The sequence below is a fragment of the Hyperolius riggenbachi genome, chromosome 2 (genome assembly GCF_040937935.1).
Source record: "Hyperolius riggenbachi isolate aHypRig1 chromosome 2, aHypRig1.pri, whole genome shotgun sequence".
Lineage (NCBI taxonomy): Eukaryota > Metazoa > Chordata > Amphibia > Anura > Hyperoliidae > Hyperolius > Hyperolius riggenbachi.
The window spans coordinates 69,174,747-69,318,925 of record NC_090647.1 but is presented as its reverse complement, the minus strand read 5'-3'; the positions used below and the strand labels follow the sequence as shown (position 1 = coordinate 69,318,925).

Genomic DNA, 144,179 nt, shown 5'->3' with positions numbered 1-144,179 from the left:
GAAATTTCCTCCTGGCATGTATTTTGGATTGATGTTAATTGCATTGTTTGAACAGGATCTCATGAAGCAGTGTACACTATGAACACTAGCATTCGTAGTTGTGTTTGGAAAGCTTTGCATGGTGTTTTCTTAAACATGGCATGTCCTCTTATCCTGCACATGACAAGCTTTGCTAATTCTATTGGATTTGAAGTATGGTAAAGACTGAATGCTATTCAAATGTAAATTAAATGCATAATATAATGCAAATTAGCTACTACTCAGGCACAAGTGAAATGCTGCATAAACACAAGGAGCAGAAGCTTTCCTACGTGTTTAGACTTCTATTAAACCATATAAAATGCGTAACATTGCACTTGTAGCAGACAGAGCATGTAGCCTTCTAAACATAATTTTTTAAAGCTTTGGGTGTCTCCCCAAAAATGGGAGGGGCTTCCAAAACATGTAAGTATGTCATCCACTATATATCAGAGAACATGGGTTACCCCACTGACTAACAAACGTCGCCAGACGTGTCAGCATATATAAATAAGAGGGTCATCCAGAAAGTAACAGACATATGTTTTATCTGTTAGACAAGGTATTCTTCCAGTGTAATTTAACTTGCATCTGTCAGGTTAATCTTTTCTCTCCTTGAACCGCTTGTTACGTGACTGCAGAATACAGCTAACATTCTGTTCAACAGCATTAACATGAAGTCTCCTCCCTTGTCAATTCCACCTATTCGGAAAGTAACAGCCATTTGCTTTTAGCTGCCTTTTGCTTTTATCTCCCGCACAAGGTATTTTTTCTATGGAATTCAAATTGCAACTGTCAGGTTAATCTCTTTTCTTCTCACACCAATTGTCACATGACTGCAGAACGCCTGTAACTGTTTGTTTAGCAGAATTAACATGAGAACCCTGACCCTCCCTATCAACCCCTCCAAACCATAGGTGGGGAGTATGGAGCTACTACAACAAAAGGATTTATATTTTTCTAAAAAAGATGTAAGAAATGCCTAAATAAAGGAGGTAATTATGTGATGAAATAATCACAAGATACAGTGTGTCTAAAAAGTAAATAAAATGTGTCCTTAATTTATTAATTGAAAATGCCTGTTACTTTCAAGATGACCCTGCGATAGCATAGCTTCCAACTTTTTGAGATAAAAAAGAGGGACACTTAAGCCACACCCCTAATCACACCCCAAACACACCCCTAGTCACACATAACATAAATATTTCATTTAAAAAAATGTTATTTTATAATTCAAACCACACTGGTCCTTTCTATCCTGGTTCATTTTCCTTCATATTAACAATTGAAAATAAGAAATATATCAATTTAAAGGATGGGAATAAAGATTAGAGCCAATTACACTTGTTTTTCAGTAAAAAAAATACATATAATTACACAGATCTGCACATCAGTTCTGAAAGAGGGACAAATGGGGAAGAAAGAGGGACAGGGTCCCCAAAGAGGGTCTGTCCAAAAGAGGGACAATTGGGAGCTATGTGATAGCATGTGTTTTATAGGTTTCAGTATTTTCCTACTTCTGCCTGGCTGTTGAAGCTGCCTGGATCATAGTGGACTTTGTATTACCTTTCTTTGGAGCATAATCCAATTTTCACACTTCTACATCTTGGAGAAGCAGAAAACTATACACAGCCTGATCCCCGAACAGTGGCTCTGGCTGCAGAGCAGTACAATTCTGCCTTCAATGGCGTTAAAACTCAAGCACAAATAAACGCAGCATCCAGACCACTAGGTGGGGCCCTAGCTTATGCTTATATCCAGAAACAGCCCTGCTAATAAAGGATACATAACTGAAGTGCTGCCTTTTCACAGCTTCCATATCACTCAACTCACATAGGCCCACAGTACCTATGCCTTACCTCTCCCTGAGCATCAGGGGGTGTCTGGAATCAGGGGCGTACAAATCATGAGGCCCCAAGCAAAACTTTGATAGGGCCCCTCAATGTTCACACCCTTTCCCTTGCCTTCCTTCTGGTGGCCCTCACAGCCTGGGGGCCCATCTATCCATAAAACAAGTATGACAACTGGACATCATAATCTTCACACCCATAGCCACAAAAACACCTCATCTGAAGGATGGACCTTTATCAGAGGGAGGGAAGTAGTACTTGGGGCCCCCTTACTGCTCTGGGCTCCCCTGCTCCCCTCTAGCTACGCCTCTGTCTGGAATCCTGGGTGTGCGGGTCATGTGTGTTGTTGTTTGTGGCTACTTAGCTTTGCTCAGTGGCAAACATGTTTGGTTGGCAGGGCCGGCGCTACCATAGAGGCAAAGGAGGCATTTGCCCCAGGGCCCCAGAGCCTGTAGAGGCCCCCAGTGGCAACAAGAGGAAAAACATTTTTCAAAAAGACCTTATAGTTTTTGAGAAAACCGATTTTAAAGATTCAAAGGAACAAAAATACACATTTAACGGTTAATAGCAAATCCACCTTAAATGCTAGAAAGTAGAAACCCTAAATTTGCAGGATATGTTAAAGTTAACCTCCAGACTAAAAATCGACTCAGCAGAACTGAAAAGGCCTGGTGTTTCTTTAACAGTTTCACAGCATCAGAACTTTGTTTCTCTTATACAAGTCTCATTTTTAGCTGAACAGAAGAAAACTGCCCGGGCAGTTTTCCCCTTATGCTGTGCAAAGCATGATGGGATTTCTGATGTTGTTGTTCTCGTTCTGCTGTTTTGGTGCAAATTTTTTTTTTTTTACATTTTGAATTTGACATTTGAAGCCTAGCGTGTGCAGCTGGGAGGGGTAATCAGGACACAGGACAGTTGGAACTGTGTCTCCTGCTCCTTGTCACCTCCTTTCAACCAAAAAGATGGCTGCCCCCATGACAAAGATGGCAGCCCCCATGAATCACAAACATTTGCCTGTTCTATTAAAACAGGGTGGGTAAGAGATTATATTTCCTATCTATTCTAATTAACATAACTAATGTAACTTAATGACAGTATGTATGTTTAGGCTGAAGTTTCTGTTTAAGGAGATCATTGAGAATAAGAAGAAGAAAAAAAAACAATTTTTCAAAAAGACCTTATAGTTTTTGAGAATATCGATTTTAAAGTTTCCAAGGAAAAAGGTATACTTTTAAATGCGGTAAATGTCACTTTTAGTAGCAAACGGTGGTGTAATTTTACATGTATCAAAAGAAAGAGCAATGAATTTCCTAACCCTTCCTCAGCCGCAGCGCTTTGGCCAGGGATCGCTACACAGCCGCAATATGGCTGTATGAAGATCCCTGGCATTTTTTCCTATTTTCCCAATTTTTTTTTTTTTATGTTTAGAGTGTGGGAAATTAAAAACAAAATTAACTTTTTAACCCCTTGTCCCCCATGAAAGCTGGGATAGGCAGAATGTGGAGCTGCGACCGATTGGGGCTTCACACCCTGACTATACCAGCTGCAAAAAAGGTCCTTTAATGCCGATTTTTGTTCCTGGGACCCCCCAGGTTTATTTTGCCCTGGGGCCCCATTGTTGCTAAAACCAGCCCTGATAGTATATGGGCATCCCAAAATGCATAAAAAAAGCCTTCCTTGGCTCTTGACAAGTGTTGTCACTTAAGCTAGTGTTTTGCCCAAACACTCTGCTGTTCTGCCTATTGACCTAGCTCATCTAACCTGAGGAATATGGATTTTTCATACAATATCAGTTGCTGATCTCTTTGGCTGCAGTAGTAGCTGAATCACACACCTGAAACTAGCATGCAGCTAATCCAGTCTGACTTCAGCCGGAGCACCTGACCTGCATGCATGTTGAGGGGCTGTGGCTTAAAGTATTAGGGACACAGGATCAGCAGGAGAGTCAGGCAACTTGTATTATTGTACAAGCAAAAATCCATATCCTTCTCAGTTTAGGTTCCTTTTAAGGTAGCCATACATGATACAATAAAATGATCCATTTTACTGCAATTAAAAAAAAGGAAAGCTTTTTTAATTTCGACTGAAAAATCAGGAACATTTTTTCAATTTTTATCGATCCGGAATGCTGGAAATGTTTCTTCAATTTTTCTAAAGATTGTATGGTGTGTGTTAGATTGTCAATTTATTGCTATACACACCCTAGAAATGTTCTCAGTTTCCAATCATTTTTATCATAATTAGGGAAAAACTGAACATATGCGTGTGGTACATTGGTCATATTTTTGAATTGTTATAATCAGTCAGAAAAATTGATTGCAATTCTTGAATTGAAGAGATATTTGAAAAATTGTACAGTGTATGGCCACCTTTACTCTGATCTTTAGTCTTGATACCGACCTTGGCCATGATCTGAAATCCTTCCTTCATCTTTACTGTGGATACTGATCACTCCTGACTGCTAGCTGTCTTGACCTTTTCTATGGATACCAAGCAAGCCTGATATCTGCCTTGCTTGCACTAACTTACGGTATTGGGCAAGAAGACTTGTCCTCACACTGGCTCCAGTGAAGGCTGTGGTGAAGATTAGCAATGGCCGATGAGGTGAAAACTATTTCTGAGTTGATGCATATTATGCAAATTCCGTATGCAAAAGTATGTCGCTTCAAAATGGATCAATCAAATCCTGCCAAAGTGGAATTCGATTGCTTCATTTTCAAGCTTCCTACATTTGTGTACATAGTCTTCATAATCAACTTAGAATTACTTGCCTCTCATTGACCATTCCCAGGATTTATATCTCAGCACTTCCTGTTCAGTAAGCCAGCATCTATTTAGTAAGGAGTCCTTGGACAAGACTTCCTAACACTGCTGCTGCCTGTAGAGCATGCACAGTAGCTGCAATTCTGGTGCTACGAGTCCACCAGGAAAAAAGCGCACTATAAATGTTCTGTGTCTTGTCTTGTCAGTGAAGGCCCGTGACTCTTTAGGTATACCCATAAATGATACAATCTTGATAGTACAATCTTACCACATCTACAGTGGGTTGCAAAAATATTCGGCCCCCTTGAGGTTTTCCACATTTTGTCACATTACTGCCACAAACATGAATCAATCTTATTGGAATTCCACGTGAAAGACCAATACAAAGTTGTGTACACGTGAGAAGTGGAACGAAAATCAAACATGATTCCAAACATTTTTTACAAATAAATAACTGCAAAGTGGTGTGTGCATAATTATTCAGCCCCCTTTTGGTCTGAGTGCAGTCAGTTGCCCATAGACATTGCATGATGAGTGCTAATGACTAAATAGAGTGCACCTGTGTGTAATCTAACATCAGTACAAATACAGCTGCTCTGTGACGGCCTCAGAGGTTGTCTAAGAGAATATTGGGAGCAACAACACCATGAAGTCCAAAGAACACACCAGACAGGTCAGGGATAAAGTTATTGAGAAATTTAAAGCCGGCTTATGCTACAAAAGATTTCCAAAGCCTTGAACATCCCACGGAGCACTGTTCAAGCGATCATTCAGAAATGGAAGGAGTACGGCACAACTGTAACCCTACTAAGACAAGGCCGTCCCCCTAAACTCACAGACCGAACAAGGAGAGTGCTGATTACTGATCAGAAATGCTGTCAAGAGGCCCATTCTTCTTTGCAAAACAGCTCCAGCTCAGTCAGATTAGATGGACAGCGTTTGTGAACAGCAGTTTTCAGATCTTGCCACAGATTCTCGATTGGATTTAGATGTGGACTTTGACTGGGCCATTCTAACACATGGATGTGTTTTGTTTTAAACCATTCCATTGTTGCCCTGGCTTTATGTTTAGGGTCATTGTCCTGCTGTAAGGTGAACCTTCGCCCCAGTCTCAAGTCTTTTGCAGACTCCAAGAGGTTTTCTTTCAAGATTGCCCTGTATTTGGCTCCATCCATCTTCCCATCAATTCTGTCCAGCTTCCCTGTCCCTGCTAAAGAGAAGCACCCCCAGAGCATGATGCTGCCACCACCATATTTGACAGTAGGGATGGTGTGTTCAGCAGAGCAGGGACAAGGTCCTCCAGCACCCAAGGCTGAGACACCAAAGTGCGCCCCTCCATCCCTCCCACCCCAGCTGTCACACACTGATTGCTATTAGACTAAGAGGGCCACAGGGCCCACAACCTCCCCAACACCTTCATATCTAGTTATCTGGCTTGCAGTCACTGCTATGTATCCCCTTTTCTTATTTCTTTCTGCTTCGTACACAATTAGGAATGACAGCTGAATGAATTGTGCGCCCCCTCCTACACAGCGCCCTGAGGCTGGAGCCTCTCCAGCCTATGCCTCGGCCCGGCCCTGGTGTTCAGAGTGATGTGCAGTGTTATTTTACCGTCACACATAGCATTTTACATTTTTGCCAAAAAGTTCCATTTTGGTCTCACCTGACCAGAGCACCTTCTTCCACATGTTTGCTGTGTCCCCCACATGGCTTGTGGCAAACTGCAAACAAGGTTTCCTATGCTTTTCTGTTCACAATGGCTTTCTTCTTGCCACTCTTCCATAAAGGCCAACTTTGTGCATTGCACGACTAATAGTTGTCCTATGGACAGATTCCCCCACCTGAGCTATAGATCTCTGCAGCTCATCCAGAGTCACCATGGGCCTCTTGACAGCATTTCTGATCAGTAATCAGCACTCTCCTTGTTCGGTCTGTGAGTTTAGGTGGACGGCCTTGTCTTAGTAGGGTTACAGTTGTGCCGTACTCCTTCCATTTCTGAATGATCGTTTGAACAGTGCTCCGTGGGATGTTCAAGGCTTTGGAAATCTTTTGTAGCATAAGCCGGCTTTAAATTTCTCAATAACTTTATCCCTGACCTGTCTGGTGTGTTCTTTGGACTTCATGGTGTTGTTGCTCCCAATATTCTCTTAGACAACCTCTGAGGCCGTCACAGAGCAGCTGTATTTGTACTGATGTTAGATTACACACAGGTGCACTCTATTTAGTCATTAGCACTCATCATGCAATGTCTATGGGCAACTGACTGCACTCAGACCAAAAGGGGGCTGAATAATTACGCACACCCCACTTTGCAGTTATTTATTTTTAAAAAATGTTTGGACTCATGTATGATTTTCGTTCCACTTCTCACGTGTACACCACTTTGTATTGGTCTTTCATGTGGAATTCCAATAAAATTGATTCATGTTTGTGGCAGTAATGTGACAAAATGTGGAAAACTTCAAGAGGGCCGAATAGTTTTGCAAGCTACTGTAGGTATTATGAGGAGCTACCTAAAGTGTCCATACAAAGAAAACTAGCAAACCTTTAATCCCACTCCCCGAGTGGCCTTAGTGTGTGGACGTCACTGTGTGGTGAAATTCAAGTTGTGGGCAACGCAGGCTTTAGTGTGGGCAGTGGCTGTGGACTGTGCAGTTTTTACTGTGGGTGGTGGCTATAGGCAGTGCAGGATTTACTGTGGGCGGTAGCTGTGGCCAGTGCAGGCTTTAGGGAGGGGGGAGGGCGGAGGCTTAGGTTGTCAGTTGTGCACATGTAACAGCTGTGTCTGCGCAGTGCATAATTAGAACTGTCTTTTAGAACATAGGATTCGCACAGTTTACCGTTCTACTACATGGATTTGGTGGGATTGTATAATCAAGACTGTGTCATAAAAACCTGCTCCCACCTGATTGCAGCCGCAGACTCTAGGGAGCAGTGCACTGCCAATAGCTAACACACAATGGGCTTGATTCACAAAGCGGTACTAACTCTTAGCACGCCCGTGAAAACCCCCTTAGCACGTCTAAACAAGCTTTTCGCGCGTAAAACTTTATGCGCGAAGTGCCCATTAAAGCCTATGGCACTTAGCGCGCATAGAACTTTGCGCGCGCAAAACTTTACGCGCGCAAAGTTAGCGCGCGATCTGATTGAGAAATCCGGTGCTAACCTACTTAGCACCTTGGTTAGCACGTCTAAAGACTTTAGACGTGCTAAGTAGGTTAGCACCGCTTTGTGAATCAAGCCCAATGTATTTTCATATGGCACCAATGCACTCAGGGTGGTATGCTGCTCCAATGAAGCCGACAGGTGGCCTCTCCACTGAAATGGACAAAAAGTAGGGATAATAAAAATTGCACCCTGCAGAAAGAAAACACAGAGACAACATGAGTTAAAATGATGCAGTATGTCACAGTACCAGAAGTGTGTAAAATATGCGGATGTATTATACTCACAAAGGTGGGTTGCAGAAGGGCAACCGACCACTAGAAGCAGGTGGAGATGTATAACCCTGACTCCACTCGGGTGACCAGATGGAGCTGGTGATGGTCGCACTCTTGATAAAAAAGCAAACCTCAAATGACCTAAATTGGTCAAAGAGGGTTGATCCCCCTCCAAAAGGAGGGTGAAGGCACAGGATAAAGGGGAAAGATGCGCCGGGAGAAGATAAAATACGTCAAAAACAAATCAAATGAAAAAAAAAAAGTGAGGTGGCTTACCTCAGTGAAGACAAATTAACTTATTGATAGAATTTTATTGCACTGGCAACGCGTTTCGTGCGTGCATACCCACTTCCCCGGGCCAAATAGCAGTGCCTAATAGTGCTTGTAGCCACAAATAAGGCGCCTTATTTGTGGCTACAAGCACTATTAGGCACTGCTATTTGACCTGAGGAAGTGGGTATGCACCCACAAAACGCATTGCCAGTGCGATAAAATTCTATTAATATGTGAATTTGTCTTCATTGAGGTAAGCCACCTCACTTTTTTTCATTTTATTTGTTTTGAACGTATTTTATCTTCTCTGGGCGCCTCTTTCCTCTTTATCCTCTCCACTGAAATGCATTGAGAGACAGTCTGCTGTCTACAGTGCATCCCAGAGGATGTAAATAAACACAGCCCAAGGTGCTGTTAGAGGTAGACCCTAGCTCATACATGTCATACTCTGGCCCGCATGCCAAATGTGGCCTGCAGAGCCATCAAACTTGGCCCTCAAGTGTATTCCCCACTTTGCATTATGTTTGGCCCACTCTAGATCACCAGGAAAGCTATATTGAGGGATTGAAGCCCTAGATCACCAGCAAAGCCATATGGGGGACAAGGGGGAGAAGCACTAGACACCAGGGAACTGTATGGGGGAGGGAGGGGGGTCAATAGACACCAGGTAACTGTTTAGGGGTGTGAAGGGGAACCACTAGACACCAGGGAACTGTTTAGGGTTGTAAGGAGGACCCCAGGGAACTGTATAGGGGAGGAAGGGGGCCACTAGGGTACATTATAGAAGAGGAGGGGGAAGACTAAACACCAGGGAACTGTATAAGGGAGGGGGGGAACTAAACACCAGGGAACTGTATAGGGGAGGGAGGAGGGCCATTAGACACCAGGGAACTGTATAGGGGAGGGAGGAGGGCCATTAGACACCAGGGAACTGTATAGGGGAGGGAGGAGGGCCATTAGACACCAGGGAACTGTGTAGGGAAGGGAGGAGGGCCATTAGACACCCGGGAACTGTATAGGGGAGGGAGGAGGCCTATTAGACACCAGGGAACTGTATAGGGGAGGGAGGAGGGCCATTAGACACCAGGGAACTGTATAGGGGAATGAGGGGGTCTATTTGACACCAGGGAACTTTATGAGGGCGAGAGGTGGCCACTAGATATTAAGGTTGACCCACTTTGTTTTTGAGTTTGACACCCCTGCCTTAGCTAATGTGGACAGAAACAAGTCCCTGGTGCCTCTGTAGTGCTGTGGAGCATTGTTTGCATAAGAGTGTTTTATAAGTACACATGTATTTTAAGCATAAGGATCCAGAGCGTGAATACCTCAGCAAATACCATTATTATTATTACCATCAGGAAGATTGCTATGGCAATGCTACAGTACAGCTTATTTTTTCCCCAGTGCTATTTTTATCCTATAGCAGATTCTCCAGAGGAAGGTCAGATAATTGTATAATTCATATACAAAATGTCCTTTCTGCATTCTATCTCTGTGGCTGCAAGGCCAGAGCCACACATTATGTAAACTAATTATCAGAGCTCTCAGTCACAGGACAAACTGTTTTCATTCCAGAGAGCTTTCCGCTGGTATTCCTTTCCTATTTGTTTATTGCCAGGAGTTATTTTCCTTTTTACCTTCTTGTAATATCTTGTACTGTAATAGTTTTGGTATCCGGTGCATCAGCATTAACTCCTTCATAACCAGTTATACATTTTTTTTAGCACAATTCCGGTTAAGTCACTGCTGTGTAAGGCCCGGTTCACATTAGCGTTTTGAGTCAAACGGATCCGGTGAGCGGATCCGGTCTCCGCTTCACCGGATCCAGATGGCTCTCTGCACACTGCAAAATGGAAATGTAATGAATAGCGGAGATACGGCCACAACGGCAGGTGGCATGGCGGCTGTCTCCGCGTCTCAGCCGGCGGTTTCCCCCGCGCAGTTACACGCTGGTGCTTTGCCTGGTCCTTCCATTGCTCACAGACTTAGGCCTCGTTCACATCAGGGCCGTTTCTGTGCGCTTTTCACAGCGCACTGCCCTGTGCGATCAGCAAGGTATTGATTTTTCCATGTAACTAAATGTAGCTGGTTCACATCTATGCGCTGCGCTGAGCAGCGTTACAGAAACGTAGGGTTGCAGGCATTTCTGTGCGTTGAGCTGGAAAGCGCACAGCAATGCAAGTGAATGGGTCCGCTTTTTTAGCGCATAGAAGCGCGTACAAGCGCATAGAAGCGCATGCGTTTTTTTACCCCTAAATATTGGAGAAAAAATACATTTACATACAAAAACAAAGTTTTATTGACAACTGCTGCTGCTACAGTAAGCAAAACGTGCTTTAAAGAAGCGCAGCGCAACGCACAGAAACGCAGACTAAAGCGCGCACAAGCGCATGCGTTTTTTACCCTGCGCTTTAACACGTTTTTCAGCGCAGCAGATGTGAACGAGGCCTAAGGGCTACGCGCACCCGCGCCAGGCGACAGGACCTTTATGCATCTAGAAGGGGAGTCAGCTGATCAGGCGATCAGCTGACTCCAGCTATGCTCCGGATTGGCCGAGTGACTGGGGCGGCGCTGTGGAGCGCTTGCAGTATATATATATATAGGACAGGTCATTCAGTTGCTCTGCGTCTGCTGTTGCATATGCTACGTGTTAGCACTCAGACCTAGTCAGATCCCAAAGTGTGCTAGAACCAGCTGGAGCTGGGGATCCACACTTAGCCAGATTCTGTTGATAGCTTAACCTCCTTGGCGGTCTGATTCTTTCCAGATTTTAGGGTCTAAAAGCGGTGCAATTTTTTTTCACTCTTTCAGACCCTAAAACCTGAAAAAAATCATTCTGGCAGGGAGATCTGCAGCAAAATAAAAAAAAATTACCTTCCTGGGCTCCTGGGCTGCAGTTTTCTCTTTGCCCACAAGATGGCGCTAATATACATATAAACGAACTTCTCTATATTTCTCTAATATAGAGAAGTTCGTTTTCAATGTTAGCCCCGCCCCCGATGACGTCACGCTGCCACCACCGCTCTGCTGCCACCACCACGGCTGCGCTGCTCCAACTGGCTGCCGGGTCCCCGGAAGAATAGCGGGGACATGGGGGATCCCGGCAGCCAGGGAAAGACCCCACACTGCCGGGGAGAGAGGCTGGAGTCCCGCTGCGCAGCGAGATCGCGCGCGGGACTCCACAACTACAGGTAAAGCTCTGCAATGCCCACCCCGACCTGAGCTCGGGATCACCGATAGCAGCTGCTTTTTTCTACCCCGAGCTCAGGTCGGGAAAACCGGCAAGGAGGTTAAAGTACTAATTGAATTGTATTATTTGTTATGACCTTCTGCTAGCCTGACTACTCTTCTGTTTACTGATCCTGTACCGTGGCCTATCTGATATAGTTGCCGACTCTGCCTGAAACTCTACTCTGATCTAGCTTTCTGTCTCTGTACCGTATCTGTCCGCTCGTTGCCAAACCTGCTTGTCTGACTCTGCTATCCTCACCAGTGAGCCTACTCACTGGTGAGGGATTCTCTGCCAGTATCACCTGCTTCGCTGGTGAATACTAGCTGCAGTACTATCTGAATCACCTGCCCCTCAGGTAGTCAGTAGCTACAGTACAGTCTGAATCACCTGCTTCTCAGGAGATTACTAGCTGCAGTACTATCTGAATCACTTGCTCCTCAGTTGGTCAGTAGCTGCAGTACAGTCTGAATCACCTGCTCCTCAGATGAATAGTCACTACAGTTCTATCTCCTCTACCTGCTCCTCAGGTAATAGTGGCTACAGTACAGTCTGAATCACCCATTCCTCGGGTGATCAGTACATTGTTGTAACACAGTTCCACCCGCTCCTCGGGTGAACTATTTCACTACTGTCTGTATCTCCAGCTTGCTGGAGTTTGTATTTCTGTGTTACATAGATATATCCTATCTCCCAGCTCTTCTGGGAATAGCGAATATCTCTGTCATTACTGTTGCACCAAACACATACCCTCACATTGGTTGTCATGGTCCTGGCTATACCAGTATTATTGGTGATTCTGCAGATCACACATAATCAGGTATAGCGTCTGTATTATTGGTGATACTGCAGATCACCAATAATCAGAGAAATCTGTTCTTGCTGACACCAATCGTTACAGGAAAGTGAAAACGGATCTGATCAATGATTGATCGGATCAGTTTTCTCTCAGTTTCGCCAGCAAATACATACCTAATGTTCTGTAGCAGTCGGCGGTAGAGGCTTCCTCTTCTTCCGCTGTAACTACACAGCGCATCATGTGACTAGTCACATGACGCGCCATGTAGTCACATGACGCGGAAGACGACGGAAGCCTCTACCACTGGCTGCTACAGAACATTAGGTATGTATTTTACCCTCCCTCACCCACCCGCCCGGCTGCTGCACCCTCCTGTTGCTCAGGTTCGCGTCGGCACATGCCCCCATCCCCCGTGGAACTATTGTGAAGAAACGTTCTGTGTTCCATTGCCTCAATGCTGCAGCATTTTTTGTCCAGATCCGTTCCGCTGGGCAGAACGGTCTGGAAAATTAGGGCCTGCAGCAATTTTTTGATCCGAGGACCAGAACATATCCGTACCAACGGACGCATGTGAATGGATCGATAGGTTAACATTGGATCCTTTCACATTTATTCCGACTGTACAGTATACGTTCCGGTTAAGATCCGCAAAAAAACGCTAATGTGAGCCGGGCTTTAAGGGGCTTTTAAAGAGTAACTGTCGGGAATAAAATAAAAAATCTATTCTTTATTTTTATGTGGTAAACAAGTAATAAGGATGCTAACCAGGCAATCCAAAAGTTAAAATCTCTACTTACTTTTCTTGTTGATAAATGCTCATTCCCCAGTTTACATGACTCTTATTTGGTACACACCGAATTTGGTACACAAAAAGAGAAGTTGCAGGGCATGCTGGGTTGTCCTTTTTTGCTTCTGTACTTTCCCTCAGACTTAACCAATGCAGCCTGATTGGCTGAAGCCTCTTTCCCTCCTGCAGGGCAGTTTCTAGGCTAAATTTCACCCAGGGCGAGGGTGTAAAGCCCCCCCCCCCCCATGGAGCCAGGCATAGGTGCCCGCAGTATAGGTTAGCTACGTAGGTGCCTCCAGTATAGGGTAACCCATATAGTTGCCCCCAGTATGGGTAAGATAGGTAGGTGCCCGCAGTATAGGTTAGATAGGTAGGTTCCCCCAGTATGGGTTAGATAGGTAGGTTCCCCCAGTATGGGTTAGATAGGTAGGTTCCTGCAGTATAGGTTAGATAGGTAGGTTCCCGCAGTATAGGTTAGTTAGGTAGGTTCACGCAGTATAGGTTAGTTAGGTAGGTGTCCGCAGTATAGGTTAGTTAGGTAGGTTCCCCCAGTATAGGTTAGTTAGGTAGGTTTCCTGCAGTATAGGTTAGATAGGTAGGTTCCCGCAGTATAGGTTAGTTAGGTAGGTTCCCGCAGTATAGGTTAGTTAGGTAGGTGTCCGCAGTATAGGTTAGTTAGGGAGGTTCCCCCAGTATAGGTTAGTTAGGTAGGTTCCCCCAGTATAGGTTAGTTAGGTAGGTTCCCGCAGTATGGGTTAGATAGGCAGGATCCCACAATATAGGTTAGTTAGATAGGTGCCCGCAGTTTAGGTTAGTTAGGTAGGTTCCCGCAGTTTAGGTCAGTTAGGTAGGTTCCCGCAGTTTAGGTCAGTTAGGTAGGTTCCCGCAGTTTAGGTCAGTTAGGTAGGTTCCAGCAGTTTAGGTCAGTTAGGTAGGTGCCCGCAGTTTAGGTCAGATAGGTAGGTGCCCACAGTTTAGGTCAGTTAGGTAGGTGCCCGCAGTTTAGGTCAGTTAGGTAGGTTCCCGCAGTTTAGGTCAGTTAGGTAGGTTCCCGGAGGTTTAGGTCAGTTAGGTAGGTGCCCGCAGTTTAGGTCAGTTAGGTAGGTGCCCGCAGTTTAGGTCAGTTAGGTAGGTGCCCGCAGTTTAGGTCAGTTAGGTAGGTGCCCACAGTTTAGGTCAGTTGGGTAGGTTCCCGCAGTTTAGGTCAGTTAGGTAGGTGCCCGCAGTTTAGGTCAGTTAGGTAGGTGCCCGCAGTTTAGGTCAGTTAGGTAGGTGCCCGCAGTTTAGGTCAGTTAGGTAGGTGCCCGCAGTTGTGTGGCAGGCTGGGGGAGCAGACATAATAGTTACAGCTCACCTGCTTCCGCCGAACCCGCGCTGCTTCAATGTCCTTCCTTTCCCGGCATCTGTCTCAGTAACAGCGCTTCCTGTGATGAAACGCGATACGTCATCACAGGGGGCGCTGTTATCAGGCGACGGACGCCGGGAGATGAAAGACATTAATACTGCGGGGGAACGGCTGGAGAAGGTGAGTTGTAACTATTATGTCCGTTCCCCCGGCCCCGGCGCCCCCCTCCTGCCACAAAATACAGCGCCCCGGGCGATGGCACGTGTCGCACGCCCATAGAAACGGGGCTGCCCTCCTGTTTTCCCCTCCCACACCTCTGTTCCTCTCTGATTGGCCAATATTTCTCATGCTGAGACAATGCACTTTCTATAGTGAAGGACGGGCAAATCAGGCAGAGGAGGGTAAGGGAGAAAATTACATCAGAATTGGCTTCAAAATAGCCACACTTAAAATAGGAAATGCTATGAAGCATTTTCTCTTTTTTTACTGTAGAAAAATCAGTAAAAGCAAAATGTGGACAGTGCAATACATATGTTATGTAAGTAGAGCAAGTATTTATCTACTTATTGTAATGATTCGCTCAGCTGGCAGCACAGGCAGACAGCTGTTTGACCAATACTCTAGTCTGTGGGCTGCAGGTCTCTGGAAGAGAGACCTGTCTTTCCTTTGCAAGCTTCTGACCTGCTATGCTGCTGTGGAATTTGCATACATTTGTTATGCAAATCACCTAGCTGCCTCCTTTGAAGGTTGGCAGTATAAAAGCCATGTTTTCCCAGAATCCTTTGCTGGTCATCCTTTCATGGTTTGTTACTGAAACACTCCTGGAGTGTCAGCCTTCCCTGTTGATTTGTTAAAGTTATCTTAGAGTAATTCTTGGGACTGCACTAGGCAGCTTCTCTAGTGCAGTTAGATTGCTTATCTGTTTTGTCTGTGTTGCCTCTCTGCTGCGATTGTCCTGTCGCCAGCGGTGGTCATCAGGAAATCGTTCTGCCTGTCTATGGGTGCTAACCAGAGCAGCGGTTGCTACAGGTAGCCCCTTCTGTTCATCTGCCTTGCTTGAATCGCACTAGCCTCTAGCGGTAGCGGCTGTGGATTCTTCTGATCTGCTTTCTTGGAGTGTAAGCTGGAGCAGCGGTTGCTACCGGCTACCTCATCTGTCTGTCCTGCTTGGATCGCACTAGCCTCTAGCGGTAGCGGCTGTGGATCCTTCTGATCTGCCTTCTTGGAGTGTAAGCTGGAGTAGTGGTTGCTACCAGGTACCTCATCTGTCTGTCTTGCTTGGATCGCACTAGCCCCTAGCGGTAGCGGCTGTGGATCCTTCTGATCTGTGATCCTGTCCCTGAACCCGGATCGCACTCGCTCTGGAGGAAAGAGCAGTGGGTCGTTCCTATTCTGTCCCTGAACCCGGATCGCACTCGCTCTGGCGGAAAGAGCAGTGGATCTTTCCTATCCTGTTCCTGAACCCGGATCGCACTCGCTCTGGGGGAAAGAGCAGTGGATCTTTCCTCTCATATTCCTGTTTTCCGTTTGTCTGTCTTCTCTGATACAAACGCTTGCTGTAGGCTCGGTGAGGTAACCGTTTAGCAAGCGTTCACGTTCTCTCTTTTCGTGTTTGTCTGTCATTGGTTAGTCAGGGTGGCGTGCTTGTCTCTGTTGCGCTTTTCGTGTGGAGACCGCGCCGTAAACGCGTTCGCTGTTGCGAATAAGTGCGGTGTTCGTGTTTAGCTAGCATTTGTTATTTTCATTATTTTCTCATTGTTGTTTGCTGTGCCTTTGCTACTCTTGTGTTCTGTTCTGATCAGTCTTGTGTCACTTCTGGCGATTGCCTCTCTCGCGATCGCGTTCATACTTTGTTTCTGTGAATGTGTGTTCACCATCGCTGGGTGGCGACTAGTTTGGGGAACACACATTTAGTCTATCTCTGTGCTCTTCTCTTTAAGGGCTGTTCAGCCCCGCATTGCCTTAGATCTGTACAATTCCCATCTGGCATCTGTGGCCGTGCAGAGGCTGTGCTTGTCTGCACCCCACAGCGCCATCTGCCAGTGGGAATTGCCCTCTGCTGGTGCATTGCACCTAGCCTGGGTTCACCTAATTATACGCTTGTGGAGGGTTTCCACTGTGTCAGTGCGCATCTTGTGCGCTGACCACGAAAACGATTCTGCAAACGTTACACTTATATATGTGGGGGTTTTTCTCTGAGATAGTATTGCTGACAGCTCCTCTTTAACAGTATAATATTACTTTATAAATAATTTGGTCTGTGTTTGTCCATTGTAAAATATGTCCTCACCCCTATCCTCTCTCGAAATTACATTCTGAAATTTATCACGGGTGGTGACATCTTTAGTGCTGTCAGGTGCAGCTCTGCGGAATGTTTGCATACTCAGTGTTCCGAAGCTAGTAAAAAAAATGGTCTCCCAGAATGCTCTGGGAGGAGAATCCCACATAACATAACAACCTAAACTGTGACATTACTGGGAGGGCAGGGCTCCATACCAATATACAGCAGTATATAGATAGAGGAAGGGTTTCTGCTGCTGAATTCAGGTATCCTGAATAATTGACTACATCCTACTCTCTGTCTTTGAGACTTGTCTTGGTATTTCCTATGCCTGTATTTAGATGCTTATTTGAGTAACATGTAAAGGTATTGCACTAAATATAGCTTTTTGAATTTTATCTAAAAGTATTTTGTGTCAGTCTTTATCATCCACGGGTAAATGTCTGAAGGTACGATCAATTATACAAATTTGATTGTAAATTAACTATTGTCGTCCTTAGAAGCTAAACACACCTCCAGATCCGCTGGAATGCAATGATGTCTCAGCTTGTAATTAGTACAGAGCTATAATAACCCAACATACATACAGACTGTTTCGGATTGGTTGATCCTCATCAGTGCATGGCAATGGCATGGATTAATTTGGCTCTATGCAGTAGGGCCTGTAACACCGAGAGGTACAGACTAACCAGTAAGCTCATGGTGAACCAGAACTCATTGGAGTGTGTGAGGGGCTACAATGTTGCTGGCTAGTCTGTACCTCTGGGTTTTTCAAGTCCTCCTCCATGGAGCCAAAGTAATCCATGCCATGCACTGATGAGGATCAACCAATCTGAAACAGTCTGTATGCATGTTGGATTGTTATGGTTCTGTACTAATTACAAGCTGACACATCATTGCATCCCAGCGGTTCTGGAGGTGTGTTTAGCTTCTAAATACGACAATGGATAATTTGCTTATAGTAAGCAGTGATGCACTGGGAGACATCTCGGAACTCACTCTAACCAGAAATACTTTCTGTTTTAAGAAAGCAAACCTTTGTTTTCCATGCATTTTAGTAAGGGGGCTTTTAGGACCATTGTAGCCCCTCACACACTCCAATGAGTTCTGGTTCACCATGAGCTTGCTGGTTAGTCTGTAAATTTGATTGTATAATACTACCATTTCTATGTAATATGAGGGACTTCCTAAAGTACCCATCAAAATGATATTCCCTCAGTTTACTTTCTACTACATAGTTTTGGTAAGCTCGTACAATCAAGATTGTATCATTGGTAGGTACCTTAAAGTAAACCTGAGATGTATAAAATATATCACTTATACTTACCTGGGGGTCCCTCCAGCCCAGCCCAGAATGAAAATAAAGATGGTTCGGGTCAGCTAAGTCGTGCACTACTGCGCCTGCGCTGGCCTGATGGCGCAGCTCCTTGATCGCGCTGCCGGAGAGCGTTATATACACGCGCAGAACGTTCCCGGCTGCAGGAGCGCGATCAAGGAGGCGCGCCGCCGGGCCAGCGCATCAGCAGTGGTGCGCGTCTTAGCTAAATCACACACTTTATCAGGCCGCACAGCAGATCAAGGATGAGGCCCAGAAGGACACTGAGGGTACTATAAGACTACAGAGGCTGGAAGAGGCCCCAGGTAAGTAAAAGAACAATCTTTATTTTCAACCAGGGTATATTTTAAAGGTTAAAAAAAAATTCCAGGGTACGCAAGCGCATTCCCCCGCAATCCTCCGTTCCTCCATTTTTGTTCCCGTTCTACTCTAGTAGTCCCTACAACTGGTCGTTACCGGGGTGTAGAGGCTGCGACCGCACCGGGGCTCTTGGGCCAGAAGGGCCCTGAGAAGTCCTCTCTCAACTACAGCATTAGCCCCTTAGTTGGTGCTGTGCTGGTAATAGTCACTTCTGTGGATGCTTTTAATAGTGGTAATCATTAACAACCTGTTCCCCATCCTCTTCTTGCACCTCTGACACTGTAGTTGTCCTTGGCAGGTTTTGGTGCGCCGTATCATTGTTATGTATAGGGTGCTTGGGAGGGCCCAATGTAAAACTTGCACTGTGGCCCAGAATTCCTTAGCTACGCCACTGGTCGGGACCTTTGAAGTTTGAACTGGATGCAATAGGCTGTGTGCATGCGCAGTTGGGCCTAATACACCGCAGTAGACGTGCTCCTGGCTGCCTCCTCAGCATGGCACATGTGAATACAGCACTCACTGCACTCAGGAGGGAGCCGAAGGTGCAATTTCAGTGGTTGCCATTGGCGCTGGTTTCCCTAGATACGCCTCCATGCCTCTACAGCACAATGTCTCTTCAGATTACTTCCGAATGTCCGTAAGTATGCAGCAGTCGAACAATTCGAGGACTTCTGCGTCATAAATATAATTTACAGCTGCAAAAGCACAGAGCATTTTCCTATTAATGCGGTAATTTTCTTGCATCAATAATATTATGAAATGTATGCCTGGAATAATATAGGGAATTGGTCCATCGGAATTGCTGTGAAGGACGCAGAGCATCTAATTCCCCCTATAGTAAATGAAATTGACTGTTCTCTAAGTGAATAGATTGATGAAATTAGATTCCTAGCATTCACTCTTTGACAGCCATTAAACGGAGAGGCCGGCCGCGGCGGTGTGCCGCAATCTGCATGCCGTTCATCACTCGCAGACACTTCAGCCGGCCTCTGAGAATGTGACCTTGACAGGAAGAGATGAGGATGCAAACACCCTGCTGGGGCCAAACCGCGAGAGTGGGAAAACGTGCGGTGAGAAAAAGAGGGGATCCGTCCCACCCTGTGCAAATGACACCCCGCCGCCAAGACAGAAATAAAGTGTATTATAGCTGAGGGGAAAAATGTGCTTAATATTCCCAAGAGGAGTCTGGTAGCCAAGACACACAGGAGATATCAGCTGGCACGTAACTTATTGGAGCCTTTCCCTTCATTTTCAGTTCCCTGGTGCGTGACAAGCCAAATCTGGACACATATCTGTAGTCACTAGGGATGATTAAAGAGATGCAAATATTTCCGAGTTGATGCAAATATATGTACATTTTCATAGGCAAGTGCCGGGGGGGATTACAGCTGCCCAGAATCCTGCCTCAGACCAGGGCCAGTGCAGTGTCTGGGGACAGGCACAAGTTAAGACACCAGAATATCTGCAGGCATCCTGTAGCTCACAGTACTGCCCCCTTTCTTTCCCTGCTACAGTTGACTTTGGAGGGAGCAGCAGCATGTGCAAAACGAGCATGGAGCAGCAGGGTGTGTACAGAGCATGGAGCAGCAGGGTGCGTACAGAGCATGGAGCAGCAGTGTGTGTACAGAGCATGGAGCAGCAGTGTGTGTACAGAGCATGGAGCAGCAGTGTGTGTACACAGCATAGAGCAGCAGTGTGTGTACAGAGCATAGAACAGCAGCGTGTGTACAGAGCATGGAGCAGCAGCATGTGTACAAAGCATGGAGCAGTAGCATGTGTACAGAGCATGGAGCAGCAGCATGTGTACAGAGCATTGTGCAGCAGTGTGTGTACAGAGCATGGAGCAGCAGCGTGTGTACACAGCATGGTGCAGCAGTGTGCAGTGTTCTCCCCAGGCTCTTTTAGCCGGGTGCTCAACCCGGCTAGATTTGGTGAGCACCCGGTTGCCATCAGCTCACCTCCTCCTATGCTGTAAGCAGAGTTATGCTCAGAAGCACCGGCCCTGCTTACTCTCATCTCACCCCACCCAGCTACTATTTCATGCCACCCGGCTGGAAAAGAATTCTGGGGAGAACACTGAGTGTGTATACAGAGCATGGACAGCAGCGTGTGTACAGAGCATGGACAGCAACGTGTGTACAGAGCATGGTGCAGCAGCGTGTGTACAGAGCATGGTGCAGCAGTGTGTGGACAGAGCATGGACAGTAGCGTGTGTACAGAGCATGGTGCAGCAGCGTGTGTACAGAGCATGGAGCAACAGTGTGTGTACAGGGCATAGACAGCAGCGTGTGTACAGAGCATGGAGCAGCAGTATGTGAACAGAGCATGGACAGCAGCGTGTGTACAGAGCATGGTGCAGCAGTGTGTGTACAGAGCATGGTGCAGCAGCGTGTGTACAGAGCATGGAGCAACAGTGTGTGTACAGAGCATGGAGCAGCAGCGTGTGTACAGAGCATGGAGCAGCAGCGTGTGTACAGAGCATGGAGTAGCAGCATGTGTACAAAGCATGGACAGCAGCATGCATACAGAGCATGGAGCAGCAGCATGTGTACAGACTGATAGTTTTGCAGACGGACAGGGCCAGTTCTAGATTCAAAGGAGAATTGCACGCTATGCAAGCAGTCGAGGTGCTGGTAGTAAACTAGCCGAATCCATGATTCTAATGAGGCTTGAAGAGACTCCGACCAGTACTGCAAAGTACTTAAAGTTGCATACCTTTCTGTGGCTTGTGCTCTTCTCTTTCATTTGATTTTTGAATCGCCGTTCTACATCAAATAGTTTTCGTTCGATTTCAATCTAAAAATCGTGGCTGCCATCTTGGCTATATTATAACTTCTGGGTCACCCCTGTCTTCTCTGTTAGAGAAGTGCATCACTGGATGAAGCAGGAAGAGAAAGTGACACACATGGCCATTGCAAGAGGCTCCTCCAGAGGGGTCGTAGCACGACTTTGTATGAAGTCCTCTGGCCCCGTGCATTTTATAGTGGCAATACCAGGGGGAGTTTAAATAAAACAAGTGGCTGGCAAGTGTGCGGACACACTCAATTGTTCGTGGGTATGCTTAAAGGCATAATAATGAGAGGTGCATGGAGTCCCTTTAATTGCCTCAGGTGTGTGCATGGGGGACAGGGGGTTAATTACCCAGATATCCGGCGCTTCTCTGCTTATCACACGCTCGGACGCGTTCCACGACTCAATACTGCACACTTCCTCCTTCAGCCGGAAGGAGGAAGTGCACGGTATTGAGTTGTAGAATGCGTCCATTTGGACACGTGCGAGCGTTTGATATGCATAGAAGCGCACGGACATCTGGGTAATTAACCCCTTGTCCCCCATGCACACACCTGAGGCAATTAAGCCTCATTAGAATCATGGATTCGGCTAGTTTACTACCCGTGAGCCCATCACTACTGGTATCGTCCAAAATGAATGTGAAATGCCTTGTCATCTGAGTATCGTCTGTAAAAACAAGGCATATCCATGTGAAAAGACACCAACATCCATGTTGACCAGGTTTGTCCATATTTTTAAGGCCAAGGGTCATATCACCAGTCTTGATTTTTGCTGATTGCCATTAGGTACACTATGCCTGTGACATTTAGTGAAATAAACATTTCCATAGGAAATAACCCATAAACCATGTGCAATTAGCACAGTGGCTGCTGCTAATCAGTGGCTGTTACTCCTGCTGGCCTGTGTGGGTACTGCAGCTACGGCCTGCAGACCGCATGGAATCAACATTTCTAGAGAGCTTTGGGAGCCACCAAAAATGGTTCGGTGAGCTGCATTTGGCCCTTGGACTGGACTTTGGACATGTCTGATGTGTAGAGCAATCAATCCTGGCGGATAGAATAGTCCACAGGAAACAGGATATTGGAAGGTGAAAAATCATTTTGCAATCAAGAATTGGTATGTGACTATCTACAGAATTCCGGTTTCTTCTAATGATCTAATCAGTATACCATCATTCCACCATCATTGACTTCAAACCTACCATGCTACCGCCAAAAACCATACATTAATTGCATTGTCTTCAGATAGTTTGCCCACTATTGGCAATGGTCTAGCACAGCGATGGCTAGCCTTGGCACTCCAGCTGCTTAGAGGTGTCAGAGTATTGCAATGCCTCATGGGACTTGTAGTTCCACCACAGCTGGAGTGCCAAGGTTAGCCATCACTGGTCTAGCATGTGCCTCAAGCCTGAGTCATAAATTGTGCCTGCCACTTCCTTTCTCTCTAAGCTGTTTCTTCTGGCTAGCTGTCACCTCGCACTTCTAGTACTGTGAAAGTTAGACTATAAATAAGGTTATGAGTTCAAAAGAGAAAGCTACCGAGAGTTCCCAGGACTGCCTGAAGATTTTACCAGTCAATATTTAAAGAAATAAGCCCAGAGAAGGCTGCTAGATGGGTTTATACAACTATTAACCTTCCTGGCGGTTCGGGGTAAGCCGCGCAGGAGGTTTTCTCAGGCCCTGCTGGGCTGATCTGCATATTTTTTTTTTGATGAACGCAGCTAGCACTTTGCTATCTGCGTCAGCACACCGATCGCCGCCGCCCCTCGCGGATTCGCCGCTATCTGCGCCGCCGCAGAGCCCCCCCCCCCCCCAGACACCTGCGCTGCCTGGCCTATCAGTGCCAGGCAGCGCTAAGGGGTGGATCGGGTCTCCCTTAGACGTCACGACGTCCATGACGTCGGTGACGTCATCCCGGGGAAGCCCTCCAGGAAATCCTGTTTTTTGAACGGGATTTCCTGATCGCCTATCGCCGGAGGCGATCGGAGAGGCTGGGGGGAGCCCTAGGCTCGCTACATGATTTAAACAAAAAAAAAAGCAAAAAAACCGGCAGTGCTGCCCCCTGGCGGTTTTTAATATACCGCCAGGTAGGTTAAAACCCAGATGGGATTAAAGGTTGTTTTTTTTATAGATATACACATGCACAGAGAGAGATACTGGTTTCTTGGCAGTTGGAAAGAACTGTTGTTTCCCACAAAGCAACAAGGCCCACAGACAGGAAACGGTCAGGACCTAGGTCCTGACATCACACTGTAGGAGGGGTTTCACCACAATATCAGCCATACAGACCCCCCTGATGATCCGTTTGAGAAAAGGAAAAGATTTCTCATGGGAAAGGGGGTATCCGCTACTGATTGGGGTGAAGTTCAATCCTTAGTTACAGTTCCTCTTTCAGTAATGTCTACAGTACACAGCTACGGATGATTTGTCTTCTTTTCCTTGCAAATATATATTGCCTCTTTGAAGCTTTTATTACATTGCCGTTGACATTTAAGTAAATGTTTATAATCTTTTAAGAGGCATAAAAAATGTAATTTAAGCCTTATCATAAATCAACACGGAGAAGCAAAGATAATCTCTAATAAATTGTCACCAGTAGGATCAAAACCCCTCTACTGTCATTTTTATTTGTCTCTCATTTACACTTTCTTTACTTTTAATTACCACTTGCTGTTGTAGAACAGCGGAGTGTCATATTTGCACCTTTCAATTGATTAAAGCTGTGATTAAATGGAGCTTTTCCAAAATGCGATTCTTCTGGTTCACTAGTTTGTTTACCAAGCTGCCTACAGACTTTAAAATCACATTCAGGCCAGTGACATATTGTTTCACAAGGGCAAGTTCATCTCATCTCCGAGCTGTCAGGGCTTGGCGGAGACACAGAAGAAAAGGACATGGTGTGATTGAAGAGACAGTGTGCTGGACTGCAAAGGCTTGTAAGCTGTCTGCTGCACCAAACTTCCGCCAACCAATCAGATTTGCCGCTATTCTGCAGACAGTCTTCTATCCCAGCCCAGTTTCTGAAAAGGCATCCGCCTAAAAACCTCCATAGAGCAGCACAAAGGTTAAGTGGTTAGAACATAGCTACCAACTGTCCCTCTTTTGGAGGGACAGTCCTTCTTTGGGAACACAATCCCTCTGTCCCTCTTTCTTCCTCATTTGTCCCTCTTTTAGGACTTATATTCAAATCTAAGTAGAAATATGTATGTTCCTACCGACATATGTGTTTAATTGACTGTAAACTTTATTTCCATCCTTCAAATGGATATAGTTCTTATTTTTAAATGTTAATATGAAGGAAAATGAACCAGGATAGAAAGCACCAGAATGGTTTGAATTATAACATATTTTTCTTATTAAATAATCATTACATTATGCGTGACTAGGGGTGTGTCGGGGGCATGACTAGGGTGTGGAAGTCTTGCCTTGCTGTGCTAGAGTCACAGGTTCTTGCGAGGCCAGTTCTAGCTACAATGGGGGCAGGGGCACAAGAAACCGGGGGGGGGGCACCTGACCTCCTGGACAGCAAATTGACCCCCTAGGGCCCTTGAGCCGGCTGTCGAGGAGCTCAAGTTTGACTACTCTCTGACTATCGACACACTGTTGGGGGTTACTATTGACCTGAGGAGGTGGGAAATACTTTTAGATATAGACTCTGAACATGCATGCAAATAAGGTGCTCTGACTGAAGTCTGACTAGATTAGCCATATGCTTGTTTCATGGTTCTGACTCAGGCACTACTGATTCCAGAAGAGGGTAAAGAGGCGCCCAATGTATATAAAACACTTTAAAATCAATAAAATGAAAAAGAAGTTGAGGTGGCTTACCTCACAGACGACAAAATTTAATTGAATATTAAGCACAGGCAATGCGTTTCGTGGGACTATGCCCCCTTCCTCAGGCCAAATAAAAGTGCCCTAGCAGTCTGTATGCCGCTTTCGGGGCGCCTCTCCACTGATGCCAGAAGATCAACAGGACTCATTTGTGCAAAAGGAAATAAATATGGCAGCCTCCATATCACTCTCTTCTTGGGTTCACTTCTCCACTGAGGGGTTCTACCCCTTATGGACCAGAGCAATTTCCACCTTTCAGTGCTCCTCCCTTTCAATCGCCAATAACTTTATTGCTACTTATCTCAATGAGAGGGACGGTTCTAGCTACAATGGGGCCCTGGGCCTGGGGTAAAAGTAACTTGGGGGCCTCCTAGCACAGCCACTTCCCCACAGCAAATTCACCTCCCTGTGACCCTACCAGGCCCCTTTCCATCCCTCCCGTCACACAATATTGTTAAGTGTCCAACATACATCCCCTAAAGCATTGTTGGGGTTCCCATTATTCACATTCTCTTTTACTCTTCAAATTCAGAGTGTACACAAAGCGGAATCTTATCTAATCCAGGCAGGACACAACAGGCAGTACTATGCTCTGGACTTCTACTCCGCCTCATTCCCTGCTGGCATGTATGGGGTCACCATAGCTAGAGGGGAGGGAAGGCACCTTGGTGGGCACCTACAGGCTCTGGGGACCTGGTGAAATTGCACCCTTTGCCTCTATGGAAGCGTTGGTCCCGCTCAATGAAATCATCTATATCTTGTTTTTTTTCACCATCAATAAGGCTTTCTTTGGGTGGTAGGTAAGTATTATTTTTTGCTAAATGCATTTTAACAGGAATAAGAAAAAAAATTCCAAAATTCGTTATTTCTCAGTTTTCAGCCATTATAGTTTTAAAATAATACACACTACTATAATTTAAACCCAGGTATTTTATTTGCCCAGTTGTCCCGTGTTATTACAATGTTTAAAATATGCCCCTAGTACAATGTATGGCGACAATATTTTATTTGGAAATAAAGTTGTATTTTTTCTCAGTTATGCATCCGTCACTAAATTACAAGCCCCTATTTGCAAAAATAACAGTAATACACCCTCATGACATACATGTTAAAAAAAGATTAGCCCCTAAGAGAACTATTTATGTATTTTTTTAAATGTTATATATATATATATATATATATATATATATACCCGTATTTCGCGCCGTATAAGACGCTCCGGAATATAAGACGCACCCAGGTTTAGAGGGCAAAAATCAGGGAAAAAGAAAATACTAAACCTGGTGCGTCCATATTCCAGGAGCGTCTTGTACATGTCCTTCTGTGTGTCCTCATGTGCCCCATGTGTCCTTCTGTGCCCCCATGTGTCCTCCTGTGCCCCCCATGTGTCCTTCTGTGCCCCCCATGTGTCCTCCTGTGCCCTCCATGTGTCCTCCTGTGTCCTCATGTGCCCTTCTGTGCCCCCATGGGTTCTCCTGTGTGTCCTCATGTGCCCCCATGTGTCCTTCTGTGCCTCCAATGTGTCCTCCTGTGCCCCCCCATGTGTCCTCCTGTGCCCCCCATGTGTCCTTCTGTGCCCCCCATGTGTCCTCCTGTGTCCTCATGTGCCCCCCATGTGTCCTCCTGTGCCCCCCATGTGTCCTCCTGTGTCCTCATGTGCCCTTCTGTGCCCCCATGTGTCCTGATGTGCCCCCATGTGTGCTCCTGTGCCCCCTCATGTGTTTTTCTGTGCCCCCATGTGCCCTCATTTGCCCCCCTGCCTTCCCTCCCACCTGCCCGAGTCTTCTGCCTTCCAGATTGGAGTGTTAATAGCAGCAGCAACTTACCTTTGGCAGGCTCCTGCGCTGAGCCTAGATCATTGCGCTGCCCCCCGCTAGCCTCCTCTGCCTCCCCCCTGTGTATTTGGCCCCCCAGGTGAAGGAATAAAGTATCGGCAGCTTACCTCCGCAGTGCGCCCGCGATGACTGCAGACGTCCGTCTTCCAGGCACTTCTTGCTCTAGTGGCCGGCTTGAACTGCGTGTCATCAGTTCAAGCCGGCCACTAGAGCGAGAAGTGCCTGGAAGACGGACGTCTGCAGTCATCGCGGGCGCACTGCGGAGGTAAGCTGCCGATACTTTATTCCTTCACCCGGGGGGCCAAATACACAGGGGGGAGGCAGAGGAGGCTAGCGGGGGGCAGCGCAATGATCTAGGATCAGCGCAGGAGCCTGCCAAAGGTAAGTTGCCGCCGCTATTAACACTGCATTCGGGGGGCCAGGAGACGCAGGCGGGCACAGAAAGGCAGGAACAGAAAGGCAGGGAATCCCCAACATGGCGGCGGGTCGCGGTCCGTATCGGCGGGCGTTATTAAGTTGGGGATTCCCTGCCTTTGCCGTATAAGACGCAGGGACTTTTTCTCCCCATTTTTGGGGGAGAAAAAGTGTGTCTTATACGGCGACAAATACGGTATATATATATATATATATATATATATATATATACACACACATATACACAGTATATGCTAATGTTTTATTTTGGTAACTATGGGGGAGTAGGGGAGGTAAGGGGTTAATTTTTTTAGGAAATATAAAGCCCAGTTCACATTAGCTTTTGCCAACGGAACCGGCCGTACAGTTCCGTTGTCGGTTCCGCTGAACGCACACCAAAATGCTACAGGACCTAATTTCCTGGACCATTTCGCTCAGTGGAACAGAAACGGAAGGCTTTGCAGCGCAATAGGAACCAATGGAAAAACGGACGTCTTACAACACACTGGCTTTAAAACGGACCGTTTACACCAAATCCAGATGGCTGGTTCCAGATGAGAACCGGGCCTTAGTGTTTTTATTTAGTATTTAGTCATTTTACTATTTGGCCACTAGATGTCCCTCCCCCCAGTTTATTCCCGCATGTACTGTGTGAATAGTACACAGGAAATAGTGTGTGTGGTTTCACTTTTCGTTTTATCAATGACCATCACCTCATTGATGCCAGTACCAGCGCTGCGTATATATGTTGGTGCTTTATAAATACAATAAATAAATCGATAAATAACACGCACTTTGATCGGCGAATGGTAACTGTGTTCCCATTCACCGATCAGTGTACTACTACACTGCCACAGAGAGGGGTCATGGGCACGCCTGAAACTGAAAACAGAAGACTAATATCTACGCCCCTGGATCGGTAACAGTCTACCTGCGGGGCGTAGATATACACCTGCAATTGCGGTTAGTGGTTAAGTGAGTGTGTGGTGTCTATCACTATGCGGGAGGTGACCCTGAAGAGATGGCCAAAGAAAAGATTTCCCATAGTTGCTTTTATTATACAGAGGAATTTTTAATGCATTGTTCCCTGTGAAAATTAGCATTCCGTCTGACTCCTAGTTTTCCATTCTGCCATGAACCCATTACAGCAAGGCAGGAAGCTCTCCTCCTGTGTTTAATTACTTAGTTAGTTTATGCGACAAGCTTCATTCACACAAATGCAATTTCACGTGTTCACTTTTGACAGTATTCTGCAGGCAGTTCATTAACAAAAACAAACCAAATGCAATTAAGAAAAGTTCAAGTGAATGGACTTCAGTGTTCCTAAAAAGTATGATGGCTCCTGTTTCCCTCTGGTAATGGTTTTTCAATGGAAGACTGCAGTTTAGAGTAAATTGATATTTACATTTTTACACTATTGTATTGACCTGATGAAAATTAAGAAGAGTGCAACATGAAAAATGTTTTATCATTTTTGCGTTTTCGCCTAATTTTCCCCAATAAAATGTCTCTAAAATTAAATAAATCTTGGGGAAAGAATGTTGCCTAAAGAAAGCCAAGATTATCCTGGAAAAACAAAACAAAACAAACAATAAATGTTTCACTTTGATGGCATAAGTAATAAAAGGTTATCGTTGTATAAATATTCTGATTTTGACACAGATAATATGTGAATGTATTGTTTTGTAGATAGCTGTGCACCTAAGTACTAGGCACCTGTGGCATGTATCACTTTGTTCTCCTGACGAAGAATCCCGTTTTTTGAGGGTTCACAACATGTAGGGTTGTATATAGGGGGCGTTTTGTATTTACTATGAAGTATGAGAGGTTAGCCTAATCCCAATTGACAATATAGATTATGTATGGATTAGTTCAAACTGCTCTCTCCTCCATACTGCTTCACTATTTACATTTTTGTATGTTAGCAGCACTACTTATCAGTTTCCTCTTGAGTACTTTTTAATATATTAATTCAAAGTTATGTTTTAGTCTTCATCGCATTCCTCGCATTCGATGAAAAAAAATTATACTAAACCTGGTGCATCCATGGTCCATGAGTGTCTTGCAGAGGTTAACCCCCCCCCCCCCCCAATTATTGTGTCCCCATGTGTCCTCCTGTGTTCCCTATGTGAACCCTTCTGTCCCCATGTGTCCTCAGTCCCACTTGTAGTCTCCTCTGTGCCCTAGTTACCCCCCCGTGTCTGTGCCTTCCTGTCCCCCTTTGTGGCCATTTGTCCCCATCTCTGCCCCCCTGTGCCCCCCCTTCATGGCAGTTTCCCCCCTTCTCTGCCCTCTTGTGTCCTCCTTTGTGGCTGTTTGCCCCCCCCCCCCTGCCCTCCAGTGTCCCCCTTTGTGGCCGTTTCTTCCCCTCTCTGACCTCCTGTGTCTCCCTTTATGGCCGTTTGTCACTGCTGGAATTTATGGATCAGGTGAGGCGGTGTTGGCGCTTTACACTATATACGTGGAGCGGAGTGGACACAAGAGGCAGCGAAGGAGGACACAGGGGAACAAGGCAGGGAGTCCCCAACATCGCGGTGGGTTGGCGGTTCGAATCAGCGGCCGTTCATAAGTCGGGGACTCCCTGTCTTTGGAACATAAGATGCAGGGACTTTTTCTCCCTATTTGTGGGGGCGAAAAAGTGCGCCTTACATTTCAAAAAATACGGTACATGCATTATGCTTTGCTATCCAACCAGAATCCCTGGAATTGGGAATTTCGACCACAGAAAGCCTACTGCAAACTAAATATTATTCACAGACACACCTCTTCCTCCACCCACATCATTACATGGTGCTGGGTGGAGTTGTCTTTAACCATTTCAGCCCGCGGGGATTTTTCACCTTGTGCATCAGAGCAAATTTTACCTCCCATTCATTCGCTAATAACTTTATCACTACTTAACACAATTTATTGATCTATATCTTGTTTTTTCCGCCACTAATTACGCTTTCTTTGGGTGGTACATTTTGCTAAGAATTATTTTTTTATAAATGCATTTTAAAAGGATTAATAAGAAAAAAATGGAAACAATTCATTATTTCTCAGTTTTTGGCCATTATAGCGTTAAAATAATCCACGCTTCCATAATTAAAACCTATGTATTTTATTTGCCCGTTTGTCTCGGTTATGACACCATTTAAATGTTGTCCCTATCACAATGTATGGCGCCAATATTTTATTTGGAAATATAGGTGCATTTTTTCCATTTTGCGTCCATCACTATTTACAAGCTTATAATTTAACCACTTGAGGACCTAGGGCTTTCTACCCCTTAAGGACCGGCCACTTTTTTTCCATTCAGACCACTGCAGCTTTCACGGTTTATTGCTCACTCATACAACCTACCACCTAAATGAATTTTGGCTCCTTTTCTTGTCACTAATAAAGCTTTCTTTTGGTGCTATTTGATTTTTACTTTTTATTATATTCATCAAAAAAGACATGAATTTTGGCAAAAAAATGATTTTTTTAACTTTCTGTGCTGACATTTTTCAAATAAAGTAAAATTTCTGTATACATGCAGCGCGAAAAATGTGGACAAACATGTTTTTGATAAAAAAAAAACCCATTCAGTGTATATTTATTGGTTTGGGTAAAAGTTATAGCGTTTACAAACTATGGTGCAAAAAGTGAATTTTCTCATTTTCAAGCATCTATGACTTTTCTGACCCCCTGTCATGTTTCATGAGGGGCTAGAATTCCAGGATAGTATAAATACCCCCCAAATTACCCCATTTTGGAAAGAAGACATCCCAAAGTATTCACTGAGAGGCATAGTGAGTTCATAGAAGATATTATTTTTTGTCACAAGTAAGCGGAAAATGACACTTTGTGAGAAAAAAAAAAAAAAAAAATTTCCATTTCTTCTAACTTGCGAAAAAAAAAATGAAATCTGCCACGGACTCACCATGCCCCTCTCTGAATACCTTGAAGGGTCTACTTTCCAAAATGGGGTCATTTGTGGGGTGTGTTTACTGTCCTGACATTTTGGGGGGTGCTAAATTGTAAGCACCCCTGTAAAGCCTAAAGGTGCTCATTGGACTTTGGACCCCTTAGCGCAGTTAGGCTGCAAAAAAGTGCCACACATGTGGTATTGCCGTACTCAGGAGAAGTAGTATAATGTGTTTTGGGGTGTATTTTTACACATACCCATGCTGGGTGGGAGAAATATCTCTGTAAATGACAATTTGTTAATTTTTTTTACACACAATTGTCCATTTACAGAGATCTTTCTCCCACTCAGCATGGGTATGTGTAAAAATACACCCCAAAACACATTATACTACTTCTCCTGAGTACGGCGATACCACATGTGTGGCACTTTTTTGCACCCTAACTGCGCTAAAGGGCCCAAAGTCCAATGAGTACCTTTAGGATTTCACAGGTCATTTTGAGAAATTTCGTTTCAAGACTACTCCTCACGGTTTAGGGCCCCTAAAATGCCAGGGCAGTATAGGAACCCCACAAATGACCCCATTTTAGAAAGAAGACACCCCAAGGTATTCCGTTAGGAGTATGGTGAGTTCATAGAAGATTTTATTTTTTGTCAAAAGTTAGCGGAAAATGACACTTTGTGAAAAAACACAATTAAAATCAATTTCCGCTAACTTGTGACAAAAAATAAAATCTTCTATGAACTCGCCATACTACTAACGGAATACCTTGGGGTGTCTTCTTTCTAAAATGGGGTCATTTGTGGGGTTCCTATACTGCCCTGGCATTTTAGGGGCCCTAAACCGTGAGGAGTAGTCTTGAAACGAAATTTCTCAAAATGACCTGTGAAATCCTAAAGGTACTCATTGGACTTTGGGCCCTTTAGCGCAGTTAGGGTGCAAAAAAGTGCCACACATGTGGTATCGCCATACTCGGGAGAAGTAGTACAATGTGTTTTGGGGTGTATTTTTACACATACCCATGCTGGGGGGGAGAAATACCTCTGTAAATGGACAATTGTGTGTAAAAAAATCAAAAGATTGTCATTTACAGTATTTCTCCCACCCAGCATGGGTATGTGTAAAAATACACCCCAAAACACATTATACTACTTCTCCCGAGTACGGCGATACCACATGTGTGGCACTTTTTTGCACCCTAACTGCACTAAGGGGCCCAAAGTCCAATGAGTACCTTTAGGATTTCACAGGTCATTTTTGTTTCAAGACTACTCCTCACGGTTTAGGGCCCCTAAAATGCCAGGGCAGTATAGGAACCCCACTAATGACCCCATTTTAGAAAGAAGACACCCCAAGGTATTCCGTTAGGAGTATGGTGAGTTCATAGAAGTTTTTATTTTTTTGTCACAAGTTAGCGGAAATTGATTTTAATTGTTTTTTTTCACAAAGTGTCATTTTCCGCTAACTTGTGACAAAAAATAAAATCTTCTATGAACTCACCATACTCCGTACGGAATACCTTTGGGTGTCTTCCTTCTAGAATGGGGTCATTTGTGGGGTTCCTATACTGCCCTGGCATTTTAGGGGCCCTAAACCGTGAGGAGTAGTCTTGAAACCAAATGTCGCAAAATGACCTGCGAAATCCTAAAGGTACTCATTGGACTTTGGGCCCCTTAGCGTACTTAGGGTGTAAAAAAAAGTGCCACACATGTGGTACCGCCGTACTCAGGAGAAGTAGTATAATGCGTTTTTGGGTGTATTTTTACACATACCCATGCTAAGTGGGAGAAATATCTCTGTAAATGACAATTGTTTGATTTTTTTACACACAATTGTCCATTTACATAGAAATTTCTCCCACCCAGCATGGGTATGTGTAAAAATACACCCCAAAACACATTATACTACTTTTCCTGAGTACGGCGGTACCACATGTGTGACACTTTTTTGCAGCCTAGGTGCGCTAAGGGGCCCAACGTCCTATTCACAGGTCATTTTGAGGCATTTGTTTTCTAGACTACTGCTCGCGGTTTAGGGCCCCTAAAATGCCAGGGCAGTATAGGAACCCCACAAGTGACCCCATTTTAGAAAGAAGACACCCCAAGGTATTCCGTTAGGTGTATGGCGAGTTCATAGAAGATTTTATTTTTTGTCACAAGTTAGTGAAAAATGACACTTTGTGAAAAAAAACCAATAAAAATCAATTTCCGCTAACTTTTGACAAAAAATAAAATCTTCTATGAACTCGTCATACACCTAACAGAATACCTTGGGGTGTCTTTTTTTCTAAAATGGGGTCACTTGTGGGGTTCCTATACCGCCCTGGCATTTTACAGGCCCAAAACCGTGAGTAGTCTGGAAACCAAATGTCTCAAAATGACTGTTCAGGGGTATAAGCATCTGCAAATTTTGATGACAGGTGGTCTATGAGGGGGCGAATTTTGTGGAACCGGTCATAAGCAGGGTGGCCTTTTAGATGACAGGTTGTATTGGGCCTGATCTGATGGATAGGAGTGCTAGGGGGGTGACAGGAGGTGATTGATGGGTGTCTCAGGGGGTGGTTAGAGGGGAAAATAGATGCAATCAATGCACTGGGGAGGTGATCGGAAGGGGATCTGAGGGTTTGGCCGAGTGATCAGGAGCCCACACGGGGCAAATTGGGGCCTGATCTGATGGGTAGGTGTGCTAGGGGGTGACAGGAGGTGATTGATGGGTGTCTCAAGGTGTGATTAGAGGGGGGAATAGATGCAAGCAATGCACTGGCGAGGTGATCAGGGCTGGGGTCTGAGGACATTCTGAGGGTGTGGGCGGGTGATTGAGTGCCCTAGGGGCAGATAGGGGTCTAATCTGATAGGTAGCAGTGACAGGGGGTGATTGATGGGTAATTAGTGGGTGTTTAGGGTAGAGAACAGATGTAAACACTGCACTTGGGAGGTGATCGGACGTCGGATCTGCGGGCGATCTATTGGTGTGGGTGGGTGATCAGATTGCCCGCAAGGGGCAGGTTAGGGGCTGATTGATGGGTGGCAGTGACAGCGGGTGATTGATGGGTGGCAGTGACAGGGGGTGATTGATGGGTGATTGATAGGTGATTGACAGGTAATCAGTGGGTTATTACAGGGGAGAACAGATGTAAATATTGCACTGGCGAATTGATAAGGGGGGGTCTGAGGGCAATCTGAGCGTGTAGGCGGGCGATTGGGTGCCCGCAAGGGGCAGATTAGGGTCTGATCTGATGGGTAACAGTGACAGGTGGTGATAGGGGGTGATTGATGGGTAATTAGTGGGTGTTTAGAGGAGAGAATAGATGGAAACACTGCGCTTGGGTGGTGATCTGATGTCGGATCTGCGGGCGATCTATTGGTGTGGGTGGGTGATCAGTTTGCCCGCAAGGGGCAGGTTAGGGTCTGATTGTTGGGTGGCAGTGACAGGGGGTGATTGATGGGTGATAGGTGATTGGCAGGTGATTGACAGGTGATCAGTGGGTTATTACAGGGAAGGCCAGATGTAATTAATGCACTGGCAAATTTATAAGGGGGGGGGGGGTCTGAGGGCAATCTGAGCGTGTGGGCGGGTGATTGGGTGCCCGCAAGGGGCAGATTAGGGTCTGATCTGATAGGTAACAGTGACGGTTGGTGATAGGGGGTGATTGATGGGTGATTGATGGGTAATTAGTGGGTGTTTAGAGAAGATAACAGATGTAAACAATACATTTGGGAGGTAATCTGACGGCGGGCTTGCGGGCGATCTAATGGTGTGGGTGGGTGATCAGATTGCCCGCAAGGGGCAGGTTAGGGGCTGATTGATGGGTGGCAGTGACAGGGGGTGACGGGGTGATTGATGGGTGATAGGTGATTGGCAGGTGATTGGCAGGTGATTGACAGGTGATCAGTGGGTTATTACAGGGAAGAACAGATGTAATTAATGCACTGGTGAATTGATAAGGGGGGGTCAGAGGGCAATCTGAGCGTGTGGGCGGGTGATTGGGTGCCCGCAAGGGGCAGATTAGGGTCTGATCTGATAGATAAAAGTGACAGGTGGTGATAGGGGGTGATTGATGGGTGATTGATGGGTAATTAGTGGGTGTTTAGAGGAGAGAATAGATGTAAACAATGGATTTGGGAGGTGATCTGATGTCGGATCTGCGGGCGATCTAATGGTGTGGGGGGGTGATCAGATTGCCCGCAAGGGGCAGGTTAGGGGCTGATTGATGGGTGGCAGTGACAGGGGGTGATTGATGGGTGATTGACGGGTGATTGACAGGTGATGGACAGGTGATCAGGGGGGATAGATGCATACAGTACATGGGGGGGGGGGGGGTCTGGGGAGAATCTGAGGGGTGGGGGGGTGATCAGGAGGGAGCGGGGGGCAGGGGGGGGGGATAAAAAAAATAGCTTTGACAGATAGTGACAGGGAGTGATTGATGGGTGATTAGGGGGGTGATTGGGTGCAAACAGGGGTCTGGGGGGTGGGCAGGGGGGGGTCTGATGGGTGCTGTGGGCGATCTGGGGCAGGGGGGGGGGAAATCAGTGTGCTTGGTGCAGACTAGGGTGGCTGCAGCCTGCCCTGGTGGTCCCTCGGACATTGGGACCACCAGGGCAGGAGGCAGCCTGTATAATACACTTTGTAAACATTACAAAGTGTATTATACACTTTGTATGCGGCGATCGTCGGGTTAACATCCCGCCGGCGCTTCCGTATGGCCGGCGGGATGTTGCGGCGGGTGAGCGGCGCCAGGCGGAGGATCGCGTCATGGATGACGCGATCGCTCCGCCCATGCCCATACAAGGACCGCCGCCAATTGTCAATACGGCGGTCCTTGCGGCGTCCACTTCCCGGCCGCCAATTGTATATACGGCGGTCGGGAAGTGGTTAAAAAATGTTCGTAGTATACCCCCTTCACATGCATATTTAAAAAGTTCAGACCCTTAGGTAACTATTTGTTTTTTTTTTGTTTTTTAATTGTAATTTTTTTTTCCATTAAAAATTTTATTTGGGTAATATTTTGGTGTGGGAAATAAACAGTTAATTTTTTATGTTATTATATGTGTAAATTTTAATGTAAAATGTATGTAGATGTAGTTTTACTATTTGGCCACAAGATGGCCACCTTGAGTTTATTTTTTTTCTCCTTGTGCTTCTTGATCACCGGAAGCACAAGGAGGACGGGGACACTTTTTTTTTTTGCAGAAAGACTGAAGCCTCTAGTAAGAGAGCTTCGGTTTTTCTGTTGGGGACACGGATCGGTGATCGGGAACCATGTTCCCGTTCACTGATCCCAGGGCTACCGGGGGACAGCACGGGGGCGCGCCTGCGATCGCTCGAAGGAGCGCACCGAAGCGCGGCACCGCAGCAGAGCAGCCTCCTGAGCTGACGTGAGCATAGTTAAAGGGAACCTTAACTGAGAGGGATATGGATGTTTCCTTTTAACCACTTAAGGACTGCAGTCTTAAAACCCCTTAAGGACCAGACACTTTTTTCCATTCAAAGCACTGCAGCTTTAACGGTTTATTGCTCGGTCATACAACCTACCATCTAAATGAATTTTACCTCCTTTTCTTGTCACTAATACAGCTTTCTTTTGGTGCTATTTGATTGCTGCTGTGATTTTTAGTTTTTATTATATTCATCAAAAAAGACATGAATTGTGTCAAAAAAATTATTTTTTTTAACTCTCTGTGCTGACATTTTTCAAATAAAGTAAAATTTCTATATAAATTTTGTCCAAATTTATTGTGCTACATGTCTGATAAAAAAAAAATCCAATAAGTGTATATTTATTGGTTTGGGTAAAAGTTATAGCGTTTACAAACTATGGTGCAAAAAGTGAATTTTCCCTGACTTTTCTGACCACCTGTCAGGTTTCATGAGGTGCTAGAATTCCAGGATAGTATAAATACCCCCCAAATGACCCAATTTTGGAAAGAAGACATCCCAAAGAATTCACTAAGAGGCATGGTGAGTTCATAGAAGATTTTATTTTTTGTCACAAGTTAGCGGAAAATGTGAACTTTGTGACGAAAAAATAAAAATAAAAAAAAAGTTTCCATTACTGCTAACTTGTGACAAAAAAAATGAAATCTGCCACGGACTCACCATCCCCTCTCTGAATACTTTGGGGTGTCTACTTTCCAAAATGGGGTCATTTGTGGGGTGTTTACCGTCCTGAAATTTTGGGGGGTGCTAAATTGTAAGCACCCCTGTAAAGCCTAAAGGTGCTCATAGGACTTTGGGCCCCTTAGCGCACCTAGGCTGCAAAAAAGTCTCACACATGTGGTATCGCCGTACTCATGAGAAATAGTATAATGTGTTTTGGGGTGTATTTTTACACATACCCATGCTGGGTGGGAGAAATGTAAATGACAATTTTTAGATTTTTTTTTTTTTTTACACACAATTGTCCATTTACAGAGATATTTCTCCCACCCAGCATGTGGGAGTACGGCGATACCACATGTGTGACACTTCTTTGCAGCCTAAGTGCGCTAAGGGGCCCAACGTTCTATGAGTACATTTAGGATTTCACAGGTCATTTTGAGGCATTTGGTTTCTAGACTACTCCTCATGGTTTAGGGCCCCTAAAATGCCAGGGCAGTATAGGAACCCCACAAGTGACCCCCTTTTAGAAAGAAGACACCCCAAGGTATTCCGTTAGGTGGTTGATGGGTGATTGACAGGTGATCAGTGGGTGATTACAGGGGAGAATAGATGTATACAGTACACAGGGGGGGGGGTGGTCTGGGGAGGATCTGAGGGTGTGATCAGGAGCCCCCAGGGGGCAGTTTAGGACCTGATCTAAAATATAGCGTTGATACGGACGGGGGGGGGGGGGGACGTTGATGGGTGATTAGGGGGGTGATTGGGTGCAAACAGTGGTCTGAGTGGGGTGATCAGGGGGGGGGGGGGTCTGAGGGGTGCTGTGGGCAATCAGGAGGCAGCCCCCCTGCCATCCTGGAGGCAGGATCAGTGTGCTTGGGTGCATACATACACAGCTGCCTCCTACCCTGGTGGTCTCTCGATCACTGGGACCACCAGGGTAGGAGGCAGCCTGTATAATACACTTTGTATACATTACAAAGTGTATTATACACTTGGTAGCAGCAGATCGAGGGTTAACAACCCGCCGTCGCTGCTAATTGGCCAGCGGATTGATGTCGCGGGTGGGCAGAGTCTAATGCCGGCGGATGCGCGCCCTCTATGCGCGCGATCTCTGACTATTCAGTCCTCAGGTGCCTCCGTCGATCGGGGTTAGGCGGTCCTGGGGGTGCCACTTTGCCGACGCCCATAGGTAGTGGGCAGTCTGCAAGTGGTTAAACAATACCAGTTGCCTGGCAATCCTGCTGATCTCTTTGGCTACAGCAGTGGCTGAATCACACACCTGAAACAAGCATGTAGCTAATCCAGTCTGACTGCAGTCAGAGCACCTGATCTGCATGCTTGTTGAGGGGCTGTGGCTAAAATTATAAGAGACACAGGATAAGGAGAGTCAGGCAACTAGTATTATTCTAAAAGGAAAAATCCATATCCATCTCAGTTTAGGTTCCCTTTAACCCCTTACCTACCTGCACAGCCCTGAAGTGCTTTCTCCTACTACACATGCCCAACCGGACCCGAGACAAGAAACTAGCTACTGCTTTGTCAACGCGTCTCTCTCTCTTCTCCTAATTTCCAAAAATACTCATTAAGATTCGAAGAGAATGTAAATTAGCATAGCGCTAATGGAATTGATTGATTGAAAAACCCATCTAAAATTGGAAAGCAGAAATCCATTAACATAAAGGTGACAAACTAATGAAGCTAAAAAACACATTACAGGAACAATAGTTACAAGAAAGCTTATTTAACACCTGATAAATGTGAGAAGTGGGGATCGCGGTCTCGGCAGAAAGAAAGCACCCATCGCAATAATAATAATCTTGTAATGTCTTCGTAATCATCTTTTTTTGTCATTTCCACACTTACAACTTTGAATGCCCTTGAGTTTCATATTATGTGCAGCGACAATTCGCTCTTTATTGAAAATGAGTTATTTATTAGCTTTGCAATGAATTCTGTCAAGCAAAACACAGCTATCGTCTAGAAGCAGCTCATACATACAGGAATAATTGTTTTCCAGTCTTTCGTGCACACTAATATTTTTATTTAGAATGTGGATTTGAAGAAGCATCTATCTCCCCAGCATAGCGCCCAACGATAAGAGGGGCACTGTTAAAACTCACCCCTGCCACACATTAAAGGACAACTAAGGTTGCATGTGACATGATGAGATAGACATGTGTACCGTATGACTATGCTGTGTTCCTTATTTCCTTTTTCTGCCTGAAAGAGTTAAACATCAGGCTTGCAAGTGACAGCTTTTGTCTGGGTTGGGACTGGGTCGGACTATAGCATGACCCTCACTGATGAGTAACTACAGCCATAAAACACTTTCCTGTCAGTAAATGGCTTCTAAGAGCAGGAAAGAGGAAAAAAAAAGTAAATAGTTCATAGATTTGAGCTCTGGCATACTTTAATGAAGGTGTCATTGGGCAGAGACAATGAAACTGTAAAAATTAGATTTAAATATAAAATAAAACTGTGGGATATCTAAAAAAAAGGTAATTTTTAGGAGGATAGATTTAATTGTTTATCTCATTGGTTTATTTTCACCTGGGATGTCCTTTAAGGAGGAACATTAACCAAGGTTTGAACTTCATTCCAATCAGTAGCTGATACCCCCTTTCCCATGAGAAATCTTTACCTTTTCTCAAATAGATCATCAGGGGGGTCTGTATGGCTGATATTATGGTGAAACCCCCCCCCCCCCCACCCCAAACACAGTGTGATGTCATCACCACGGTCCTGACAGTTTGCTGTCTGTAAACCTCATTGCATTGTGGGAAATAAAGGCTTTTTCCAACTGCCAAGAAAGCAATTTTTCCCTCTGTTCATAGAACTCTCACTAACGAACATTTCATGTAGATCACCTGGCAGAACTAAAGATGTCACCACCAGTGATACAACTCAGGATATAAATCAGGGAGAGGAAAGATTTTACAATGGGCAAACACTGATTAACCACTTGACCACTGAGGGGTTTTATTAATATTGTAAAAAAATAAGCAATTTTAATCATTTTTACTTTCACTATAGTTCCTCTGTAAGCCACACCCCCACAACTCCAGTCACAGCCTTACATCACCCCCAGTCACATCCCCACAACTCCAGTCACAGCCTTACATCACCCCCGGTCACATCCCCACAACTCCAGTCACAGCCTTACATCACCCCCAGTCACATCCCCACAACTCCAGTCACAGCCTTACATCACCCCCAGTCACATCCCCACAACTCCAGTCACAGCCTTACATCACCCCCAGTCACATCCCCACAACACCTCTAGTCTCATATATTCTGAACAACTCACGAGTAAGGCACTGTATACATAATTTAAGCCACACGGGTCCTTTCTATCATTGTGGCTTTTTCTTTTTTTCATATAAACTTTGAAAATAAGCAGTACAGATAGTTCCTTATATATGCATAGCTCGCAACTGTCCCTCTTTTGGAGGGACTGTCCCTCTTTTGGAGGGACAGTCCCTCTTTGGGAGCCCTGTCCCTCTTTCCTCCTCATTTGTCCCTCTTTCAGGACTTTGTCCCTCTTTCTATGTAAATATATATTTCTCTACTAAAAAATGTGTTTGACTCTAAACTTTATTCTCAATCATCCTTTAAATTGATATATTACTAATTGTAAAATGTTAATATGAATGAAAATTAACCAGGATAGAAAGGACCAGCATGGTTTGAATGATAAAACAACATATTTTTCTTATGAAATCTTTATGGTATGCGTGACTAGGGGTGTAATGGGGGCGTGATCAGGGGTTTGGCTTAATTGTCCCTCTTTCTCATCTCAAAAAGATGGGAGGTATGTATACAGTATGTTACTACCAGAATCCGAAGTCTGGCCACTTCGGGCTCTGGCCAGTCAAAACTAGAAGTGTCCGTCTTACTGCGGCCAATGTCAGAAATGAACTGAATCCTGGCGGCTCCGTGCCCCTCTCCTGGGCTGTGGCTCCTCCCCCTGCTGCCCTCCTTTTTACCTCTGTCAACCGGGGACACAAACATGCACACAGTCGTTCGTCCCTGCAAGGAAGCAGAGATTCATGTTGTTCGTTCCTGCAGAGCGGGTGCTGGCAGAAGCAATGGCCTCAATTCACTAAGATCATGCTGGAGATAATAAGGCAAGAGAAAACTTACCTACACACAGTGAGAGAGTTATCTTATCTCTTCATTCCTTAAGTTACCTCCTCTGTAGTTAATTTACCTCCTCTGTAGTTAATTTACCTCCTCTGTAGTTATTTTCACATGCAGTTAATTAACAGCCTGTCTAACTCTGGAGTTATTTTAAGGATTGGAGAGTTAACTTAAAGACAGAAGAGTTAACTTTAGGTTTGCCTGAGGTAAAATGTTTCCTGAATACTACATGCCTTATCACCATGGTAACAACTCTAGAAGAGTTATTAAAGACAGGAGATAAGCTTAGTGAATTGAGGCCAATGTCTGCAGCATTCCCGCTCTGCTTTCCTGCAGCGACAAACGACTCTGTGTGCATGTGTGTCCCCGGCTGCCAGAGTTAAATAGGACGGGGGGAGGAGCTACAGCCAAGGATAGGAGCACGGAGCCGCCAGGATTCAATTCATTTCTGACATTGGCCGCAGTAAGACGGCCACTTCTAGTTTTGACCAGCCAGAACCCGAAGTGGCCGGACTTCAAGTTCTGGCCGTAACATATACAACCAATCAAGTTCCAAATGTCTCACGTAAACAAAGTAGTTTTTATGTATGAAATGTGCCATACACTTTTTGTTACAGTATTGTAGAAATTGTTGCAAGTTGCTCAAAGCGATTCTGCAAGTTTTTAAGGAGGAAAAAAATGATTACCTCAGCAGAGGGTCTGAGTCAGAGGCCCTAAACCTGGTGACCTCAGGGAGAGACCACTATAACTGTGTTATGTCATGCAGGAGTTAAAAAGAAAAACTGGTGGTTTACTGGTTAAAGTGAACCTCCGGACTACAGATCTACTCAGCAGAACTGAAAAGGCTTGGTGTTTCTTTAACAGCATCAGAACTTTGTTTTTCTTACCAAAGCATCATTTTTAGCTGCATTTTAGCTAAGCTCCACCCATCAAAGAGACCTGCCTGGGTAGTTTTTCCCTGATGCTGTGCAAAGCATGATGGGATTTCCTGTTGTTATTCACGTTGCCTAGCAACTGGGAGGGGTGATCAGGACACAGGACAGTTGGAACTGTGTCTCACGCTCCCTGTCACCTTCTTTCAACCAAAAAGATGGCTGCCCTCATGAAATCACAAACCTTTGCCTGTTCTTATAAAACAGGGTGGGTAAGAGATTATACTACCTATCTATTTTAATTAACATAACTAATGTAACTTAATAACAGTATGTTTGTTTAGGCTGGAGTTCTTCTTTAAGCTAGTAACCTACCTATCAGATCCTGACAGGGCAGGGCAGTTTACAACGACCAATGTGAATACAAAAATATCCCCTGTCCCTCCATTGTTATGTCTATCTACTATCTTGTCCCCCTCTGCTTGTCCACCCGCTGCTTTCTCACTTGAGGCATAGGAAGAAGGTAGGATGGGTTATCCTTGCGCTGGCAGGAAATGACTAGCTGCTCTCCTCCCAACTACTTTCTGACTACCACCTATTGGTGATGATGGCATAGTGGGAGGAGTTTGGACAGAACACTGCTCTTCAGTCCAGCCAAGCTGTAAGTCACCATTGCAAATCCAGGCAACCAGGTAATAAAAAAATAAAAATGCAATAAGGGTATATGTGCAACACACAAAACTTTGTGCATTGCAAGACAGGGGTGTAACAATAGCCCCTGAGGGGGCCAGAAGCAGGAGCTGTGGGGGTCCTACAAAGTGGATTGTTATACATTACCTGCTCCTGGAAGTGATATAGGTCCTCTTCGTCTCCATTTCAGTTTACAAGTGCTGTGCAGCCAGCCAATCACCATACGGGTTGTGTCCCTGTCTCATGCTACATGGAGATTGGCTGGCTGCACAACACTTGCAAACTGTACAGAATGTGAAGAGGACCTATATCACCGCCAGGAGCAGGTAATGTATCATTTTCTGCTTCACTGCTGCTCTGCATTATGTACCCATTATGTATGGCCTAGCAAATTCCTCCCCCTCCGTGATGGAGGAGGGGTGGGGGGGGGCAGTCAACAGATCTCTGCCGGGGGCATGTCCATGGCTGGATCTGAGGCAAGGCCACTAAGGTCATGGTCGAGGGCACCAGGAAGCAAGGGGCTGGAAGTGAGCAGAGCAGTGGAGCACAGCACAGAGTGGGGGGGAACAGGATGGAGGAGCTAAAGAACAGTGGAGCACACAGCATGGGTGGGGGAGCACAGGACGGGGCTGGTGGGTGTGGTTGACAGTGAGCCTTGAACGGTAAAATGTACAAACCCGGTCCTGGTTACGCCCCTGTTGCAAGTTATGCTATATTCCACACAATATGCAGTCACACAAGTCTGAACGAGTGTTTTAACACGGTCTATTATTGTCTTGCCTGCAAACCTGAAATGACATGGAATGTGCTGAAATGTAAGCCTGGAGAATTCCCCTGTCAGTGATAGCCAGAGATGTTCTATATTTGGTGGAGTGACTCATACAGACAGTAAATGAGCGACGTTGAAGCACGATGGGGATGTAACCCAGTTTAAACTGCCTTGCCACGTCCGATTTGACGACTGCCTGACACGGAGCTCTTGTTTTTCTTTTTCCAGAGAAATTAAGAAGGATATATGTGAAAGATAAATCCTCTCCTCCCGGGGTGTCATTTAGTGCGCAGAAAGCCTCTTTGTTGAACCTAGAATAAAATCCTCTAAGCAGTGAGAAGATTACATGATCAATAATGCTCTCTCAGAAAGTTTTGCTGTATTTGCAATTTAATTAATTTAATTTGGACATTTCAGTTGAGGGTTTCTTACCCCGCCTTACAGAATTATGCAAATATTGAATTCCATATCCTCTCGGCTTCTGATATGGGCTGTTACCAGTGGCTGGTTTATTAGCACAAAAGCACTACAAAGATGAGCAGTTTATTAACTCGGAGCTGAGATTCCCTTCTTAGGAGGCTCAGACTTGTTTTCTCTATACACGGACTTCTGCATCTCACTACACGACTCTGTTCGCAGATGACACTACCATCATAGGCCTCTTGGACAAGTGCGGCAAACAGAACTATCGCCAGGAGATTGAAAGGATCTACAACTGGTGTAATCTGGTCCTCAACTCAGGAAAAACCGTCAAACTTACAAACAGCTTCAGGACTCACTCCCTCGATCTCGTCCAAGTACTCATTGAGGGCTCCGAGGTTGCCAGAGTTCCCAGCGCCTGCCTCATAGGCACCACCATCTCCAGCGACCTCAGGTGGGAAGCTAACACTTCCAAAACACAGAAAAAAGCCCAGCAACATCTATTCTTTCTGCATCAGCTGAAAAAGTTTGGCATGTGCCGTGCCCTCCTGACTCGCTTCTACTCGCTTTATTTATTTGCTCCTTCATCATTGTATGGTACGTGGGCACCTCTGCCAGGGACAAGCACAAGCTTCAGAGAGTCATCAAAGCACCCGAGAGGATCATCAGGTCCACCCTCCCACCTCTAGACCTTCTGTACTCCTCCAGACTGCAATCCAGGGAAGCCAGGATTGCAAAAGATCCCTCTGACCTGGGAACTCAACTTACTCCCATCGGGCCGCCGCTTTACAACCATATCCACTAGGACTGCCAGGCACAGGAACTACTTCTTCTTCCAAACTGTCCTGGCCCTCAACTTGGCCCCCACCCGACTCCAGAATCCCCCACTGTGAAAGTATTGCAATTGTAACTAGCTAACCACCCTGTGTTATGTAATTGTCTTATGTATATATTCCATCCACCTGGGTTATGTGTATCCATGTCTATTTGCCATGCTTTTTTCTTTTTGTATGTGCCAAAAACAATTCCGTGTATGATACCCTGTACTTGGCTATTAAAATCTATTCTGATTGTGAGATTAGCGGTATGGACACTAGAGTCACAAGAGGAAAATGGGATTTCAGGAAGGTTTAAAAAAGAATTCCCGACCAATTCCATTGGTTCCTGTGCTAGATAATGCTTGGCGCTAGAGATGGGCTGAACCGTTCGCCAACGAGCAATATTCTGCGAACATCGGCTGTTTGATTCGCCCCCTATACATCATCATTGAGCTAAACTTTGACCCCTTACCTCACAGTCAGCAGACACACGGTAGCTAATCAGCTAGCACCCCTTCCTGGACCCCCCACCCCCCTATCAAAAAGCAGTCGCGGTGGTCATATTGGATCAATTCTCTGCTGGCTGCTGACTGTTAGTGAGAGCAGGGTCAGACTTGCTGCAGATAGGTAGGGGAAGTATTAGCTAGGCCTGTATTGTTGTTCCTTACTTGCTGTGAAAGCACACCAAACATCCCTTTGAGGGCTAGCACATCGGTCTCCTGTGTCATTTTTGTGTGTGGCACTCCACAGCCCACTGACACCCAGAGCTGTGTGCACACTACTGCTGTTGCCTCATTAAGTTGCAGGCACAGAACCACTCCAGTGCATTATTATTTCACTGTATTCTGATAGTACTATTGCATTTCTCTGTGTGTGACACTCCACAGCCCACTGACACCCAGAGCTGTGTATAATGCAATTTCTGCCCATTATGGTTTAAAACCCAACTTTGCATCAACTCTGTACTTTTTGGTGAGACTTTTTGCATAGATCCCCCTCTGGCATACCCCTATCCAAGTGTTAGACTCCTTGAAATAACTTTGTCATCACTTCTGTGGCCAGAAAATGTCCTTAAAATTCCCAAAGTCTATGGTGGTTTGCCAGATTCGTCTGTTCACGAACATTTTGCGGAAGTTTAATTTCGCCGATTTGATTCGTTCATTTTCAAGCTGCATAAAGTTGAATGCAGATTTTGCATAAACCTGCATCAACACAGAACTATTTGCATCTCATTAACCATGCCTATTGGTGACTAGTTACTGTGACTAACAGCTAGTGAAGACTTAGCAATTTCACTGCAGGAATCAGCAGCCAAGAATCATGTGAGCCAATTTTCAAACTGAATTTGAATTTTCCTGCTGAGATAATTGTAATTTTCAATGCTTTAACTGCCGCTATAAGGATATTTACTGATCTGTACATGTGTTTCCAGAGTACTGCCTGGACTCCATATAGAATATTTATCTTCAGAAAGCATTTCTCACCAGAGATGCTAACTATAAGGAATTCTTTATTCCCGACTGGTTTCGCTCCCGTGTGCTATAAATAGACACTAGCTGCTGCCTGAATAATTTATTTATTAAGATTCTATTAGGAATCTGGTAATCCTCGGATGAATACGGCACAGCTAATGTTCATACAAACACCGATAAACATACACACATGTGTCAGCTTCAATTAATACCAGCACATTCATCAGAGTGAAGTGAATAGATTGGATTTGCATATACAGATGATAGATGTACAGTATAGGTTCTACCCATGAGAGATTTTAGTAAAAAATGTCAGCAAATGTGACTATCTCCAGTTATTGTCTAACTCCAGTGTGAAAAGATAAACCCTTTTCTATAGTTCTTGCATTTCATTATTAGCTTTCCGTGGTGACAAAGGTTGTTCTATTCATGCTGTCTTTGTCTGGAAAAAGATCCTAATATGGACATTATTCATGCATTATGTAAAGCAATATATATGATAAAAACACATTTATAATTCACACAAAAGGCTTAGATTTTTTTTTCTTCTGGGTAAGCTTAGTTTTCATGGGGTCACTCGCTGCTGATGGATGTGGATAGGTTTAATAAAAACTACCAGCTACCAGAAAATCATCTGTGCACAATCCTGGCCTTCCTGTGATTAGGTTAATTTTTGAAAAAGAATGCTTGCAGGCAGGGCCGGGCCGAGGAAGAGGCAAGAGAGGCTCCAGCCTCAGAGTGCAGTGTAGGAGGGGGCACACAACTCACTCAGCTATAATTCCCCTACTGTATTTAAAGCAGAGAGAAATAAGAAAAGAGGATACATGGCAGTGACTGCAAGCCAGATAATTAGAGATTAAGGCATGGGGGGGTGGGGGGGGGGCAGGGGCCCTGGGGGGCCTCTTAGTCTAATAACAATCAGTGCTTGAGGCTGGGGTGGGAGGGATCGAGGGGTGCACTTTTTTTTTTAAACAAAACAAGGCTTTATTAATAGTGTTAAATTATACAGCAGGATACAAGAAAAGTAAATCCAATCCAAGTGTATGGACATGTACAATCACTGCATAGAAAATATAAATGCACAGAACGTGCAGCGTTACATGTAACGCAACGTGGGCAGTGTGAACAGCCCACTTGTGTTACATTGCTGTGCATTGGGGGAACGTTACAGGCTGCACTAACTTGCGCCTGTAACGTCCCTGTGTGTAAGCAGCCTTAAGTAAACACAAGATAACATTATCTACACCTTCTGATGCTTCCACATTTTACTGAACTGAACTTTCAAGCTCTATGTGTAACCAAGCTAGTAGGGGGCGATGGAATTGTATCTGACATATGGCATTTAGAGGTTGATCATCTATCTTTCCACTTGTCCCAGACAAGATGAAATTTAAGTGGTAGTGCCTCTGTGAACATAGATCAGCTTTCTGTACGGCAGGGAGCTATCTACTCTTTTAATCCAGCTGGCAGCCAGGGGGGGCACGGGCGCAAGCCATCTGCACGCCACCTCCTGCCTTGCCATAAAAAGTGTTTCAGTCATGAGGGTCTTCAAGTGAGCAACAAGACCCTCATCTTGTATGACTCCCAACAAACAGAAAATAGGATCCAGCTCAGCAGGACAACCCATTTCATCATGAAGAAACTTTACGACTTGGGTCCAGTAAGTTACCAAAAAGGGACACTCCCAGATGAAATGATAGAAAGAGGGGGAAGTACTATGACATTTGAGGCTGGTGTCTGAGGTTGAGGAACTGTATTTGCGGAGTCTGCTAGGTGTTAGGTAAGATTGGTGCAGAATATACAGTTGTGTGATGCGGTCTTGAATACATGGGGATGATTTTTTAAAGCGGACCCAAACCACACATTTTTTAAATTCAAAATATTTAGTTGCACCACTCTGACACATACAAAGATAAATAAACACTCCTTCAAGCCTATGAGTATTTCAGTGCATGCTTTTCACCCTTCTCTTTTCATAACTAGGGTTATACAGGTGGCAGCCATTGGCAATTCCTCCTTTGCCGGACACCACCTACTCCACCAGTTTGCTGGATTTTGTCCCGGCAATATGAAAGGAAGGGAGGGGTTCCTCCAATAAATGTAAAATATTTTATATTTGTCATCATGCAGCTGAAAAAAAGGCTGCTATTTATTATTATCATTTAGAAAAGAGATTTCATTTCTGAAATCTTGTATTTTTAATTTGGGTCCACTTTAACTGCCATTAGTGCATCGTCCCTGTCCTCATCTGAGATGTTAATATCTAATGCCTCCTATTTCTTCCTAGAGGGGGAAGTGAATTCTAAAGCACCATTTTGTATGCGGCTCCAATAAGGTGTAGGCTAGGACTATCTGATAACTATTCAATAATAGCGGAGATAAAAAGTGTGATGGGAGCTTGAGGAAACTAACACATGAAGGCATGTCTTAGTTGCATATACTGGAATTCTTGTGAATCAGGGATATTGTGCTTGCTAGCCAAAGAAGCAAATGGTACCAATTATCCCGCATGTAAGATATGCCCCAAAGATGTTACTCCTCTGCACAACCAGAATTTAGCGTATGGAATAGTTAAAGTGAACCTCCGGACTAAAAATCTACTCAGCAGAACTGAAAAGGCTTTGGTGTTTCTTTAACAGTTTCACAGCATCAGAACGTTGTTGTTCTTACCAAAGCATCATTTTAGCTGCATTTTTAGCTAAGCTCCACCCATCAAAGAAAACTGCCTGGGCTTTTTTTCCCTGATGATGCAAAACATGATGGGATTTCCTATGTTGTTGTTCATGTTGCCTAGCAACTTGGAGGGGTGATCAGCACACAGGACAGTTGGAACTGTGTCTCATGCTCCCTGTCACCTCCTTTCGACCAAAAATATGGCTGCCCTCATGAAATCAAACATTTGCCTGTTCTTTGAAAACAGGGTGGGTAAGAGATTATATTACCTATCTATTTTAATTAACATAACTAATGTAACTTAATGACAGTATGTTTGTTTAGGCTGAAGTTCCTCTTTAAGAACTCAGACACAGTGGGGTTGTTCCATAGAGGGGTATGATATTCATATCCATCCAAATTGTATTCCTTACATACACCTTTCCAAATACTAACAGCTTCATTGAGGATTGCGGTATCTTGTCTATCCTTGTGGATAGTGGTGCGGAGAATGTCAAGTACCAGAGTCTGGGTCGTATCCCAGAGATTCTGCATTTACAGTGCAAGGAACTGTGAACCATGCAGCCGAGTTTTGGACTTGTGCGGCTATGTAGTACCTATGAAAAGATGGAAGTGCTATACCCCTAAGCCCAATGGGGTTTTGGAGCAGTGTATATCTTAACTTATCTTTACTCTTGCCCCATATAAAACTGAGGAGATTAGATCTGAGGCGCTTGAAAAAAAGGAGGGGGATATAAAGGGGCGAATGGTGTAGCATGTATAAAATTTTGGAAAGTAGTACCATGTTAATGAGATTGGTGCGCCCAGCTACGGAGAGAGGAAGTTTAGCCCATGACTTACAACGACTCTGCACATAGGGAATCAACCCATATATCTCATTGTCCAAATACTTCCCAGGATCTCTATGTACCTGTACGCCCAGGTATTTGAAGGTTTCAACAATTTGAAGTGGGATTGAGGTGGGGACTGGCGTGTCGGTAAAGGTACCTAGAAGATGTAGTATTACTGATTTAGTGCGATTTACGCATAAACCTGAGTAGTAACTGGCTTCATCTATGGTCTCTAAAGCATTAGTTAGAGACGGGCCATAGTCTGCAAGATATAAGATGGTGTCGTCTGCATACATGCTTACTTTATCTTCAGTATGTGGTGTTAGAAACTCAGTGATGTTGGGGTGGAATCTGATTCTGTGAACAAGGGGCTCAGCGACAAGGGCATACAGAAGAGGAGATAGGGTACAGCCTTGTCGGGTACCACGGCCTAAAGGAAAGGAGCTGGGTATCCAAGAATTTGTACAAACTTGTGCGGTTGGTATATAAAATTCTAACCCATGTTTGAAAATTGTCCCCAAACCTGGCAAGAGTCGCTGCGAGGAATGGGAGGGGTGCACTTTAGTGTCTCAGCCTTTGAGTGCTGGAGAACCTTGTCCCAGCTCTGCTTGCAGATACCTTTCTGATAGGAAATTCAGGTTTTCTTACACCTTCTCCTCCTTTTGTTGACTTGGCGTATCACAAGTCTCAGTTTTCAGACCCCATCTTTTCTCCATTTATAGTCTATAGTCTACAAGAGATAATGAATTCATTGGGATTCCAATAATTCCCAGGCATTAAAAACACTCAAATTTACCTTTCTGCTCCTGACCTCCTCCTTTATTATCTTACACCCTTGAATGCTTAAATTACATGTATACCTTTAAGCCCCCCAGCTTCCTGAACCTAACATGGATAAAACTAAAATGTTTGCCACCTTCTGAATATTTTGCCCTTCCTGAAATAACCATCAATATCAATAACACACCGATAGTTTTTTTTGCCCATATTTACATTCTTCCTTGCTAACAATGACATAAATAATAGACCACTGCAAGCGCAACAAGTGATACAAACATTACAATAAAGGTAAATGGTGTGCATGCATGCAAAAAGAGTATGGCAGAAATTTGGGAGCCGGGTTATACCTGTAACATTACCAATAGTCTACTATCGCCTTCCCTATCCTCTCACACTAAGGGCTGATTTACACTGACACAATTGCTGTCACCTAAAACACAACAGACAACTGATGTGCAGGAAATGTTCATGTCTCCCTATGGGCCAGTTTATAGCTACGTGTTTTAACTAAAAGCTTTTCCATAGTGCAATGCAGAACAACTAATCAGTTAAAACATTCCAGTTTTTAAAGTGAAACAAGCGAAAATAAACTGATGAGATAATGAATTGTATGTGTAGCACGGATAATTGATAGAACATTAGTAGCAAGGTAAAGAGTCTCATATTTTTATTTTCTGTTAGCTTAATTTATTACATTGCTTCATTATGTCATATTTGCAGTTTAGAAACCACACACTATTTTAAGCTGTAAAACAGAGCAGAGGTAATGACCATTTTACATTTCCTGCAGTAAATCCTAATCTCAAGCTGTCTCTCCTCGTTTCTTGGCCATGTAAGCTATTCAGACTGGGTTCAACCAAGTTGGCGGAATAGCTCATGGAAGCTCTTTTGCATAGATAACAACTCAAGTGATTTAACTCTTCCTGTACTAGAAAACAACCTGAGCCCGTTTTCTTTGCTGCTAATGTTCTATTTATCATCTGTACTAAACATACAATTCATTATCTCATAAGTTTTGTTTCATTTCAGATTTGCTTTAAAGGACTTACATAGCCCCCCAAAAAAGTTATTAAGTACCTAAATGAAATTTAAATGCATGGAGGACGCCATCCGCGCCCTCCGTGCAGTTCTGCCGGGTCCCCGCAGCTCAATCACTGTCTCCTGTAGAGTGGATCGGGGGGGGGGGGGGGGGGGGGGTCCTAGAGCTGCGCAACTGCACTCACGTTTATGCGGACTGCGCAGCCGCGGCCAGCTCAGGCAGCCATTTTACAAGAGGCAGGAGAGCCCCGACCTGGGCTGTGGGGTCGGGAGCGTCCCGGGGAGGGGGTGTTGACTGAACTGCGAGGACCCGGCGGAACTGCTCAGAGGGCAGGGTTGGTGTCCTCCGTGCATTCAAATTTCATGCAGGTACTTAACTTTTTTTTATTATTTGGCCTCATAAGTCCTTTAGGCTAGTTACACACCAGGACGTTGCGTTTAGGGGACGTTATAGGGCACATAACGTGCCCCTAACGCAACGCCTGGTGCTCTCTGGTGTGGACGTCAGAGTGAGCCGCGTTGTGCAGCTCACTCTGGCTTCCGTGATGCGTACTCTTGGACGCATACGGCATCACATGGTCCCGCCCGGCCAATCGCCGCACAGAGCGGCCGCTCCAGGAAGTAAACACTGCACGTCACTGAGTGCAGTGAATATTAATTAGCCATGTGCCTGGCCGCTCTCCCCTCCTCACCAACATGACTGAGCATGTGCAAACAGTCTAACGTGGCTTAGCCGCCTAGAACGCACAGTATGCAGCACTTTGCTGCGTTACAATGTAACGCAACGTGGGCAGTGTGAACAGCCCACTTGTGTTACATTGCTGTGCGTTGGGGGAGCGTTACAGGCTGCACTAACGTGCGCCTGTAACGTCCCTGTGTGCAAGAAGCCTTAAAGTGTAACTGTGGGGCATAAAATCAAAAATCGCTTCTTTATTTTTATCTGGTAAACAAGTAATAAGGATGCTAACCAGGCAATCCAAAAGTTAAAATCTCTATTACTTTTCTTGTTTATAAATGATCTTTCCCCAGTTTACCTGACTTATTTAGTACACACAAAATTTGGTACACAAAAAGGAAGTTGCAGGGAATGCTGGGTTGTCATTTTTTGCTTCTGTACATTAGTTAAGTCTGAGGGGAAATAAAGAAGCAAAAAAAGACAACCCAGCATGCCCTGCAACTTCCTTTGTGCGGCAATGTACCAAATAAGAGTCAGGTAAACTGGGGAATGATCATTTATAAACAAGAAAAGTAATAGAGATTTTAACTTTTGGATTGCCTGGTTAGCATCCTTATTACTTGTTTACCAGATAAAATTAAAGAATTGATTTTTGATTTTATGCCCGATAGTTACAATTTAAGCATTTAATGTAAACCAGCCCAAACCCTCTACTTCCTACGCCTAACAACCCTTCCCCACTCCTAAAACTACACTCTCCTGCCTATGCCTGACACTTAGATCTGATGTGGGGTTTGGCTACATGTTAGCTGAACCCACTAATGCCCAGATACTTAGCCCCGCGCTGCCTCCACCAAACTTCATGAGTCAGTAAGTAAACATCTCTGCCGGTGTCCACTGCTGACAGAACCACCACCGCTATTTAAAGTGTACCAAAGCTGGTATAAGGAAAATATTTTACACATACCTGGGGCTTCCTCCAGCCCCATACGCACAGATCGCTCCCACGCTGCCGTCCTTAGTCTTCCTGCAGCTCCGATACCGGGTCCCCGCACTTCTGTGACTGAAAGACTGAGGATGGCGGTGTGGGAGTGATCTATGCGTATGGGGCTGGAGGAAGCCCCAGGTACATATACAACGTTGGCTTTATACCAGCTCTGGTACACTTTAAAGGAAAACTTAAGTGAACTATAAAAAATGAGATTTACTCACCTGGGGCTCCCCTCAGCCCCCAGCAGCCGATCTGTGCCCTCGCAGCCCCGCTCAGATGCTCCTGCACCCGCCGGCGAACACTTCCGGTTTGGCCGTCACCGGCCGACAGGCAGGGGAACGCGAGTGATTCTTCGCGTTCCCAGCCTGTATATCGCCCCCTATGCTGCTATTGCGGCCAGCTGGTCGCAATAGCAGCATAGGGGGCGATATACAGGCTGGGAACGCGGAGAATCACTCGCGTTCCCATGCCTGTCGGCCGGTGACGGCCAAACCGGAAGTGTTCGCCGGCGGGTCCTGGAGCGTCAGAGCGGGGCTGCGAGGGCACCGATCGGCTGCTGGGGGCTGAGGGGAGCAAATCTCATTTTTTGTAGTTCACTTAAGTTTTCCTTTAAAGTTTGGGTACATTGTATCCATGCACCGCCAATTCATCCTCTCTGACGATAACTGGCTATATACTTATAAGATATATATCTCACCCATATTTAAATGCACTATAAATAATGTTTTGAATCATTTCAATATTCAGTGGGTGGAGCCTACAACAGCCAATCAAAATTCACTAATTGATTTTCAAGGGTAATATTTAAACTGCTGCCATTCTCATACTGTTAATGGCAGAGGCTTCAAACTTGCTACAGTCAGTCATTGGGTGACTGGGGCTCAAATTTACTAAAGAGGGAGGAGCCACAAACAGCCAATCAGATTTCCTTGGTGGATAAACTGCTTCCATTCACACAAACTTTCACAAACTTGGTCATTGAGTGACTGTGTGTCAAGGTTACAAAAAGTGGGCGGAACCAAAACAAAATTACACTGGAAAAATATAAACTGCAGTCATTCTTACACGGTTACTGGCATGGTTCTCAAACTTTGCCCAGTTGGTTACCGGGTGACTGGGAATAATATTCAGGACAATGGGTGGAGTCTACAGCTGCCAATCAAAATTCACCTGTTGATTTTCAAGGGGAATATTTAAATTACTGCCATTCTTACACTGTTAATAGCAGATGCATTAAACCTGGTACAGTTGGTTACTGGGTGACTGGGGTTCAAATTCAGAAAGGGGTGGAGTAACAAACAGCCAATCAGATTTGTTTAATTTCAATGGGAATATACAAATTATTGATACCAAGGACCCCAAAGCTCATAAACTTGATAATTGAGTGACTGTATGTCTAGGTTAGGAAAAAGTGGGCGGAGCCAAAAACTAAATTGTTTACATGGGAAAATATAAACTGCAGCCATTCTTACACTGTTAATGGCAGGGTTCTCAAACTTGACAAAGTTGGTCACTGGGTGACTGGGATTAATATACAGAAATGTTGGTGGAGCCTACCACAGCCAATCAAAATTCACTTTCTGATTTTTCAAGGGGAATATTTCCATTGCTGCCATTTTTACACTCTTAATGGCAGAGGCCTCAAACCTGATACAGTCAGTCATTGGGTGACTGGGGTCCACATTCACTAAAGGGGGTGGAGCCACAAACAGCCAATCAGATTTAAGAGATTGATTTCAGCCATTCTGTTATAGGCGGGGTTCTCAAACTTGACACAGTTGGTCACTGGAAGCCTGGGATTAATATTCAGGAAAGTGGGCGGAGCCTACAACAGCCAATCAAAATTCACCTATTAACTTTCAAGGCAATATTTACATTGCTGCCATTCTTGCACTCTTAATGGCAGAGGCCTCAAATCTGGTACAGTCAGTCACTGGGAGACTGGGGTTACATTCTGAAAAGGTGGTGGGCCACATACAGCCAATCAGATTTGTTTAATTTCAATGGGAAAATGCAACTTATTGATGCCAAAGACCCCAAAGCTCATAAACTTGGTCATTGAGTGACTGTATGTCAAGGTTAGAAACAGTGGGTGGAGCCAAAAACAACTAACTTGTTACATTGGAATATATAAACTGAAGTCATTCTTGCACGGTTAATGGCAGGGTTCTCAAAGTTGACACAGTTGGTCACTGGGTGACTGGGATTAATATTCAGAAAAGTGGGTGGAACCTACAAAAGACAATCAAAATGTACCTATTGATTTTCAAGGGGAATATTGAAACTGCTGCTATTCTTTCACTGTTAATGGCAGAGGCCTCAAACCTGCTATAGTTTGTCATTAAGTGTCAGGGTTTAAATTCACTAAAGGGACTGAGCCACACACAACCAATCAGATTTTTTTGCTGGATAAACTGCTTCCATTCACACAATTTTGATACCATGAACCCGAAAGCTCACAAACTTGGTCATTGAGTGACTGTGTGCCAAAGGTATAAAAAGTGGGTAGAATCTAAACTGCAGCCCTTCTTCACTGTTAATGGCAGGGTTCTCAAACTTTGCACAGTTGGTTACTGGGTGACTGGGATTAATATTCAGAAAAGTGGGTGGAGCCTAAAAAAGCCAATTAAAACTTGCTTGTTGATTTTCAAGGGGAATATTTAAATTGCTGCCATTCTTACACTGTTAATGGCACCAGCCACAAACCTGGTACAGTTAGTCATTGGGTCACTGGGGTTCAAATTCAGAAAAGGGGGCAGAGCCACAAACAGATTTGTTTCATTTCACTGGGAAAATACCAATTATTGATGCCGAGGACCCCAAAGCTCATAAACATGGTCATTGAGTGACTGTGTGTCAAGGTTACAAAAAGTGGGCAGAGCCAAAACCAAATTTCACTGGGAAAATATAAACTGCAGCCATTCCTACACTGTTAATGGCAGGGTTCTCAAACTTTGCCCAGATGGTCACTGGGTGACAGATTAATATTCAGGGAAGTGAGTGGAGCCTATAATAGCTAATCAAAATTCACCTGTTGATTTTCAAGGGGAATATTTAAATTGCTGCCATTTTTACACTGTTAATGGCACCAGCCTCAAACCTGCTACAGTTGATCATTGGGTGATTGGGGTTCAAATGCTGGAAAGGGGGTGGATCCACAAACAGCCAATCTGATTTGCTTAATTTGTGTGGGAATATACAAATTATTGATGCCAAAGACCCCAAAGCTCACAAACTTAGTCACTAACGGTTTGTGTGTTAGGGTTAGAAAAAGTGGCCAGAGCCAACACCAGCCAAATACATACCTGGGCAATGCCGGGTTGTCAGCTAGTTCTTTATAAAAGCGCTCAATGAAAGGATGTATATGAAAATGGTGGCCAGCATCCCTAGTCCTTTGCACACTATTTTACAGTTAGACTGAGCGACTGTGGTTTAGTAAGTGCTTTAGAAAATAAAGAAAACCCTGAGAATTCCCCATGAGGTGATAGACTGTTTCAAAAGCGGTTAGATTAGTCAAATTTGTACTGCCCACTGTAAGTGACAGAAACTATGGAGAAAAATAATTTATAGTCCATTTTATTCTGAGAGAAATGCACTTCGTATTAATATATATACATACATTTCACTATAGTGGTCTTTTAAGTCTACCAAACCATGGACCACGTTAGGGAATGCTGGACACGTTTTGCTCACGGCACACCGCTGGTGACAGCCTCCCCATTTCCGAGAATAAACCCAGCAGCCAAGCCAGTAATGTACATAAGATAAGATGGCAGATAAAGCCTTGGTCAATCCCTCATTATATTTGTGTCTCTTTCCCGTAGACTATTCAACGTGAGATTTCTGCAGATACAATGAAAGGGAAGCTGAAAATGAAAGCCGATAAATATATTTCCCAGAAGGCAGTAAGTTTGTAATACATTCTTTTGTAGAATCCATTTTCCATCACAATTGGACATGTCTAGCTCTTCGGAGGCTTGTATGGACAATAGATACTTCTCCGTGAATTCATTACCAAAGTAAAAATATCTCCCCGCATCTCTTTTCAGCGCCCGCTACGCAGGCAGAGAGCAGCCGCGGCATCTTACAAAGCGATCGCTAGGACGTTGCGCAGGGCTGCTGAGGAGGTATTGTTGTTGTTTGTGGCTTACTGTTCTATATACCGAACAATCATTAAAGGGACTCCAAGCAGTGCAGAAACTATGGAAAGATGCATACCATTTTGAAGCTCTCTTTCTCCTCTTTCCAACGATATATAAACCGCCACCCTACGTCTTTTAGTTTTCGCTATTTTTGCGATCAAAATCACAGCCGCCGCGATTTCGATCGCGAAAATATCAAAAACTAAAAAGGCGTAGGGCGGCGGTTTATGTGTCGTTGGAAAGAGGAGAAAGAGAGCTTCAAAATGGTATGCATCTTTCCATAGTTTCTGCACTGCTCGGAGTCCCTTTAACAGGTCCCCCCCCCCCCCCCCTCGAGGTTAGTAACATGATCTAGGATCTAGAATTTCAGCAAAAACTCAGTATACAGAGGTGCCAGAGTAGAGTAAAACGTGTTAAAAAACGCTTAAAAGCAGAGGGGGGTGTTAAGGTGGACTTACCTCTCTCTCTCAAAAAAAGAAAACTCACTTGAGTCTCGATAAAACAGAATTGACAAATTATTTATTCAACTCCATAAATGCAACACGTTTCGCGGGCGTGACCCCGCTTCCTCAGGCAAAAATGGGAGCACAACTCAGTGGGTCAAGCAATAGGTTTGAGCGCCGCAAACAAGCTCTGTTTTATCGAGACTCAAGTGAGTTTTCTTTTTTTGTAAGAGGGAGGTGAGTCCACCTTAAAGGGAACCTTAACTGAGAGGGCTATGGATGTTTCCTTTTAAACCATACCAGTTGCCTGGCAGCCCTGCTGACCTATGGCTGCAGCAGTGGCTGAATCACACACCTGAAACAAGCATGCAGCTAATCCAGTCTGACTTCAGTCAGAGCACCTGATCTGCATGCTTGTTCTGGGGCTGTGGCTAAAAGTATTAGAGACTCAGGATCAGCAGGAGAGTCAGGCAACTGGTATTATTTCAAAAGGAAAAATCCACATCCTTCTCAGTTTAGGTTCCCTTTAACATCCCCCTCTGCTTTTAAGTAGTTTTTAAAATGTTTTACTCTACTCTGGCGCCTGTATACCGAGCTTTTGCTGATCTTCTAGTCCACCCTGGGTGGAGGGGTCCATCTACTATCTACAGAGAGCGACTTCTTAATCTGAGTGGGGTCAGGTCCTAATGCTTCCCACCTGCATTTAAAGTGATTGCCTATGGGTAACCCGTGTTTGTGAGTATATATACATAAAATTGTATTGAACTCTTCATTTTACCTGACAATACTGCACCATATTGGGCTCTCGATCCTCTTCTAGTTTTTAAGCATAGGATATAGAATTCTACAGGATAACCCATTGTCTTCTGTCTTTCCATGGACAATACAAATATACAGATGATAACTTGTGCTTTTAAAGCCTCTGTCAAAGTTTTTACAATCAACCCTTGCACCCCTCCCCCCCCCCCCCCTCAATCCAGTCACATAAGTTAAGTTTAGTTAACCGCTTCCGGACCACGCTGACTGAAATCTACACCCTGTTTTGCACCTGTTATTTCTGCCAGGCCATAGATTTCAATCCCCCTCACCCTGCCGATTTCATTGGCTCCTGACTCTGTAGGTCAATCACATTGATGGCAGGGTCAGTAGCCAATGAAATCAGCTCCTGACCGGCTCATGAAGCTCTGCTGTCATAGGGACGGCAGAGCAAGGAAGATACAGCAATGGGACATCAATGTGAACGGCAGTAACAGCAGGTCAATGCGGCGTGATGTCGCTAACTGCCGTTTTTTTAAACCATCGGTCTCTGGTCCTTAAGGGGCAGAGACTGCTGGTACGGAAGGGGTTAACATGGAATAAAACTCTGACATAACATTCAATAAAAATGTGTTTTCCTATTTTTTTATAACCTGTACAGTAATCATATTTGCTTTTGTGGACAAGTAATATTGTCTATTTACAATTAAATTCCCCAAAGTGCAGTTTATCTGCTCTGAAAGAAGCCATTGCATTTTATTGCATAGCTGCTGTATTTATATACACTCACCTAAAGGATTATTAGGAACACCATACTGATACGGTGTTTGACCCTCTTTCGCCTTCAGAACTGCCTTAATTCTACGTGGCATTGATTCAACAAGGTGCTGAAAGCATTCTTTAGAAATGTTGGCCCATATTGATAGGATAGCATCTTGCAGTTGATGGAGATTTGTGGGATGGACATCCAGGGCACGAAGCTCCTGTTCCACCTCATCCCAAAGATGCTCTATTGGGTTGAGATCTGGTGACTGTGGCGGCCATTTTAGTACAGTGAACTCATTGTCGTGTTCAAGAAACCAATTTGAAATGATTCAAGCTTTGTGACATGGTGCATTATCCTGCTGGAAGTAGCCATCAGAAGATGGGTACATGGTGGTCATGAAGGGATGGACATGGTCAGAAACAATACTCAGGTAGCCCATGGCATTTAAACGATGCCCAATTGGCACTAAGTGGCCTAAGGTGTGCCAAGAAAACATCCCCACACCATTAGACCACCACCACCAGCCTGCACAGTGGTAACAAGGCATGATGGATCCATGTTCTCATTCTGTTTACGCCAAATTCTGACTCTATTGAGACTCATCAGACCAGGCAACATTTTTTCCAGTATTCAACTGTCCAATTTTGGTGAGCTCGTGCAAATTGTAGTTTCTTTCTTTCTATTTGTAGTGGAGATGAGTGGTACCCGGTGGGGTCTTCTGCTGTTGTAGCCCATCCACCTCAAGGTTGTGCGTGTTGTGGCTTCACAAATGCTTTACTGCATACCTCGGTTGTAACGAGTGGTTATTTCAGTCAACGTTGCTCTTCTATCAGCTTGAATCAGTAGGGCCACTCTCCTCTGACCTCTAGCATCAACAAGGCATTTTTCACCCACAGGACTGCCGCATACTCGATGTTTTTCCCTTTTCACACCATTCTTTGTAAACTCTAGAAATGGTTGTGCGTAAAAAAAATCCCAGTAACTGAGCAGATTGTTAAATACACAGACCGGCCCATCTGGCACCAACGACCATGCCACGCTCAAAATTGCTTAAATCACCTTTCTTTCCCATTCTGACATTCAGTTTGGAGTTCAAGAGATTGTCTTGAACAGAACCACACCCCTAAATGCATTGAAGCAACTGCCATGTGGTTGGTTGATTAGATAATTGCATTAATGAGAAATAATAATCCTTTAGGTGAGTGTATATTACAATCTATCTAGTGATAATTTCTCAGCTGCACACATTCAAGAAGCAGAGAGAGCTCTATTTCAGGACTTTGCTAATGTTTACTAAATGTATCCGACAAAGGAATAACGTCATCACCTCTTTGGATGCAGCCAGAAACTTTCCACTGAAGCAAGGAGCTTTCCACTAAAGAACGAAGTGCTGTGTTTAACTATTGAATGCTGTTCTGTTACATTTTTTTTGAGGTAGTAGATTTTATATATGTAATCTTTAAAGTGAACCTAAAGCCTAGAAAAAAAAATGAGATTAACTCATCCGGGGCTTCCCTCAGCCCCCTGCAGCCGATCGGTGCCCTCGCAGCCCCGCTCTGACGCTCCAGGACCCGCCGGCGAACACTTCCGGTTTGGCCGTCACCGGCCGACAGGCATGGGAACGCGAGTGATTGTATAGGGGGCGATATACAGGCTGGGAACGCGAACAATCACTCGCGTTCCCATGCCTGTCGGCCGGTGACGGCGAAACCGGAAGTCGTCGCCGGCGGGTCCAGAAGCATCGGACCGGAGCTGCAAGGGCACCGATTGGCTGCAGGGGGCTGAGGGAAGCCCCAGGTGAGTTAATCTCATTTTTTTTCCTAGGCTTTAGGTTCATTTTAAGAACAAAAAGGAAATGTTGAGTTTCATGCCACTTTAAGTTGTAATGCCTTAAAACCCTGTTAAACACCTTATTTTAAAGAACAAGCCTCTGCTTTGTGGAAGGTTGTGCTGTCGCCTAGGAGGGGAGGTGTGGCTGAGCTGAACATTTCTGGCTCTACACACAACCACAATGTATTTGAAATGAAACAAACACGATGTGCTTTAACTGCAGAATGTCAGCTTTAATTTGAGGCTATTTACATCAAGATCAGGTGATTGCAATAGTTTGCATATGTGCCTTCTACTTATTAAGGGAGCAAACATAATGGGACAATTGGCTTCTCAACTGTGTCATGGTCAGGTGTGTGAAATTCCCTCATTATCACAATTACAATAAGCAGATAAAAGGTCGAGAGTTAATTTCAAGTGTTCTATTTGCATTTGGAATCTGTTCTTGTCAACTCTTAAGATGAGATCCAAAGAGCTGTCACTATCAGTGAAGCTAGTCATCATTAGGCTGAAAAAAACCCCAAAACAAACCTATCAGAGAGATTGCAAAAACATTAGCCATGGCCAAAACAACTCTTTGGAACATTCTTAAAAAGAAGGAATGCACCAGCAAGTTCAGCAACACCAAAAGACCCGGAAGACCATGGAAAACAACTGTGGTGGATGAAGAATTCTTTCCCTGGTGAAGAAAACACCCTTCACAACAATTGGCCAGATCAAGAACACTCTCCAGGAGGTAGGCGCATGTGTGTCAAATTCAACAACCAAGAGAAGACTTCACCAGAGTGAATACAGAGGGTTCACCACAAGATGTAAACCATTGGTGAGCCTCAAACACAGGAAGGCCAGATTAGAGTTTGCCAAACAACATCTTAAAAAACATTCACAGTTCTGGAACAACATCCTATGGACAGATGAGACCAAGATCAACTTGTACCAGAGTAATGAGAAGAGAAGAGTATGGAGAAGGAAAGGAACTGCTCATGATCCTAAGCATACCACCTCATCAGTGAAGCAAGGTGGTGGTAGTGTCATGGCGTGGGCATGCATGGCTGACAAATGAACTGGTTGCGCTTCACGGTGCAGATGCACAATAACCCAAAGCATACTGCCAAAGCAACCAAAGCGTTTTTGAAGGGAAAGAAGCGCAATGCCATGCAATGGCTAAGTTAATCACATGACCTGAATCCGACTGAGCATGTATTTCATTTGCTGAAGTCAAAACTGAAGGGGAAATGTCCCAAGAACAAGCAGGAACTGAAGACAGTTGCAGTAGAGGCCTGGCAGAGCAGAGCATCAACAGGGATGATAACCAATGTCTGGTGATGTCTATGCATTCCAGACTTCAGGCTGTAATTGACCGCAAAGGCTTTGCAACCAAGTATTAAAAGGTGAAAATTTGATTTATGATTATTATTATTACTTTTGGTCCCTTAAAAAGTGGGAGGCACATATGCAAACTGTTGTAATTCCTACACCGTTCACATGATTTGGATGTAAAATCCCTCAAATTAAAGCTGACAGTCTGCAGTTAAAGCACATCATGTTTGTTTCATTTCAAATACATTGTGGTTGTGTATAGAGCCAAAAAAATTAGAATTGTGTAGATGTCCCAATATTTATGGACCAGACTGTAGTTATGTGTACTATTGAGGTAAGCATCTCTTATTCTTCACCCTTATTTTTAAGTTTTTATTGAAAAATACTTGTTTTGCTGCAGCATACAGAATATGCAATAAAATGTGTTGAAAAGACATGCATTTATAACAGCAGAAAAATACAAAAAGCATATATAGCAAAATTGTATGGCATAAATGCATCTGCATCAAAATAAAAACAAAACAAAGCAACTCAAACTGCTTGACCTTTAGTTGCTTTTAACATATTTTATCACACTTGGGTGCCTCTTTCCCCCGTTACATTACCCTTCTGTGGATAGTGACCACCAGCATCTTGGGTAACCTGGTGGACAATTTTGCTAGCATCAAGAAAGTGACCATTCCTATGCCAGCGCCTGGTTCCCCAAATGAAGACAAGCCCTTCTTCACACTCCATTAGAATGGTTGCTTTCTTAGGAACCCATCCTTGTGAGTATATCAAATCCTGGTACCTGCTCTAATTGATCCAATGATACTACAGTTTCTGGGTTCAATATCATCTGGATAAATTAAGAGCCCACAAGCAGATGTCATACCTCCTGGCTACAGCAAAATAGACAAATGCACTTATTGCAAGGTCTCCATGAGTTTATATTTATTTATGTTTTTCCAAAATAGCTAATGTATTCATATGCACTACATATGCGGAATTTGATAAAAATGGTAAAATGTTCCTCCGAGTTAATAAAAAGACATAATGTACAGGTATATACAGTTATTTCACTGTGGATACATCAGCGACAGGAGGTCCCACAGAAGGAATCCAAAACATGGTTGAACAGATGGCGAGGTGACAATGTCAAAGGACACAGAATCAGGTAAGAGGTGACAGCATCAGTCAGCACCTGAGAACGCCCGTTTTGACACCCTTGTCACCTTGTTTTTTGTAAACCATTTCATTTTTTTACTACGGTAACTTTCACAAACAGCTGGTCACCAACATTGTGTTAGAAAGAAGCATGTTTACATGTGTTTGGATGTGTTTTCATCACTCGAGGAACGGATTTTGTCTTTGGCCTTCATTACTTGACAAATGTAGCATACATGTAACCACTCGAGGACCGTAGGCTTACATCCCCCTAGTGACCAGGCTATTTGTTGCAATTTAGGCCACTGCAGCTTTAATGGCTCGCTGCAGGGCTGTACAGCACACAAGTGACCCCCCCCCACACACACCTTTTATCTGTCCACCAACAGAGTTTTCTGTTGGTGGGGTCTGATTGTTGCTGGGGTGTTTATTTATTTTTTAAATAATTTTGTGCATTTTCTTATTATTTTATTTCCCACCTTCCCTCCCTCTCCCCGGCAGCAAATCGAAGCAATTGGCTCTCATAGACATCAGCCTATGAGAGCCGATCGCTCTCTGAGCCTCCCAGGGGGACAGCCAAGTGACACGAATGTCCCCAGTACAGTCCTGCCTTAGATCTCAGCGCTGTACATTGTAAATAGATGGTTTCGCCACCTAAAAGTCTCCTAGCGGCGATCGCATCAACGCGCGATCTCCTGCAAAACCCCGCCCCAGGACTTCACGCGCGGAGCAGTCGGCAAGCAGTAAGCCTGAAGTGTTTCGTCCTTCACTATATTCCTCATGCTCAGGAAGGCTGTAGGCTCTTGTCATGACTTTAATGGTGTCTTGCTGCTCTGGCGTTGGGGGACCTCTTGTTTGGAAGTGAAGCTGTCCCAATAACTTGAGTCCTCAGGCGTAAATGGAACAGCTGACGCTACCAGTTCTTCATAAGTGAGTATTGTAAATAGTAACCCAGATGGTTTTATATTCTGTATGTGAATAGGAAATACAATTTATAATACAATAATAACCACAGTGAACATATTTTGACATTTCAGTGACAGACGTATGTACTTTTTTAAGACAATTTTATTGTTTAAATAAAAATCTAATCAAAGTACATCAGTCACTGTGTGCCTTACCCGGTGTAAAGATCTAAACTCCAGAAAGCTTAAAGTGATGAGAGATGATAGGGTATAAAAGTCTTATACATATCTGGGATTTCCTCCAGCCCCCTCCACACCGATTGCTCCATTGCGGTCCTTCACCGCTTTTTGGATTGTTTGCTAGAAGCCATGTTAGCTTCGCCAGCCTTGGTCAGTCGGCACAGGCGCAGTCTGCCCGTACTGCTCTGTTGCACTTCCGCGGCGGGGAGCATGCTGCGTCTGCACAGTAGTACTGCTCATGTGCAGAGCACTTCTGGCAACTGGTGCACGGCAGGGAGTGCATGGCCGTGCATGCGCAGTATGCCCAGACTGGCAAAGCTAACGGGGCTTCTAACGGACAACCCAGGAGGTGGAGGACAACAGAGAGGGGGCAATTACAGGGAGGGGGGCTGGAGGAAGCCCCAGGTATGCATAAAATGTCTATACCCTTTCATTTCAGGTTTATTTTAAGAGAATCTGTACTCTAAAATTCTTACAATAAAAAGCATACCATTCTATTCATTATGTTCTCCTGGGCCCCTCTGTGCTGTTTCTGTCACTCCCTGCTGCAATTCTGGCTTGTAATTGCCAGTTTTATGCAGTGTTTACAAACAAAAGACATGGCATGTGATAGGCTGAGAGTAGCTCAGTGTGTGAGTCATAAAGAGTGTGCAGGGGGCCGGGAGAGGGTGTGTATAGCTTCTATCCAATCACTAGCAGCACAGCACATTCCAGCCCGACAGAGCCGACAGAGGAAAGAAGATTAGATCATATAACAGAGATAACACAGCCACTGTGCAAATATGAAAGGCTGCAGTTAGACAGAGCACATTAGAACAGGTATAGGAACTTATAGGATAGAAGAAATAAGGATCAAGATGTTGTTACAGTCTCTTTAACACTCTATTTCTGGCTTGATTATTATTATTATTAGATATGCCTCTCCACACTTTTTTAGTAGTTGCTGATCATACCATAAGATCAGGGCTTCAATTCACAAAGGGCTGTTTGATACAAAAAAATCAGGTCGGTAAAATACCCCATTCCGTATTTTAGACTTTTTTTTTTTCCAAATTCAAAGAATTTCACAGGTGCGGTAGAAGTTTGGTAATTTTTTGAAAACCGTTACTTCAATGCACTAAGCTGTGCGGACTGATCTGCATTAGCTGCTCCTTTGTCAGTTTGTTAGAGAGGAAAAGGCTTCGTGCATCACTTTAGGTGTCCTTACATGCCACTAGAGGCCACTCTTCTGTGCTTAGCTATACAGATCTGCACATGTATAGGGATGCAGAAAAGCCTCTTTGAATGTCTCCTGCTCTGCCGTCCCGCCATAAGTGCATCGGATCAGATGAGGTGAGAAGCAGGAGCGTATGTATGTGTATGGCGCCGGTGAGCTGAGAACAGGGTGAGAAGCAGGAGCGTATGTATGTGTATGGCGCCAGTGAGCTGAGAACAGGGTGAGAAGCAGGAGCGTATGTATGTGTATGGCGCCGGTGAGCTGAGAACAGGGTGAGCCAAAATAAGGCTCACCCTGTTGCTGCTCAAATCCCCGGCGGCGTTAAATACTATACTAATCGTCACAACTTGGACGGAGGAGTAATTGGGGGTCCGGCGAATGCCAGAACTCCGAAATACCTTTATGTGCCCCGATTGAAGGTAAAGAGGGGACCTCACAATATACAACCACCCAGCCTCACTGGTTCACAAGATAGCATGGATAAACCCTATCTCAGGATTCGGCAATTTTGCAAATATGTAGTTTGTGGAGTCCCCTCCCTATCCTCAAAATTTGGAATGTGTAGGAGCTATGAGTGCGGAGACATGGGGCCTTTAATATCAGTAGCAATATAATACTGTAGACATAGGAGTATCAGACACAACACTGGCATAGCAACCTAGTGGAGAGCAGAGAAATAGCAGCACAGTATCAGACACAGCAGCCTAGTGAGGAGAGCAGATAAATAACAGCACAGTATCAGACACAGCAGCCTAAGTGGAGAGCAGATAAATAACAGCACAGTATCAGACACAGCAGCCTAAGTGGAGAGCAGATAAATAACAGCACAGTATCAGACACAGCAGCCTAAGTGGAGAGCAGATAAATAACAGCACAGTATCAGACACAGCAGCCTAAGTAGAGAGCAGAGAAATAGCAGCACAGTATCAGACACAGTACTGACACAGCAGCCTAGTGGAGAGCAGAGAAATAGCAGCACAGTATCAGACACAGCAGCCTAGTGAGGAGAGCAGATAAATAACAGCACAGTATCAGACACAGGACTGACACAGCAGCCTAGTGGAGAGCAGAGAAATAGCAGCACAGTATCAGACACAGCAGCCTAGTGGAGAGCAGAGAAATAGAAAATAACACAGTGTAAAAACCTATTTTATACTGAAAATTGTTACAACATTTTGCCGTGGTTGCAATTCTTGTTCAGGTAATGGGCATTGCTCCCTGAATGAGAATTGCAAACAGAATTACAGCAAAAAAGTGGGGATTTTGCACTGACTTCAGTGTAAAACAGGGCCCTAAGCAATCTGGATAAACTTCAGTAACCACATAAGGAAAAAAGGGGTGTGTCTTCAACTAAGGGAATACAAAAAAAAACCCTCTAGCTCTGCATGCCAGCAGTAAACATGATTCCTCCCATGCTACATGAGGCACTTTTTCTATACCATACTGACAGAGTAATGGCTTTTTTCTCTCTTTTGCTTATCTCTTCTTCTTTTCCTCATAACACACTCTTTTCCTTTATTTCGTTTAAGAAAAAATAAATAATAATTCTCCTTACAGTTCCTTTTTAATAAGGCTGCCTAGTATATCATCAGTTCCACCCCTAGCATCCCATGCTGGCAGGTGACAGACATATCCTGCAGCACTCTCCACGAATGCTGAATTACCTCAGAAGCCTGCGCTGTGTTTATGTCTGTGTCCCCCAAGGCAACGGCAACATGGTGCTTGTCATCCAGAAGCATCTCCTGCAAAACACAAATACGTCAATGTGCAATGAATGAGGAAGCTTAAAATGCCTTGCAACCTGCTGCAAAGTGATTTCAAGGCTGCTCTTGCCCAGTGGGATCCCAGGGACAAAACGTGCATGAGGTATGTATATTTTTCCTCTGTGTTTGTGTTTCGTCAGAGTGTTCCAGTCTCCTCCCGCATCACTAAAGACATACCGGTAATTGTGAGCACCTTTGAGGGAATCTGAATGGTTTTGTAGACTCTGTAATGCACTGCTTAGGTTCATCCCAATCAGTAGCTGATACCCCCTTTTGCACGAGAATGCTTTACATTTTTTTGAATAGTTCATCAGGGGGGTCGGTGTGGCTGATATTGTGGTGAAACCCCTCCCACAGTGTGATGTCATGACCATGGTCCTGACAGTTTGTGAACCTCGTTGCATTGTGGGAAACGGCTTTTTCCAACTGCCAAGCAAGTAATACCTCTCTTTGTGCATAGAACTCTCAGTAATGAACATTCCATACAGATCAACTGGCAAAACTAAAGATCTCACCTCACCAGTGATACATTTCAGAATGTAAATCAGGGAGAGGAAAGATTTTACAATGGGCAAACACTGACTACATAATCTATCAGGCCTTGTTCACATCTAAAATTAAAATTGCTGACGGCAGCGATTTTCAATTTTTTTGCATGTTTTTTTTTCCCCTCCCAATGCTTCGCTGCGTGCTACAATTTTGTGCAAAGTGCTGTTGCAGAGAGATTCCGTTTTTTCACTTCCTGACGTCAGTCAGGAAGTGAACTCCTTAACCGGGAAAAGAATAAATACAATGTATTTTTTCTTAAAAATGCAAACGCTATCGCCGGATAAGAAAAAAAAAAAAAAAGATTTGTGAGCGTTTTTCCTATACCTTCCATTGTAGCAAAATCGCCCCAAAAATGGTACAGGCACTTCTTTGCGGAGCGCAAAGCGGATGAAATGCGCTGATATGAACCTTCTCATAGAGATTCATTGCACAAGCATTTGGGGCGATTTTGAAAATCGCCTGCGCTTGAAAAAAGGCTGAAAACGCCCTAGATGTGAACGAGCCCTAAATGAATATTGTAAACAGTAAGCAATTTTATTCACTATGCTATTTTCACTACAGTTCCTCTAAACTTTAATGGCGTTAAAACATTTAGGCGGGGGGGGGGGGGTCACACTTGCTTAAAACACACAGAATGCTTTCTAATGCACAACTGCAGTGCACTGGGAGCAATGTGCGGTTTTCCGCAGCGGGGGAAAAAAATCCGACACTGCTACTCACTTGTGAGTCTCTGTTGCAGACAGTCAGCTGTTCTCAGCGGGCTTCCAGCCAAGAATGCAAATTTGGCCGTGAGAAATTGCTGCCATTTTTCTGCGGCCTCAGGTGAGACCCTTCCCTCTTCTCTGTTCCAGAAGGCAGTGTGGAAGGGAGGAGCCAGCTCTTGTCATACACTCCCCACAATGGGAGGGATGGTGAAAACTTGGCCAACTTCTCTAAACCAGGGCTGTGGAGTCGGAGTAATTTTGGGTACCTGGAGTCATAGGTTTCATAAACTGAGGAGTCGGATGATTTTTGTAAAAGCTCCACAGTGATGCTCTAAACCCACTCATGGGCCCATATGCAATTCACTTTTTCACCTGAGTTTTCTCCTAGGTGATAATTTTAAATTTGTCAATAAAATGCCTGCTAAGCCAGCAGCAAGCAATAAAATACCAAAATAATTTTGATAGTACGTCTGTACTTACTTCTCAATACTTTTTCAGTTGAAAAGTGCTGGAAAGTTATTTTAAAGAGACTCTGTAACATTAAAAAGATCCCCTGGGGGGTACTCACCTCGGGTGGGGGAAGCCTCCGGATCCTAATGAGGCTTCCCACGCCGTCCTCCGTCCCACGGGGGTCTCGCCGCAGCCCTCCGAACAGCCGGCGACCGTGCCGACTGTCAGTTCAATATTTACCTTTGCTGGCTCCAGCGGGGGCGCTGTGGCGGCTTTCCGTTCTGAACTACACGGAAATACCCGATCTCATTCGGGTCCGCTCTACTGCGCAGGAAACTTGCGCCTGCGCAGTAGAGCAGATCCGACGGCGATCGGGTATTTCCGTATAGTTCGGAGCCGACAGCCGTCAGAGCGCCTGCGCAGGAGCCAGGAAGGTAAATATTGACGTCACCGCTGCACGGACTCCACGGAGGGCTGCAGCGAGACCCCTGACGGATGGAGGACGGCGTGGGAAGCCTCATTAGGATCCGGAGGCTTCCCCCACCCGAGGTGAGTACCCCCCAGGGGATCTTTTCATGTTACAGATCCTCTTTAAATAGAAAATGAAAAATTATCTCCTAGGAGAAAAACGCAGGAGAAAAGTGGAATTGCATATGGGCCATTTTGAATTCCCCTACACTGCTCTGCTGGCATTTTAGGTCTACCATAGCCTCTCTGGTAGGCCCAGAGGTGGAGACATCAGAAGTAGGTATATGAATCTGCCCAGCAACAATATTGTCAACAGGCTACTACCAATCTGCATATATTTTTATAAAGTAACTAAAGGGAACTTGAGGCCTGAGCACACTTGCCTGCTTCTGTGCATTTTTCAGCACGTGTTGCTGAAAAAGGCACATATGAGTGCAAGCGTGCTCAGGCCCTTAACCTTCTGCCGACCGCGTCACGCCGATGGGCGTGGCCGCGGCGGCAGCCCCAGGACCGCCCAACGCCAATTGGCGTAAAGTCCTGGGGCTCTGTTTTGCAGGAGATTGCGCGCAGGCTGCGCGCGCATCTCCTGCTTGGGGGGCGGAGCTCCACCCCCTCTTCAGTCTCCGAGCGGCGATTGCCACTCGGAAGACTGTTAGACGGCGTGATCTACTCTGTGCAGCGCTGCGATCAGCAGCAGTGCTGCACTGGGGACAGCCGTGTGACACGGCTGTCCCCCTGGGGGACAAGAGAGCGATCGGCTCTCATAGGCAGAAGCCTATGACAGCCGATCGCCATAACTGGCTGGCTGTGGGGAGGGAGGGAGCGATGATAATTAAAGAAACAGGTTTTTTTTTTTTTTATAAAAACAACAATAATATTTAAAAAAAAATAAACATGGGGGGAGCAATCAGACCCCACCAACAGAGAGCTCTGTTGGTGGGGAGAAAAGGGGGGGGGGAAATCACTTGTGTGCTGTGTTGTGCGGATCTGCAGCTTAGTCTTAAAGCTGCAGTGGCACATATTACTAAAAATGGCCTGGTCACTAGGGGGGTTTAGCACTGCAGTCCTCAAGTGGTTAAAAAAAAACTTGTATTTCTGTGCAGCCTGAATGATACTGTAGCATTTCAGCCATGTGCAAGCAAGTCACAGATGACAGCCAATCACCTCCATACTCAGACAGCAGCTTAAGTTTTACCAGTAGATGCAGGTTGAAGTGTGTAGCCTATGCACTAGTCGGTGCTTTTGAGGTAATCCATGTGGGCCCTCAGTAGCATGCAGATAGCGAGCATGCTAGAAGTGGCAGCAGCCCGTCCACTAACCACGGCTCATACGTCTCCAACTGACGCATAACACATGTGCCCGCCCACTTTCCACTAGAGCCAGATACAGAGTACCGCAGGGGCCAAAAAACAGGTTCACTATACCCGAAGCTCTATCATATCTGGGTTTACTAGACCAGGGATCCCGTTTCCTGTCATAACACATTTTACAGAAGACTCTATATATACACATTATTACATGAAATGAAAATGTACATGTTTTCACATAATGCCTAAGGAAAACTGCTCTGTATAAGCCAGCGCTCTCCATCTATCACTATAACGCTGCCTGGAGAACAGCTATTTTGTCGATCGGCACAATCCCATGATACTGGCAGTCAGATAATGTTGTTTTGATCATAAAACACATGTTCTATTCTGACGCAGGAAAATATGGACATCGGAAAAATAGCATGAAGATTAAAGATTACTATTGTTGTGCATGGCTACCGCCAAGACATTTCAACGTAAATTATATATAAAGACATTGATTTCACTTGGCAGGAAGCTGAAAGGTGATGCATGAATAAATAAAACAAAGAATAATGCTTGGGACCACTGTGAAATAAGAACTAAAAAGAAATAAGAATACCAGTCATAGCCATTGCGTTCTATAGGTAGGCGCACGCAGTCTAACAATGGCTTGATTAAAAAAAGTGATCGATCCCTCTCCAATCAGAAAATGGCTGGACGGTAGTGGCTAATCTATCACCTTGTCCTCTCAATACAAAGCCATCAAATTGTCTGCAGTGCTTTACAGAGCACGGAATAAACCACATCACTAACCGTCCTATCAAAGTCTAACGGTGGCCACACACACACACACACACACACAATACAATAAATTATTATCGTTTCTACAGAACAATTCAAGGCTTTTTTTCTTTGAGTGAAAGTTCCAAATCAGATTTCCTTTTTTTGGGGTTTTTACTCAATTGGAGAGTGGCGGAAATTTCTGATCACTTTTTATTTATTTATTTATTTATTTTTTTGCAAGATTGTATAGTGTGAGGTAAATTGACAACTTCGTAATGTAGAGACACAAGCAAGCAAGTTTTCAGTCATTTTTTTTCATAATTGGGGAAAATGTTACAAGTGTTGCACATTGGTCCGATTTTGTTACAATCAATCAGAAAAATTAATTGTAAATCTCGAATTCAAAAGAAATGTGAAAAAAAAATGTTATGGAGTATGGAGGAAACTAGTGGTCCAGGCCAGGATTTAAAGACAGGCTCCAGTGCTACAAGGCAAGAGCACTACCTGGTTAACCACGCCTGACGCGCGTTTCGTGACCATCAAAGAACATTTCTTCAGAGGCATGTAGTATGAATTTAAATCTCTGTAAGTGTATTACAACATACACAAATCCCTTTATATAGAACAGGGATGTCAAATCGGTCCTTCGAGGGCTGAGGTCCTCACACATTTTTGACACAGCTCAAATGGATTGATGGGTCTGAATCAGGAAAGGTGTGGTCCATCAGGTAGAACAAATTCTACACCAATAACACAGCGCTAAAGCTCCACAGGAGTAATGTAAATCACCTATAAGGGATATGAAATTCCCTATAAACCTCCTAGATCAATGTGATCAAACTTGCTACTAATATAGTCAATATATGTATATAGAATAAATTCCAGACAGGATTTCCACAAGTTCGCGCTTGGTCAATTAGCACAGTCTCTTAAGGTGCGCTTCTGTATTAAGAATGAGCTGTTCTTCTTTCATGCACTATCAAGATCAGAGCAGCGCTCTGCTTCTACTGTACTCTACACCTCCACCAGATTCACCCTGTGAGGTCGACACTCACCAACAGCGGTGGGCCTGAGTCACATAGGCCGTAACACGCCTCTGGGGTATTTATAGGCTCCCCTCACCCTCGGATCTCCTGCAGCCTTCCTTATACCAATGCTTTGTCACAGACCATCCAGGCATAATGTATGCATTGTACCTGGTCAGGAACCACTAACTGTCATGGCAGCCTTCTCAATGAAAAGTCTGTGCCCAGCCCCATAACAGTCTGAGTCTCAGACTGTTATGGGGCTGGGCACAGACTTTTCATTGAGAAGTCAGTGTTCTCCCCAGAATTTTTTTTCCAGCCGGGTGGCATGAAAAAGTAGCCGGGTGGGGTTTGATTTCATAGTTACATAGTTATTTTGGTTAAAAAAAGACATACGTCCATCGAGTTCAACCAGTACAAAGTACAACTTCAGCTTGCTCCCTCACATATCCCTGTTGATCCAGAGGAAGGCGAAAAAACCCTTACAAGGCTTGGTCCAATTAGCCCCAAAAGGGAAAAATTCCTTCCCGACTCCAGATGGCAATCAGATAAAATCCCTGGATCAACATCATTAGGCATTACCTAGTAGTTGTAGCCATGGATGTCTTTCAACGCAAGGAAAGCACCCTTTAAATGCAGGTATTGAGTTTGCCATAACTACTTCCTGTGGCAATGCATTCCACATCTTAATCACTCTTACTGTAAAGAACCCTTTCCTAAATAAATGGCTAAAACGTTTTTCCTCCATGCGCAGATCATGTCCTCTAGTCCTTTGAGAAGGCCTAGGGACAAAAAGCTCATCCGCCAAGCTATTATATTGCCCTCTGATGTATTTATACATGTTAATTAGATCTCCTTTTAAGGCGTCTTTTCTCTAGACTAAATAAACCCAGTTTATCTAACCTTTCTTGGTAAGCGAGACCTTCCATCCCACGTATCAATTTTGTTGCTCGTCTCTGCACCTGCTCTAAAACTGCAATATCTTTTTTTGTAATGTGGTGCCCAGAATTGAATTCCATATTCCAGATGTGGCCTTACTAGAGAGTTACACAGGGGCAATATTATGCTAGCATCTCGAGTTTTTATTTCCCTTTTAATGCATTCCAAAATGTTGTTAGCTTTAGCTGCAGCAGCTTGGCATTGAGTACGATTATTTAACTTGTTGTCGATGAGTACTCCTAAGTCCTTCTCCAAGTTTGATGTCCCCAACTGTATCCCATTTATTTTGTATGGTGCTAGACCATTGGTATGACCAAAATGCATGACTTTACATTTTTCAACATTGAATTTCATCTGCCATGTATGTGCCCATATAGCCATCCTATCCAGATCCTGTTGCAATATGACACTATCTTCCTGAGAGTTGATGATTCTGCACAATTTTGTATCATCTGCAAAAATAGCAACATTGCTCACTACTGCATCTACTAGGTCATTAATAAATAAATTGAAGAGCACTGGACCCAGTACAGACCCCTGTGGGACCCCACTGCTAACAGTCTCCCATTTTGAGTACGATCCATTGACCACAACTCTTTGTTTTCTGTCCATTAGCCAGTTCCCTATCCATGCACACAGACTCTTCCCCAGTCCTTGCATTCTCAACTTTTGCACCAGACGTTTGTGGGGAACAGTGTCGAAGGCCTTTGCAAAGTCCAAGTATATCACATCTACAGCATTTCATAAAGGTATTTGTGCATGCGTGGGGGTTATTTTTTTTTTTTTTTGGGGGGGGGGGCATTTCACATATATTCTATTTCATATGAATGTTATTTGCTGCTGGGGTCGATGGGTATTGCAGATAATGTACAGGGGTCAGTATTATACTAAATTAGTGGAATTAAATTAAAAGTGGAAATTGATGAATTATAATGGAATATGGAGAATTTTGAATAAGATGCGCTAGTTGATAAAAGAGTTGTTTTCTTACAGTAAATACCTTTTGAATGAGTAGATGATAAGTGTTAAAATGGTGGTAGTTTAAATAAGGACTTTTTTGTACCTCTCTTGCCACTTTGGTTTCCACGCTCTTTCTTCCTGGATCTGGCTGGTGGAAGCACTGAGGCTCTGATTAGCATTTTTTTCCTTTTTTCAAGATGCAGTTAGCATCTTGGCCACAAGATGGCAGTAGGCGCAAGTTTGTCTTTCCGCACGCTGGCACGGTACGGTTGCTTTGCAGCCGTGGAATGCACACATTTGGCGGAATGACGTGGGCAGAAAGGAGGAGGTGAGCGTGTGCGGCATGACGCCATAAAGGCGGAAGACGCCGACATGATACACCAGCAACCCACGATGCGCCGACACCGGACGTAGGAGCCGGAGGAGCCAACTTAACACCGGGACCCAGATAGGGCGACACCGCCCCTCTGATGAGGCCCACGGATAGCTAGGGCGAAACGGCTGTAAGGGCAGTCACCCTGGAGAATCCCTGAGCATCGGTGCTTCCATCCAGATCCACATCTGCCACCACAGGGGTCACGCAAGTATAGCCTGCACTGCAAAAGTCTACGCTCCCTGCATGTCATGTGCTTTGCAATCTGTTTTGCTTATGCTGACGCTGAAATATGGGCATGTTTTGAATTGTATGGTCTGAAGATCAGAATGTATCGTCACAAGGTGCTGGAAGCACAGCAGTGACTTTGAAGCCCATTAATGTGTGAATAAAGTGGTGACAGTTTTTATCCTGAAGTGCTTGCCAAGCTAGTCTCTTTTTTCTTGAGTTTTGGAAACTTGTTTTCCTTGGAAGTGGCACTAGGATTGAGTCACTAAATCAAACAGCAGAAGCACCTCTGTTGTCCCCACTTTTCCCCTTTTTGTATATTTATTGCTTGCAATGGCGACTTCTATCTCAGGGGAGACAGAGGAAGATAACATGACGGAAGTGGTTGAGCATGATCTAAGTTTTGACTTTTGTCAGATGGATATGAATGAAATGGAGGCAGTGCAGGCAGGAAGAGATCAATGGAAAGATTTTTTTGTGGATGACCTGGCAGTAGATGGAAGAGATGTAGTGTTGGAAAGACTGGAATTTAAGTTGGCAAGAGCAACTGAAAAAGAAATCAAGCTTTTTTGGTCTATCGCATCGTTTGAACAGTATGATGATAAAGGTTATGCTTCCAGAGGTTTCCGTAACTATCAGGAACCACTGGAATACCAGGATGATCCAGTATTCATGGAGAAGTGGCGTGGAGCTCATATATCTCATGCAAACATTTTAATGAATATAGTACAAGAACGCACCAAAATAGAGCATAAGAAGGTGAAAAGTGAAATTGCAGAGTTGCAAGGACAATTGAAAGATCTTATGCATGATGACGACTACAAATCATTGATGACAAAAATTGATTTGAAGGGTGCCACAATACAAAAAGAAACCAAAGATAGAAAGCTACGGAAGTTTCTAAGAGATCAGGATGACTTTCAGAAAGGGAGAGTTTTTCAATGGGGAACAGGGAATAGAGGCTTCCAGGGACGTCCTTGGAGAAAACGTTTCCCCAAAAAATCTAAAAAGCGGGACCACTGGACCTCAGGGTCAGGATCAGATAGTCCAGATGAGAAAGAGGGTGATGGGGCTACAAAAAAATAAACAGAATAATCCAAATAATAATAATAAAAAAAAAGGGAAGCGCCCAAAGAGAGGAGGAGACGGGGGAGGAGAAAGAGGAGGAGAGACGGACCAGAATCCTCAGGCAGGGATACTGAAACAAGTTTCTTGGAAAGGGTTATCCCAGCACAAGAGGAATTAAATAATGATTTAGATAATAAAGACACCCCCAAAGTTAATGACAGTAATCAGTTAGTGGACTCTGTTGGTAATAAAGATGAAAAATTGACAGTTGTGAATCTAACAGGGGTCGAATTACCGCAAGATTGTATTGAACTCTTGGGAAAAGGTTTAAATTTTGGACTCACTCAAGAATTCGATTTCCACAAATTTGAAGTGGACTTATATAAAGCAACAAGGAAAATCCAGATTGATCGGGTGTTTAACAAAACACAGCGAGAATCTGCGAGTACACTTCCTAACCCGTTAGGTTATGGCATCTCGAGAAATTTGGGATTTACTCTAAAATTACAAGAAAGTGACTCAGCCGCATTGAAGGATCTTTGTGATCTGCTTGAAGAAACGGACAGAGGGGATATTAGTATGACCTCTAAGTCAGAGGAAGATAATGAAGAGGAAAGGGAACCTTTCCATATTAAATCAAAAACTCCTTTCCCTCTTCCACCAGGGTCCCCAGTCGATATTTTCCAGGAAGCAGTGTTAAGAGATGTGAAGGCACAGATCTATCCTGGAATTTCATCAAATTTAAATGAGAAAGAAGTAAAAGCATTAAAATGGTTAAAATCCAGACAGGACCTTATTATCAAAAAAGCAGATAAGGGGGGGAACATAGTGGCTATGAGCCGGGAATATTATGTTAAAGAGGCCCATCGTCAATTGCTAGATAAGGATTCCTATTTGAAATTAAAAACTAATCCTACAAAGAGGTTCCAGGATGACCTGCGCACTTTACTTAGAAAAGGTGTTTCTAGAAATTTCTTGAGTCAAAAGTTAGGTGAACAATTGTTTGTGGAATACCCACAGCATCCCGTGTGGTATTTCTTGCCAAAAATCCACAAATCCCTGGTCGATCCCCCGGGACGACCGATTGTGTCTGGAAGGGGCTCAGTGACTGAGCCCCTTTCCAAGTTCCTCGACCACACCCTCAGACCCTTCTTAGAGGAAATTCCCTCTTATTTGAAGGATTCAACTGCAGTATTAAAATTAGTAGAAGAGTGGGAGTTGAGCGATGAGTATAGGTTGGCTAGTATTGATGTTGTGAATTTATATGGTAGCATCCCACAGGAGAAAGGAGTTATGGCAGTTGAAGAAATTTTAAGACGAAAACATAAAGATTGTGGTTATGTCTCCTTTATAGGAGAATGTCTCAAATGGGTATTGAGTTCTAATGCCTTTAAATTTGGGGGGGAGTGGTTTCAGCAAGTGACGGGGACAGCGATGGGGACCCCTGTGGCCCCTGTCCTCGCAAATCTGTACCTTTCCCTATGGGAAGAAGAATATATATATACAGTTCCCGAAATCCATTCAGACAATATATGGGGGTGTGGAAGAGGTATGTGGATGACATTTTGGTCGTCTGGGGATCGACCAGGGAAAAGTTTATAGAGTTCGTAGAATTTATTCAAGATAATGCATTTGATTTGTCTTTCACAAGTGAATGGGGAGGACACGAAATCACCTTTTTGGATTTACGACTGGTTGTTGAGAATCACAAAGTGGTGACGGAGGGATTTAGAAAGCCGACGGCCACTAATTCAGTTCTACATGGAGAGAGTTACCATTCAAGACACACAATAGAGGCTATTCCGTATAGCCAGTTTGTAAGGTTACGTAGGAATAATTCAGAGTACTCTAATTTTGTAGAACAAGCTATGGAGTTAAAAGCGAGACTCTTAGCCCGAGGCTATCAGGAGTTCAACATTCAGCAGGCATTTGAGAAAGCTTCCAAATTGGATCGATCAGGATTGCTCAATTATAAGACAAGGAAAAAGAATAGAGACAGATTTCCGTTTGTATTTGATTTCAACCCTATGCATAAAAGAATTAAAGAGATTATTTTGAGACATTGGCCAATTTTGAAAGATGATAGAGAGATTTCCCAAGATAAAAAACAGAGTCCCTTGATTACATTTAGGAGGTGTGAAACAATCGGAAGTAGAATTACACAGAGTGAATTTCGGAACATTGGTCAGGGCACTTGGTTAGATAATATGAGATATAAAGGTTCTAGGCCATGTGGCCATTGTGTGGCTTGTCCAAACATGGCAAGATGTGACAGGGTACGGTTAGGCCCTATTGATTGGAAAATTAAGACCCTGATTACATGTAGAACTGAATTTGTGGTCTACGCGATTTTATGTAGTTGTAATCGATACTATATAGGTATGACTACCCGTAATTTACGGAGACGAATTAGAGAACACGTCAAGTCGGTTAGTTCAAAAGAAGGGTGTCCACGACTAATTGAACATATGAATGAGTTCCATGGAGGGAGGACCTCGGAGATGAGAGGTTTAGGTTTATTACATATTCCCCTCAATAGTAGAGGGGGGATAGGGAAAATGTTTTGTTACAAAGAGAGGCATGGTTGATTAGCATAACTGAAGCTCTAGGTCCTCTTGGACTCAATGAGCGGAACGACTTGACGTGTTTTCTGTAATAGGTTCTAATTTGAATTCATAATCGATGATGTGGAGATACTCATTGAGGTACAGGTTCCCTCCCCTCCCTCCCCCAGTCCTCCTCCTTCCCTTCCCCTTTCCCCATAATATTAGAACCCCTCTTTTTCTTCTTCTTCCCTTCCTGTTTAGTTAATCTTGGTTTTGAAGATTAATGAAGTGAATAATGTTGGATATGATGTTTTGGCCTCTATTTAATCATGGCTTGATTTTTAGTCGTTTATCATGCTATCCACTTTTTATACCTGGTATCAAGTGTAACCTAAATATTAACCTTAAATTAATCCATATTTATTGAATAAAAGTGGAAATTGATGAATTATAATGGAATATGGAGAATTTTGAATAAGATGCGCTAGTTGATAAAAGAGTTGTTTTCTTACAGTAAATACCTTTTGAATGAGTAGATGATAAGTGTTAAAATAGTGGTAGTTTAAATAAGGACTTTTTTGTACCTCTCTTGCCACTTTGGTTTCCACGCTCTTTCTTCCTGGATCTGGCTGGTGGAAGCACTGAGGCTCTGATTGGCATTTTTTTCCTTTTTTCAAGATGCAGTTAGCATCTTGGCCACAAGATGGCAGTAGGCGCAAGTTTGTCTTTCCGCACGCTGGCACGGTACGGTTGCTTTGCAGCCGTGGAATGCACACATTTGGCGGAATGACGTGGGCAGAAAGGAGGAGGTGAGCGTGTGCGGCATGACGCCATAAAGGCGGAAGGCGCCGACATAATACACCAGCAACCCACGATGCGCCGACACCGGACGTAGGAGCCAACTTAACACCGGGACCCAGATAGAGCGACACCGCCCCTCTGATGAGGCCCACGGATAGCTAGGGCGAAACGGCTGTAAGGGCAGTCACCCTGGAGAATCCCTGAGCATCGGTGCTTCCATCCAGATCCACATCTGCCACCACAGGGGTCACGAAAGTATAGCCTGCACTTCAAAAGTCTACGCTCCCTGCATGTCATGTGCTTTGCAATCTGTTTTGCTTATGCTGACGCTGAAATATGGGCATGTTTTGAATTGTATGGTCTGAAGATCAGAATGTATCGTCACAAGGTGCTGGAAGCACAGCAGTGACTTTGAAGCCCATTAATGTGTGAATAAAGTGGTGACAGTTTTTATCCTGAAGTGCTTGCCAAGCTAGTCTCTTTTTTCTTGAATTATACTAAATTAGTATGGAACTGGCCCCTGTACACTATCTGCAATACCCCTCAACACCAGCAGCAAGAAGCAGGTGAAATGATCTTCAAGAAAGATGGATATGACGAATAGTAGCAAAGTGTACTAGCCAGCTTAAGCGCCATCTAGCAGTAGGATTCGTATGAAGTGAAGCCAGTCTCACGGTTACCCATTTGCAGTTTAGTTGGCTGCACTGGCACCCACACACAGGGCCAGTTTAAGAGAAGCGGGGGCCCCAAGGCAAAGGTAACCCCCCCACCCAAAAAAAAACCAAGCGTTCAGTCAAACTAAGTGCTTATCTGTAACATAGCATAAGCAAATAGCACTCCCACCTTGAAGTGCAATACTTTCAGGTAATTGTTTGATGTACAGTAATTAATGCAGTGTACTCAGTAAGGCCAGTGCTATGTAAATGAATAATAATTTCCAAATGATGCAGGTGAACATAATGAGATAGAGTCTTGCTGGCCAGACAAAAATAGTTTTGCACCATGTGTGCTTGCATAATTAAGGTATGTACTGACTGGTCATACATTATTCCCAAGTGTTGTGCGTATGTCTGTACCAGAATCCATGAATGAAGTGCAGGCTACGTGACATGGTGCATCATGTATGCAGAAGAGAGCCTCTGGCTTCTTACACTGTCTGCAGCCCAAAACTGGCATGAAAACAAAGCCCATGTCCAGCTATGCAGCGGCCTGCTGGGAGGGAGGGAGGGAGGAAGTGGCACTTACCAGGTGGACAGCCTCAGCCCAAGTGCAGTCTCTTTTCTTCCCCATGTTGGCATCGCATGGTTGTGAAGTGGTGGATCCACGGGCACAGAAGGCAGTGGCTTGGCATCACGTGACAGGAAGAGGACTGCTCTGCCATTGTGTTGATATGAGCTGCCCTCCGCTCGCTTGTACAGTGCTGGTCTCCCTCTACATAGCCATCCTTAGTTCCGGCTACGCTGCCCGTCCGTATAATCAGACCTCCAGATCATCGGCAGCCCGCAGGGATGAGAGAGGGGAACGATGTGCGGTGACGTGCCATAAACTTCAAATACAGAACGTGACCGGTATATGAAGTCTATGGCACGTCACTGCACATCGTTCCCCTCTCTCATCCCTGCGGGCTGCCGATGATCTGGAGGTCTGATTATACGGACAGGCAGCATAGCCGGAACTAAGGATGGCTATGTAGAGGGAGACCAGCACTGTACAAGCAAGTGGAGGGCAGCACATAACGCAATGGCAGAGCAGTCCTGTGTACATGTGGGCAGAGCTTGGATAGCACCCGGGCGGGGATTCAAAACAGCCGGGCGGCCCGCCCACCTAAATGGCCCTGGGGAGAACACTGCCTGTGATATAGAGGATCCATCCACTTCATTCAAATCATTATAAGAACCATTCCATAGGGCAAGTTCCACAGTAAACAGTACTAATTCAAACAACACAATGCAGAGTGGACATCAGCACTAATGAACACTAGCCAGATAAGACACCAAAGCCGCGTCTTGGGCATAAGTAAGACAGTAAGCAATGAGTCAACACAGGTGGCCCTTACTGCTTTACTGACTTCCTTCTGTGTCACGAAACACAGCCATTTTAGTTTGGCTAAATGTTTACTCTATATTGAAAGCTGCAACAAGCACAGTCTTACCTGGAAAGTCCACTGTTCAGGCTCCTCGTCTAGGTACATCTTGGTCTCTGAGTAGACCTTTCCAACTTCCATCTTTAGTGGTGACACCTCAAACTCAATGCGCTGCAGGTTAAATCCTAGGCCGACGCCTATGGCTTTTATAAAGCTTTCTTTTAGGGTCTGGAAAGAGAAGCGCAGACTCTTCAAGGATCGTTCCATACATTATTTACTCCAGCGTTCCCACAACATCAAAATCCACACACATCTGCTCAGTCATCCTTATGAATGTCGCACTTCTTCAAATCATTAATTCATTGTGTTTTGTCAGCAAAATGTTAAAAGAATAAACAGTGGCTGAGCATTACGTGGTCGGTATAAGTGCTACATCAACCTCCGATTTCCCCTCAGTAAGAAACATATGTTCCTTCATGAAACATGACGCTGCTTGGTGGGGATATTGCCAGCTGCCAATGCGGCAACATGTTTTCAGTGATACTGAAGCAATCTGCAGAGGAGATATCTGTTAGAAGTCACAGACGCCCTTCGTGGGAAGGGCCCACCAGTCCGTGAGACTAACTCTGCAACAAATGTAGAAATAACTAAAAGATCTAAATCAGAACTACAGAAGGCAGTCCAGACCAATGGAAAGTCAATGTAGAAACAGTAATTTAAGCAAATCTGAAGGGATAATAAACTTATGTGATAATGAATTGAATGTGTAGTACAGCTAAGAAATAGAAAATTAGAAGCAAAGAAATGAGTCTTAAGCCAAGTACCAACCTGCAGCCTGATCATCATCTGACTTTAGTCCGTTGGATGATAATCAGGCATGTGTACGTGTGCAAACAACTTGACGAGCGACTGATAACACACGGTTTGCCCGATCCAACTGTTGGATCTATGTTGGTCTGATATTATGCAGTTGGTGTACAAGTTGTTTAAAAGACTTCTACTTGTTTTGAATGTGTAGTCTGTCATTCCTCTTGCGTGCTCAGTATGTTAATTGAGTTGGTTGTTTAGCTGTCTAAGCGTGTGGACATATAGGTTGTGTGGCTCGTCAGGTTGATCGTGTGCATGTTAGACGTCTGTACAAGCCTTTATATTGTGTGCATGTTAGACGTCTGTACAAGCCTTTATATTGTTTTCAAGGACAGGAAGAGTTAAAACAATTGAGTTGTTATTTATGGAAAACCGTTTCGCAGAGCTATTCGCCCAACTTGGTGGAACTCAGTCCTGTTTTCTAAATAGCTTAAACAGCCAAGAAACAGTGAGAGAGAGCTTCAGATAAGGTTTTACAGCAGGAACGTTCAAAGGGTCATTAGCTCTGCTCAAAATACAGAGTTTGGCTTCTAAATTGCAAATATGACAGTGTGATGCAATGTTATAAATAACGCTATATAACAGAAAATAAAAATATGAGAATCTTTTCTTTGCTACTACAGGAGGTTACTAGGGCTATTTCTGTTAGTGAAGCAACCCCCTATGAGCTACTGTGTTTCCCCGGAAATAAGCCCTCCCCCGAAAATAAACCTTAGCTTATATTTCAAGCATGCTTGAATTAATGCCTGAAATATAAGCTCTCACCCAAAAATAAGCCCTAGCTCTTTAGCAGTAGAAAACCGTACGCTATGTTAGTGTATGGGGAAGTGTGCAGTCTGTAACCGCACCTCCCTTGTAGCTGCGTCCCCCTCCTTTCACCTGTAAACGGCTCCAGTATCCCAAAATGGTTGGTGCCCTTTGACCCGGTCACCACACATGCGCTGTATGCTGGGTCAGCTTCGTGACCGCGCTCCCCTCTCATCATAATCAATGCAAAATACTGGAGCGGTTTACAGGTGAACGGAGGGGGCGCAGCCCTAAGGAAGGTGTGGTTAGAGACTGCACACCTCCCCATACACTAGTGTTCTCCCCAGGCTCTTTTAGCCGGGTGCTCCACCCGGCTAGTTTTGGTGACCACCCGGCTGTCATCGGCTCACCTCCTCCTATGCTATAAGCAGAGATGCTCACAGAAGCACCGGGCCCTGCATTCTCTCCTCTTGCCCCACCCAGCTATTTTTTCATGCCACCCGGCTGGAAAACATTTCTGGGGAGAACACTGCACTAGCATAGCGTAAGATTTTAAACCCCTCAAATATAAACCCTCCCCGGAAAATAAGCCCCAGCACATTTTTTGAAGGTAAAATTAATATAAGACAGTGTGCTATTTTCTGGGAAACACGGTACCTATACGTGAGAGGTAGGACTTCACCATCTAGTCTAGAGGTCGTGATTTACCCAGTGCCTGTAGAACATGTCTAGCTGAGCCCAGCTGCCGTCCATGCCCTTGATGGAGTGCCACTCTCTATCGGTGAACTGGCGATGCATGAGACGAAAGAACTCTTCAGTGGAGCCGCTGCCTGCAGAAATTGCAAACATAAATTTAAATGCTCAGGCTAAACACAATATTTTTCACTTATAACAAGTAAATGTGACCTTGCGGTAATATGCTTGGGCTCGGTAATGGGAGAATCAAGCTGGAGATTTACCGCGGCGCTCTATCCCTGTAATTTATATAAATGACTCTGTAAAGTACAGTATGGGAAGCCTTGTTCTGAAAGCGGGGCTAATGGAAGCTGGATATCCAGCCAGGACCTGCACTCTAATAGCACATAAAGCATTGTTCTGGTGTACACAGCATCAAAAGTCCACACGTAAAAACGAAGGGAAAACAAACACGGATCAATAGAAAAATAAAACAACAGGATTTTGTTTTTAAAAGTGAAAAGTAGTAAACAACTAATACATGAAACAGTGTGCTAAAAACAACATATTTAGAAATAATATTGTGCAGTTACTTTCTTTTATTTGGTGAAAAACAAACAAATCAAATACTGTATTTTTCGGCAAATAAGAAGCATCTACTGTAGGTTTAGAGAGCAAAAACCAGGAAAAAATAAATACTAAACCTGGTGCATCTGTGGTCCAAGAGAGTCTTGTAGATGTTCTCCCCCAATTATTGTGTCCTCCTATGTCCCCCTCTGTCGGCAGTGTGTCCCCTTCTGTCCCAGTGTCTCTCTGGCTCCCCCCCTCCCGAGTGACTCCCGCTATCCCATGTATAACTAAGCCGAATCGGCACCTTGGCTCACCTAATCCACAGCTCCAGCAGCGATCACAGACTTCTCCTCTCCTTCACCGCCCCTCTAGTGCCAACTTCCGCTGATCACGTCATCAGCAGAAGCCGGCACTAGAAGCGGAGTTCGGGAGAGAAGAGGTCATGCTGCCGATACTGCTAGTTGTACACGGGGTAGGGAGAGCCATACAGTGGGGAATAATGCAGGAAGTCCTGGACAGCGCAGCAGGTCAACATTTTTTGGGGGAGAAAATGTGCATCTTATATGTACAGTTTACCTGCTCTAAAAGCTGCCATTGTATTTATATATTAAAATCTATCTAGTGATCACTTCTCAGCTAAGTACAGCTCAGTTTCCAAATGTTTGCCAAATGTATCTGACAAAGGAATGTAAACAAAACATAATGTTGTCACCTCTTCGGATGCAACCAGAAGCTTCCCCCTGAACCAATTAGCTTTTCACTGAACAAAGTGTTTCAATGGTGTTCTGCTACAATTTTTTGTGGCAGTAGATTTTATGCTGTAAACAATTTTTTAGAGTAAAGAGGAAATGCTGACTTTCATACCACTTTAACATTTACCAATATTTTACAAATTGAATTAGCACTGCAAAATAGTAGAACACTGGTAAATTTACCGATAGTCTACTAGCGGCTATTTCCGGTACCCAAATTTCCGGGCACCTCTTTTTTGCATGTACGCAAGCAAAATAGCCAAGATGGTGGGAAGCAATCGAAGAAAGTGAAGATGGCATCTACTGCTAAACGACTGCTCCGCGATTGGCGTCAGCAGTGTGGCAGCCCCAGGACTAGAGATGGCCCGAGCCGTTCGCCGGGCTCACGTCACGCACATGCGCAGAAAGTGCCCGGCAACCGGAGCGCGATCTAGGACGCGCTCCGCCGGGCAGCGCAGGCGTACTACTCCGGGTCATTGCGACCCGGGGGTAATAGAAGGCCCACAGATTTTGAGATGTTCGACGGCGAACGGTTCGGGACCCGTTCGCAACATCTCTACCCAGGACCACTACACGCCAATTGGCGTGAAGTCCTGGGGCGGGGCTTTGCAGGACATCGGGCACCCATCTCTGCGCCGTCTATTTACTATGTACAGTGCTGCGATGTACGGCAGCGTTGCACTGGGGACAGTCGTCCGGCATGACTGCACCCCACCCCCAGGAGGCACTATAGCGATCCGCTGTCATAGGCTGTAGCCTATGACAGCCGATCGCACTGATTGACTGGCAGGGGGAGGGAGGTATAAAAATAAAAAAAAATAGACATTTATTAATAAAAAAATAAATAAACATTGGGGGAGCGATCACAGCCCACCAACAGAAAGCTCTGTTGGTGGGCAGAAGGGGGGTGAAATCACTTGTGTGCTGAGTTGTACGACCCTGCAGCAAGGCCTTAAAGCTGCAGTGGCCCTATTAGTAAAAAATGGCCTGGTCACTAGGGAGGTTTAACACCGCGGTCCTCAAGAGGTTGAGGCTACTTGCACACTAAGACGTTGCGTTAGGTGCCACGTTAAGGTCGCATAACGTGCACCTAACGCAAGGCCTGGTGCTCTTCGATGTGGACGTCAGAGTGAGCCGCGTTGTGCAGCTCACTCTGGCGTCCGTGATGCCGTGATGCGTACTCTTGGACGCATGCGGCATCACGTGGTCCCGCCGGCCAATCGCCGCACAGAGCGGCCGCTCCAGGAAGTAAACACTGCACGTCACAACGTGCAGTGAATATTAATTAGCCATGTGCCTGGCCGCTCTCTGCTCCTCCCCAACATTACTGAGCATGTGCAGACAGTCTAACGCGGCTTAAGCCGCTGTAACGCTATAGTATGCTGCACTTTCGGCAGAACGTGCAGCTTTACATGTAACGCAACGTGGGCTGTGTGAACAGCCCACTTGTGTTACATTGCTGTGCATTGGGGGAGCGTTACAGGCTGCACAGGCTGCACTAACGCCTAAAAGAAAAAAAGTACATTTGCCTGCTTTCTGCCTTTATATCAAATGCAATCTTATAAACCCAATGCGTGATTCTATATTCTGTTTACTGATCATATTTTTATTGATTAGTCCTAGGTGAGTTTTTCTAGTCCTAATGCATGAATTTTTTAAGCAATCAATGTAGAAATAGGGTATTATTTGGCATTATGCTGCTTTACACTTGGGCCTCTTGCTTTATAACAGATTCCCTTTACTACTGCTGAGTCCCTCGCCCATCAAAGCTGAATGCCAGGAAAAGAAATACAAAATATGTGAAATGTCTTATTTGTATCAGTAGATGTAGTTCTGTCCTGCCAGCCCTGAGAAGTACCGTACATGAATTCTATTATTATTTTTATTATTATTATTATGCATAATTATTTTTGTGAGTGGTCCCTCAGAGGAGCTCACAATCTAATCCCTACCCTAGTCAATAGATTAGTGTCCCTTTTGTAGACTGTTCAATTTTGGGGGAAGCCAGTTAACTTTTCTCTATGTCTTTTAGGATGGAGGAAACCCTTGTGCCAGAAGGAAACTCACACAAACTAGAAGATAGTGATGGTCAAGTAGATGCAAATAACTTCGAGTTGAAGCACATGCATGCAAATTTTATGCAAATGTATGCAGCTTGAAAATGAACCAATCAAGTTTTACCTCAGCAGGATTTGATCGGTTCATTTTGCATAAGTGTGCATCAACCTGAAGTTATTTGCATCTACTTGATCATCACTACTAGAGGAGAACTTGCAAGCTCTATACAGAAAGTGTCGTGGCCCAGATTTGAACCTGGTACCTTAGTGCTGCAATCCATTAGGTAACCATGCCACCCCCACACAGCACAACCAGGAAACCCAGTACACAGCAGGAAAAAGGTGATCAAAAGTGCAAGCGTGTATGGGCCTATGCATATACAATGCTCAAAAAATAAAGGGAGCACAAAAATAAGACATCCTAGATCTGAATGAAATATTCTTATAAATTATTTGTTCTTTACATAGTTGAATGTGCGGACAACAAAATCACACAACAATTATCAATAGAGCATCAATGCTTGCAGGAACTGCTGACACACTCCAATCATACGAGGTCTAGCATGGCCTTCCATTAGGAGGAACCCAGGGACAAACGCACCAGCCTATGGTCTCACAAGGGGTCTGAGGATCTCATCTTGGTACCTAATGGCAGTCAGGCTACCTCCGGTGAGCACTTGGAGGGCTGTGCGGCTCCCCAAAGAAATGCCACCCCACACCATTACTGACCCACTACCAAACCAGTCATGCTGGAGGATGTTGCAGGGAACAGAATTTTTTTCCACAGTGTCTCCAGATTCTGTCACGTCTGTCACATGTGCTCAGTATGAACCTGCTTTCATCTATGAAGAGCACGGGGCGCCAGTGGCAAATTTGCCAATCTTGGTGTTCTCTGGCAAATGCCAAACATCCTGCACGGTGCTGGCCTGTAAACACAACCTCCACCTGTGGACGTCGGGCCCTCATACCACTCATGGAGTCAGTTTCTGACCGTTGGAGCAGACACATGCACATTTGCGGCCCTCGGGGGCTCATATTGAAGGGCTCTGGCAGTGCTCCACCTGCGGAGGTAGTGGTCCTGCTGCTGGGTTGCTGCCCTCCTATGGCCTCCGCCCCGTCTCCTGATGTACTGGCCTGTTGTCACGATTGTGGAACTTTCTCCGTGATCAGCGCACAACGCGTGCGCTGACACGGCGGAAATCCTCCACAAGCGTATCAGGCACCCAGCAAAAGGTGCTACGCACCTGTAGAGGGAAATTCCTGTCGGCAGATGGCGCTGGGGAGTGCAGAGGAACCAATCCTCTGTACCTCCACAAGTGCCAGACAGGAATTGTACGAAGCGCAGAACGCAATCGCAAGAGAGGCGATTGCGAATGAGATTGAGCAAAGGGATAGGTTGTATGTGTGCGCCAATCCAGTCGCCACCCTGCGACCGCGCACACACAACAGCAGATACGAAATAGGAACGCGATCGCGAGAGGTGCGATCGCCAGACGTGACACAAGGCAGATCAGAATAGAATACGAGGGTAGCAAAGGCACAGCAAATACAATAAGGAGATACGGAAAATAACAACGCTAGCTAACCGCGAACACCGCACTCATTCGCAACAGTGCATGCGGTTATGCGCGATCTCCACGTGATAAGCACAATAGAGACAAGCACGCCTAACTAACCATTGACAGACAAACATGAAACAGAGGACGCGAGCGCTTGCTTAACGGTTACCTCACCGAGCCTGCAGCAAGCGTAGCGGACAAGACAGACACACGAAAAACAGGAACTAGGCAGAAAGGATCCACCGCTCTTCCGCCAGAGCAAGTGTGATCCAAGCAGGAACACAGATCAGAAAGATCCACAGCCGCTAACGCTAGCGGCTAGTGCGATCTAAACAAGACAGAGCGATTCGCTATCAACCGCCGCTGGTGACAGCGCAATCGCGACAGACAAGACAGAACAGAAGGATCCCCAGCGCTCGCAAAAAGTAGCTAGCGCGATCCCAGGAGACAGAACAGAAGGATCCCCAGCGCTAGCAAAAAGTAGCTGGCGCGATCCCAGAAGACAGAACAGAAGAGATAGCTGGTAGCAACCGCTGCACCAGCTATACTCCAAGAACAGAGATCAGAACCATTTCCTGTCAACCACCATAGGGACAGGACAATGGCAAACAGGCAAGACAAGACAGAACAGGCAATACAGATAATACAACCTGACTGGGCTAGAAGGGGAGCCTAAAGCAACCCCCAGGAATTAACTATACTAGATAGCAATGGCTGACACTCCAGCAGTGTCCATCAGGAACTGAGCATGGAAGGGAAATGTCCAGCAAAGCATTCTGGGAAACATAAAGCTCTTATAGTGCCAGTCATCAAAGAAGGCAGGTATGGGATTTGCATAACGAATGTATGCAAATTCCCCAGCAAGAGAACAGACCAGAAACTTGCAATGGAAAGACAGGTCTCTGTTCCAGAGACCTGCAGCCCACAGACTAGAGGAATGGACAAACAGCTGTCTGCCTGTGCAGCCAGCTGAGCGGATCATCACACCTGTCTCCTGGTACTGGACTTTCTATTTAAAATGTATTATAACCATTTTATTTTATTTACACATTTCTTCACAACTTCAACTCAACTTCATTACTATGGTACTTCTATTTATTATCCATTTTTTTCATGTCCTTCAATTAACACACTAATGACGCATTTCACGGGGCACTACTCGCTTCTTCAGGTCATATACAAGTGGCAGACACTCCTAGCTGGGGCTTACTCTGTCCTAAGACAATTCTATTTGACCTGACCTGAGGAAGAGGGCAGTAACCCATGAAATGTGTTGTCATTAGTGTGTTTATTAGACTTGTTTACCCTGCATAAGTTGTGCATAGCATCAAGGCAAGCATTTTCTACTTACCTTTTAAAGAGTTTTTAAATATTTTTTATCATATGCACATAATCATGTGCATATGGTAAACATCTATGTTCCCCACTATATTGTTTTGTACTACGTATTGTGCTATAGAAGAGGTTGACGAGATACAAATAATATTAATAACCACGAATAGGGCGAAAGACATGAGCAAGAGAAAGCAAAAATAAGCATCACCGCTTCCAATTTAAAGAGGAACTCCAGTGAAAATAATGTAATTTAAAAAAGTGCTTAATTTCTACAATAATTATGTATAAATTATTTAGTCAGTGTTTTCCCATTGTAAAATCTTTTAAATCCCTGATTTACATTCTGACATTTATTACATGGTGACATTTTTACTGCTGGCAAGTGAAGTAGCTGCTGCTTGCTGTTTTGGCAGTTGGAAACAGCTGTAAACAGCTATTTCCCACAATGCAGCAAGGTTCAAAGACAGGAAACTGCCAGGAGTACCACGGTCCTCAGAGCTTCTTGTAGGAGGGGTTTCACCACAATATCAGTCATACAGTGCCCCCTGATGGTCTGTTTGTGAAAATAATAGATTTCTCATGTAAAAGGGGATATCAGCTACTGATTGGGATAGAGTTAAATTCTTGGTTGGAGTTTCTCTTTAAAGAGAACCTGTACTGAGTAAAAATATTTAAAATAAACACATGAGGTAACTTCAAATGAGCATTACAGAGTTATCTTGCCATCAGTTCCTCTCAGAAGCTCACCATTTTCTTCTGACAATAATCCCTTTCAGTTCTGACAACATTTTGTCAGATCTGAAATATATCAGTTGCTGTCAGTAAAATATCAGTTGCTATCAGTTACAGCTGAGAGGAAAACTGATGTACCAGGTAATGTCCATGTTTCCCTATGGCTCAAGTGGGCGATGGTACAGTTTAACTGTGTGCTGACCAGAAAGCTGTTATGGGTAATGGCCATTTTCAAAATGGAGGACGGAAAATTCCCTTGGTCACAGTGAACAAACAGGACGCGGGACAGGAGAAAGACACTGAGGAGTAGACTACATGGAAGGTAAGTATGACTTGTGTATGCTTATTTTGACTTTTAATTTTCAGTTCAGGTTTTCTTTAAGCTGGCATCATATGTGGATAATATTTAGCACAATGTATGGCTGTTAAAGTCCTCCAGATTACAAGAATTACTGTATACAATTATTAGGGTGGTAATAAAAAATAGGCTTGCAATGCATGGGAGCATAGTAATAAGACATAAGGCTAGTAGCTCACAATATAAATGAAGCCAAAGGCTCAGAATAATGGGCTGGTTATAAATCAGAACGATTGCGATCTTCAAGGAGAGTTAGAGACACATAAAAAATGAATTTATACTATGATATAAATGTGAGTATCATGCTTGGAAAGCAGATAACTCACCATGTTAATTAAACCAAAAGATCGTAATTAGGCTAGCCATGAATAAAGATGCTTATGGCTCTACAAGGAATGTGAAAAAACAAAATACCTGCAAGTGAGGGGGGAATGGGATATTGGGGTGCCTGTGCAGAAGCAATATGAAAACCATACAAGAAGTTTTATTTTATGTTTAAATCTACTATTTAAGTTTTATCTGTTTTATTGTTTTTGCTTAATGAATCATTCATTGAAGTATGCCAGAGCTAAAATCTATGAACTATTGACCCTTCTCTTTCCTGCTCTCAGAAGCCATTTTCTGCTAGGAAAGTGTTTTATAGTTGGAATTTCTTATCAGTGAGGGTCACACTGTGGTCACTTCCTGTCTGAGTCAGGACTGAGTCAGCAACTTACATACATGATATTTAACTATTTCAGGCAGAGAAATAAAAAAAACAATAGCATATGTGGTCAGTAGAAGAGCCAGACACCTCTGTCTAGCTAACTCGCGCACAAACTCAATTTCGTGCACGCGTCATGACGATGGCAAGTTGCAGCTCGACGCGGATCAGCGACGTCGTTCTTAATACATCCGACGGGAAAGCGCTTATGATGTACAATTAAAAGGTCCCAGTTGCATTACAACATAATGCTCTGGACAGTGAACACTGTCTAACGTGAACCATAACGTGAAAGTCAATAGACTTTCATGTTACTTTTCTTACCGCATCCTAGGTACGTTCCGTCAAAACGGACGGAAGAGCTCGTAGAGTGAAAGTTCCTCTTTAATGAATGGTCAGGCACACCTATAAGCAGTTTACATTTTGCATTCCACATTATCTATAACAGCCGTACAAAGACCAAGAAGAAAGCGAGAGTGCCGAGCCTTATTCTTTAGCGCTTAAAAGGTTGTTGGAATTTACGTTTTTTGAAGGGCCTTTCTGCAGATTTAGCCTATTAGTGAAATCAATAGCTCATTTTCCAGCCAATCAATAACTTCACCATGACCGTGGCCAAAGGAGGATTACTACAAAATCCCCAGCAAACTACTGCCAGCTAATGAACTACTTCGAAGATCCACTGCTGTGCCTTCATTTTGTTATAAGCATCGAAAAAAGTAAACAACAACAATAATAATAATAAAAAAGCAATGCCTGTTAGGGATGCTTATTCAGATACCACGGAATTGAAATTTCCGCATTTCCGTTTGGAACTCGAATATCAAATTTCCGCAGGCATTTACAGCAACTTGGTAATTTTAATCCAATCACAGAAGCATTGGACCAATCAGAGAAAACAGATTTTTTTCTGCAGAGTCGGATTACAGCTGTAATTTTAGACCAATCACAAGACTCGGATACTACCGAATATTCCTGAGTTCTGTGATTAGCCTAAAATTTCTCTTGTATTCCAATGACTGCAGTAAAATTCTACATTCTCTGATTGGTCCAATACTTCCGAGTCAACTCGATTCGACTATTTAGCCAATCAGAGAATGCAAAAATAACAAAAAAAAGGCTTCTCGGAAATTGGAAAAACTGAATTCAGCATTGGCAGGAAAAAAGGAATTTCCTTGGAATCCGCATTTCCGACCATCTACTGCCTGTCCAAATTCATTGGATAGAAGGTGGTAAATAGGAAGCTGGTCTAATCGAGAGAAGATGTGTGCACAACTCAAGCTCTGGTAGTGGAGCCTCCAGGCCAAGTTCTAAATACACCATTGTGCTTGAATGTTACCTTTTAGTCTCAAACGTTGAAGTTAAAATTTAGGTTTGTAAAAAAGAACCCGAAGCCTAAAATAATGTAATAAAGTAAATATCAAAAGAAAGCGGGGCCTCTGGATACTCCAGAAACTTCCCACGCTGTCCTGCACTGCTAGCCGAGACCCCCCCAGCTGATCAGGGCATTGTGGCCGTGGTTCAGCCACGCAAGCATTGCCCAGCCTGTGCGGTTGCGGAGCATATGCGCAGGACGGAGCTGCCCATCTTCAGAAGCACTTAGTGACGCGAAAGCTTTGGAGGGCTCCCGGAGGAGGCAAATTCAAACAGGAGACAGAGCTGGAACCAGGACAATTGGAGATGACAGGGAAGGTTCTATAGGATCCAGAGCCTTCCCTCTATACAAGTATCAGGGCTGTGGAGTCGGTACAAAAATCTTCCGACTCCAACTCCGACTCCTCAGTTTATAAAAACCATGACTCTGACTCCAACTTCGACTCTGGGTACCCAAAACGGCTCCGACTCCGACTGCTCGACTCCGACTCCTTAGTCTAATACTTCACAGTGCTGTGGATTTTGTACAAAAATCATCCGACTCCGACTCCCGAGTTTATGAAATAAACGACTCCGACTCAAACTCCGACTCCGGGTGCCCAAATTTGCTCCGACTCCTCGACAACCCTGACGAGTATGTGACTTTTTTCTTTAGGGTCACTACAGATTTGCTTCAAAGGTGATACTTAAATGACAACTGAAGTGAGAAGTATATAGAGGCTGCCATATTTATTTCCTTTTTAACAATACCAGTTTCAGGGCAGCCCTGCTGATCTATTTGGCTGCAGTAGTGTCTGAATCACACCAGAAACAAGCATGCACTTAATCTTGTCAGATCTGACAATAATGTCAGAAACACCTGATCTGCTGTATGCTTGTTCAGGGTCTATGGATAAAATTATTAGTGGCACATGAACAGCAGGACAGTCAGGCAACTGGTATTGCTTAAAAGGAAATAAATATGGCAACCTCCACATCCCTTTTGCTTCAGTTGTCCTTTAAATGAATGTTTGTTGGTTTGATGTCAGCATATTCAAAAAGTTATGGAAGCAATGGCTGTGGCTAGACAACATAATAAAAAAACCTTGTGTACAGCAGACATTGGACAACAATAGCAGGATCTAATAAAACGAATTACAAATCACAGTGGGACACAGCATTTCATCCAGGGCAACACTGCCAACTATACTGACCCATGTCTGTGACTGGAGACATCTGATGAGGATTCACTGGCATTAGTCCAGACAAAGCAGGCTACTAGGTAAAATCAAGCATATGGCGTGCCACTTCTTATGCTGGACAGCAGCTCTTATGTGGAATTCAGTCTAATGGACTACATCTATAGCAGCACTCAGTATTCAGCGCTTATACAGTTCTATAGATTATTTTCACCCAAGTGTTCACATTAGCTTCAGTGTCAGCACACCAAACGAATAGAATGAGGCTTACCAGCCCCTATCAGCCCAAATCATAAGGCTGCATATGGTTTTTAGATGTAGGATTCCCGGGTGCCTCTGGAGTACTCCCGTGATTCTCAGGTGAATAGCTCCTCCAATCACTTGTAACTCTCAGCACACACAGATCCAGTATGGTAGAGCCAATAGGATAATATGTAAGACAAGATGAAGAACGATCTAAGTGCAGACTGCCTTTTATTTATAAAAACATATCATTACAAAAAATTAAGAATTAAAACATCCCCGATGAAGCCAGAGAGCGAAACTAGATGGGGAGGAACCACCATTACCTCTTCCCTGCTGGGATACTTTTAATATGCGCATTCTATTTGTGGGGTCCCCTGTGGCAAAGGATCCTCATGTGAGTTTATTTTTTAAGTTTTTGTACAAATATATGGTTTTATAAATAAAAGGCAGTCTGTACTTAGATCGTTCTTCATCTTGCCTCACATATTATCCTATTGGCTCTATCATACTGGATCTGTGTGTGATTTACAAGAATTACAAGTGATTGGAACAAAGATAAGGACACAAAGAGCTAAATATAGTGAAGTTTGTACTGGTAATAAATACAAATATACTCACAAAGCAGGGTTACCTCAAAGGCAACCACTATAATAGCAGGTGGGGAGATCAGACCTGACCACTGACCACACTCAGGATTAAGAAGTCGCTCTCTGTAGATCAGAAAAAAAGGGGATGTCACCCCTCAACCAAGGGTGGACTTCAAACAATGTAACAGGAGTACAGAGGCGCCAGAAGAATAAAAATGTCTAAAAAGTTTAAAATTTGTGGTGGGCTTACCTCCTCCAAACAGACACAAGATATGCCAACAAAGTTTAGCAGAAAAAAATGTATTTACATACTCCAGGGGAAAATGCAATGCGTTTCACCGTTATGATCCCGCTTCATTAGGCAATAGGTAGGAGTAGGTACAGTGCAGGTCTGTACAGACCTGCACTGTACCTACTCCTACCTATTGCCTGATGAAGCAGGGTCATACCTGCGAAATGCGTTGCATTTTCCCCTAGCATATATAAATACATTTGTTCTGCTAAACTTTGTTGGCATATCTTGTGTCTGTTTGGAGGAGGTAAGTCCACCATGGCCTCCACAAATTTTTTAGACATTTTTATTCTTCTGGCGCCTCTGTATTCCTGTTACAAGTGATTGGAGGAGCTAATCATTCAAGATCCACGGGAGTATTCCAGAGGCACCCGGGAATCGTACATCTAAAATCCATATGCAGCCTTATGATTTGGGCTTATACCGGCTGGTAAGCTTCATTGAATTTGTTTGGTGTACTGGCGCTGAAGCCAACATGGACACTTGGATGAAAAGAATCTATAGAACTGTATAAGCGCTGAATACTTACTGCTATAATTGTTTTGGACTGGATAGTGTTTAGCAGGCGCTGTTTTTTGTATATATTAATGGATTACATAGAATGCCTGTCCGATATCAATGCACTGCACAAAGGAATATGGAGCCAGCAGAAACTGACGGCAATCACTAATCACATGCTTGCTATTTTTTTTTTTTATTATTTGTTCCCAAGAGAAGCCTTATTAAAAATGTTTTACTGCAGCTGTCCAATCCTGCCTTGAAACAGAACCTGCGTGGGATAAATAAGGAGAGTATCTACCACTACGACACAAAACAGGCCTCCGTACTACAGCAGCATCAGGCACAACTCGCACAGAAAGCAGCTTTCCACTACAAAGGCTGTCACAGGAATCAGCCTTATGTCAGACAAGATGCAGAGGGCACTGCGAAGGATGAAAGCAGCGAGCAGCAAGCCTCTGCAGTCAGGAAATGCTGACAGCAATACGTTCTGTGGTTGTGGATAAAAGATAGAGGGGGATAAAACTATTCACTTCCCATTGTAGAGGAACACAGTAAGGCTACCGGCTGTCATCACACACCTTACAGGGATCTGCACACCGCTGCAGAGATGGCCAGGTGTGTTATGCATATTGGCAGCTAGTCAGATTAGTACAGAAAAATAAACCGGTTCCCTTTTACAGCGCATTATCAGTTCAGAGCATGAACTGCATAAGTAAGATTTTCTTTTTTTATATATTTAAAGGACTGCGCCTGCGCAGTAGAGCGGACCTGATGGAGATCGGCTATTTTCGCCTATCTCCGTCAGAAGAGCCGCAACAGCGCCTCCGCTGGAGCCTGGAAAGGTAAATATTGCACAGGCTGTCGGATTTGTCGCCTGTGCGTTCCGGGGGCTGCAGCGAGACCGCCGTGGGACACAGGAGGATGGGGGAAGCCTCAATAAGGTCCAGAGGCTTCCCCCTACTGAGGTGAGTACCCCCGGGGGAACTTTTTTTCAGTACAGGTTTTCTTTAAGATTATTTTCTAAGTATGATTGTTATACTTGATCCATATGTGATGGAAATAACGATATGGGTGTCCTTGCTTATCTTTGCTCAATAAAAGAGATATTGAAAACTAATAGAGGACAGTCATGAATCAACGCAAGCTCATGATGAAACATCTATCAACCTTGTCTCTATCATTTTAAGCGAACCCCAGGCAATAGTATACTATTCCTCTTGTCTAGGCAGCAACAACTCTTACAGTATACAATACAATAACATTTGTAAAGTGCTTTTTTCTCATAGGACTCAAAGCGCATGGATATGTCTCAGATCAATAAAGGGTTGCAGGCTGGACTGTGTTACAGAATAGTCAGGTGTTCATAAATGCCAGAATAAACAGGTGGCTTTTCGGTTTGGACATAAATGCTTCCAGGTATGGAGCTCTCCTGACTGGGTGTGGCAGGGAGTTCCAAAGTGTAGGGGCGGCATGATAGAAGGCTTGGGGCCATATTCTATTCAAGGTGATAAGTAGCTTCAGAATCAGAATATTTTATTTCGAAAATCACGACTGGGCCGTGCCCGGAATTGGGTTTGGCAAGTACAGGGCAAGTGTGAAAAAGAGCAGGACATACAATACAACTGCATGCACGCATCAACAATATCAAGATACAGTTAAAGCAATTGGCCACATATGAATACATCTACATAGCAATATGCTTCCGTGCGGTCAGGTTTCGAGTTCTAAGAGTTCAGGTAGTTTACGGCTGAGGGGAAGAAACTGTTTCTGTGCCTCGTGGTCCTGGTGTAGATGGATCGGAATCTCCGGCCTAAAGGGAGCCTGCTGAAGAAGCGAAAGTCTGGGTGGGACGGGTCATTGGTTATTTTTTGAGCTCTGGAGCGCAGTCTTGCGATGCGAGCTACTTATCACCTTGCCATCGCACGAGGATTACTAGCAAATCCTATTGCTGGTTTCCTTCGTGTGATGGCTGATAGTTAGGGAGCATTATTCAGGCTAAAGCATAAGCGATGCTCCCTTTACCCAGGCCGTTACAGTTGCAACAAATCCTTCAGGTATCCAGGGCCCGGATTGTGCAAGGATTTGAATGCTGAAGTAGTTTGCATGGAGGAAGCAAACTGCTCTACACTCCCATAGCGTTTTCTATTGTGCTTGAATCTAATAAACAGCAAATTGAATTTCGGTAATACTGGGGCTGCTGGTAACATCAAATCATCCACCACTGCTAGCTCAGTGAAAGGTTCCGGAGTGCTTTAACTATTTATAACTGCCTTTATACCTGCAGTAACAAAGCACTCTTATGCAAGAGCAGATGTGCTCCAGGCTTTGAACAATTACATTTATACACGTTTTCCCACAATAATGTATCCCGGAGTGCATTTAAAAATACTGAGCATGCAGGAAGGCTACAATGGAGTTCTGTGGCAATCCGTATTTGCAATGTCAATTGCCAACCTGTGTCTTTATACAACCGTGCTCAAATGAGCGTAGTGTGACGAAGCCCTTAGGCCTGGGACTCACTGTCTGCATTTGCAATAGATTGCAAATCGACAGCCCTGGACTCTCTTGTATAATCTTGCATGACAGAGGTGCTTGGATTTATACAGACCAGATCTAGTTGCTCCTTTAACTGCCTGATGAAGCAGGATTGCACCTGCGCAACACATTGCATTGTGGAGTAATCAAATAAAGTCTTTGATTGAACTAAAACAGACATATTTGTGTCGTCTGTTGGGAAGGCAAGTCCACCACTACCTCCCATTTTATACAATGATTAGCAAAAGTTGCTTTTATTCTTTTAGCGCCTCTGTACAAGTTTGCTCTTGTATATCTGGACTTTGTGCCTCTCCATCCATGAGCATGGCCGTGCTGCCCCCATCTATGCAGCTCCAGCTTAGTACGCAGGCACTGCTGTACTCGTGCAGGCACAGTATGGCCATGCTTGTGCATGAAGAGGAGAATGGCCATGTAACATATGTTCCGGGGGGCTGCAAAAGTGGGGAGGCAGGAGGACAGGACATGGGATCCTGTGCAGGATTTAGAGTCTTTCCTCTTCTTAGGTAAGTATCTTTTTTTTTTCACCTCAGGTACAGTTTAACCTCTTGAGGACCGCAGTGCTAACCCCCCCTAGTGACCAGGCCATTTTTAGTAAAATTGGCCACTGCAGCTTTAAGGCCAAGCTGCAGGGCTGCAAAACACAGCACACAAGTGCTTTTCTCCCCACCAACAGAGCTTTCTGTTGGTGGGGTCTGATCGCTCCCCCAGTGTTTATTTTTGTTTACAAACATATTTTTATTGTTTTTTTTTATATATAAAAAATGCTATTTCTTTAAACATTTTCCCAAACAGCCGGCCAATCATGGCGATCGGCTGTCATAGGCTTCTGCCTACGAGAGCCGATCGCTCTCCAGTGTCCCAGGAGAACAGCTGTGTCACAAGGCTAACAGTCTGCCGCTCGGAGACTGAAGGCTGAGCTCGGTCCGTCCACCAAGCAGGAGATGCACACGCAGTGTGCGCGCGATCTCCTGCATTAGCTGGCCCCAGGACTTTACGCCGATCGGTGTGACGCGGTCGGCAGGAGGTTAAAGACAAGGTCAGCACTAGAGTCCAGAAAAAGGACCGCAATTGGAAGTAAAGACTTCCAACTTTTTAGTACATGCAAATTACATCTGCTAATATCATTTGCATAGGTATAGCCAGGGCTGTGGAGACAGCGCAGGAGCAATTTTTGGGTACACTCTAAGTCACGGTGGTTTCATAAACTGAGGAGTCAGATGATTTTTGTACTAACTTCACAGCCCTGGTAAGTACTAGATGAAGCAGTCAGTATCGAGGAGTTGGAGAAATGTTGAGTACCTGGAGTCAGAGTCGGTGGTTTCATATGCTAAGGAGTCGGATGATTTTTACACCAACTCCACAGCCCTTGGTATATAGCTATAAGTAGAAGTACACTAAGGGGTTGATTCACTAAACAGTGCTATTTCATAACGCACGTAAGGCGTAACGCTGTGTGTGCTGTTGGCATAACGCCACAAGCGCTAGCAGCGAGTGCGGTAGAGCGCATTCTTTAGATAGGGGTTGGTAGAGAAATAATCAAGAGCGGTGATGTTTTCAATGCACGTAATACTTTGCGCCATTAAAGAATTACACGCATACAAAATGATGTGTTATTAATTTAAATAGTGTGTAGTTTAATAGTGTATGCTATAAAAACATAGCAAAGTTAGCATTCATTACCTAACAGGCACTCATCCAGCCAAACCTCAAACAGTTCCATCACTGAAGGAAAATTTAAACAAAAATATTTAAAATAGACCTCTTTACTTACGGTAAAGTCTTTTCCGGTAGTCATGAGGACAGCACCCCTGGATGAGACCCATCTCCTTCCGCACTGTGGACAGGAAACTGTTAAAACAAACATTTGCATAAGCAATAGGCAGCAGTACATAAGATACATTCAGGCCATAGTACCTCAGTTAATACAAAAGATGACACGGACATAAATCCTGCTTACACAAATACTTATCTTCTTTTCCACCCAATTAAGGGCGGGTTGCAGGGGTGCTGTCCTCATGACTACCGGAAAAGACTTTACCGTAAGTAAAGAGGTCTTTCCCAGAACGTCATTTCGGACAGCACCCCTGGATGAGACGATATACAAGAGATAAAGGTTTAGGGTGGGACCACTGCTTGCAACACCTTTCGCCCAAAGGATAGATCTGTGCTTGCAGAAACGTTCAGACGATAGTGCTTCACAAATGTATTGTGACTTGCCCAGGTTGCAGCTCTACAAATCTGATCTATGGAGGCCCCTGCCCTCTCTGCCCAAGATGTTGAAATACCTCTGGTAGAGTGAGCCTTAATAGTTGTCTTCAGTTGTTTTCCCTGAAGTTGGTATGCTGAAACAATTGTTTGCCTAATCCATCGTGCCAACGTAGTTTTGGAAGCTCTATTACCTCTGGATTTTCCTGCGAACAGAACGAAAATTGCCTCTGTTTTCCTCCAGGAAACAGTACGCTCTAGGTAGTGAATAAGACACCTTCTGACATCCAGATTATGGAGCTTTTTTTCCTTGTCATTCGATGGATTCTCACAAAAGGATGGTAGGAAAATTTCCTGATTCCTATGAAACGAAGACACTACCTTTGGAAGGAACAACATATCTGGTCGCAGTGTTATCCTATCCTCAGAAATCATGCAGTAAGGTTCCTTTATGGATAGTGCTTGTAATTCCCCTATTCTCCTAGCACTAGTAATTGCTAGAAGAAAAATAGTTTTAAGCGTTAGATATTTGTCTGAAATCTGCTCTAAAGGCTCAAACGGAGACTCACATAAGGCTTGAAGGACAGTATTCAAGTCCCAGGCTGGAACTCTAGATCTAGTTGTAGGTTTCAACCTTTTTAATGCTTGAAAAAAACGGATCACCAGATCTTCTTGTGCCAATCTTCTTTCCAAAAAGACACTTAGGGCTGAGACCTGTACCTTAAGTGTACTGACACTGAGACCTTTTTTGTACCCACACTGAAGGAATTCCAGAATAGACTTGAGTGAAGATGTATTGGATGATCTTTCCAAACACCAGTTATTAAACACTCTCCATGCCTTTTGGTAAATCACACGGGTAACCTTCTTTCTACTTTGTATTAAAGTCTGTGATAATTCGTCTGAGAAACCCTTCGATTTTAACATCTCCCATTCAGGTTCCATGCTGATAGGTGAAGGCGACCCAGATCTGGATGGACAATTGGTCCTTGTGTCAATAGATTCGGTAAAAGTGGAAATGTGACTGGTGCTGATACTGCTAGTAATTGAAGACCTGTGTACCATGCTCGTTTCGGCCATAGAGGAGCAATCAGTATAACCTGTGCTTTGTCCTGAATAACCTTCCTTATTACTCTTGGGATTAACTGAATTGGGGGAAATGCGTACATTAATGCATTCCCCCAATTGATCGTGAAGGCATCTATTACCCAAGGAGCATCCTCTGGGTAAAGGGAACAGAACCTTGGACACTTTGCATTGATCCTTCTGGCAAAGAGATCCACCTCTGGATGTCCCCACTGAGCAACAATCTCCTGGAATATCCCTTGATCCAGGGACCATTCTTTCTGGTCCAGCCTTTTTCTGCTGAGACAGTCTGCCGTCTGATTTGACGTCCCCTTCAAGTGTACAGCAGTTAGAGAGCTGAGGTTTGCCTCTGACCAGAAAAGGATCCTTGCGGACTGCTTCCATAGACTCCTGCTCCTCGTACCCCCCTGTCTGTTCAAGAAGGCCACAACACTCCTGTTGTCCGTCTTTATTAGGACATGAGAATCTCTGATCTGTGTACTGAAATGTTGTAAGGCCCGCCATACAGCCTCTAACTCCCTGTTGTTTGAGGATTGCAAACTTACTTCCGTAGACCACTGACCCTGTGCTGGTAGGAAATTCAGGTGGGCTCCCCAGCCCCATGAACTGGCGTCTGTTGTTATTGTTGTCTGAACTGGGTAACTCCAAAGGCGTCCCGTGGATAGATGAGTGTGGTTCTGCCACCACATCAAAGACACTTTTATGCTGTGAGGCACTAATACCTTCCTGTCTAGTGCTGTAAGTGACTTGTTCCAGGATCTGAGGATCCACAGTTGAAGGAACCTGGAGTGGAACTGTCCCCACTGGACCGCTGGAAAGGAAGCGGTGAGAAGACCTAGTAGAGCCATAGCCTTTCTCAATGATATGCTTCTTGATTTCTGAAATGAAAAGACAGTATTAAAAATCGTGCATTTTTTTCTGGAAGGCAAAAACAGTCTTTCCTCCCTAGTAGATACGTCAAACCCCAAAAATTCTATAAGCTGGGAAGGGATTAATGAAGATTTCTCCCAGTTAATAATCCAGCCCAGATGCTGTAGGAGGTCTATCGTAGTTTCAATATGCCTGTTAACCTGATCAGGTGAACTACCCCATAATAGGAAATCATCAAGATAACCAATAATGTTAACGCCTTTCTGTCTAAGAACTGCCAGGACCTCAGACATCACTTTGGTGAATAACCATGGGGCTGAAGATAATCCAAAAGGTAAAGCATTGAACTGGTAATGTCTTACCTCTGTCTCCATCTGTATAGCGAACCTTAGGTACTGCTGTGAGGATAGATGTATTGGCAGGTGGAGATAGGCATCCTTTAGGTCTAGGGATGCTAGATAATCCTCCCTTTGTAACACACGAATTACTGACTGGATGTTGTCCATCCTGAATCTCCTGTACTTTACTGATTGGTTCAGATTTTTTAGGTTTAGGATAAAACGAAACTTGCCCTGTGGCTTCTTTACTAGAAAAACCGGGGAATAGAAACCCTGTTCCCTTTGGCATCTTGGAACCTCTCGAATTACTCTTTTCTGTAGAAGGGAGAGAACTTCCTGTTGCAGAGCAAAAGCTTTTTCTGGATTCTTTGGGCGGGGAGTAAGACAGAACTGAGTTGGGGGCAGATGACTGAATTCTATACTGTAACCCTCCAATATTACCCTTAGCAACCACTGGTTTGAAAATAGAGGTTGCCACAATTCGAAGAAGTTTGCAATTCTCCCCCCTACTGGGATCCTGGCGTCATTGTTTATCTGGCTTTTTTGAGGGAACAAAATTGGATCTGGGCTTTTGTGGTCTATAAGGGGCCCATCTTTTACCCTTAGAGGACCTGGGATCTGGCTCGTTTTTGGGTGAAGGACGAAAGGGACGTTTGTTCTGAAAAGGTCTCCTTTTAATTGGAAAATTTTTCTTTTTATCTGCTGTTCTGTCCAAGGTATCATCCAACTTTGAGCCAAAAAGCAAACCTCCCTCACATGGGATGCCGCACAACTTTGACTTTGAAGCAGTGTCACCATTCCAAGTTTTCACCCATACTCCTCTTCTTGCTGAATTAACTAAAGCTGTAGTTCTAGCAGTTAACTTAACTGTATCATCTGAGGCATCAATCAAATAATTAGAAGCATTCAAAACTTTAGGAAAGTCATTTAAAATCTCCTCCCTAGGTACTCCTGAAGCAATCTTGTTCTGTACCTCCAAAAGCCAGGTCCTTAAAGATCTGCTTACAGCTGTGGAGGCTATGGCAGGCTTAAATGTTAGAGAAGAAGATTCCCATGCTCTTCTTAAGATATTGTCCATTTTCTTATCAATTGGATCTTTAAGATTCCCAAAGTCTTCAAAGAGCAAATCAGTCTTTTTTGACACCCTTGAGAAAGATGGATCCAACTTAGGCGGAATATCCCAAAACCCCTGGTCCTCCGGACTGAAAGGGTACCGTCTGGACAGGGATTTGGGCCAGAAGGCCCTCTTTTCAGGGTTATCCCATTCCTTTTGAATCATAAGCTTAAGAGTATTATGGACTGGGATAAACCTGGACTGGGGATCCGCCAAGCCTTCATACATCTCATCCAGAGGTGTCAATGATTGCTGCTCAGACCTGATACCCATCGTGTCATGCATGGCAATTAATAAGTCCTTCATTAATTCGGGTGAAAATGCAAACTTAGGTTTATCTGGCCTAGATAAATCATCCTCCTCATTAGAAATCTCCTCAAAAGGTGAAATCTCCCCTTCTGATAAACCCGAACCCTCTATATCGCTCTCTCTTCTCAGTCTCCTAGGAGGTACGGAAGGAACTACAGGTACCTCTGGAGAAGACGGATTAATTACTATAGGTATTGGATCTACAGCAGTACTGGTTCCAGCGATATCTGAAGCAGCTGAAGCGGTAGAGGCAATGGCTGACTCCTTAATTTCTTTAATTGCTGAGGACATCTCGGCCCGCATCCAACCCATTAAGTCCTTGAATATAACAGGAGACTCCTCCTTAACAAGCTTATCTGTACAATGTCGGCACAACTTCTTAGTAGAAGAAGAAGATATATGGCTGTTACAAAAGGCACATTTCTTATCCGTCTTGCTAGATCCATGCTGGCTGGGATGAGCAGAGGATTTGTCAGACTCTTTAACTTTATCACTCTTATCTTGTCTTTTAGGCTATAAGACATAATAAGAAATAACCAGCCATTAGATCATTCCCTCCAGATATAAATATGTATATCAATGTATATCTAGTTAAGTAGAATATCATTATCCATCTACTTGCCAGAGAGGGTTCCTGGGCAGTCTTAACAGATTGTGTAGAAGCTGACCCAGCGGCGTCCTCCATGATTCAAAGTCACAAACCAACTGAATCATGTCCTGATATGCTTTAAATAGATGCTGCTTACCTCCTTAATTAAGCGGCAGCTGCCGCTCATTGTATGCAAATATCGCCTCCAGGAAACAGCTGCCTGCTGTTTCAATCACCGCCGCGGCCCCTGCCGCATAGCTCAGACCTCAGATCACGCGGGACGCCATGCGCGCGACTACTTCCGGTTCAACCGGAAGTGACCTTTCTTCCATGCGCGCGCCTGTGCGCATAAATCCGCTGCCACCAATGGAGAAGCCTCCTACACGCTGCAGGGCTCCAGACTGTCTCCCTGTACAGCTGCACCTGGAGCCCTGAGAACGCTGCCCCTGCCGCCTGACATGGATGGCACCTCTGGAGACATCTCCCCACGCATTCCGTCCGGGACAGGAAACTAAACTGAGGTACTATGGCCTGAATGTATCTTATGTACTGCTGCCTATTGCTTATGCAAATGTTTGTTTTAACAGTTTCCTGTCCACAGTGCGGAAGGAGATGGGTCTCATCCAGGGGTGCTGTCCGAAATGACGTTCTGGGAAATCAACATTTGTCCAGGAATATTCATACTTTTTAAATGTCATAAATACTAATTTATGTGATCAAGTACATTCGAGCATCTGTAAGGGGCCAACAACACCATGTAAATACATGTTCCCTATGGGGGGAACCTGGGGTGCAGGAGGAGGGAGAGGCAACTTGGGGTCCAACAGTGCAGGTGCCCCTGCAGAGCTCAGGGGCTCTGGGCCAATTGTCCCTTTTACCTCTATGTCAGCTCCAGCACACACTGTGTCTCAGCTTCACTGTGTCCCCAACAGTGTGCTGCAGCTTCACAGTGTCCCCGACAGTGTGCTGCAGCTTCATAGGGTCCCCAGCAGTGTGCTGCAGCTTCACAGTGTCCCCAGCAGTGCGCTATAGCTTCATAGTGTCCCCAGCAGTGTGCTACAGCTTCACAGTGTCCTCAGCAGTGTGCTACAGCTTCACGGTGTCCCCAGAAGTGTGCTGCAGCTTCATAGTGTCCCCAGCAGTGTGCTGCAGCTTCATTGTGTCCCCAGCAGTGTGCTGCAGCTTCATTGTGTCCCCAGCAGTGTGCTGCAGCTTCATTGTGTCCCCAGCAGTGTGCTGCAGCTTCATTGTGTCCCCAGTAGTGTGCTGCAGCTTCATTGTGTCCCCAGCAGTGTGCTGCAGCTTCATTGTGTCCCCAGCAGTGTGCTGCAGCTTCACTGTGTCCCCAGCAGTGCGCTGCAGTTTCACAGTGTCCCCAGCAGTGCGCTGCAGCTTCACAGTGTCCCCAGCAGTGCGCTGCAGCTTCACAGTGTCCCCAGCAGTGCGCTGCAGCTTCACAGTGTCCCCAGCAGTGCGCTGCAGCTTCACAGTGTCCCCAGCAGTGCGCTGCAGCTTCACAGTGTCCCCAGCAGTGCGCTGCAGCTTCACAGTGTCCCCAGCAGTGCGCTGCAGCTTTACAATGTCCCCAGTAGTGTGCTGCAGCTTCACAGTGTCCCCAGCAGTGTGCTACAGCTTCACAGGGTCCCCAGCAGTGTGCTGCAGCTTCACAGTGTCCCCAGCAGTGTGCTGCAGCTTCACAGTGTCCCCAGCAGTGTGCTGCAGATTCACAGTGTCCCCAGCAGTGTGCTGCAGCTTCACAGTGTCCCCAGCAGTGTGCTGCAGCTTCACAGTGTCCCCAGCAGTGTGCTGCAGCTTCACAGTGTCCCCAGCAGTGTGCTGCAGCTTCACAGTGTCCCCAGCAGTGTGCTGCAGCTTCACAGTGTCCCCAACAGTGTGCTACAGCTTCACAGTGTCCCCAGCAGTGTGCTACAGCTTCACAGTGTCCCCAGCAGTGTGCTGCAGCTTCACAGTGTCCCCAGCAGTGTGCTGCAGCTTCACAGTGTCCCCAGCAGTGTGCTGCAGCTTCACAGTGTCCCCAGCAGTGTGCTGCAACTTCACAGTGTCCCCAGCAGTGTGCTGTCTCTGGTATCAGCTGCCCTTCAGCACTTTCAGAATGCCAGCCTCCGACTAAGCTGGACTGACAGGCTCCTGAAGTCTACATTTATTTACCCGGCGTGTTACGATATAACTGGAACAGATGAAAAAAGAAACGGATTCAAATCTTCCAAAATGTCCATACGCATCTATTCAAACTCGTCTGTGTGAACATGAGATTTCTGAAGCGTAAACAGTATTAGTGCATGATGTAAGAGATATATAGTGATTAACCTTGACGGTAACCATTCATTTTTCAGAATTAAGAAAACACGTGGTTGGAGAACAGCACAAAAATAAATGTATAGCTTCAGTGCAATATAAAATCATTCCTAATAAAAAACATGCACTAAAATAAAAGGCTGGAAGAAAAACAATACAACAGTGCCACCCAGTGGATATATAGTTAATGACAGGCGTGGAGTGGCCTGCTAATCACCGGTTATGTGAGATACGCTGTTTTATCTTCTTTATTTGGTACGCAGAATTTTTAAGCAGGGCTTTTGAGCCATATTAAATGAAACCGTTTCACACTATGAGAAGCGGCTTGTTTGTGCTTACTTCTAGTGCTACAAGTGATTTATGATACGCATTGCTGCAAGAAACTTTCTGGTGAGCAGGGGACTGACGGTGGAGTGTGTGTGCCCCCCCCATCCCTCATGTGGTGGAGTTAACCCCGACACGGTGTTTGCATTGAGCACAGGGTGTACTGTTGTTGGAAGTTACCCGCTATGTACTATATCTGTTCACTTTAGGAATACTATGTGCCAGAAAGTGCGGCTGTGATGAATATTTATAAAAAGGAAGGAGTCATCTGACCTTATTTGACAGCAAGCAGCAATTTGAACACTGACTTTTGTATCTGCAAGGTGGTGAGCGCTGTATCATTTTGGTGAAAGTAAAACACCAGCCTGCTCCCTCACATATCCCTGTTGATCCAGAGGAAGTAAGAAGGATGCTAACCAGGCAATCCAAAAGTTAAAATCACTATTACTTTTCTTGTTGATAAATGATCATTCCTCAGTTTACCTGACTCTTACTTGGTACACACAAAATTTGGTACACAAAAAGGAAGTTGCAGGGCATGCTGGGTTGTCCTTTTTTGCTTCTCTAATTTCCCCTCAGACATAACTAATGCAGCCTGAATGGCTGAAGCCTCTTTCCATCCTGTTTTCCCCTCCCACACCTCTGTTCCTCTCTGATTGGCCAATATTTCTCAGGCTGAGACAATGCACTTTCTAAAGTGGAGTGCGTACAAATCAGGCAGTGGAGAGTAAGGGAGGAAATTACATCAGGATTGGCTTCAATATAACCACAATTAAAATGGGAATGCTAAGAAGGATTTTCTCTATTTTTACTGTAGAAAAATCACTAAAATCAAAACGTGGACAGTACAATACATGTGTTATGTAAGTAAAGCAAGTATTTATCTACTTATATATGTGTTTTTTTCTAAGATAGTATGGCTGATAGCTTTCTTTATAGGGAATGTCCTAGATACTTAGAAAAAAAAATCTACTTACCCGGGGCTTCCTCCAGCCCCTTGCAGCCATCCCGTGCCCTCTAGCAGCTCCTCTCCCAGCCGGTGGCCTGGGGGTCCCCTCTGGTGCAGATGGTCGGCATCTACTGCGCCTGCGCGAGAGACACTCACGGTTGCGCTGACGTCATCTGGAGTGTTCTGCGCAGGCGCAGTATTAAAATAGATTTTTTTTTTAAGTACCTCGGACATTCCCTTTAAAGCGAACCTTAAGTCAACTAAAAAAAATGAGATGAACTCACCTGGGGCTTCCCTCAGCCCCCAGCAGACGATCGGTGCCCTCGCAGCTCCGCTCCGATGCCTCTGCACCCGCCGGCGACGACTTCCGGTTTCGCCGTCACCGGCCAACAGGCATGGGAACGCGAGTGATTGTTCGCGTTCCCAGCCTGTATATCGCCCCCTATGCTGCTATTGCGGCTAGGAGGCCGCAATCAGGGCCGGTCCTGGACTTTCTGCTGCCTGAGGCAAAGATCGTAAAGGCGCCCCCCCCAATATTTCTACATAACATGAGCGGCGGCCGGCGGCAGCCAGCCAGCCCTATCATCATCATCGACACGTCGGCGGCGCTCGCTGCTCAGTGACTGACCGTGACAATCAGCCGCAGCCAGGGCAGCAGAGCGGGCGGCAGCCGCCGCCATCAAATCAGCAGGCTTAGGCACTAGGCAGCGTCACCAGCGTGCAGCCTTGGAGGAGACAGGAGAGGCCGCAGAGCTCAGAGTCATCGGACTCGGAGGCCGGCGGCAACAGTGCAGTTTCTAGGCTAAAATGCACCCAGGGCGAGGGTGTAAAAATTGCGCCCCCCCCCCCGGTATAGGTAACCAGCTATAGGTCCCCCCCCCGAGTATAGGTGGCCAGGCATGGGTGAGCCAGTAAAGTTGCCCCCAGTATAGGTTAGCCAGGTAGTTGCCTCCAGTATAGGTAGCCAGTATAGTTGCCCCCAGTATGTTAGATAGGCAGGCACCCCCCCCCCCCCCCCCGGTATAAGTTAGATAAGTAGGTGCCCCCAGTACAGGTTAGCTAGGTAGGTGCCTCCAATATAGGTAGCCAGTATAGTTGCCCCCAGCATAGGTTAGATAGGTAGGTACCCCCAGTATAGGTTAGTTAGGTAGGTGCCCCCAGTATAGGTAGCCAGTATAGTTGCCACCTGTATAGGCTAGCTAGGTAGGTAGGTGCCCCAATACAGGTTAGATAAGTGCCCCCAGTATAGGTTAGATAGGTAGCTTCCCCCCAGTATAGGTTAGATTAGGTCGCTGCCCTTCAGTATAGGTTAGATTAGGTAGGTGCCCCCAGTACAGGTTAGATTAGGTAGGTGCCCCCAGTATAGATTAGATAGGTAGCTGCCCCCAGCATAGGTTAGACAGGTAGCTGCCCCCCAGCATAGGTTAGATAGGTAGCTGCCCCCCAGTATAGGTTAGATAGGTAGCTGCCCCCCAGTACAGATTAGATTAGGTAGGTGCCCCCCAGTATAGGATAGATAGGTAGCTGCCCCCAGTACAGGTTAGATTAGGTAGGTGCCCCCAGTATAAATTAGATAGGTAGCTGCCCCCAGCATAGGTTAGACAGGTAGCTGCCCCCCAGCATAGGTTAGATAGGTAGCTGCCCCCCAGTATAGGTTAGATAGGTAGCTGCCCCCCAGTACAAATTAGATTAGGTAGGTGCCCCCCAGTATAGGATAGATAGGTAGCTGCCCCCAGTACAGGTTAGATTAGGTAGGTGCCCCCCAGTATAGGATAGACAGGTAGCTGCCCCCAGTATAGGTTAGATAGGTAGCTGCCCCCCAGTATAGGTTAGATAGGTAGCTGCCCCCCAGTACAGGTTAGATTAGGTAGGTGCCCCCCAGTATAGGATAGATAGGTAGCTGCCCCCAGTACAGGTTAGATTAGGTAGGTGCCCCCCAGTATAGGATAGATAGGTAGCTGCCCCCAGTGTAGGTTAGATAGGTAGCTGCCCCCCAGTGTAGGTTAGATAGGTAGCTGCCCCCCAGTATAGGATAGATAGGTAGCTGCCCCCCAGTATAGGTTAGATAGGTAGCTGCCCCCCAGTATAGGTTAGATAGGTAGCTGCCCCCCAGTATAGGTTAGATAGGTAGCTGCCCCCCAGTATAGGTTAGATAGGTAGCTGCCCCCCAGTATAGGATAGATAGGTAGCTGGCCCCCAGTATAGGTTAGATTAGGTAGGTGCCCCCCAGTATAGGATAGATAGGTAGCTGCCCCTAGTACAGGTTAGATTAGGTAGGTGCCCCCCAGTATAGGATAGATAGGTAGCTGCCCCCAAAACAGGTTAGATTAGGTAGGTGCCCCCCAGTATAGGATAGATAGGTAGCTGCCCCCAAAACAGGTTAGATTAGGTAGGTGCCCCCCAGTATAGGATAGATAGGTAGCTGCCCCCAAAACAGGTTAGATTAGGTAGGTGCCCCCCAGTATAGGATAAATAGGTAGCTTGCCCAGGTAGGTGCCCCCTCATAATGGCGGAGGGGGGAGCCGGAGCCGCGGGGAGGGCAGCCCGACCTATCCCTCCCTCTCCCCGGGCCGCCCTCCATGCTCCCCCCTCGGACTTTAGGCAGCAGAGTTAGCGCGCAGGGAAGCGCTGCTGTACACAGTTGTTACTCACCTCCCTGGATCCGATCGCCGCTCCCGCCCTGCTGGTCTCCTCTTTGCCTAGCCGGCTGATACACACGCGGCTGCTTCCTGTGTAAACAGGAAGCAGCGTGTGTAATGTATCAGCTGCTACATTGCAGAGAGGAGACCAGCAGGGCGGGAGCGGCGATCGGATCCAGGGAGGTGAGTAACAGGCTGTGTACAGCAGCGCTTCCCTGCGCGCTAACTCTGCTGCCTAAAGTCCAAGGGGGAAGTATGGAGGGCGGCCCGGGGAGAGGGAGGGAGAGGTCGGGCTGTCCTCACCGCGGCTCTGGCTCCCCCCGCTCAGTCACAGCCACTTCATCTGGTGCCGCCCCTCCACTTCCTGCCGCCTGAGGAACCCGCCTCACCCCGCCTCATGGGCGGGCCGGCCCTGGTCGCAATAGCAGCATAGGGGGCGATATACAGGCTGGGAACACGAACAATCACTCGCGTTCTCATGCCTGTCGGCCGGTGACGGCCAAACCGGAAGTGCACGCCGGCGGGTCCTGGGACATCGGAGCGGAGCTGCGAGGGCACCGATCGGCTGCTGGGGGCTGAGGGAAGCCCCAGGTGAGTAAATCTCATTTTTTTTAGTTGACTTAAGGTTCGCTTTAAAGCATACCTGAACTGGAAAAATATATACATGGTGGCCGTACCTGGGGCTACATCAGTACCCCAGTGGAGATGGATAGCATATGCTGGAAGACTTATTCAAGAAGTTACTGTGCAAGAGCCAGATAAAGTGTGGAAAGAGAGACCATAAAGAGGAATAATTGAACTTTATCCCAATCAGTAGCTAACACCTCCTTCCCACGAGAAATCTTTACCTTTTCTCGAATATATCATCAGGGAGGTCTGTATGACTGATAATGTGGTGAAACCCCTCCCCCAGTGTAATGTCATGACCATGGTCCAGACAGTTTCCTGTCTGTGAGCCTTGTGGAAAATAACAGCTGTTTCTGCCAAGCAACCAGTATCTCCCTCTGTGCATATGTATATCTATATAAAAAACAACCTTTTAGCCTATCGCATTGTTAGTGGGTGTGGTTATAGATAATTGCAGCTGGTGCTGTCTCAACTATTTCCCACAGTGCAACGAGGTTCAGAGACAGGAAACTGCCAGGACCATGGTCCTCACAGTTTCCTGTGGGAAGGGATTCACCACAGTATCAGCCATACAGAGTCCCCTGATGATCTATTTGAGAAAAGGTAAAGATTTCTCATGGGAAAGGGGGTATCAGCTACTGATTGGAATGAAGTTCAATCCTCTTTAAAGAGAACCCGAGGTGGCTTGTAAGAATCCTATTAGCACACAGAGGCTGGGCCTGCATATAATGCCCAGCCTCTGGTACTATACTGTTTCCCCTCAGCCCCCCCCCCCCCCCCCCCTGCGCTTTGCTGTCCCTCATAAATCAAACGCCGTGCTAGCGACATGCAGTGCGTCGATAGCAGGCTGTTTACATCTGCCCTGTCACTCTCCGCCTCTCCCACGCCTCCTCTATATGTGACAGTGCAGATGCAATCAGCCTGCTAGTGATGTTGCTAGCATGGCGTTTGATTTATGGGGGACAGCAGAGCGGGGGAGGGAGACAGTATAGCAACAGAGGCTTGGCATTATATGCAGACCCAGCCTCTGTGTGCTAATAGCATTCTTACAAGCCACCTCGGGTTCTCTTTAAAGAGGAACTTAAAGGGAAACCATTACCAAGAATTGAACTTCATCCCAATCAGTAGCTGATACCCCCTTTAGCCATATGATCCGTTTGTGAAAAGGTAAAGATTTCTCATGGGAAAGGGGGTATCAGCTACTGATTGGGATGAAGTTCAATTCTTGGTTATATTTTCTCTTTAACTGTTTCCTGATTTCACGTCATTTTATACGTCATCTGAGATTGCAAGTGTACCAAACGAAGAACTATAAAAAAGTTTTTTTACATACCTGGTGCTTCCTTCAGCCCCCTCTGCTGCGATCGCTTCCATGCCATCTTGCTCTGCCTCCTCCTACCGCTACAAGCCCCGTAAGTTTGGCAAGTCGGGGCCAGCCGGCACATGCGCAGTACGGCTGCACGCACACCCCATCTCGCTCCCGTGGCTAGGATCGTTCTGCGCCTGTGCAGTATTACTGCACATGCGTAAGCACTCCCAACAGCGCCGGGCTGTGCATGAGCATTGCGCTCCAAATGGCCAAATTTACAGGACTTGTAATGATAGAAAGAGGAGGCGGAGGAAGACGGTATTGTCATGATATAGCAGCTAGTTATGATGTTGGGATAATACAGAAGCATACTTTCACATTTTCTGTCTGCTGTGTATTATGTCAGATGTGTATGGCAGCTGGCTTCAGGGTATAATTGGTCACCTGGCTGAAGGAAGCTGCTAATTGGATTGTCTGCATGGCCATTTAAAGTACATTAGCATTCAGTGTCCTCTGGACACTGTGGGAGCCTTGTTGCATTGTGGGAAATAACAGTTTCCAACTGCCAAAAAAGCAAGCAGCATCTCCCTCTACTGACTTCACCTGCCAGCAATAAAAATGTCGCTGTGTGATAAATGTCAGAATGTTTATCAGGGAGAGGAAAGATTTTACAGTCGGCAAACACTGACTAAATCATTCATACATGATTATTGTAAAAATGAAGCACTTTTTTATTACATTATTTTCACTGGCGTTCCTCTTTAAATGGTGTAAGCTACACATTTTTTACCATTTGATGGCCACTCTTATGAGTTGTCCTTCACACCACAGCAGTTTAGCAGCAGGTTATGCATTGCAGAGCAGCTACTGAATGAGGATTCCAGGCACCAAACATTGCCGTCTTCACACACACAAGCAATACATTATAACGATTACAAATATTACAGTGTTCTCACCAGGAGGAAGGAGATGATTATTTTTAGCTATTGACGTCACACGAGCTGTCTGAAAGCTGAATCCATATTCATTAACAACTGTGTGCTCTGAATGCAGAAAGAGACCATATTTAATAGCAGCAAAGAGGAGCCTACTGTATATATCTTACATACGGGTAAAACTTATTAATTACTCTTATCTGCTTTTCACCATATCAGTACAAATCATGTCACCTGCAAGCTTAACTACCTAACGACCAAGAGCCCCAGGACCGCCTAACGCCAATTGGCGTTAAGTCCTGGGGCCGTCTACTGCAGGAGATTAAGCGCAGGCTGCGCGCGCATCTCTTGCTTGAGGCTTCAGTCTCCGAGCGGCGACCGCCGCTCAGGAGACTGTTAGACAGCGAACCGCCGTCTAATTAGGATGTACAGTGTTGCGATCTGCTGCAGCGCTGTACTCAGGAGAGCTGGGTGACAAGGCTGTCCCCCTGGGAGACCTGACGGTGATCGGCTGTCATAAGCTGAAGCCGATGACAGCTGATCACGCTGATTGGCTGGCGGGGAGAGGGAGGGAAGGAGCAGGGAACGAAGAAAAATATATACACACACACACACACATTTATTTAAAAAATACACAGATATTTATTAAAAAAACAACAAACATCTGGAGGGCGATCAGACCCCACCAACAGAGAGCTCTGTTGGTGGGGAGAAAAGGGAAGTGGGGGAAATCACTTGTGTGCGGAGTTGTGCGGCCCTGCAGCTTGGCCTTAAAGCTGCAGTGGCCTATTAAGCAAAAACTGGCCTGGTCTTTAGGGGGGTTTAGCACTGTAGTCCTCAAGTGGTTAAAGAGAAGTACACGGAGGCTGCCATATTTGTTTCCTTTTCAACAATACCAGTATCTTGTCTGTCTAGCTGATCTTTCCGGCATCAGCAAAAACAGCAAACGAGCTTCTCTGAGGTATTCGACCCACTGGGTTGAATACAGTCCTGTTTCAGTGAGAGACAGCTTGAGTTAAGGTTTTACTGCACGAAAGTCCAAAGACTCATCTTTGTTTTGTTTTATAGCTTCAAATACAGTGGTGTGTGTATACATACCGTATTTTTCGGACTATAAGACACTCCTGACTGTAAGACACACCTAGGTTTAGAGGATTATGCCCCTTTTGTACCTCATGCCCCCTTGTACCTCTTGGGTCTCCCTGTGTCTTCCTCTGTCCCCCATGTGTCCGCCCCGTCCTCCTTGTGTGCTGCTCTATGCCCCCTCGAGTCCCCCAGTGTCCTCCTTTGTCCCCCTGTGTCCCCCTCTACATGGGCACAGTACAGGGAGTACCCGACATCGCGGCAGATTGGAGGTTAGTATTGGCAGACGTTCTTAAGTCAGGAACTACCTGCATTTGGACTATAAGACACAATGACTTTTTCCCCACTTTTGGGGGAGAAAAAGAGAATCTTATAGTACAAAAAATACAGTAACTGAAAATAAAAATATGAGACTCTTCTTTGCTAATAATGTCTACAGCACACATACAATTCATTATATCATGCGTTTTGTGTTCATTTTCGCTTCAGGTTTGTTTTAAGTAATAGCATTAAAAAAAAAAAAAAAAAAAGGGATATTTCAGATTTTATTTCTATAGTTCCTATAGGTGAGACAATGACTAGACTGAGTGACTTGGCTGGAACGCAGATTAGGTGACAGGTGCTAAGTAATTATTCTTCATGTCAGCCTTGGCAATATGTGGGCTCTGCATATTAGACTTGGCAGAAATAAGGCTTGGCATCGGCCATGTCACTTATCAGCCTGTGCATGCCAGATGTGACTCTGATAACTCTCTGTATGTCACACCTGTCACTGAGAAGAATGTATAACTGACAAGACAAGAATCTGGCTCTAGCTCATAAACCAGAGACAAAGAAGCAGATGGTGTCTATTGATCAGCCCTCGAAGAACAAGCCTCAGTTTATCTTCCAATTACGTATGCTGAAGAGGAACCCCTGGTTGGTTTCTGTGGACAATCACAGCAAATCTATGCCTTAAAGGAACACTATCAAACCAAGTGTTCCAAAATGACAATGTACATGGGTAAGTAGATTATTTTCCTCACGCCTGCACGAGCGCCGTTCTGTGTCATGCTGATGTGATCTGGAGTGTTCTGGCGCAGGCGCAGTACAGTGCAGATGATGTCAGTGCGACCACGAGAGGCTCTCGCCCAGGCGCAGTGGATGCCGACCTGGCACCGGAGCCACCAGAGTTGTCGCAAATGCCCAGGACGGCTGCCAGGGGTTGGAGGAAGCCTCGGGTAAGTAGATTTTTTTTTCTACCTCGGACATTTCTTTAATGGTCATACTTGCTCACGTGCGGACGCACTACCCAGGTGCACGGTCGGCCTTCACCTGCACAGTAGCAGGAAGCTGTTTGTGCATAGAAAGAAAAAGCTATGGCTCTGTGCTACCGCACAGACACGGGACAACTTGTGGAAGCGCAGTGCGGTTGCATTCGAACATTAGGGTCCACTTGTTACATAGGAGGTGAGGCATTTGTGATATTGTACCCACATTAAATTGTATTGTGGTGTCTTGTTGTGCATGGCAACTGTTTTAAAGAGGAGCTGTTAGGTATAGGGTCTCAGAGAAAATAAACACATATATCAGTAGCTAAAGATTGGCTGTACTTACATTACATATGCATTTCACTGTCCACGTTTGGATTTCACAGAATTTGTATATAGTATATGCAGAGATAGATGCTCCTGACAGCTCATGGCAGGCTCCATGTTTGTGAAGCCAAATGTGTCGTCATGTCCTGCCTGCTTCTGATCACAGATAAGCTCGTTCTTGAACAACACGGTGTGCAGTGAATATTAATGAGCCATGTGGCTAGGAACAATAGCTGACTCCTGCAGTGTACTCTGCCCCGAGATTTATCAGTGCTTCGCGCTGGACTGATTAGAAGCTCCTGTACCGTCTCATTAGCAGCCGAGGGGAGGGCCCCAGAATGCTTTGCAGTTTAGCTGCGGCTTGCGTCTTTATGGGTCTATAACAGACTTTAAGATAAGCACACATCAAAGGTAACTGAAATGTTTATCTTCACTAATGGCTTTTGAGCTTCCTTCTAAACTGTTTAACACAGGAGAATAGAGGTTTAAATTAGCTTCTGCAGCCTGACAGTTACTCTTTAAATGTTTTTATGATGTTTATACAGAATGTTCAATAAAGCTTTGTTATATTCATAATTGGTGGTGTAGCAGTTTGTGCAGGATCGCTTTTGCTTCTTGTCACGTAACCTTTCTTTGATCCTGTAGCTGGCACACCGTGTATATACAAAAAATCAATATTTGGAGTGCGGATGCTATCTTTTTTCTATACACTTCTTGGATAGGTTCATAGCATCCCACCAGTGCTGGTATGGCAAGCTCGAGGGGGATCGGGAAAGTCTGAAAAATCCAGGGGCTTCCCTCTATTGAGGTAATTAATTTAGTAAACTACTGTCCAGGTCCCGGCCAAGCACCATTCTAGGTATATGGGAGTACTACCTGGTATAGTAAACCTTGGTGTAATAGAACGTCTGTTATGGTAGACCTGTTTTTTGGCCAATGCGGTATTCTGTATCCAGCTATAGTGGAAAGTGGGTGGGAGCATGCCTCATACGTCAGTAAGAGGCTTATGAGCCATGGTCGGGATCCAGCCACTTGTATCTTGCTTGCTATCTGCGCACTACTCTGGGCCTGCAAGGGAATTGCCTGTCATCGGTGACTTGCTTATGCATGGCTGCAACGCTACAGTATCATCCAGGTTGCCCAGAAATGTGGACAAAGGAGCCCAATATCAGTACTGTACCTGCATTCATTGGTGAGATCTAGGCTTCCTGTGCAAGCTGTTGCATGATTTTTGCATGCAAACCCTGCGTAGTTTAAGACTGTGCATTTTGATCTAGCTTAGACAATGTCTGTGCTCGCTTGCTGAAGCATTAAAAAGAAAAACAGGACTCCCAATTATTGCCTACAGTGCCATAATATACTTTATGTGCTCGAGTATGACAATTCCTGATATAATAAACCACTTTTCCCGGTCCTTGGAATTTACTGTAAAGAGATTCTACTGTATTTTCACTGGATGCTCGATTTCTCTCCCTCGGAAAACTGGGTTTTCCCATGATGAACTTGACACAGGCTTTACACTGTAAGTTTAAAGAGACTCTGAAGCCCCGTAAAAATGTCACTTTTTATTTAACAATTCCCTTGTACACACTATCACCCCAGCTAAAACGCTGCAGCCCCATGGCAGATCGCTGTATCTAAGCCCCCCAAATACTGGGGCAAAAATCCACGACTTTCAAAGTCATGGATTTTGCTGCCCGGGGGAGGCTGAGCTTAACGCTGTAGCTCTGCCTCCATTAGCATCAATCCCCGCCTCTCCCCTGCCCCTCTCAGTGAAAGAAGACAGAGGGGCGGGGAGAGGCGACGATCAGCGGGAATTGACGTGAGTAGAGGCAGAGCTACAGCAGTAAGCTCTGCCTCCACCAGGAAGTGCCGCCCCAATATTACCCCGGGGATTTTTAGCTGGGGTGATAGTTTAGAAGGGAATTGTTAAATAAAAAAGTGACATTTTATGGGCTTCAGACTCTTTAAAATAAATTTTTTTATAAATTTTAGTGAGTTAATTTTCAACTTACAGTTCCTCTTTAAAGCGGACCTGAACTCAGAACCTCCTCTACGCTTTAAAATATACTCAACAGCATAATAACCTTTAAATAAAAACATTTCTTTGTTACAGCTGATACAAATCCTGCAATAAATCTGCAGTGTGTCTACTTCCTGCTTTCATGGAAGCAGACATAGGGTTAACATCCTGTGTTTACAAATTAGCTGCTCTGACGAGGCTGCCAAGATTCCTGAGCTGACAGAGAGATCAAATTGCACTTGTGATTAGTCACAGATGAGTGGGAATTAGACAGGCTAAACTCTCTAAATACATACAGGGTGCATTTCTCTATGCTTTACTTCTGTCCTGTGCAAGAGTCCAGGTCCACTAAGTGTGTTACTTGTCTGATGTTTAAAAAGGCAAATTTATATTACCACAGCTTTTTGGTCCTTATTAGTCCCTTAGAAACTCCTAGTGCTTCTGGTTCACCATGAACTTTCTGAGTACTCTGTAACACTTCACACTGTATAAATGATGCAACTGCTACACAAGCTGTCCACACATGCAGTACTTATAGCTCTTGTCCTACTTGTTCCCAGCACTCCATCAATTACCCGTAACTCTATGGAAGTGCCCTTTAAAGGGGAACTGAAGAGAGAGGTATATGGAGGCTGTCATGTTTATTTCCTTTTAGACCATACCAGTTGACTGGCATCCCTGCTGATCCTCTGCCTCTAATACTATTAGCCATAGCCCCTGAACAAGCATGCAGCAGATCAGGTGTTTCAGTGGTTCAGACTTATAAGTCTGATCTGACAAGACTAGCTCCATGCTTGTTTCTGGTTTTAATCAGATACTACTGCAGAGAAATAGACCAGCAGGGCTGCCAGGCAACTGGTATTGATTAAAAGGAAATAAACATGACAGCCTCCATATACCTCTCTCTTCAGTTCCCCTTTACATATTAAGGGAGACATTCCCTTTAACAGCAACCCAACCCTAGCTGTGAAAATATACTACATAAGTGATGAGGGGAAAGTGGCTCAATATTCTTTTAGGATCCCTCTGGAAAGTCCAGGGGATGAAGTCACTAAATAATTAATAAGAAGAGGATGATGTAGATCATCTGTCCATTTATAGCGGCAGCCCGATGAAGATGAAAATGTCAGCATCAGGAATAGGCGCAAAAGAAGTTAAAGGGGATGGAGAAAATGATTTCCAAAGTAAAAGATGTCACTGTGATGAATGGCTCCCATTTACCCGTCGCCGGAATATTTTAGAGGCTCAGGCATGGGAAGAATGGCTCCCTATGCAACAATTTACAATGAGAGCAGCGTGGCCACTTGTATCAGCGACTCTTTTGCTACTGTGCGGTATTCTGACTGTCTCCACCAGGCATGTCCAAACTCCGGCCCAGGGGCCATATACAGCCTGTTGAGCCATTTCTGGTGGACCATGAAGGTGTCTACAGTTGTTAATTCATGCAGCCCACGGGCCATAGCTGCCTTGCCGCATGCAGGGGCCAGCAACAGTAACAGACACTGATTAGCAGCTGCCACTGTGCCAGCAGCAGTAACAGCCACTGATTAGCAGCCGTCACTATGCCAGCAGCAGTAACAGTCACTGATTAGCAGCTGCCACTGTGCCAGCAGCAGTAACAGCCACTGATTAGCAGCTGCCACTGTGCCAGCACCAGTAACAGCTACTGATTAGCAGCTGCCACTATGCCAGCAGCAGTAACAGCTACCAGTGATGCTCACCGGATGCTGTCACGAGTAATTACTCGTGAATTAAATAAGGTTTAATTGACGCAGGTGTGTAACGGGGATACAAGGAGTTATTTACCCATAATTCTGCCGTCCACCCTGCGTTCCAAAGAGCTTGCACGCGTCCTATTGGTCGCGTTGCAAGCCTCACGCTAGCGCACCTCCACCTTCAAGCCGGAAGTGCGCTGGTGTGAGGTTTGCAATGCGAACAATGCATGCAAGCTCTTTGGAACGCAGGGCGGATGTCGGAATTATGGGTAAATAACTCCTTGTATCTTCGCTGCAAACCTGCGCCAATTAAACCTTATTTGAATCACGTGACAGCATCCGGTGAGCATCACTGACAGCCACTGATTAGCAGCTACAACTGTGCCAACTGCAGTAACAGCCACTGATTAGCAGCCGTCACTGTGCCTGCAGCAGTAACAGCCACTGATTAGCAGCAGTCACTGTGCCAGCAGAAGTAACAGACACTGATTAGCAGCTGCCACTGTGCCAGCAGCAGTAACAGCCACTGATTAGCAGCTGCCACTGTGCCTGCAGCAGTAACAGCCACTGATTAGCAGCTGTCACTGTGCCTGCAGCAGTAACAGCCACTGACTAGCAGCTGTCACTGTGCCTGCAGCAGTAACAGCCACTGATTAGCAGCCATCACTGTGCCTGCAGCAGTAACAGCCACTGATTGGCAGCTGCCACTGTGCCAGCAGTAGTAACAGCCACTGATTAGCAGCTGTCACTGTGCCAGCAGCAGTAACAGCCACAGATTAGCAGCCACCACTGTGCCTGCAGCAGTAACAGCCACTGATTATCAGCCACCACTGTGCCAGCAGCAGTAACAGCCTCTGATTAGCAGCCGCCACTGTGCCAGCAGCAATAATAGCCACTGATTAGCAGCCGCCACTGTGCCAGCAGCAGTAACAGCCACTGATTAGCAGCCGCCACTGTGCCAGCAGCAGTAACAGCCTCTGATTAGCAGCTGCCACTGTGCCAGCAGCAGTAACAGCCAGTGATTTGCAGCTGCCACTGTGCCAGAAGCAGCAACAGCCTCTGATTAGCAGCCGCCACTGTGCCAGCAGCAATAATAGCCACTGATTAGCAGCCGCCACTGTGCCAGCAGCAGTAACAGCCACTGATTAGCAGCCGCCACTGTGCCAGCAGCAGTAACAGCCTCTGATTAGCAGCTGCCACTGTGCCAGCAGCAGTAACAGCCAGTGATTTGCAGCTGCCCCTGTGCCAGAATCAGCAACAGCCAGTGATTAGCAGCTGCCACTGTGCCAGCAGCAGTAACAGCCACTGATTAGCAGCTGCCACTGTGCCTGCAGCAGTAACAGCCACTGATTAGCAGCTTCCACTGTGCCAGAAGCAGCAACAGCCACTGATTAGCAGCTGCCACTATGCCAGCAGCAGTAACAGCCACCAGTGATGCTCACCGGATGCTGTCAAGATTTAATTGATGCAGGTGTGCAGCGGGGATACAAGGAGTTATTTACCCATAATTCTGCCGTCCACCCTGCGTTCCAAAGAGCTTGCACGCGTCCTATTGGTCGCGTTACAAGCCTCACACCGGCGCACCTCCTCCTTCAAGCCAGAAGTGCGCTGGTGTGAGGCTTGCAACGCTGTGCCAGCAGCAGTAACAGCCACTGATTAGCAGCTGCCACTGTGCCAGCAGCAGTAACAGCCACTGATTAGCTGCTGCTACACTTCCTGTAGCTCCCAGTGGCTTTCTGGCGTCCTCTGTGTACGAGTCACATGACATGCCGGGATTCGTACATAGACACAGGGAAGCGGATGAGAGCTACAGGAAATGCTGAAGAGGACACCCGGAGGATCGGCAAGTTGCTTCTATTGCTGCAAAGCTCTGCGTATTGCTAAAAGTTCCGGATAACGGGGGTCTTGCTGTAATAATAATACAAATCATAAAAGTCTGCCATGTGATAAAATCATTGATTTCACTCTACCTGGTAGGTCTGTCTTCATTATATCCACCCCAACCTGCAGCTCGGGCTCAGCAGCCAGCACCGCATACTCCCCCTGATGGGAGACGTTGAAGTTGAACTTTGGGAGTTCAGGAGGAAAGGGGCTGGCCAGGAACGGCTTCCCTTTCGCTGTTCTGTCCAGGCGGATCTTGTCCCACGGAACGTGAAGCTTCTCTGCAATCAATTTTCTCATCAAAAGACGTCCGGCCTGGAAATAAACATATTTCGGTTAAAAAATGTGTCCAGAATATCCTCAGATAATCTGAATCACACAAAACAAACAAACAAACAAACAAAAGTAGCTTTTTGTGCTTTCCCAGATTTCAACAAAATTCATATAAAAATCCACAGTAGACTCCAGGCAACCTCACCCACCTGAAAACACGTTTGACCTTTTAACAGCCCTGCTGGCAGTGGGGGCCATCTGCACTCAGCAGCTTAGTGCAGCCATGCAGAGCAGGTAGTGAGCGGTAATAGTTAGTACAAAAATCTTCTGACTCCAACTCTTTATGAAACCACAACTCCGACTCCAGGTACTGAAAATTGCTCCGACTCCAACTCCTTAGTCTAATACTTAACAGGGCTGTGGATTTTGTACAAGAATCAGACGACTCCGACTCCCGACTCCTCAGTTTATGAAGTCAACGACTCTGACTCCAACTCCGGGTACCCAAAATTGCCCCGACTCCGACTCCAACTCCGACTCCACAGCCCAGGTTATCATTACCCGTGTGAACAACTGGATCGCTTCTCCATCCACAGCAGCCACGCTGAGCTTACGACATGTCTTCTGGGTTCCAATCACATCTGATCACATGATATGACATGTGATCGGGATTCAGGGGACGGTGACAATGATATAGCGCCACTCAGTATTGGAAGAGGGTGGTGAAAGAGACTCTTCCATCACCCCTTTACCACCACCGAGTGACGCTGTATTGTTAACACCGTCCCCTGGAGATGACCCAGAAGACATGTGGGGATTACATTGCCACCATGGTGGAGGAGAGAAGAAGCCAGCTGATCCAGCCACCTGGGCAGGTCACTATAACAGCTCTCTGCTGTCCGCTCTGCATACCCTGCCTAGCCTGCTAAGCTAGGGAAGACCATATCTCTCTCTGTGCATAGAACGCTCAGTAACGAACATTCCGTACAGATCACCTGGCAGAACTAAAGAGGACACCACCAGTGAGAAATTACAGAAAGTAAATCAGGGAGAGGAAAGACTCTACCATGGGCAAACACTCACTAAATACAGTCATCTAGAAATTAATACAGTATCGTAAAAAAATAAGCTATTTTATTCATTACTAGCTGATTGCCCGGCGTTGCCCGGGTATGTATTTGGTTGGTGTTGACTCTGCATAATTTTTCTAGCCCTAACACACAATTACTCACTGACCAAGTTTGTGAGCTTTGCGGTCTTTGGTATCAATAATTTGCATTGAAATGAAAAAATCTGATTGGCTGTTTGTGGCTCCACACCCTTTTCTGAATTTGAACCCCAGTCACCCAATAACCAACTGTATCAGGTTTGAGGCCTGTGCCATTAACAGTGCAAGAATGGTAGCAATTAAATATTCCCATTGAAAAGCAATAGGTGAAGTTTGATACACTTTTGTAGGCTCCACCCACTTTTCTGAATATTAATCCCAGTCACCCAGTGACCAACTGTGCAAAGTTTAAAATCCCTGCCATTAACAGTGTAAGAATAGCTGCAGTTTACATTTTCCCAGTGAAATTTGTATTTGTCTCCACCCATTGATGACCCGGCATTGCCCGTGTATGTATTTGGCTGGTGTTAGCTCCGGCCACTTTATAACCCTAACGCACAAACACTCAATTACCAAGTTTGTGAGCTTTGGGGTCCTTGGCATCAATAATTTGTATATTCCAAAACAGCCAAACAGATTGGCTGTTTGTGGCTCCACCCTCTCCAGCATTTGAACCCCAGTCACCCAATGACCAACTGTAGCAGGTTTGAGGCATCTGCTATTAACAGTGGAAAAATGGCAGCAATTGAAATTATCCACTTGAAAATCAACAGGTGAATTTTGATTGGCTATTATAGGTTCCACCCACTTCCCTGAATATTAATCTCAGTCACTCAGTGACCATCTAGGCAAAGTTTGGGAACCCTGAAATAAACAGTGTAAGAAGGGCTGCAGTTTACACTTTCCCAGTGAAATTTGTTTTTGGCTCCGACCACTTTTTGTAACCTGGACATACAGTCATTCCATGACCAAGTTTGTGAGTTTTGGGGTCCTTGGCATCAATAATTTGTATTTTCCCATGAAATGAAACCAATCTGATTCACTGTTTGTGGCTCTGTCCCCTTTTCTGAATTTGATCCCCTGTGACCCAATGACCAACTGTACCAGGTCTGAGGCTTGTGCCATTAACAGTGCAAGAATGGCAGCAATTGTAATTTTCTCCTTGAAAAGCGACATGTGATTTTTGATTGGCATTTTTAGGTTCCACCCACTTTTCTGAACATTAATTCCAGTCACCCAGTAAGCAGCTGTGCTAAGTTTGAGAACCCTGCCATTAACAGTGAAGAAGGGCTGCAGTTTACAATTTCCCAGAAAAATCTGTTTTTAACTCCTCCCACTTTTTGTAACCTGGACACACAGTCACTACACAATGACCAAGTTTGTGAGCTTTTGGGTTCCTGGCATCAAAATTGTGGTAATGGAAGCAGTTTATCCAGCAAAAAAATCTGGCTGTTTTTGGCTCCGCCCCTTTACTGAATTTGAACCCCAGACACTAAACGACCGACTGTAGCAGGTTTGAGGCCTCTGCCATTAACAGTGTAAGAATGGCTGCAGTTGCAATATTCCCCTTGAAAATCAAAAGGTGAATTTTGATTGGCTGCTGTAGGCTCCACCCACTTTCCTGAATATTAGTCCCAGTCACCCAGTGGCCAACTGTGTCACGTTTGAGAACCCTGCCAATAACAGAATGGCTGAAATCAATCTAACAAATCTGATAGGCTGTTTGTGGCTCCACCCCTTTAGTGAATTTGGACCCCAGTCACCCAATGACTGACTGTATCAGGTTTGAGGCCTCTGCCATCAACAGTGTAAGAATGGTAGCAATGTGAATAGTCCCCTTGAAAATCAATAGGTACATTTTGATTGGCTCTTGTAGGCTCCACCCACATTTCTGAATATTCATCCCAGTCTCCCAGTGGCCAATTGTGTAAAGTTTAGGAACCCTGCCATGTTAAAAATTTAGTTGTTGGCACCGACCACTTTTTCTAACCTTGACATACAGTCACTCAATTATCAAGTTTATCAGCTTTGGGGTCCTTGGTATCAATACTTTGTATATTCCCATTGAAAAATAAACAAATCTTATTGGCTGTTTGTGGCTCCGCCACCTTTCTGAGTTTGGGCTCTAGTCACCCAGTGACTGACTGTACCAGGTTTGATGCATCTGCTTTTAACAGTATAAGGGCCTGTACACACTGCTGCGCTTTTAAAATCGCATGCGATTTTTAAATCGCAAGCCTTCATGAGAATAGGAAAAGCGCATCGCACCAGTGTGTACAGGTCTCCACGATTTTCATTATTTTTCAAAAGACCTTGCGATTAAAAAGCGCATGTGATTTGAAAAGCGCAGCGCAAGCGCAGCAGTGTGTACAGGCCCTAAGAGAATGGTAGCAGCTTAAACATTCCCTTTGAAAATCGAAAGGTGAATTTTTATTGGCTGTTGTAGGCTCCACCCACCTTCCAAAATCTTAATCTCAGTTACCCAATGACCAACGATGCAAAGTTTGAGAACCCTGCCATTAACGATGTAAGAATGGCTGCAGTTTATATTTTCCCAGTAAAAGCTGTTTTTGGCTCCGCCCACTTTTTGTGATTTTTGACACACAGTCACTCAATGACCACATTTGTGAGCTTTCAGGTTCCTGGCATCAAAAATGCGTGAATGGAAGCAGTTTATCCACCAAGTAAATCTGATTGGCTGTATGTGGCCCCACCCCTTTAGTGAATTTGGACCCCAGTCACCCAATGACGACTGTAGCAAGTTTGAAGCCTCTGCCATTAACAGTGTAAGAATGGCAGCAGTTTAAATATTCCCCTTGCAAATCAATAAGTGAATTTTGATTGGCTGTTGTAGGCTCCACCCATTTTCTTGAATCTTAATCGCATTCACCCAGTGACCAACTGTGGCAAGTTTGAGAACTCTGCGATTAACATTCTAAGAATGGCTGCAGTTTACATTTTCCCATTTAAAATGAACGGCTGAAATTTGATTGGCTGTTTTATGCTCCGCCCACTTTTCCTGGATTTGTAACCTCGGTCACCAAGTGACCACCTGTGCCATGTGTGGGGACTGTGGCTTGATTACTGTGAAAATGGCAGCCTTTTACATTTTTTCCATTGACTTGAATGGGTGAAATCTGATTTGCTGTTTGTAGCTCCGCCCAGGTGTGCAGGGGGGGCGCGAGACCCCCAGAACCTATCATCCCAGGTAGTAAGGGATCTGTGTACCAAGTTTCGTTCAAATCGGTCAAGCCGTTTTCGAGTGATCGCGGCACATACACGCACGCACGCACGCACGCACACACACACACGATTTTATATATATAGATGTTATTTTCACTACAGTTCCCCTTTAACAAGGGGATTTTGTTTCCCTCTGCTTATCTCTTGACTATTTTGGTACGGTGAGGTGGGGGGGTGGACAGCTAGTGCCCCAGACACCCATTAGCCTCTAGGCACCCACATTGGTTACAATGTGGGTTACCCAGTCTTGGTACATCCCTACAGAACAATGATCATTACTGATCATTTTGGAAAAGTCATTGAGCGTCAAGCCATTAAAGGCATAGTTCAGCGCTAGGAACTTAACCACTTGCCGACCAAGTGATTTCCCATTGATCTGTGCTGGGTGGGCTCTTCAGCCCCCAGCACAGATCGTATTGCAGGCAGGGCGATCAGACTTCTCCCCTTTTTTCCCCACTAGGGGGATATCCTGCTGGGGGGGGGGGTCTGATCGCCGCCGCTCTGCTGTGCCTTGCGGGGGGGGGGCTCCTCAAAGCTCCCCTCTGCAGCGCTATTCCCCCCTCCCTCTCCTTCCCTCCCTCTCCCTGGCTCTGTGGGCAGTACAGGACGGCGATACGTCCTGTACTGCCTCTTATAGGCTTCAGCCTATCAGACGGCGGCGATCCCTGGCCTATCAGAGGCCGGGGATCGCCGATCTCCTTTACGGCGCTGCTGCAGCGCCGTGCAGTGTAAACACCGGGAATTTCTTCCCCGCGTGTTTACATTTCGCCTGCGAGCCGCGATCGGAGGCTCGCAGGCAGTTCACGGAGACACCCTCCGTGAACTGACATGGAACGGCTGCTCGAACGAGCGGCCATTTCCATGGAAACCCGCAGACAACCAGTTTACGCCAATCGGTGTTAGCTGGTCGTCAAGAGGTTAAGTGATTTTTTTTTTTTTTATTATACAAGACTTTGAAAACATTGGTCCAATGATGCTCAAGGATAGTGATAGGTCTATCTGAAGGTGGCCACACACCATGCAATTTTCATGCAATCTGGCTGTACAATCAAACACCAAGTGCTGTTATACTACATGGATGTTGGCAAGATTGTATAACGATTGTACAGTCAGATTGCATGAAAAGTGTATGGTGTGTGGCCACCATTAAAAGGAACCCGAGGTGTGAGACCTACGGACGTTTGCATATTTATTTTAAAACCAGATCTGTTGTCTGGCAGTCCTGCTTATCTTTCTGGTCAGCTGGTCTAAATCACACACCTGAAAAATGCATGCAGCTAATCTTGTCAGATTTGTCATAGACATGTGATGTGCATGCTTGTTCAGGGTCTGTGGCTTAAAAGACAACTGTAGTGAGAAGAATATGGAAGCTGTCCTATTTAGTTCCCTTAAAATAATACCAGCTGCCTGGCAGCCCTGCTGATCTCTCTCTTCAGAAGTGTCTGAATCACACCAGAAACAAGCATGCAGCTAATCTTTTCAGATCCGTCAATAACGACAGAAACACCTGATTTGCTTGTTCAGGGCCTATGGCTAAAAGTATTAGAGGCAGAGGATCAGCAGGATAGCCAGGCAACTAGTATTGCTTAAAAGGAAATAAATATGGCAGCCTCCATAGCCCTCTTTTTACAGTTCTCCTTCAGTTTACAGTTGACGTTGCGTTTTTGGTGTGACGTTAAGGTCGCACCGCAGGTAGTAATGTAACGCAAAACCATAATGTGTTAGTACACGTTATGCTATATTGCGTTTAGCTGTCATTTCAATGCGACCTTAATGTCGCATCAAATGCGCCATTATTGTGGCATCCTGATGCGCCTAAAACGGCGCATGCGTTCGTTTTTATTTTTAATTAAAAACAAAAGCCACTGAGTATGTGCAAACACAGTAACGCAGCCCATAGCGTGCCAAACGCACTGCAAGCACTACTTTCACAGAACGTGCTGCGTTACACTATAACGCAACGCATGTACTGTGAATGTAGCATTGACTTTGCATTGCAGTGCGTTTGTACACGTTAGAAAGGGCTTTAACGTCGCACTGTGAACCTACCCTCAAGGTATTTCTTACTTTCACATCTACAATCATTGATGCTTTTACAGATCAGTTTCTACATTTAAAGGACAACTGAAGTGAGAGGGATATGAAGGCTGCCATATTTATTTTCTTTTAAGCAATACCAGTTGCCTGGCTATCCTGCTGATCCTCTCCCTCTTGTACTTTTAGCCATAGACCCTGAACAAGCATGCAGCAGATCAGGTGTTTGACAAGATTAGCTGCATGCTTGTTTCTGGTGTTTTTCAGACACTACTGCAGCCACATAGATCAACAGAGCTGCCAAGCAACTGTTATTGTTTAAAAGGAAATAAATATGGCAGCCTCCATATTACTTCAATTGCCCTTTAAACACTTGGGACCTGATCCGATTCACTTTTCCTCCTAAGCATACTCCTTGAGAGATCATTTTTCATCTTCTGTTTAAATTGCTTTCAGCACTCTGCAATTGAAAAATGACCAAACATAAGTTGAAAAGGTGCTATCAAAATTTCCTGGCTTACTGGTGGCCTTAAAGGGCATTTCACTGATAAGATGTGAAACAGGGAACCGTTCTCCAAGCACAGCACCCTCTACAGCTTGAAGCGATCTAATTGAGCCCATAATTGTGGGTGTGATTACTTTCTACCCAAAACCCAAAAGTTGTAGGAGGGTGCTGTCATTGGAGAACTGTTGGAACAGCAACCAGTCACTTTAGCAGAATTTTACTCTCTCTCTCTCTCTCTCTCTGCCACTAGGCCACCTCAGACCTCAAGCACACTAGCGCTGTTTGAGTACATTTGAAATCGGCGCCGGTAGACTTGGGCGCAGGATACAGCCGGTATATGGCTGATCCTGCTTCTGCACAAGTCCGGGCGATTTAATTACTATTCCCCCTCCAGGCCGCCATGGATGGATAGTGGGGGAATGAAATAATTCATCTTCCAGCGATTGCTGGAGGCCGAATTATTATGTTTTTAAGCAACCTCGGCTCCGTCGTCTGACGGAGCCGACGTTACTCACTGAGCGCTTCAATAGGAATGATTCCTATTGTAGTCTATGGAGGCGCCGGCTGCGCCCAAATCTAGCAGCTGAAAAGCACTGCTCTGCGCTGTTTCCCACTGGATCACCTAAAGTAAACTAGCTCTAAGGCTTCGTTCACACTGCACGCGTTTCCAGCTGCGTTTTGGAAACGCGTTCGGGAGGCAGACACGCACGACATCAGACAGTGCATAGAGTGTTTACCCTTGGATTCCCTATTTCTTACAAAAGTGGACACAACCCGATTTCCGCGATTAGGAAGCAGCCGTTGTTCCGTGAGGTTTCCTGTTGGATCCCCTCAACTAGATTAGCTCCCTAAGTGCATCATTTAGGCCCCGTTCACATTACAAACGCGGATGGCCATGCGTGCTTAACGCAACGCATGCGAACGCACGCCTTCCGCGTTTGTGTGCGTTGTGTGGCTGATCCCATCACTGAAAAGTGAATGGGAACCTTGCCTGCGGCCATCGACCACTGGGCTGTGGGCATGTGGTTTGCTTTAGCTACCGCCTCTGTTCTCACAAGTTTTCTAAACCTATTTGGTTGGTGGCACGGATGGGCCCACTATTTCTTACAAACTAGTGGCCGCGTCCTAATTGTTGCGAGCACGAAGCAGCAATGGGTCAACTAAACGTACGTATTAGTATGCCGCCAGTGAGCTGAGTGCACCTGCTGCCGCTCAAATCCCCGGCAACGATGAATACTATTCCTCCTCCGAGTCATAGCAACTTGTAGGGAGTTGTAATTTGGGGTCCGGTGCGGTGAAAATGTTTGCAACTTTATAATATTGCAAGCAGTTGCAATAATTTATACTTAAAGCTATCAGAAAGTGCAACTTAACCATTGATTTCAATGTATTTATATTAGAAAATGCCACCCAAGCTAACCCTATTCTCAAACAGAACCCTTCTCTACTGGGCAATACCCCCCCCCCCCCCCCTCCCCCTCCATTCTCCCCGGAGGGAACTAAACACCGGCAGTTACAAATAATGAAAGTCGGGAAATGTGAAAGAAGGCACTCATGAGCAGTTAAGCACAGTCCATTCAAGTTGCAAAATATTACAGTACAGGTTGCAATATTTTTCATTACACCGGCAAGTGCCAGAATCCCAAATTACCCTTCCATGCCCTGCGCCGTATAACATTACTGCTGTGGCTGAAGCACAGTTAAAAACATCTTTTTATTATCTAACAAATATGTTTAATATGTTAGCCCTAACTAAACCGCCGCATTCCCGCTGCTGCACACTATCTAAAGTCCCCCTAACTCGCCGGGGGGCAATTCGGGCAGCGCTTCAGTGAGAGGCAGAGCTATGAGCCGCAGCTCTGCCTCTCAGCGCGTCTGTCAGCCCGGATTGCCGCCTCTCTCAGTCTTCCTTCACTGAGAGGGGCGGGGGAGAGGCGGAGATACACGCTGACAGACTCGTGTAGAGGCAGAGCTGCAGCTCGTAGCTCTGCCTCTCACACGGAAGCGTACAGGGCAGCAAAATCCACGACCAAGAAAGTCGTGGATTTTGCAGGGGAGAGGGAGGGCAAATTAGGGGGGATTTAGATAGATTACAGCAGCGGGAATGCTGCGGTTTAGTTAAGGTAAACATATTAAACACATTTGTTATATAAAAAAATGTTTTTTTGAGACTTCAGCGTCTCTTTCACCTCCTTGCTGGTTATCCCGAGCTGAGCTCGGGGGTAACTCGAGCAGGATTGCTCTGGCCCTGTTGGGCCGATTTTCACATTTTTTTTCCCCCTACACGCAGCTAGCACTTTGCTAGCTGCGTGTAGTATGCGATCGCCGCCGAGCCTCCCCCCCAGACCCCTGCTCAGCCTGGCCAATCAGTGCCAGGCAGCGCTGAGCGGTGGATCGGGATGCCCTCTGACGTGGTGACGTCATCGCGATCGTCGCCATGGCGACAGGGGAAGCCAAGCAGGAAATCCCGTTCTGAACGCGATTTCCTGCTTGCGCAGATCGCCGGAGGCGATCGGAGAGGGTGGGGGGACGCTCAGTGGCCATCATGTAGCTAGCACTAGGCTAGCTATATGATTTACAAAAAAAAAATTTAAAAGTGCTGCGCCGCCCCCTTGCCGACATAACTGAAACGGCAAGGGGGTTAAGTGACAAGACAATATACTCTGTACAGCGCTGCAGCGAATGTCAGCGATATATAAATACTAAATAATAATAATGGCAGAGCCAAGTTTCAGCAGTGCTGTAACCACCTGCCTTATTAAAGAGAACCCGAGGTGGGTTCTAAGAATCCTATTAGCACATAGAGGCTGGGTCTGCATATAATGCCCAGCCTCTGTTACTATACTGTCTCCCCCCCAGGCCCCTCCTGCGCTCTGCTGTCCCCCATAAATCACACAGCTGTACTAGCGACACGCAGCGTGTCGATAGCCGGCTGTTTTCATCTAAACCAGTGCTGTCCAACTTCATGGGCATGGAGGGCCATTTTTTTTTCAGCCCCCATGGTGGAGGGCCGAAGGTTCTTGCTAGAGCCGCAGGCCCCCCCCCCCTCCCCCCCCCCCGGAAAAAATGCAATTAAAGGATAATTAGATTGGCAGCACTTTTCACAAAATGCAATTTAAAATAATGGTGAAGTTGTGTGGCGCGCGTAGCGCGAAACACGAGGGTTCGCGCCGAAAAATGGGTGTGGCCATGGACCAGAATGCGGGTGTGGCCACGGGTGGAGACAAATTTACATGAACTTAGCAATGTGGGACATTAGATTAGGATAGTGGTGGTGAACCTTTTGGAGGCCGAGTGTCCAAACTGCAACCCAAAAGTCACTTATCGCAAAGTGGCAACAGCAATTTAAACTACATACAAACGTTTTAACTCATACATGAACATTATGGAAAATCCAAGTTGAAAATAAACTGTGAAGATAAACAATTTCATCCATCCTACTCCTGAAAAATGTGGGGTTTTTTTTAGAACCTCCCAGTTTTATTTTTCGTTTTAAAAAGCTAAAAAAGTAGGTTTAATGCTATTGTCTCATGATGACGATTCAGCTTTTCCATAGTCTCACAGTTCGCAATCATGTGACCCCCAACAAGACAAATTCAGCAATCATGAGGCCCCCAACAAATCATGAGGCCCCCAACAAGACAAATTCAGCAATCATGATGCCCCCAACAAGACAAATTTAGCAATCATGAGGCCCCAAAAAAATCGTGATGCCCCCAACAATCATGTGGACCCCAACAAGACAAATTCAGCAATCATGAGGCCCCCAACACGACAAATTCAGCAGTCATGAGGCACATAAATAGACAGCATTTCACATAAATAAGCAGAATGCCCCTTTAGTGACAGGTGCCCCCCACTTAGATAGTGACAGGTGCCCCCCAGCTAGATAGTGACAGGTGCCCCCCAGTTAGATAGTGACAGGTGCCCCCACCAGTAGCGAGCCCGTTACCTCTGGGGCTGGCCTCTCCTGTGTCCCCGCTGGCCTCTCCTGTGTCCCCGCTGGCCTCTCCGGTCTCCCCGCTGGCCTCTCCGGTCTCCCCGCTGGATCAGACCTCACAGATCGCGGCGACTGAAGCAAGCAGAGCGCGCGCATGACACCCGCGCGGCAGAACGTCACATGCAGAAGTGACTAATGATTCACTTCCGCATGTGACGTACTCCGTGCGGGTACCATGCGCCCTCTGTTTACATCAGTCGCCGCGATCTGTGAGGTCTGATCTGTGAGGCAGCGGCAGCGGGGGGACATAGGAGAGGCAGCGGCAGCAGGGGGACATAGGAGGGGCCAGCGGCGACACCGGAGAGGCCAGCGGGGACACAGTAAGAGGGAGCAGGCATGGCGCCCATAGCGCAAGCCATGCCTGCATCCCAGGGAGACGAGCGGGCCGCAGCAGGTGGCCTGGCGGGCCGGATGCGGCCCGCGGGCCGCCAGTTGGACAGCACTGATCTACACGGTCACTCTCACCGCTCCCCCGCCTCCTCTATATCTCCGCTCCCCACCTGCGTCCCTTCCCTCCAATCAGCGAGGAGGGAAGGGACGGAGGTGGGGAGCGGCAACATAGAGGAGGCGGGGAGCAGCGAGAGTGACAGGGTAGATGTAAACAGCCGGCTAGCAATGTCGTTAGCACGGCGTTTGATTTATGGGGGACACCAGAGTACTGGGGGGGGGGGGGGGGTAACAGTATAGCAACAGAGGCAGGGCATCATATGCAGACCCAGCCTCTGTGTGCTAATAGGATTCTTACAAGCCACCGCGGGTTCTCTTTAAAGGATACCCGAGGTGAGAGAGAAATGGAGGCTGCCATATGTATTTAATTGTAAACAATGCCAGTTGCCTGCCATCCTGCTAATCTCCTGGCATAAGTCTTGACCAAGTCAAAACCCTGAAACAAGCATGCAGATTACTAAAACCTGAGTCAGAGTACCTGATCTGCTGCATGCTTGTTCAGGGTCCATGGCTAATGCTTGGATACACACGGTGCATTCCCGCACTCGATTTCCCGCTCAATTTGTTTATTTTCAACATGTCCGATTGGCATTTCGATGGATCGTTAGATCAATTTGCATGTAAAGTATGCCAAATCAACCTAACAATCCATCGAAATGCAAATCGAACATGTTGGAAATAAACAAATCGACGGGAATCGAGCGGGAAATCGAGTGCGGGAACGCACCGTGTGTACTATCCAGCATAAACGTATTAGAGACACTGGATTAGGAGGACTGTCGAGACAACTAGTATTGTTTAAAGTGAAATAAATATGGCAGCCTTCACATCACTCTCACTTCGGGTTCCCTTTAACTAGACGAATTGTGGGCCCTGTAACATTGCCTGGAATTACAATTTTGCAACTGTACAGACTACCCTGTGGGGGTTAGACAATAGAATGTGTTGCAGAACAGTCACCATACAGCATGGAGGATATATACAGAACTGTACCATGGCAGCTTTGACATCTCTGGTGAACATGAACTGGCCAATGCGGTGCTTCTCCTCCGGCTGCACGCAGCTGGCACACAGCAGCCACTCTGGGCGGCCAGGAGCCCACCTGCTACAGGGGAATGCCCATCTCACCCCCTCCATTGCCAGTAGCTTGCCCACACTGCGCATTCACCGGCTCAGCAGCACCCCCAGCAGGCGGACGGGCAGCACAGCAACTGTGCCGTGACGTGAATCTGCCTCCTCGCAAAGCTCAGAATCATCCCTTCACCCTCCACTGCAGATTTCCAATACAGCGCTCCCCAAAATCCAATGCGAAATCTGTCATCGCCTGCGGTCCGTGGCAGGCGGCCATTTCCTTGAAGGCAACCGTATAGAAATGCTGGAAATGGCTTCAACAATATGGCGTCTGCAGAGGAGACAAATCCCTGCGAGAGCGCAGCGTTCTCTGCTATTAGCTAATGTGGACAGCGTCTTTTTTTCTACATTAGAAGCAACTTTATTAGTATGCATACAAAGTAAATTCAACCTAGAAAAAAAATATACTGCACGAGTTGATGACTGTGGCTATACCTTCCTGTCATGTATAGGGTCTAAACATGCGACTGTTAAGATAATGTGGACTGTGATACTTGTTAGTTTTTTTATTTTTATTTTTTATAGAATCAATGTAGGGTGATCAATGCATGTTAATAATAAAGAAGTATACTTATAACATACTTATAGTATTCTTATATGACATTTTTGTTTCTTCTTTGGATAGTGCAGTATTTAAAGCTGGACTCTACCGAAAAAAAAAAATTTCTTCTTAGATAAAATATGAAAAGTTAAAACTTGGACGTTTATTATCACTGATTAATTATGTCCACATTATTATTATTGATTTATAACGTGCCAACATATTCCATTGCAATATGCAAAGTAAGAAACAAACATGGCACACATAATAACACCGACAATAGTATACTAGAGTTGTCCCAAACTGTTCGGCTGCTAACTTATTCGCGTGAACATCGGTGGTTCGCGTTCGCGTCGAAACGCAAACTTTATGGCGAGTTCGACCCGCCCCTATAGTACATCATTGGGCTAAACTTTGACCCTCTACATCACAGTCAGCAGACACATGACAGCCAATCAGGCTGCACTCCCTCCTGGAGCCCCCCCCCCCCCCCCCCCTTATATTAGGCTGCTGCGTCGGCCATCATCTCACTCGGTGTTGCTGCTGTAGTGAGAGAAGGGAGAGGAACCTGCTGCAGAGATAAGGAAAGCTTAGTTAGGCTCTTGTAACTTGCTCCTAGCTGATATTTATTGTTGAAAAGCACCACAAAAAGAGCTATTTTCAGAGCTAATGTTCTTGTGAAGTGTTTTTTTTTTGTGTGTGTGTGTGTGCCTCTGACACTGCATTATACAGCCCTGTGTGTCGCTGCTGGCCCTTGCTAATTGCTACACTGTGCCAGGCCCAGCACATTCAGTGCTTACCTTTTCACTGCATATGTGTGTGACAGCTGCACATTTGTAATACCAGTCCGACCATGCATACCTGTTCATGTTCACTGCACCTGCGTGACAGCACACAGTGTTATATACCAGTCACTGCATAACTGTTCACAGCACCTGTGTGTGTGACAGCTGCATATTGTATTGGGGGCAGCACAGTGGCGTAGTGGTTAGCTCTCTTGCCTTGTAGCGCTGGGTCCCTGGTTCGAATCCCAGCCAGGGCACTATCTGCAAAGAGTTTGTATGTTCTCTCCGTGTCTGCGTGGGTTTCCTCCGGGCACTCCGGTTTCCTCCTACTTTCCAAAAACATACGGATAAGTTAATTGGCTCCCCGTAAAATTGGCGCTAGACTACAGTAGTTATACTACATAATATAGACATATGGCAATGGTAGGGATTAGATTGTGAGCTCCTTTGAGGGACAGTTAGTGACAAGATATATATATATATATATATATATATATACACTGTACAGCGCTGCGTAATATGTCGGCGTTATATAAATACTAAATAATAATAATAATATTGATACCAATTACTGCATACCTGTTCACTGCGCCTGCGTGACAGCACGCAGTGTTATATACTAGTCACTGCATAACTGTTCACTGCACCTGTGTGTATGACAGCTGCACATTTGTAATACCAGTCCGACCGTGCATACCTGTTCATGTTTACTGCACCTGCATGACAGCACGCAGTGTTATATACTAGTCACTGCATAACTGTTCACTGCACCTGAGTGTGTGACAGCTGCACATTGTATTGATACCAGTCACTGCATACCTGTTCACTGCACCTGCGTGACAGCACGCAGTGTTATATACCAGTCCCTGCATACCTGTTCACTGTACCTGTGTGTGTGACTGCTGCACATTTGTAATACCAGTCCGTGCATACCTTTCACTGCACCTGTGTAACAGCACACAGTTTTATATACCAGTCACTGCATACCTGTTCACTAAACCTGTGTAACCGCACATTATTGTACCAGCAGTCACTGCAACCTTTTCACTGCACCTGTGTGACCGCACATTGTTGTACCAGCAGTCACCTTTTCACTGTACCTGTGTAACCGCACATTATTGTACCAGCAGTCAAATTTTCACTGCACCCGTGTACCCGCACATTGTTATGCCAGCAGTCACTGCAAGGTTTTCACTGCACCTGTGTAACAGCACATTGTTGTACCAGCATTCACCTTTTCATTGCACCTGTGTAACTGCACATTTTTGTTGTACCGGCAGTCGCTGCAACCTTTTCACTGCACCTGTGTAACCACACATTGATGTACCAGCAGTCACTTTTTCACTGCACCTGTGTAACCGCACATTGTTGTACCAGCAGTCACTGCAACCTTTTCACTGCACCTGTGTAACCGCACATTGTTGTACCAACAGTCACCTTTTCACTGCAGCTGTGTAACCGCACATTGTTGTACCAGCAGTCACTGTTTCACTGCACCTGTGTAACCGAACATTGTTGTACCAGCAGTCGCTGCAACCTTTTGACTGCACCTGTGTAACCGTGCATTTTTGTACCAGCAGTCACCTTTTGACTGCACCTGTGTAACCGCACATTGTATTAGTCAAGTCAGTGCATACCTTTCACTTCATTCCCCCCCCCCTCAATATGGACAAAACAAGAGGCAGAGGCAGGCCACCCAGCAGGTCTGTTCGAGGTCAAGGTGGCGTGATTTCATGCGGCCCTGGACCAAAGTACAGTGTTCAGAAGGCATGTGCCATCAACTCTCAAAATTGCCAGGACGTACTTGACTATTTAACACAGAACACGTCATCTTCCTCAGCTTCTGCACGGAACTATGACATAACCTCCTTCGCAGCCACCACTGCTGCCACTAGTACCACATCCGCCCCATTTGAGAGTTTGCAGGAGTTATTTGGTGGGGTATTAACTGATTCACAGCCATTCTTGTTACAAGATGACGGCGCTAAGCATGTTACACCACCACCTCATATGTCTGAGTTAGGCGCTAGTATGGACCTAAGGTGTGAGGATGATGAAGTACCTGTTGTTGGTGCAGTTTTGGAGGTGTCTGATACAAGCGAAGCTGGGGAGGATGATTATGATGATGATGATACTGCCATGGATGTCACGTGGGATCCTAATAGACATGATGACCAAGGGGACAGTTCAGAGGGGGAGTCATAGAGGAGTAGGAGGAGACGAGTTGCTGAAAGAAGCAGGGGGAGCTCGTCAGAGCCGGGACAAGGTCCTCCAGCACCCAAGGCTAAGACACCAAAGTGCGCCCCTCCATCCCTGCCACCCCAGCCATCACACACTGATTGCTATTAGACTAAGAGGCGCCACAGGGCCCACAACCTCCCCAACACCTTAATAACTAGTTATCTGGCTTGCAGTCACTGCCATGTATCCCCTTTTCTTATTTCTTTCTGCTTCAAACACAATTAGGAATGACAGCTGAATGAATTCTGCGCCCCCTCCTACACTGCGCCCTGAGGCTGGCGCCTCTCCAGCCTATGCCTCGGCCCAGCCCTGGAGCTCGTCATCATCAGAAACAGCCGGTGGCAGTGTCCGGCGGCATGTATCGCCATCTATGGACAGCCAGCCAGCATGCTTTTGAAGGTCAGCTGCTGACACCACCACCAAAGTGCCATCATTCCAGGGCTCAGTGGTGTGGAGGGTTTTTTTGTGTCTGCCTCAGATGAGAGCAATGCCATCTGTACTATCTGTGATCAAAGATTGAGTCGTGGAAAGACCAAGACCCATGTAGGGACAACTGCCTTACGAAGGCACATGGTGAAAAAGCACAAACGGCAATGGGAAGACCACCTGAGGAAAAGCAGAAAACAAACGCAAAGCCACCCTCTGCCTCCTCTTCCTCCTTCAGGTGCAGCATCTTCTTCAGCCGCTTTATCCCTTGCACCTTCACAGCCACCATCCTCCACTACACCTCTCACCTTGAGCGTTTCTGCTCCTCTGCCCACAGCAGCAGCCAGGTGTCCGTGAAGGAAATCTTTGAGCGGAAGAAGCCAATGTCTGCCAGTCACCCCCTTGCTCGGCGTCTGACAGCTGGCTTGGCGGAACTGTTATCTTGCCAGCTGTTACCATACTGGCTGATGGACTCTGAGGCCTTCCAAAAATTTGTGGTGATTGTGACCCCGCAGAGGAAGACTGTACCAGGCCACAATTACTTTTCTCAAAAGACGATACCAAAACTGTACTGTGATGTAAATAGGCTAGTGGTGTCATCTCTGGCACACAGTGTTGGGTCAAAGGTCCATCTGAGCACGGATGCCTGGTCTGCCAAGCAGGTCAGGGCAGGTACATTACTTATACGGCACATTGGGTCAACCTGGTGACCGCTGACAAGCAGGGAATAAGTGGCTGTGTAGCGGACCTAGTTTTGACACCTCTGTGGCTTGCAGGCAGGCCTGCTGCCACCTCCTCTCCTTCTCTTCCTACTCCTCCTGCTACATCCTCTCCAACTACACACCCCCAGCTCCCCAGGGCCTATGCTGCATGCCAGGTATGACGGTGTCACGCCATCTTGGACATGTCTTGCCTCAAAGCCCAGAGTCACACTGGAGCAGCTCTCCTGGCTGCTCTGAACAAACAGGTGGATCAGTGGCTGACCCCGCACCAACTGGAGATCGGCAACGTGGTGTGTGACAACAGCAGCAATCTCATTTCGGCTTTGAGTTTGGGAAAGTTGACATATGTACCCTGCATGGCACATGTGCTCAATATTATAATCTAAAGATTTGTGTCTAAGTACCCAGGCTTACTGGAGTTCCTGAAGCAGTCCAGGAAGGTGTGTGGGCATTTCAGGCGGTCCTACACGGCCATGGCGCGCTTGGCTGATATTCAGTGGAGAAACAACTTGCCGGTGAGGCGCTTGATTTGTGATAGCCCGACTCGCTGGAATTCAACGCTCCTGATGTTTGACCACCTGCTACAGGAGAAAGCCGTCAAACAGTATCTGTACAACTACAGTGAAAGGACATGCTCTGGGGAGCTGGGGATGTTATGGCCAAAGTACTGGACACTCATGCATAATGCCTGCAGGCTCATGTGTCCATTTGAAGAGGTGACAAACCTGGTTAGTCGTAGTGAAGGCGCCATCAGCGACTTGATCCCATATCCTTTCTTCCTGGAGTGTGCCATGCGTAGAGTGGTGGATCAAGCTGTGGAGGAGCGTGAACTGGAACAGGAGGAAGAGTTGTGGGATCAATTCTCAGCAGAAGCAGATGATTCCTCAACACCTGCGGCAGCATAGAGGGGGGAGGAGGAGGAGGAAGAGTCGTGTGGGGAAGAGGAGTCAGATGATGCCGTTGTCACACACCACGTTGCCGATCTCCAGTTTGTTCAGAGCAGCCAGGAGAGCTGCTCCAGTGTGACTCTCCGCTTTGAGGCAAGACATGTCTAAGATGGCGTGACACCGTCGTACCCGGCATGCAGCATCGGCCCTGGGGAGCTGGGGCTGTGTAGCTGGAGAGAAGATCGCAGCACCAGTAGAGTTGAACTGCCATTCAGCCAAGGAGATGGAGGAGGATGACAGCGAAGAGGATGTAGCAAGAGGAGAGGAGGTGGCAGCGGCCTGCCTGCAAGCTGTAGAGGTGTCACAACTAGGTCCGCTGCACAGCCACCGACTCCCTGCTTGCCAGCGGTCACCAGGTTGACCCAATGGGCTGTGTAAGTAATGTACCTGCCCTGACCGTGCTTGGCAGACCAGGCATCCATGGTAAGATGGACCCTTGACCCAACGCTGTGTGCCAGAGATGACACTACTTGCCTTTCAATTTCATGGTACAGTTTGGGCATCGCCTTTTTTGAGAAATAATTACCGCCTGGTATCTTCCACTGCGGTGTCCCAATGGCCACAAATTTCTGGAAGGCCTCAGAGTCCACCAGCTGGTATGGTAACAACTGGCGAGCTAACAGGTCCGCCAAGCCAGCTGTCAGACACCGGGCAAGGGGGTGACTGGCAGACATTGGCTTCTTCCGCTTAAAGAGAACCTGTACTGAGTAAAATTATTTAAAATAAACACATGAGGTAACTTCAAATGAACATTACATAGTTACCTTACCATCAGTTCCTCTCAGAAGCTCCCCATTTTCTTCTTACAGTGATTCCTTCCAGTTCTGACAACATTTTGTCAGAACTGAAATATATCAGTTGCTGTCAGTTACAGCTAAGAGGAGAACTGATGTGCCCATGTTTCCCTATGGCTCAAGTGGACGATGTTACAGTTTAACAGTGTGCTGACCAGGAAGCTGTTATGGGGTAATAGCCATTTTCAAAATGGAGGACGGATAATTCCATTGATCACAATGAACAAACAGGATGCAGGAGAGGAAAAATAGATTGATGAGTACACTATACAGGAGGCATGTATAACTTGTGTATGTTTATTTTGACTTTTAATGTTCAGTTCAGGTTTTCTTTAAAGATTTCCCTCACGAACACCTGGCTGCTGCTGTGTGCAGAGGAGCAGGAACTGCTCAAGGTGAGAGGCGGAGTGGAGGAGGGTGGCTGTGATTGTGTAGATGCAAGGGAGAAAGCGGCTGAAGATGATGCACCTGAACGAGGAAGAGGAGAAGGAGGGTGGCTTTTCTTTTGTGTGCTGCTTTTCCTCAGGTGGTCTTCCCATTGCAGTTTGCACCTTTATTACATGTGCCTTCGTAAGGCAGTTGTCCTTACGCGGCTGTTGGCCTTTCCACGGCTCAATTTTTGGCGGCAGAAAGAACAGGTGGCATTGCTCTGATCTAAGGCAGACACGCAAAAAAATGTCCAAACCGCTGAGCCCCCATGGGGTGTGGGCACTATGGTGGCATCAGCAGCTGACGTTGAAGGGCATGTTGGCTGGCTGTCCATAGGTGGCGATACATGGCGACGGACACTGCCACCAGCTGTTTCTGACAACGAGCTCCCCCTACTTCTATCAGGAACTCGTCTCCTCATACTCCTCTCTAACTCCCCCTCTGAACTGTCCCCTTGGTCATCTTGTCTCTTAGGATCCCACGTGGCATCCGTATCATCATAATCATCCTCCCCAGCTTTGCTTGCCTCAGACACCTCATAAACTGCACCAACAGCAGGTACTTCATCATCCTCCTCCTCACACTTTACGTCCATAGTGTCGTCGGTGGTGTAACTTGCTTAGTGCCTTCATCTTGTTGTAACAATAATGGCTGTAAATCAGTTAATTCCCCACCAAATAACTCCTTCGAAGTGTCAAATGCAGCGGATGTGGTGCTTGTAGTAGCGCTGGTGGCTTCGGAAGATGAGGTGTCCTGTGTTAAATAGTCAACCACGTCCTGACAATCTTGGGAGACGATGGGACGTGCCTTCTTCTGAGCACTATACTTTGGGCCAGGGCCGCACAAAATCACGTCAGCACTCAGCACAACCTTGAGCAGAACTACCGGGTGGTCTGCCTCTGGCTCTGCCTGTTGTTTTGTCCATATCGGGGGGCCGGGGGGGTGTGAAAGGTTTGCACTGACTTGACTAATACAATGTGCAGTCACACAGGTGCAGTGAAAGGTATGTAGTGACTGGTATTACAATATAATGTGCAGCTGTCACATACGTGCAGTTAACAGGTATGCATAGACTGGTATATTAAACAGCGTGCGGTCACACAGGTACTGCGAACAATTATGCAATGACTAGTATTACAAATTTGCAGCTGTCCCACACACAGGTACCGTGAACAGGTGCAGTGACTGGTAGAATATAACACTGCGTTCAATCACGTAGGTAGATAGGTGTACTGAACAGGTGGCAATGCAGTGATTGGTATTAC

At 45.4% G+C, this 144,179-nt stretch overlaps 1 protein-coding gene across 1 annotated transcript; it reads right to left on the bottom strand.

Annotated features, from left to right (window-relative positions):
• Nucleotides 1–63,679: 63,679 nt before the first annotated feature.
• AASDHPPT (aminoadipate-semialdehyde dehydrogenase-phosphopantetheinyl transferase) lies at nt 63,680–136,267 on the bottom strand. Its single transcript, XM_068264969.1, has 6 exons — nt 135,892–136,267; nt 123,378–123,603; nt 84,636–84,757; nt 82,383–82,541; nt 67,946–68,023; nt 63,680–64,888 (listed from the first exon to the last, which is right to left on the bottom strand). Exons 1-6 carry the CDS (start codon nt 136,060–136,062, stop codon nt 64,727–64,729), a joined length of 918 nt encoding a protein of 305 aa, XP_068121070.1. The 5' UTR covers nt 136,063–136,267; the 3' UTR covers nt 63,680–64,726.
• Between the last annotated feature and the right edge of the window lie 7,912 nt (nt 136,268–144,179).

Excerpts from the sequence above, each read along its gene's own strand:
- AASDHPPT (XM_068264969.1), bottom strand. The coding sequence starts at position 136,062 with ATGCGCAGTGTGGGCAAGCTACTGGCAATGGAGGGGGTGAGATGGGCA. Across the intron at positions 84,758-123,377 it reads AATGAAGACAGACCTACCAG|GCAGCGGCTCCACTGAAGAG; the intron begins GTAGAGTGAAAT and ends CAATTTCTGCAG. Across the intron at positions 82,542-84,635 it reads ACATGTTCTACAGGCACTGG|ACCCTAAAAGAAAGCTTTAT; the intron begins GTAAATCACGAC and ends TTCTCTTTCCAG.